The following is a 144,179-nucleotide window of genomic DNA, read 5'->3' as shown; positions in this document are numbered from 1 at the left end:
TAGCTAAGAAATCACGTGACCATGCACCAATCACATTCAAGACCTCTACATCTAACTGCATCATCATAGATCAGCACTGCAAATGTACTGTGAATCTCTCTGAGTACAAGTGTCATATCATTGGCAAGCACCATCTACAAGAAATACTGTACATGTCTCCAAGATTTCTACTTGCAGCTCCATGCATATCCATATGCATGAACACAAACTACAGGTATGCATATTTTCTGTACAGTACATGAACACATTTTCAAACTGACTTTTAGCTTGTGTAATCTGTAAAATGAATCTACTGTCTTTTTTCCAATTTCCTAAAATCAACTATCACTTATAAACCTTTATACTATTTACTTTCTTTATACACACACTATCACATCATGTTAAACTAACATTTTTTAAATGAAATTTATAGACTACATATATTCAAACAAAATTGCATGCATGCACACTCTATGTTCAAATGACAAAAAATAATACTTATACAATTACATGTATTTATTTATTTGATTACTTTAATTTAAGCATGACATTAAGGCACTATTACCTAGAACAGCTTAGTTACAGAAATGGTGGTATTCAGTGGTACATTATGAATTTCACAAGACATACTAAAGATATTTTGTTTGTTACAGTTACTCATTGCAATACAATTTGTTCATTAAGAACATATCATATGTATTGAACTGGTGCGACGTATTTTATGTGAATAAGATAGTTTTAATGGTTTTAAGGAAGGCACTGAGGATTTCAATTAAAAAAATCAATATCTAAATTAAAAACAATGCTATATACAAACAAAATTACTAATTTGTTTCTTTTACAATTGCGGTGAAGACCATTCTCCTGAAAAGAAGCAGCCGAATTTCAAGAACAAATAAGAACTACGAATTAAACTGCTCAATTTAGAAAAAAAGTAAGTAGAATATCACCATAATATTTGTATTATTACTCAAACATACTGTAAAGTTAATTCATGCTATTTCTGTGCCTAAAAATAGAGATTGTGCACCATTCTGTCCACAAATCCCCATGTCTTAAACAGCGATTTACAGGCAGTATGGCACACAAATTCCTACTTTTGGACACACAAATTACTCAACTCAACCGCTAGAATTTTCATATTATAGAACAAACAACTGTTTTTATTGTATACATTAGATTTACTATTTGTACTTCTCCACACCACTAGCTTATTTTTTCTGTCATCTGAACCTGAGTTTAGTAACATATTAATTGAAGAATACACATCCCTACTAGTTGTAGTTCCCAATGCACAATCAGACACCATTACATACATCATCTTACTGAAACACTCATGCACACAGCACACATACATTGCAGAACACCCCAACCCATACTTTCTTTATTTTTTCAACAGATGCTAAAGAATGCCTACCAAACGTCAAGTCCGTAGAAAGCAACGCAGAAGTAGAGCAAATGAAAATAAAAGTGTCCAACATAAGCATCCATCTCTAGCAGAATTTGTAAAAAAAAGTTGACACAAAACAGCTAATACAGTCATTTAGTGAAACACAAGAAGTTTCAAGTACAAAAACTTTGCCTCCTCTATCAAAATGTAAAACAAACCAAAAAACAATTAACAGAAAATCAGCTATCACTACAGATAAAACTACTTCTTTAAATTTTAATATAGTGCAAAGTAAACATACCAAGAAAAGTATTTTAGCCAAAATGTTCCGTCACAAAGTCCTTCAAAATATTTTAAAAACAGGATAGAAATCAGGTTCAATGCTTAAAACCTATCGTAGGAAATTAATTTTAGAAGCGTTGATAGATAGTGCAATTCTTCTCAAAAGAAAGTTATTTATTTTAGTGTTAAACAAAATGAAACCACTAACAAAACTAATAACTAAATTACAAAAAAGACTTCTCAATAAACGAAATGTCAACAGAAACAACTTCTTAAGTATCTGCGGAGGTGAATGGAGTCACACTACGAGCACAGAACCATACTTTAATGAAGAAGCGTACAAACAAAAGCAAACAAATACAATTGCCATACATAGCAGTGGTCGAGGTTATGAAAAAATTAATAATACCATGATGGAACAAGAAGTACTCCTTACAAAAATATGCCCTGAAAACTTTGAATTACCCCTCCATTCAACTGAATCATAAGGTCTAGTGTACAAATGGCCATGCACATCAATATGTAACATTCCTAAACAATTTTTCAAGTCTTTACGCCAATTCCTCAATCAATATGTAAAAAGCAAAGACAAAATCAAAATTAAACTACTGCAAAATATGGATACCTGTCCAGTGCGCAAATACACAGGACTACAAGGACATTCATTGACCTGCATTACAAGACCTACTTGTAAAACCACCTTCCATGATTTCAAAAGAATATCAACACATCATTCAAATATAAGAAATCTAGTCTATAAACTGTACTAAGCTAAAAGTCCTGCTTTAGCACTAGCAAATTTAAATAACATTCTTCTACATGGTACAGCGAAAGACCTACTTCAAGAAATTGACTATATCCAGAAAAAATATTTTGGAAGTGAAAGCCATTTACAGAATGAAATAGATTTAAACCAAATTAGCTACAATTCTACACATGGCAACCTTTTGCTAAACACATACAAAAAAGAAATACTAAAATTTAAAAGTACATCAGCTGAAGTACCAAACCATGTATGTGTATGTTGCTGCAGAACTTTATATAAAAGTAACACGAAAACTGTAGACCTATCATATAAAATAGAAGACTATGAAGATTCTAAATGGTTTGAATTAGCTCTCTACCTTGTAGCAGGCAACAAATACGAAATAAGTGACCCCTTAATACTTTGCAGTTACTGCACTACAAAACTTGACAACAACCAAACTCCTTCACGTGCTATCACAAATAATTTGTAATTATACCCACTACCAAAACCCCTACAACAACTTAATTTATATGAGAGCCTCATAATTCAAACAGTACAACCATTTCAAGCAATAATACGCCTTCAACCAAAAACAGTAAAATTACCTCCCTCTGAATTGGTAAAAGGCATTAGTGGAAAAGTTGTTTATTTACCATTAGATCTAAAAGAAAATGTGCATACTCTAAGAGTGCAACGTCCAATGCAGCAATCTTTAATTATCTTAGTAAATGGAGTACCTACAAAAGACAAAAAGATATGGCAACAGCTGGTAGATTTACATAAAGTTAGACAAGCCTTACAATATCTTAAAGAGAATAATGAATATTACAAAGAAATTAATATTGAAGAAAACTTGAAAGATACAACTGAAATAATTCAAGAAACAGAAGAAGCAGGTCAATTTGAGCTACTAGATCCTGCTACAATATCAAATACTTTAGACCATTATACAATTCATCCTTTGCACTCTAATGACACCATAGAAGATGCACTGGAAACATACCAAATGCATCAAACAAAAGGATTACCAATCAGCATATGGGAAAAAAGTATAGAAGCACGTGCTTTTCCTCTTCTCTTTCCTACTGGCAAAGGAGGAAGGTATGATGATAGACTTATTCAAATATCAGCTTCAGAATACCGCTCATTACGGATGTATTCTGAAGATCACAGATTTAGACAAAATGTGGAATACGTATTCCACCTACTCTTTGAAAGTGAACTAGCAACTTTATGTTACGGAGTTGCACACATATTAAAATCAGGATCCCACTTTCAAAATATGACAGGTACACAATTATTACAAAAAGTGCAACAAAAGGATGAGGTTTTACAATCAAATATTACAAATCTATTAGCAAATATGCATGGTACTAAAGAGTACTGGTTTCGACGTCATGGAGATGTACGTTGTATGATCAGAAACCTCGGCCCACCCACTTGGTTTGTTAAATTAAGTTGTACAGAATATGCATGAGAAGATTTACATGATTTCCTACGCATATCAAATAAAAACAAAACAAACATAGATATACTAACACCAGGAGAACTTTGTTCTTTGGATCCTGCTAATGTTTCAAGATATTTTCACCATCGCTTCATTGCTATGCTACATTTTATTTGTAATAAAACTGTTCCTCCCCTTGGAGAAGTGCAACACTTCTTTTGGAGAAAGAAAAGAATACCAAGCCAGAGGAGCACCACATATCCACATGCTTTTATGGATTAAAGATGCTCCTAAATTTGTTCAAGACAGTGATGCCACTGTTTTACAGTTTATTGAAAAATATGTCACTTGTGAAATTCCATCAGAATCCACAAATAGTGATCTTCATGCACAAATTTTACAATTTCAAAGACATAAATGTGGCAAATATTGTCTTCACAAATACAAAAACAAAGGGAAATACTACACCAAATGCTGATTTGGTTTCCCTAGACCAGTTACAAATACAGGTCAAGTGAACAACCTCATGTCTTCAGTTAGACATAGTGTTAAAGGTAAATCACCTAAAAATACATATTACATAAAAAGAAAAGAAGAAGAAAAATATATCAATGATTATAATGCAATCATTGCCCACTTATGGAATGCAAACATAGATGTGCAGTACATTGCAGACAATTCTACTGCAGTTGCACAATATGTCACAGCATACTTACCCAAAGCAGAAAAGACAGAGCTCCAAGACCTCTGGAATGACCTGTCATCAGATAAAACAGTGTCTCAGAAATTATACAGCTTGGGCATAAAAATGCTCTCCCATAGAGAATGTGGATCATATGAAGCAGCTGATCGTTTAACTGGTACTGCATTCTATGGTAAATCTGAAAATATAGTATGGCTAAGTCTTGGTCCAGCTAAATCTAGAAAAAGAGTTCTAAAAACATACGAAGATATAGAAACAATAGCCAAACATGATCCCAACAGCCAAGACATTTTAAAAAACAATTTATCGGACACATACTACCCAAACAGAAGTAATACTTTGGAAACCATGTGTCTATACCACATAGCCCAAAACTACACATACAAAAATAATATAACACCTGATGAAAAAAAGGTAAATACAGAGTGACAAACTGTGAAGGCAGCTTCGTTAAACTCACTAAACCAAATTTAATTAATCATATCAAATTGTCATTGAAGACTCCTCAACATAAAGAAATATATTACATGTCCCTGCTACAACTCTTTAAACCATGGAGAAAAGAAGAAGAAATACTAGAAAACTATGACTCATATGAAGATGCTTTCAAAGCAAATGAAAGCAGTTTAACTGATGTAAACTTTACACAATACAAAACAATGTTTCACAATGAACAGCAACACGAAGAAGAACTCCAGGCCCAACTAGATAAAGACACTCCTGACAGTAGTCAACCTTCTGTAACAGGAAGCCAAGAACCATTGGGAGAACCACTAATAATAAATGAGGCAGAATTAGCTATGATAGAAGTAGAAAACACCATGTGTCAGTATGAAGATAAAGAAGGCTTAACTATACTACAATCAAAACTAAACAACGAACAACGTAGCATTTTTGAAGAAGTAACAAAACAAATTGCACATGGTGTACAATATGAAAATAAAGAATGTTCCTGCCATAATTATAAACCTATACTACTGTACGTCAGTGGTGAAGCTGGTTCTGGCAAAACATTCCTAATCAAAATCATCAGTAAATTCCTTCAACAATTGACAAACAACAAACTGTCAGCTGTTGTCACTGCCCCCACAGGTTTAGCTGCCTACAACATAGGTGGTGTCACTTTACACTGATTACTACTATTGCCAGCAGAACACCAGAACAAATTAGACTATTACAAACTTTCTGCAGAAGCTTCAATGGTACTATGCAGAGTATTGAAACAAATGAAAATGCTACTAATAGATGAAGTGAGCATGGTCTCCAAGCTAATGTTGGCTTTGATTCACCTCAGATTACAAGAAGTACTGAAAACAAACTATGAAGAGCTCTTTGCAGGAAAACACATAATTGTTTTCGGAGATCTTCTTCAATTGACACCAGTAAAAGGTGAGCCTATTTTTAAAACATTAGGACACAAACTCTGCCGTAAAACTGTTGGCAGTATTGGAAATGTCAGCCTTTGGCAACATTTCCAATACAGAGAATTAACAGAAAACATGCGGCAATCTGCATATCTCACTTATGCCAACATCTTAAAAAGTATCAGAGTTGGTATACCCCCTAAAGAAGCAGAAGCAATATTGAAAACCCGGCAAATTAATGCACTTTATGGCGATAATGCATGTGCTACAGATGTTATGCAACAATTAGCCCACAAAACTGTCAATTGTATGGCCTTAATGGCAACTCTTGCAAGCTGTTTCAAATTCAATGAAATAATGTTAAGAAATGCAACCAATAATGGAAATTAGCGCCACAGACAAACTAGATGTACATGGTATGACACTACCTATGTGTGACCAAGCCACAACAATACTAAATAGTTTAGAAAAATCAATCTCAAACACAGCAGGCTTAGAAAAGATATTAAAAGTATCCTTAAATTGCAGAGTAATGCTTAAAGGTAACCTTGACGTGGACCAAGGACTAGTTAATGGAGCACTGGGTACAGTTGTTGGCTTTCAAACATACCCACGTGACAACAAAATTCAGTTTGTCAATATACTCTTTGACAAACTTTCAGAAGTTAAAAGGATAGGACGCTCAACAGCTCGATTCCTTCTCTTCAAAGACATGTATGTACGGAGAGAACAATTTTCTCTAACTCTTCCATACCCAGTCACGATTCATAAATCACAAGGTCTTACCCTAGACAAAGCAATGATAGATATTGGTAACACAGTCTTTAAAGAAGGCATGAGCTACGTAGCACTATCACGCTTACGTACACTTGACGGTCTATTTCTAATCAACTTTGATACAAGTAAAATAAACGCTGGAATACAATAGACTTCGCTCACTATACACTCCCCATCTAAGCACATATTCTGTTCCACAAAAAGTAAAACGTTATAAAAGAAAAATAAATCAAACAGAAAAGCAACAGGATGTCACTGCAAATCCTCCAAAGAGAGTAAAAGAAAGTAATACTTCATCAAGTACCACAAGCAAAAAAGAATCAATTAGGGAAAGTAAACCAGGTACTTCTTCAAAGAAGGAAGACAAACTCCAAAAAAAGCAGACAGATACAGAACTACCTGGTCCATTTAAACTCTCAAATATAGTTGGTGTAAGTTGCTACGCAAATGTAGCAATGAATATTCTATTTCAATTACCACCAATTGTTGACAACATTTACTTACACAGTACAGACCCATTGTGTTTGCAAATGTTAGTACTTCACAGAAATGCAGCAAACAATCCTGACAACACGTATAGTGTTTATGGAATAAGACACCAATTGGACTACTGTGCTGGAATGGTGAAATACACTATAAAATCACAGGAAGATTCACAAGAATTTCTAATGTACTTACTACAAGTACTGGAAAACACAAACATACCTATAAATGAAATCTTGCAGATTTCATACATGTGGAAACATACATGCACTCTCTGCAACAACGTGACACAAGAAGAAATCCCCCAAGAACGCTTCGTATATATATCAATACCTAATTGTGAATCTATTCCATTTCAGCAACTTGTACAAAATGCAAACCATGGTAGATTATGTTCTACCTGCAATTCAGATAATCTCTCCACGTTAGTAATACAAACACATAGTAAATACGTAATACTAATGTTTCTACATTACAATGCAGATGGTACCAAAAACAACTGCAAGCTGACTGGATTCACACATGGTCAAATATCACTTGGTAAGAAAACCTTCACAACAATAGGTATAATCTACCACGCAGGAGCCACAACCAATTCAGGGCACTGCACTGCATATATAAAAAAGAAATGTGGATGGTTTCAATGTAATGATAGTACCATTACTCTAAAGCAGAGATTACCAGCAAATCTTACAAACGCTTATTTAATGTTCTTAAAACCAAAATTTGATAACTAAACTGTACTTAAACCTCAAGTAAACTTGTAGTAAAAAATATAAACTGTTAGAATATTTCAAAAGCTATCTAACTGCCCAAAGATTCTACAACAATGAATCACATAAATGAATAGCATTAAATTAGAGCAAAAAATAGACAATTAGAATACACCAATTGGTATCTAACTGTCCCAAAATTTAACAATATCCAAACAGATAAATCAATACCACTAAAATATATCAAAAAATAGACAGTTAGAATATGCCTACTGGTATCTAACTGCTCCAAAATTTCATAATATCCTAACAAATAAATATGTTACTGCTCCAAAAAAAATGCAACAACCCAATGTATAAAGCATTAGCCAGAAACAACAAATGAACACTGAAAACATACAAACTAATAAACTGTAGCATAACAGACAAAGTTTTTTTTTAATCCAACATGGATTTTTTTTTCTCCCACAGACCCAATGATTTTAGCAACGAACACAGAAACTGAGCAAATTGCACAGTACTCTGGTTTGTAATCTACTAAATATGAGGGTCCAAAAAAAATGTTGATTATACAATGTAAAAAGTAATTACAAAATACTAATACTAACATGCTATTTTCTTTTATCACAGAAATTAACAAGAAATACATGTACTCCAGTTAATAAACCAAACAGTAAGTATATTATACACTCTATGCCATGGCCACAACCATCACAGCATATCACACCCATAGTATCTTATAACTTTGTTCCTTATAAATTTGTTTTTGACCCAAAGTTATAAGCAACTATAAATGTGATATGCTGCGGTGGTTGTGGCCAGGGCCATGCACCCAACACTCTATGCCCTGGCCACAACCACCGCAGCATATCACACCCATAGAGTAAAACATTTCAACTATGGCCTATGGAAACTTTTAATGTCCGCGGACATTACCAGTGTTCTTAGAACACTTTCAACTTGCCATCGAACAATACGGACAGCGTCTTCAGGACACCCTCTACGAACATTTCAGGACACCGCGAGAGTTCTTAGAACACTTTCAACTCGACAATGAACAATACGGACAGCGTCCTCAGGACACCCCCTATGAACATTTCAGGACAACGTGTGTGATCTTAGAAGACACCCCCATTTTGTTTATGTGCGAACATTTCAGGACAACGCAAGAGTTCTTAGAAAACTTTCAACTTGACAACGAACAATACGGACAGCGTCCTCAGAACACCCCCATTTTGTTTATTTGCGAACATTTCAGGACACCCCGAGTGTTCTTAGAACACTTTCAACTTGCCATTGAACAATACGGACAGCGTCTTCACGACACACCCTGCGAACATTTCAGGACACCACGAAAGTTCTTAGAACACTTTCAACTCGACAACGAACAATACGGACAGCGTCCTCAGGACACCTCCTATGAACATTTCAGGACAACGCGTGTGTTCTTAGAACACACCCCCATTTTGTTTATTTGTGAACATTTCAGGACACCGAGACAGTTCTTAGAACACTTTCAACTTGCCATCGAACAATACGGACAGCGTCTTCAGGACAACCCCTACGAACATTTCCGGACAATGCGTGAGTTCTTAGAACACACCCCCATTTTGTTTATTTACAAACTTTTCAGGACACCGAGACAGTTCTTAGAACACTTTCAACTTGCCATCGAACAATACACACAGCGTCTTCAGGACAACCCCTACGAACATTTCAGGACACCGCGAGAGTTCTTAGAACACTTCAGGACAACGCGTGTGTTCTTAGAACACACCCCCATTTTGTTTATGTGCGAACATTTCAGGACAACACGAGAGTTCTTAGAACACTTTCAACTTGACAACGAACAAATCCGGACAGTGTCTTCAGAACACTCCCATTTTGTTTATTTGCGAACATTTCAGGACACCCCGAGTGTTCTTAGAACACTTTCAACTTGCCATCGAACAATACGGACAGCGTCTTCAGGATACCCCCTGCGAACATTTCAGGACACCGAGACAGTTCTTAGAACACTTTCAACTTGCCATCGAACAATACGGACAGCGTCTTCAGGACACCCCCTACAAACATTTCAGGACAATGCGAGAGTTCTTAGAACACTTTCAACTTGACAACGAACAATACGGACAGCGTCATCAGAACACCCCCATTTTGTTTATTTGCGAACATTTCAGGACACCCCGAGTGTTCTTAGAACACATTCAACTTGCCACAGAACAATACGGACAGCGTCCCCAGAATACCCCCATTTTGTTTATTTGCGAACATTTCAGGACACCCAGAGTGCTCTTAGAACACATTCAACTTGCCACAGAACAATACGGACAGCGTCCCCAGAACACCCCCATTTTGTTTATTTGCGAACATTTCAGGACACCGCGAGTGTTCTTAGAACAGTTTCAGCTTGCTTGCGAACAAAACGGACACATATTGAGTCCTCAGAACACCCCCCATTCAGTTTATTTAGAACATTTCAAAACACCTGTGATGTCCGCAGAGAAATCGAACACAAAAAGAACGTCTACCACATAAAAAAGCACAACATTTAACCTATCTCAGACTCTTCCATCCTCCCCAAACACTTCTACACACCAACACACTCTACTAAATACACATTTTGAACAAACTTTCACTGCGCTGTCCGTGGACGTCCGCAAATCCAAGATGGCGGTTGCCACCGAAAATCTGACGCGCTTCACGCTTTACACCGCCCAATCAGCGAACACGTTGCATGTCCGCGGACATCACGCAAGCCGATTGGCCAATCAGGCCACTGTCCATGGAGCGAACAGGGAAGTTTGTCCGCGGACCGAACACAGATATCACTAATTTCTTTTTATCTACTTTTTGGTCATTTTCTAAAAAACTACTGGACGGATTTTCACCAAATTTGCAAAAGTACACTTTTGGGCTGTAGGCACAAGCAAAAAAGATTTCCCATTCAGTCTATGGGAAACAAAAAAAGTTTTGGGTCCCCCCCTATACCTTTGCCCCCCCTGAAAAGTGCTCTTCCTATGGAAACACCAACTTAACCATAACTACATGGCCACTACTGTGGCCATGTAATATATATATATATATATATATATATATATATACACATATATATATATATACATATACATACAGCAATATGTATGTGTGTCATTCATCTGCCCGCGTGAGTCATAAGCACGTGTTTCGTGTCCATATGCAATAAACAAATGCATGTTTGTGTAGTTTCGTGAGTGGATGCCTGTGTATTTCATGTCTAACTGCACCTACGTTGTGATGTCAGTGATAACGTCATTGATACTGCGATTTGCGGTCTGTCGACTTGTTTGATTGATGACATCTCCATCTCTTCCATATCATTGATTGGGTATGGTTTGAATGGCTGTCTGAGAGAGTAACGTTTCTCACATCTGCGATACATCGACGATGGCGATGAAGGGTCTAGAAGTGATGTGCACCCCTAATTTCTCTGTCTTTGGGCTGAGACTCGTGTGGGGGTCATGATGGCCATACTTGGACCTCCATCTTCAGTTATATCTGGCCTATGGTTTATTGGTCATCAACAGTCAATATGCTTTTAGATTTTTGTTGCCCCGACAACGGACCTCTGCCCAAAATGCATTGGCTGGCAGTATCGAATGAGAGGTGTCTCTTGTATCTGACACAGAAAAAAGTTCACTAAAAGATGGATCCGACCACATTTTAAGCTCATGACTTTATAATATATTTCTCGATTTTAAGCAAAATTGTACTTTGTCTAAATGAGCTTTAATAGCCAGAATGTGCGCTCATAGCTCGAAGCTCTATAAAATGATGTTTATGGGGTTCTTCTTTGCATTTCTCTTTGCCCGCAGTGCTAAGGGCATTTCACTGCAGTGCTCTTGAAAGTTTTTTACGAAGTATAAGAAATATTCAGAAGATTGATGTAAGTAGGTGGTGCCGCCTTACCAATTTCTTGGACTCAGTTGTTTCCACAAATGGAGTGGAGTGAGACAAAGAAACAAGCTACAGTGAACAGAGCCAGGAGGGAGGTATAATAGGGAGGCTTTGGGATGTGGTGAGTTAGAGCTAATGGATGGTTGAAATAAAAGGAAATTCAACTTGGCCGGCAATTGAATTTTAGGCGGAATGGGGTATTTCCATCATTTTTATGTATGACTATATAGTTGAAGACATTGACAGAGGTGATATAAGGGTTCTTCGGGAGGTTTCTGATGAAGGGATGCAGAGGAACATGTCTGTGGAGGGTTCTCTAGTGCTCATATAGGGCCAGAAAAGGGGACTAGAGTTAGAAGTTGAAGATTTATTTCAGGTTTTTGTTGTTGTTCCTGTTTGTTTGTAAGGCGAAGAAGTGGGGCTTGCGTGGTTCAAACGTGAGCAGGTGGGTCTAAAGAGGAGAGAAAGGGGGGTCATTTGAATGCAAAGAAGGGGCAAACATGATAATAAGCAGGGCTCTGAGCTCCGGATGGTCAGGAAAATTAGTGGCAAAGCGAGCTGAAGGAGGAACTGCTCAGGGAAGAGCAATGGAATAGGATATCTTCTGCATTACAAAACTGAAAGCACATGCTTAGCGTGTAAAGCAAAGTGGCAACGAGAGGGCAGCTGATTGTAGAAAAAACAAACTTGCTACTGATTCTTTCCAAAGTAAGAATTACCTCTTCTGTTCACTAAGTGTAGGAACTGTTTTGTAGCTATTATCAGGTACAATCCGGATCTACAGCACACCGCTGCTCTTCTAGGTTCATCCTTTAAGCAATAAAAAAATAAAATGAAATAAAATAAAGGCTGTGTGCAATCACTTCCTTAGATGTCATTTGGGTGGTCAAAGGGTGTGTGATGTCACTTCCTTAGAGGTCATTTGCGTGGTCAAAGGGTGTGTGATGTCACTTCCTTAGAGGTCATTTGGGCGGTCAAACGGTGTGTGATGTCACTTCCTTTAATGACAACGGGCCAGGTTACGTACATAGTTTAGTTTTGTGGCTTTTAATTCGGATAGTCTGTGCACACTAAATTTGAACTACAGAATCAAGGCAAGTGGTCCACAATGCATTTGGTGATTGTGAATCCCTGCATGTTGGGGTCCGTGTACACCTCCAGAACATAAGTAAATCTTGCAATGCACAAAACGTGCTCAGGCGCGCAGCCGCCTCCTGTTGTTTTGCGGCTGGTCATCAAATATCAATTCATAAGTAGGTTTATTTTTTTTGACGTTAGCAATTTAATGATTTTTTGGAAAATAATTTTAAGTAACACACCAAAGGCCTTATTGAACAAAGGCGAAATGACTGTTTAAATCAAAGACAGATTGTAAATGCAATCTTAAAAGAAAAGTGAGAGCACAATTGCCTTTTTTCCCCTCAATTAAGTCATCGAGCCATTTGTGAAGCCATTAGTTCTCTGTTTGTGTTTCTGGATTGCAAGTCGCGCTTAGGGTGGGCATTAGCACATGAAAAGGAGCCTGTGCTGCAAAATGCCCTTCAACTATTGATCACGCGTTTATCATGCCACAGACAGATCACTCTATTCAAGTAAGCACCCATTTAAGAGACCGACTTAAACGTTCCAGCAGCAACATGCAATGTGATTTGCAGTGTGATGCTCAAGAAAAGTGTAGGCTACACACATATAGCTGTTATCTACCAGTGAAGTAAAATGCAACTGAGCCACCGTAGCACGTGCAAAGAAGTCAACCGAGAAAGAAAAGAAGCAATCGATGCCTATTTAAAGGTTGAAAGGACTCATCACCAATTCACTTGCAAAGAAGCCTGGACACAATCCAGTCCTTGCGGTGAGACCGACTGTGCATTTACAAAAAAAAGCACTATAATACACACACACTCTCTTTCCTACATTTCAATGGCCATGTTTGCAAATGTGTGTTTCAAAGACTATGCTTGCTTGTGTGTTTAACAGGTGAGAATCCTCTGGGTCTTCTGCTGGACTCCCAACCTACAGTAAGTATTATCTGGTTGTCAGAAAATGGTCAAAAAGGCTAGGATGGTGGACAGGTAAACTGGTCGCCTTTCCTGCCTGATCAACCCATGTATGAGGGTCAGGTACACAGGCATGCAGAGGAAGAGGGGATCTGGAGTGGGGACAGGCAATCGCGCAAAGGGTTGTTCAGGGGAGGACACCCCATAAACATTGAGTGTGGGTGCAAAATTGGCAGGCCGAGGCAGGCCATGGAGAGGGCCATTCAAGAGTTTTGGTGGAACCGTCTCCCCCAAAAAAGGGAAAAACTAAGAAAGCAAGGAAGAAAGAAAGAAAAAAAAAAGAAAGGCCGAAGGGAGCAACAAAGGAAATAGTAAGAGCGAAGAGATGGAAATAAAGAGGATAGAGACAAAGTGAGAAAAGTAAAGGAGAAATGAATGAGCTACAAATACATTTTTGGCAGACTTGCTTCAATTTAACATGTTGGCGATCAGTGTATTATGGCGCCCACCAGGAGACAATCAGCCAAAACGTTCCCATACAAAGGTATTGCTTCTCCTCAACTGACTGATTACAGGTCTAGAAATATAGGCCCTCATTCCAAGTACGGCGGTAAGGGATACCGGGCACCGGTATGGAGACCGGTGCCGGTAATCCCTTACTGCCCTACTATGAGGTCCCTTATCGGGTCCCTTCCTTAACGCCTGGTCTGACCAGGTGTTAAGGACGGGACCCGTTAAGGGACCTGGGCCCAAATAACGGGCTTGGCATACGCCGGCCCGTTATTTGCGCCCTCCCCATCGAGCCCTATGGGGACTAAAATGGGAATGGGGAATGGTTTGGTAAATGGGGACTTACCGGTCCCTCCAAGGTCGGAATGGACCGGTAAGTCCCCATTGAACCAAACCGGAGTCGGGAGGAAAATAGCGCCATGATTACCACCATACTCGGAATGAGGGCCTATATAGTCTCCCTAGTGGTCGCTCACTGCGCATGTCAATCCCTTACGCAGGACCATCAGACATCCATCCGATCCATCCGCAGCGGAGAGTTCACCTGGGCCTTAACGGTGTGAAGATGAGACTCTAGTTGGCTGGAAGGAATTTTTGTCACAGGCACTCCAAGAGCTCCCACAATACCCTGATCCATTAGAGTACAACAGCTGGGAGGAACCAAGACATCTTGAAGTGCCTCACAGTCATCCCGTTTTCTAGATTATTGAAGGAAACATTTAACTTTAACCAGGGGTTCTGGGCAATGCAAGAAACAAAAGATACAATACAAAACGGGCACGATATAAAGAACTTCATTATGCAAATACATACATTCATCCACCTAGCTGTAACAAGCCACAGCCTGACAGTATGGCACCACGAAGCAGCATTCATGCTTCTCCCAGGCAGAGAACGTCACCCATTACAGATGGCCCTGTGGTGCTGACCGGAGGTCTCCAGCAGGAGAAATCCATGCCAGGAGAGACTCTTCTGCAGCTCTCCCCCTCCCCCGGGCATAGTAAAACACATTCTCTTTAAGCCATGCGAATATACCCCGCTCACTGACTATGTGAGCCTATATTGGAATTAGAGCGCTGACGGATTCACGGCAAATCACCATCTACAATTAGACCAGCCTTTATGCAGGACTCTATGTTTGTTGTTTTGTTATAATGCGCAAGCGTACCCGGGGGTATCAGGGCGCAGCCTTTACAAGAATTTTCGAAGCTTGGTTACAATACACAAAGAATATACATGATACAAAAATAAGGTACACTAATGATATATACAAATCAGCAGTAATGTCATAGGGCCGTTATATACAAGTAAGCAAGAAGGCACATGTGGTTACAATGTGTACGGGTAGCGCTGGTCACTTCATTGTCTTAGTGGGTCTCCAGTTTCAGCCAGGAGACTACCTTGGAGCGGAAGTTCTGGTTGGTTTATAGGCAGCGAGTTCCAAAGCTTGGCAGCTTTTACCGGGAAACTGTTGCCCCCTATGGTGGCCAGTTTGTAGTGGGGAACAGATAAACAATCTTTGTATACAGTTCTGACGGGTCTTAAGGAGGACTGTCTGTGGAATCTGTTGATCAGGTAGGTTGGGGCAGCATTGTTAAGGGACTTGTGGGTGAGTGATGCCGTTTTTAAGAGAATTTTATCTCTGGTGGAGAGCCAGTTGTTCTGTTGGCTGAGTCCTGTAATGTGCTCTCTTCTGGAAATGCCCAGAGCTGCTCTGAGAGTGCTGTTCTGAAGGGTTTGCAATTTACTGGTGGTGGCCTTGGTGGATCCCAGGTACAGGGCATTGCAGTAGTCGAGGCGAGACAATATGAGGGCTCTGACAAGTGTCAGGCAGCTAGTGTCCAACAGGAAAGGTTTGGCTGTGCGGATTAATTTGCACGTATAAGCCGTGGAGGATGCAAGGGAACTAACTTGTCTTTTGAGGGAAAAATTGGAGTCTAGGTAGAATCCCAATGTTTTGACCTCTTGTCCGACTTTGATGTTGTTCCCGTCAATCATGAAGGAATTATAGGCCGGGCCAAGTTTCTTTATACTGAATGTAGTGCCTAAGATGGTAAGTTCTGTTTTATCATCATTCAGGCATAGTCCATGAGTGGCCATCCATGCCTGGATGATGATGTACATCCTATTTAGCAAGGCCAAATCCTTTCCATAATCTCCAGAAAGTGGAAGGAGGATCTGAGTATCATCTGCATAGTTAGGTACCAAGATGATCCAAATCATCGAAAAGGGGCTTGGTAAATATGTTGTATAGGGTGGGGGAGACACAGGAGCCCTGAGGAACGCCACAGGTGATGGGTATAGGATCAGCTGTCACCGTGGGAGAAAAGACCCATCATAGTCCTGCCATTAAGGATGGATGTGATCCAAGTGATGGCCTCAGTAGAAAAGTGAGCTGAAGTGTGGAGGTGTGAGCAGAGGACAGAGTGATCGACCAAATCAAAAGCTGCAGATAGGTCGAGGAGGAGGAGTAGGGCGGCTTCTCCATTGTCTCTGAGCAGATCGATCTGTGCTTTCAAGTCGTCAATAAGAGCGGTTTCGGTCCCGTATTGGGGACGGAATCCAGATTGTCTAGATCCTAAGAGGTTGTGTTCTTCCAGGTGCTTCTGTATTTGTACATAGGCAACCTTGTCCAGAATTTTTAGTAGAAAGGGAACAGTCGTTATGGGTCGGTGATTTGTAGGTATGGCTGGGTCAAGTGTAGGTTTTTTCAGTAGTGGAAGTACCCAGGATTGTTTTAGGTTAGTAGGGATGGAGCCAGTAGCGAAGGAGGCATTAATCAATTTCGTAATTAAGGGGGAGAGGTCGCGGGCAGCATCTTTAATGAGCTGTGCTGGGCACAGATCTCCCTGGCAGTTAGATGGTTTCAGGGACAGGATAATTTTTTCAACTTCCAGTATGTTGACTTTGGAGAACTGGAAGCGGGTGAGATCTGTGGGCATGAGCTTGTCCGGAATTTTTGAGTTGAGGGTGTCATTCAGGGTGGCTCTTTTGCTGGAGATTTTACTTTGAAGAGTCACAATCTTATTCGCTAGGGCACTTTGAATTTCTGAGCACCAGTTTTTATCTTTAGTGCACGTGTCAAGGGGTGCTATGGGGGTTTCTATTTCTTTGAGGATGGAGAAAAGTTCTTTCATGTTGGATTTAGCTTGGGATATACGAGAGTCAAAGGAGGCTCGTTTGGCCAGGTAGATTTCTTTTTTGTAGAGTGCAGCTAGTTTGGAGAGTTTGAATTTGTTTGAGACTGAGGGGGATTTTTTCCAAATGGCCTCGCAGTTTCTTTTTTGCTGCCTTAGGTTTTTGAGGAATGGTGTGTACCATTTGTTGAGGTGCGCTTTCAGTTTACTGGATCTAAGTTTAAGGGGGGCGATGCGGTCCAGCGAGGTGGCTATAATCTTGTTATATTCTTCAACCAGGGACTAGGGTCCAAGTTGTCAGGAAGTGTGTTAAGTGTGGGGAGTAGGTTAGGGATAAGTCTTTCTGCTGTCATGTTCTTCTTGTTTCTAGTGAGAGTGGGTGGGGCCTTAATGATGGGCAGGGGTGGAGGTCTGTCGGTGGAGAGCATGAATGATACCAAGTGGTGGTCAGTCCAGGCTAGAGGTGAGATATTTGTGATATTCACTAGGCAATTGTGGTCAGCCACCCAGTCAAGTGTTCTGCCTTTCGTGTGCGTAGGTGTCGTGCATCTTTGCACGAAGCCTAATTCGGTGAGAGTGTTAGCTATGGAACTGATGAGATGGTCATCCGGGTCATTGTAGCCCAAGTTAAAGTCACCTAAGGTAAGAGCTTGAGTGGAGATTTTGAGGTTGCTGGATAGAATAGAGTTAAGGTCTTCATCAAAGGTGCCAATGGGGCCTGGCGGGCGATAGATCAGGTAGATGTTAAGAGTTTGGGTGTTGGTGAGTGGTAGTTTGACTGCTAGTGTTTCACAAGAGAGGGCATCGGTAGAAGTAGCTAGTCTCATGGAAAGACTGCACTTATGGATGATGGCAACACCATCTCCTCTGGAATTGGGGCGGTCTTGTCTTAAGATAGAGTAGTTATCTAGGACTGCCAACATGAGCATAGGGCCTGCTGCTGGGTGTAACCAGGTCTCAGTGATGGCAAGGAAGTCGAGGTCTTCAGTAAGAATTAAGTCTGCAATTTCTGTAGCATGAGCTACTAGCGATCTGGCATTGATTAAGGCTCCCTTAATTTTAGGGCTAACTGAGTTTTTAGAAGTAGTGGCTGTGTTTTTTGAAGTAGTAGTATGGCACTTGTCCTGTGTAGGTTCAGGAGTGCCCTGGTTGAGGGAGTTATGGAGAGGTGTAGGGTAGAGGTTGTGTGATGGGTTACAGGTTTTTATGGAGGGATTTGGTCGGAGTGGCAACGTTCTAGGGTTTTGTGTGGTGGGCATTGAGCGGGCAGGGGGGTCATGGATTTTTGTTAGTTTGGCTCTGAGTCATAGGTTCCTTTATATGGTGGTGCAAGGGTGACTGGACGGTAGCAGTACCTGAGGGTCGTTTAAGTCTAAGTATGGTACTCGGCTGTTAAGCCTGGATGGGCTGGCATATTGGGTAGATATGGAGCCATCTTGATCGGTAATGCAGTATTGAGGCTGATCAGGAAATAGGCAACCAAGTTAATGGTGAATAGACACATACTAAATGGTGAGGTCGAGAGTGTTGTGAAGCTCTGAGTAATACCTGAATTTAGGTGACAACAAGTGGTTGTAATGTTCTACATAGCACCTAGATATGGATAGTTGATATGGCTGGGATGCCGGGAGTGGGCTAGGTTTGAAGTGTGGGGCAGAGTTCCTGGAAATACATTGAATAACACCCAAGAGGTAGGATAAATATGGCAGGATGGCCGCAGTGCCTAGATCAACAACTAGGTAGAAGTGTGGTAGGTTGGCAGAAAATACATTGAGTAACACCTAGATTAAGGCAGATTGGATTGGCAACAGTACCTGGGTAAACAACTAGCTTCGAAGTATGGCAGATTGGCTAAAATACAAAGGGTAAACAGCTATATTCGAGATGAGGCAGTTAGGCTAACATGCAAAGGGAGAACAGCTAAATTTGAGATGAGGCAGTTAGGCTAGCATGCATGGATAAACAGCTAAGTTCAGGAAGAGGCAGTTTGGCTAGAGTACATGGATAAACAATTGAGGGTTGACCAGATTTCAGGCAATCTAGTTGCCACTTTATCAGGTGAGGTTGAGATCAACATATTCACACAAGATGTCAGTGCAGTAAATCAGATGCAGTTCTGAGCAGAGCAAATTTACAGGCAGTCTAAGTGTGATTTCAGCAGGTGAGGTTAGAAACAACATAGTAGCATCTTTAGCAAGTGAGGTTTGAAAGCCGACATATTTGAACGAGTGATATAGCGCTGGTGAATAATGTAAAACAATGTGGCATCATAACATTGGAGAGGGCGTGTAAAGATATAATAATGGTGGATATTGACCCAAAACAAATGCAGCGACAGTGCAAAGATGGACTGCAAATGTTACCTTGTGATGAGGTAAAGGGAAACGGCCAGGGGGTCTGGCAGACGGCAGTCACAGCACTAAACAGGCAGCAAAACAGGTGTTGTCCTTGTTCTGTGGTCCTTGGTGCTGGTGGGCCGGCTTCGCCTGCCGGTGGCCAATGGGTAGCATAGAAGGCACGGCAGCCATTTAGGGATTGGATGCTGATGTTTTAGCCTAGTTAGGCTCTGGTGGAAGTCATCGTGGAACGGGCGGCCATTTTGGAGAGTTTAAGATACCGCGTGTCTCTTAATGGCGTTTGTAGACTTGCCTCAGTAATTCACCTGAATACAGGTCGCATGGCTATGAGACCTGCTGGAATTTGGGTGGTCCTTGAAGATACTTCACACTCAAATTGAGGTGTCCCAGGAGCCCCTCACCAAAGGCTGGTGAGAGAGAGAGAGAGCACACAGAGCCTCCACCCAAGCACCTGTTAAGTATTTTGCAGGTGAGTGGACGACGGGTGCAAACGAAAACTGCACAGCTGGAAATAAGCCATCAAACCGTTTCCCCGATCGGTGAACAGCGACGATGTACCTTCTGTCATTCCTCTGTGTCCGGTCCTACTGTTCAAGGAGGAGAAAACAATGTCTTCTGCGGTGGACCAAACATTCTCCTCAGTTAGGAACAAATAGGACCAAAGGATTGAATGTCTAGACAAAATGTGCAGTTAAAGTAGAAAGACTGCATTCACCAAAGGTCACTGATGGGATGGGGTGAAAATATGAGCAATCTGAGTGGAAAAGACACTCACCTGTTTATATAGGTTGTCAATGGAGCCTTATATGAGTCTACTAAAGTCTATTGGAAGATATAAGGAGGCCGATTCATGTAATTAATGTGCGCTGAAATTTTCGGCGCAAGGTGCGAAAGGGTGCGAATCGCAGTGCAAGTGCGAAAATCTCAGCGAAGCCCGCGCACAGCAATTCATGGAACTCCGTGTGCGTGTAAATCCCTGGATGTGCGCTAAAATTCTGCGTGGCGCACGCTGGCGCACACGTCTCCAAACAGCGTGCGCTAAGCGCACAGCGAAAGCGCACATAGCGCAGCGCACACAACAAAGGTAGGCGGAACAGGGAGCGTAACATGCGGAATGGGGAACAACGCGTGAAAATGTTGGCGTCATGGGGGAAGTACAGGAGGCAAATGCGCGGAACGCCCACATGCACATCTACAACACATATACATGGAATCGAATGGGGCCAATTTGTGCACCAAGAAAGACGTGCTAATCGGGAAACACGTACGCCAGCAGGAAGCAGGCGTACGTGGACCCTTGCATCATAAAAGTGTGCGCAAACAACAAACAAGTTCAGGCACCAAGATGAATATACCGTTCCTAGCAGCAGTGGTCATGGGATACCGCAGGAGGAGGAGGATAGTCAGGGCCAGAATTTTTACACCCAGAACCAGCCTTTTTGGGATGCCTGATGACCAGGTGTATGGGAGGTACAGGTTTCCACCTCACATAATACTCGACCTGGTGAGTGAGTGGGAGGATGACCTCACATCACCCACCCTGTGCTCCCAAGCACTCAGCCCCCTGGAGAAGGTCCTCAATGTACTGCACATTTTGGCCACTGGATCATTTCAGCGGACAAGTGCTATAGTGGGGGGAGGTGTCACAGGCCACGCGGTCACACTGCTTACACCAGGTGTTGGCCATCATGACTGCACGCCCATCAGTCCGCAGGCACATATACCTGCCCAGAACACCTGCAGAAAGGCAGGCTGCCATCCAGGATTTCTATGGGGTGGCACCATTTCCCAAAGTGCTAGGTGCTATTGATTGCACCCATGTGGCTCTACGTCCCCCCAGGGCATCTGAGCACATCTATAGAAACCGCAAGCACTGGCATTCCATCAACGTGCAGGTAGTATGTGATGCCAAGGGAATCATCACCTCAGTATATGCCAACTATCCAGGGTCCACCCACGACAGTTTCATTTACAGAATGTCAACCCTAAACCGGGACCTAGAAGCTGGGCGGCATGGCGATACATGGCTGCTTGGTGAGTATAAATGCCACTGCACCTGCATGCATGTCAGATACTGAGTAATGTCACAACCCCACTAATGATACCCATCACCACCTCCCCTGGGGACAGTGCCTACCCTTTGAGCACCCACATGATGACGCCAATTCGGAACCCCACCACGCCACCCGAGGTAAGATACAACACAGCCCATATTGCAACCCAGGGCATAGTGGAGCACACATTCGGAGTGCTCAAGTCACGCTTTCGCTCCCTTGACCGCTCTGGTGGGCAGCTGCTATATGCTCCCCCAGTAGTGTGCAGGATCATAGTGGCAGCATGTGTCCTGCACAACGTTGCAACATGCCGGGGCCTGCCGGTGGACATGGTGGTGCTCCCACATCCCCAACCACATGCACACCCGCTGCGCATGGGAGGGGAAAGGGCACGTGGTGAGGCAGCCCGTACGCAGCTGGTGGCTAATTACTTCACATAAAATCACACCCCTGTGGAGTGCACACAGCCCTGGCACATACCAGCTGACAATCAATGATAATGACATAAGGGACACTCAACTGTCACAACCATACCATCCTGAGATTGGTCACCTGGAAGTGTTACATTGTGTGCATCCCTACCTACCCAAACACCACCAATGCTGTGTCATCAAAAGACATACATCTATGCTGCGAAATTCATTACCCCCTTGCTAAATACAACATGAGAACAGCGCCATGTCACCCAACCCCTCCCCAGCTCCACCACCAAACACACCATGGAATGTCATGCAATGTGAAATTAAACAAAGCAATGCACAAGACCTGACACAAGTGTCACAAAGTACACTGTGCCTAATGGGAACTTCCCACACACAATATGCTCACAGTAATGTATAACTAACAGCACACATTACCAAATACTTGCCGCCAACATAATGCTGCAACACACCATGGAAAAATGCAAAAACATGACAGTACTAACTTCAAGTAGTGGTAGTCTTACAACCTGAATACGCCAGCACATCGACCCCTTACAACTGTAGAGTGTTGCTGCCAGGCAAATGTCTCAGTGTACTGCATACAACATGAACTGCATCTGCAAAGTAGACGGCCTTGTAAAGACATGAGGAAGGAACCTGCAGATTAGGAGGAAGACATGGATGCACAAGCACATATCAATACACCATGCAGTGTACAATACAACAACAATTTCCACTAGGGATGTCTACACAGTATTGACTACAGACTGCCCACACAGCTCATGGGAGCCCAACGTCACTGTGTAATTCACTGTCACTTGGTCACACCCTTTGCAAGCCCATGGAAACGGGAAGCAGGAGGGGTGTGTGTCTCACAAACCCAAGCATCTAACCCAAACTCAGGACAAGCCTGCATGTGCCCAGCCGGAATACCGTGGATGCCTACAGGAGCCACACAAGGCAACACACTGTAAAAAAAAAAATCATAAATCAAAAATGGCCATGTGTGGGCCAGGGGATGTGGGGAGGCCACACAGGAGGTTCAAGGACAGGGTGCACACCAACACCCACCTGCGTGGATGTTGCGAAAAAAAAAAAACTCCTTGGGCTCATGGCCTGCACGGCTATGCCATTGTGGGAGAACTGCTGTCGCTCTGCTCATCCTCTGCTGCTGCATCAGGAGGCGGTGGCACTATGGGAGGCAGCCCACGCAAAGCCCTGCTATGGTCCTCCATGGCAGCAAGCATGCGGGTCTGGAAGGTCTGATTCTGGAGGATTAAAGTGCGGAGATCCCCATGCAGCACATCACGGGTTGCCTGCATTTCTGCACGCATGGCCTCGCGTGATGCCCGGATCTCCTCACGTGTTGCATGCAGCTCAGCTGAGAGCGAATATGTGAGCTGCTCCAGCTGCTGTTCTGCCCTAACATTTCGGGAAGCCTCAAGTTCAAGCAGACTCTGCCTGAGGTTATGGAGTTCCACCCTCAGGGCTTCCCTGTGGCCCTGGGACTCTATTGATATAGATTCGTGCAGAGTCTCCAGTGCCGCCCGTCTGTCCCTGTTGGACACCAACATGTCTTCCCTGTGTGATTGGCAAATGGAGTCTGTTGCCTGCTGTTGTTGCTCCATCTGCCTTTCAAGGGGGATAATGGAAGTGGCCACCCTCTCCATTGCCTGAGCCATCATTTCTACTGATGCTGCCTGTTGGGTTGCCATACCGTACATGGAGTTTTCCCATACAGTATTGCCTGGTGGCGCACGGCCACCGCGTCGACGGGCACCACACCTGTTTGGGACAAGGCGATCTGCACCTTGCTGTGCTGGCACTGCCTGAGGCTGCAGGACTGCATTCCCCCTCTGATCTGCTGGCCCAGGAACAGGATCAGATGCTGTGGAGTGTGACCCTGCATCCGTAACCGCCAAAGGCGGACCTACCAACACTGACTTCCCCATAGAGGGTTCTACCCCTGGTCCCGGTGGGTTGGACAGAACAGAATACCTGCCAGAAACACTTACCTGCGACTGCACATAAGTCTCATCATCCGACTCAGCACCTGAATAGAGGTCTGGGGAGGTGCACTCAGAGGCACCCCTGGACAGTATGGTCTGCAGTAACATTGGGTTTTCACCCACCACCACACCACGTCCCCCACTGGTGCCCGGTCGTGCCTGAGATTCCTCCTGGGTCTGCACCATCTCCTCAACAGCACCAAGTGCATCATCACCTGCAAAAACATGAAAGACAACAAATGGAAACAGGCATGAGCACCATAGCACACACATAGGCCGTGACAAGCCAGAGATCCAGTACATGAATTACACATGTCCCACATGACTATAACCCTGCCATGCATGCACTGTCAAAGAGTTGGAAGTGGAGTCAAAAAGGCAGACACTGGGGAGAGCAAGATGGATATGGAACAAATTTGCAGCATGTTGGGTAGCACTGGCATCACACATTAGGCTGTGAGTGGCATGTCCAATACACATACATGACACATGCCACCACACAGATGTCAAGTAGCATAGCCACGGTAAATTACAAAACTACAGCAATATGTCAGTGAATGAGTACTGTCACACATCCATGTCACATCGACATGATGCGAAGATTGATGCTGAATAGTGTTGCAAAATATGCATGTGCCACACACTGAAACACATCCAGTGTCCAATAACACAGTCATTGTGGGCTGATCAATGGTTGGTCACTTTAACATTACAGGAAACATCTGTCATCTTCCACATGCAAACAGGCCCTAATAAAAAATTTCTGCAGCCCAATACTCCATCGGCCTGAATGGTGTAATCATTAACATAATCAGGTAAAAATAGTGGCCCAGTGTGGGCTGTAAACAATGACTGAAGCATATCACATATGTTGCAATAGGGCAGAATAATGCATAGCAAAAATGGGAGAGTGGAAACAATCAGCCTGAATGAACACTTACAAAATCTGAACAATGTAGTTGCAAGATGACAGTTCAAGGTAAAGTGCACTAATGTGGGCCTATTGGCAACTGTGGGCAGAAGGGATACAGTCATACCCAAATCCAAGGCACGTGAATGTATGGGAGGAAGCAAATGGGTGACCCATAACACTCAGGAGTACACACCCTCACCTGGCACTCAATCAGAACCTGTCACCCAAACAACATACATATGGATTACACACACACGCATGAGCACTCACCGGACAATGCATCGTAATCAGGTAGATCTCCCACACCTTGGATCTGTTCCTCTGTGATGAAGGTCCCAGCAACAGACTCATGTTCAGTGAGTTTGTTGTCCTCTTGTGGAGACCCACCGCCAGTCACCAGAGTAGCGGCATGATTTGAGGCCAGCTTGTTCTTTGCTCTGCGTTTTAGGAAATTCCACCGCTTGTAGCAATCATCAGCTGTGCGCCTCACAAATCCAAGGGCACTTATGCGGTCCGCGAAGGTCTGTCAGTGTGCCCTACATTGACCAGGTGTGGTCTTGCACCCGGCAGTCACCAACATTTCGCGGCTATGTGCCGACACATAGCTCACAAGTGCATCAAGTTCCGGGTCATTAAAGCTAGGCTTCCTTGACGTGCCGGAGTGTGTAGCCGTGTCTGGGGTCTCAGCCTGTTGTGCCAGAGAACCCTTCTTCTTCTTTTTCAAAGGTGGAGCAGAGCCTGAGTGGCTTACGCCGCTCTGGTCAGTAGGGGCAGAAGCACCGTTGGACTGGGTAGTAGGAGTGTGCGAATGCACAATGACCATAGGCCTTGGTGCAGGCATTGGCAGAAGTGTGATGTTGGCAGGGGGAACATCAGTTTGATGGACCTGGACCGACACTGACCTGGCTGGGAGACTCAGAGCTGGGGTGGATGGAGCTGCAGCTGCCCCTGCAGCCTCCCCACCCTGCCTACTTGGGGCAGCAGATGACATAGCTGCCCCAGATCCACATGGCTTGGTGACACCAACTTGCACCGCCACACGTGGCCTAGACTTGCTGACCTGGAAGTCAGCCTGGGAGTCATCCTGTGCGGGTTCAGTTGACAAAATGGGCCGGTTTAACAAGGGCTGAGCTGGGATGGTGTCAGCTACATTTCCCACAACCACTGGATTGGTCCTCCACACACTGGGCTCTAGGGGCACCCTGCAAATCCTGGCCACGTCCCCTACCACGCCCACCACACCCACCTCTTTGAGCTCGGCCACCTTTGCCTCCCTTACCGCTTGGTCGTCTCCCAACCATGGCACTGATGTTGTTGTGCGTATGGGAGTAGCAGTAAACTATTGTCCTGGGCGATTCGGGGTGAAAGGGGTAGGGTACTAGATGGTTTGTGACCCCTGGGGAAGATGACGGGTCACGCAACGCACAGGCAGCCCAAAATAAAAAAATAATGTGCACGCAACCCCTGTAGACCACGTGTGTGAAAAAATGAACCCGCACTACGCTATGGCACCCAGAAACACAAAAATAAGCGTACGCGTAATACACACAGCCTACAATGACCTCTGAAGGGGTATGCGACACACGGGGCAAGCACAGTTGGTAAATACGTGCGCGACTCACCGTCTGTCTGGAAAAAGAATGTGAAAAAAACGCGCATGTGCGCGTAGGCAACACCCCCGCCAAAAGAAGAACTGTACGCTGTCTGAGGAGACAGGACAAAAGAAGAAGTGAATGCTGTTTGAGGAAACAGGCCCAAAAAACATAAAGAACGCTGTCAGAGGTAACAGGGAGTACGAACATGAAATGCTGTGAAGTAATCGCGTGTGAACCGACAAGAAGTACAGAATTCACCCACTCGCTCTCCATGAAAAGCAAGTACAAGGGAATGGAGTCCTACACGTACCTTTTAATGCGGCCCACATGTACAGCGTCACTTACGCGTGTACACGCTAAGGCCCTTTCCTCCAATTACATGAGCTGACACTCGGATGTGCAGTTTTTGGACGTGTACGATGAACATGCACCCGTGTTGATGGAAACGCCCGCACGCGTCACGTCACTTATGTGAGTAGGCCCTTTCCTCGGATTACATGCATCCACACGTGGACGTGCAGTTTTTCACGCGTGCTGAACCACTATGCCCACGTCACAAGGGAAACGCCCGCGCGAGTCACATCACAGAAGCGCTTACACGCTAAGGGCCTTTGGTCCTATGAAACCGCATACGTGTGCTGATGCGCTTACGCACGTAGGGCCTTTCCTCGAATTACACGCTGACGTGCAAGATTTTCACGTGCCAAATCACTCCGTATCAAGCTGGCCACGCAACAACACACGGAAGACCACGCTCCTGCCCAGAAGGCCGAATTACTGCCTCCAGAGCCCCGAGCACACTCCCACCTGCCATCTGCTGCTGCCTGCCTGCTGCCCACGTGCCCTGCTGTTTGGTGCCTGCACGTCAGCCAGGGTTCCAGTTGCTGTGTCCACCCCTGCTGGAACAGAAGACTCCCGACTGGGATACCATCGCTCCACAGCCCAGCACCAGGACCCAGTTGCCCACCCACGCCTGCCTCGGGGGTCGCCATGTTGGGGCAAACACCATCTGAGACCACTGGCGACCCCCAGCCAGAGAGGCAGAGGGCCACCAGCTTCAGTGTGAAGGAAGTTGGTGTCCTGGTGGAGCATGTCCTGGGGCATTTTGATCCCCTCTTCGGAACATCACGCGCCAACAAGGAAGGAAGGGAGAGGATCTGGGACGATGTAGTGGTTGCCATCAATGCGGAGGGGGTGGCAACCCACGACATCAAGCACGTCAAGAAGTGCTGGGAGGACTTGAGGTCCAGGACCCCCTACAAGGCTGGGCGCCTTGCGGAGGGGGGCCGGGTCAGCATGAGTGACATCCAGATGAGGGTCCTGGAACACGTAGGACCAGTGCTCCACGCCCAGATCCTGCAGAGGAAGACCCATCTGGAGTTGAGCGGTAAGTGGCCAAGCATTGGTGTGTGAGACAGGGCATGTTGCAGTGTGCTGGTAGTCTAATACTTGGCTGTATGTGAGACATAGGCCATGTATGGATGTGTGTGTGCAGGGACATCATGGTCATGCATGTGAGACCAGTAATGTGTGAACTACATGGTTGGTGCTTGAGTTACAATGCAACATGGGTAGCTGTATGGCAAATGTACACATGAAAGCATGCCAGTGTCTGGGATGGGTGCTGCTGTCATGTACATGTATGGTGCACATGTGTGTGTGTCTGAGAAGTGTGTGTGTAATTTAGGAAAGCCGTGTATTCATGACACATGTATGTGATGATGTGTACATTCACCCATGCAGTGCGGTCACCGTTGTATGCACTGTGTCTATCCACTGTGTCTGTGGTGTGCAAGGCATGATGCCTGACCCTCCGGGGATGTGTGTGCATGGGATCAGTGTGAGCCATGATGCTTGTGAGTTTGAAGGCAAGATTTTGGTTAATGGAAGCCCTTGTACAAGGATGCTGGTGTTGATTGCAGGTGCCGTGCCTGTTCATGCATGTGTGTTGCGTGCATTCACCCATGTGTTGTGGAGGGACAGGATGGAAGTGACGTTAGACACTGCAACTCATGTGTTATTGCTTCCTGTCTAGGGGAATGTTGTACTGTACCCTGATGCCTGTGTTCTATGTCTCCCTCTACGCAGCGTCAAGTGAAGAAGAGGGCGGAGGCGGCGATGCGGAGCCTAGCGGCGGGGATGCCTCCACCGGGCGGCGACGCAAGGCCCAGCTACCCTCCCAGGACTTGCCTTCATCCGGGAGCAAGAGGGCTGGGGCCGCGTCTGCTACTATGGCTGTGGCGGAAGGGCCAGGTGAGCCCCCACAGTGGCTTGCAATGGCGGAAGAGGGTACGGAGACATCCAGGTTGGTGGTCTCCACAGAGGAGGAGGAGCCCGCTGCTGAGCCGCACATGGGGCCTGGTGGGGGTAGTACCACTGGTGCAAGTGGTGCAGTCCAGGCCCTGGGTCAGGAGGCAGCACAGGTCACCGCGGAGGGGCCTGTGCATGTCCCTGTCCTTGACCCTGTGACTGCACCACCATGCACCAGCAGGGATGCCCCGTCCCAGGCCCGTCCGCAGGTAGGGGAGAGTGCCATGTCATCTGCCTCTCCCCTACCTGCATATGAGGGGTCCCATGACCGTATGGGCTCCGTCCTGATTGGTGTTGCGTTGTGCATGCGTGACATTCGTGATGACGTGCGTTCGTCCTGGGTGGAGAACGCACGCCATCACGAACAGCAGCATCGCGACGTGGCACTGTTGGGAGGGGCCCTGATCGGTGGTAACTACATGTGTCGCGCACTCTGGTGAACCTCTGCTCCTCTGTGGAGACTATGCGCCAGTCATTCTCCCTGCTGTCTTCCGGCCCAGATTCCACCAGGGCCCCCTGTGGACCTGGCCCGACCAACACAGCCAGCTTGATGGAGCTCACATCCCTGCCACAGTCGGGAGTCGGTGGTCCAGCAGGGGTGGACAACACAACTGGAGACCAGCTGATGGAGGATGTGCAGGCACCATCGGACAGGGCACATGGACAGCAGTAGCAGCAGCAGTAGGATAAGGCTGTAGGTGGGAGCACTGATGGCTTGGGGCCATCAACATCGGAGGGGCAGGCATCGGCCAAAGGGCAGGAGGACCCAGGAATGGGAGTGTCTTCCGTGTGGCAGCGGTTGGACCAGCGGATAGATGCGGAGCGGCGGCGGGCGGGAGAGGCGCGGCTCACCATGGTCAGGGCGGAGTTCTCCATGCGTCAGGCGTTGAGGCGGGCAGAGTGCCTCAAGGCAACTCGCAGGGAGTTGGAACAGGCCATGAGTGCCTCCCTGTGAGACCTCGGGCCAGGGCAGAGGCCCGCCTCCAGGCAGGGTCGGACTGGGACAAGAAATAGGCCCGGACACCCAAAGAAAAGTGGCCCACCCCTCACCCCAAAAAAGTGGCCCACCCCTCGCCTCAAAAAAGTGGCCCTCAAACCATCATCCGTGAATTGCGTCAATTCACGACTTTAGAGAAAATGCTACTTATGGAGGGTTCATGTGTCTGTTACATTACAACACAACTCATAAAATAACAACTTTGCATACAAGAATGGATCACCATATGTATCATTAATATCTGTATTTATAGATCCATATTGTCAAAATACTGTGATTGCAAGCTGACGTCCAAGGCCAAATGATAATATTTTATTGTATTGCACTTACGCTTAAATTCTTATTTATAGAACACATATGCATACAATATCACCTAACCTGTGTTGGTACTCATTTATCGACCTCAGAAGCTTGAAAGGGTGAGATGGCCTTGTTGGGATTTAAACGTGCAACCTGCAGATCACACACACACATTGCAGCAGTGAGTGCTGAACCCACTGAGCTATCATATCATCTATAGTAAAATGAGCAATTATTATGTAGTGGATACCATTAAACTGGTAACTGAGATTTAACAGCAGACCAGTTAAGTTCAGTTTGGTACGCCCTGTGCTAAACCTATGTCAAATACCAACATGTCCCAGCTCCCCACTCCATCCCAGCTGGAAGGGTTAGCATTTCATCAGTTCTGCGCTTACCTTCTGCTCGCACCGCGCATGACGCACGCTTATCTGCTTCTGCTTGGGTAACGGAGGCACAGCATTATTTGCACCAAGAGTACACATGCACTTAGGATCTGCGCAGGATTTGAATTAATTGCCACTTGGCTCTAAGCCCAGAGACCTACATTGGCAGCTCTACCCAGGACCCTGGGTATATACTTCCAGCATGGCAAATTTCGTTGCATATTATGGGTCCCAGAAGCTGTCACTGGCCACATCTTTCACGATAAGTCAGTGAATGGTGTGATTCTGGTTTATGAACTTCTGCTCTACGTGGCTAAGCTAAAGGTTGCATTCAGGGAATATGGCATGAGAGGAAGTAAACATATGTCGATCATCAAGCCCAAACACTGTAGAAATTCTATATGATCCTCAAGGGGACAAGGTAATGTGTCCATACGGTGCTGGCTAGTATCAGGGCGGTGCATCTCTTACCTCAGCTCAGGGTTGTTTGCGTCTCTCCGTCTCTCCGCTACCAGCAGCAGGCAGGCAGTCTCAGCCACCTGTGGTGGTGGTGGTGGTGAGTGGGCTGTGGGGTAGGGGGTCAGAGGGTCGCCTCTGTGCTGGCTGGCTAGCTGGCCTGGGTGGCTGCCTGAGTCAGTGCCGCTCTGTGCCCTCCTGAGCTGGCTGGGGCAGGGTCAGCAGCCCTCTCTGGCTGTTGCTTCACACTGCTGCTTTGTCTGGACTCCGAGTCCATCCGAGACTCCTAGACTCAGTGAGGACAACAGCTGCCTGGCCTCCTCCGGACACCGGCCTCCTCCTCCACCTCGACTCGCACAGCCTGTGGCACTGGTCCTCCTGAGTCCTGGACTCCTGGGCCCTGGCAGTGGTCCTCCTTTCTGTCTGTGCGTGCGTGGCTGAAGCCTTGAAGGAGCTCTGCAAGCTGCAGCCCGACCTCTCTGCGCTGTGAGTCTGTGTCAGGGCAAGTTCAGCTCAGCACAGTCGATAGCAGGGTCAGAGAGAGGCTGCCGGGCCCAAGCAAAATATAGTCAGTAGGGGGCAGGCAGTGCCAGTGAGGGCTGGTGGCGACACGAAGTCTTGCTGCATTTTAATTGACAATAGTTGTTTTCAATTTGCAAAGTGGCGTGCAACAAATTGGTTGCTTGCATCCTGCAAAGTTGAAATCAACTTTAATGTGCACGCCCCTTGCCCAGCCCAACTCTGCAGGCATCCTGCCTCCAGGCTCCTCAGCCTGCCCTGCCGCCTCAGACCAGGTGTGAGTTCTCACACCGACAGTTGCTGCAAACAAACACTATCTCCTCTTGAGTGATGCTCTCTCTGTGTGAGCGGAGCATGAGCCGGGCTCGAGCACCATCTGGTCCGGACCACCCGTCTACTTTTTTGTGTGCATAACCATAATTGCATGCATGGAAATCAATACAAGGTAACAAGTGTTACCTTGCTTTGATTATGCTGCCCTGGCCCCAGCAAGCCCAACCCCTTGGGCTGAGGCAGCTCCGCCCAGCATTGCCGCTCCCTCCCAGTGTTTTGTAACACTGACTGCTGCTGGCGCCAGGGTGTCGCGGCCGGGCCGCGGCAGTTGGCCGCCGGCCCGCCGCATTTATCAAAGAAAGGTAACACTTCAGTGTTACCTTTCTCTGCATCTGCGGCGGGCTGGCGGCGGCGGGCGCAGGGCTGCAATTGCAAAGGATCTGTAAGTTGCTTACTTACAGATCCTTTGCAACTTGCATCCATCCGTCCGGCGAGGCTGAGGCCTTGGGGGCTGGTTCCGAAGTGTGAAGGCTTCACAATGAAGCCCATGCCTGGGCCGAAACCGGCCCACATGGTCTTCAGGAACCGGCCCCCAGGTCTCCAGCCATGATTTTGCATCGGCCACGGGCCGATGGGCCGACGACCCAATCCGACCCTGCCTCCAGGACATCGACATGGAGTTCGATGATTCCCTGGCCCGGGACAGCACAGAGTGAGCCGCAGGACTTGCCTGCCGCCATTTTATATGGTTAGATAGTGTTAGGTTTCCTTTCTGTTTTTGTTTATTTTGGGGCGATTGGACAATGCACTACGTTTTTGTATATAGTTCTTTATTAGGTAATCTTTTTTGTAGGTTTCATTTCATTTGTTGGGCTCATGGACCCTGGATTGGTGATTTGTATGTAGTTGAACAGTGGATTTATTATTTTATTTTTTCATTTCACCATGGAGCAATGGATTTCACTTATTTTTTTCCCTTGGATTTGCTTTGTTGGACCGAGACTTTGGCACATTTTCATTTGGATTTCTTTGAATTCTGATTTCATATGTTTGAATATTTTCTGGACATGCTGCGTTTTATTTCTTCTTCACATTATTGTGTGTTTTCTTTTCATTACATTCTTTTTGGGTTCAATACATTTTTGTTTCATACTTCGATGTGTGGTATTCTCTCATTGATTTCATGCATGTCATGATGTGGGTTTTCACATTCGCTTGCACCCATTGTGTGTGTGTGACGGACATGTGTTCTTTTACATACTTGCCATTCGGGTTGTATCATGTAATGGGCATTTCTATGTGGGTGGATGCAATACTTTGTTGGGTCTTTGGGCTGGGGTGGCGTGGGGTGTGATGTGGCTGGCCATTAGGCCCATCATTGAGGATCGTGATGACGTGGGGGCAGGGGGACATGTGTGGGGGCCTGCTGGCAGGTGCCCCTGACAGCTGGGGGGTGGGGGTGCTGGGGGACATGTGTGGGACATGATTGGGGGCCTGCTGGCAGGTGCCCCTGACTGCTTGGGGGTGGGGGTGCTGGAGGACATGAGTGGGGGCCTGCTGGCAGGTGCCCCTGACTGCTGGGGGTGGGGGTGCTGGGGGAAATGAGTGGGGGCCTGCTGGCAGGTGCCCCTGACTGCTCGGCGGTGGAGGTTCTGGGGGACATGAGTGGGGGCCTGCTGGCAGGTGCCCCTGACTGCTGGGGGGTGGGGTGCTGGGGGACATGATTGGGGGCCTGCTGGCAGGTGCCCCTGACTGCTGGGGGGTGGGGGTCCTGGGGGACATGAGTGGGGGCCTGCTGGCAGGTGCCCCTGACTGCTGGGGGGGGTGGGTGTCCTGGGGGACATGAGTGGGGGCCTGCTGGCATGTCCCTGACTGCTGGGGGGTGGGGGTGCTGGGGGACATCAGTAGGGGCCTGCTGGCAGGTGCCCCTGACTGCTGAGGGGTGGGGGTGCTGGGGGACATGAGTTGGTGATCAGTAGTGCAAGTTGACATGTGGCTTGGCTGGGGGGCATGCCCATGGTGGATGGGCTGTCTGCGGGACATGACCAGGGGTGCAGGGTAGTCCCCTGTGGTGTGGGCTGCCTGCAGGGGCCATGGAGGGTGTAGAGGGAACACCTGGGAGGACCCACACTGCCAATTCACGTGTAGGACTCCCCGCGCACCCCCGAAAATCACGTACCCCGCTCTGACAGCAAAATCGTGTGTGAAACTTCCCGCGCACCCCAGGAATACACGTACCCCACTCGCAGAGGGCCTATCGCGTGTGAAACTTCCCACGCACCCCCGAAATACACATTCCCCTCTCCAATCACGTGTGAAACTTCCCGCACACCCCAGGAATACACGCACCCCACTCTCACAGGGCCTATCGCATGTGAAACTTCCCGCGCACCCCCGATTTACACGTACCCCGCTCCGATCGCGTGTGAAACTTCCCGCGAACCCCAGGAATACACGCACCCCACTTGCACAGGGCCTATCACGTGTGAAACTTCCAGCGCACCCCCGATTTACACGTACCCCGCTCCGATCGCGTGTGAAACTTCCCGCAAACCCCAGGAATACACGCACCCCACTCGCACAGGGCCTATCGTGTGTGAAACCTCCTGCGCACCCCAGGAATACACGTACCCCACTTGCACAAGGCCAATCGCGTGTGAAACTTCCCGCGAACACCAGTAATCCACGTACCCCACTCGCACAGGGCCAATCGCGTGTGAAACTTCCCGTGCACCCACGAATTACACGTACCCCGCTCCAATCGCATGTGAAACCTCCCGCGCACCCCAGGAATACACGCACCCCACTTGCACAGGGCCTATGGTGTGTGAAACCTCCCGCACACCCCCGAATTACACGTACCCCGCTCCGATCACGTGTGAAACTTCCCGCCCACACCCAAAATACACGTACCATGCTCCGATCGCGTGTGAAACCTCCCGCGCACCCCAGGAATACACGCACCTCACTCGCACAGGGCCTATCTCGTGTGAAACTTCCCGTGTACCCCCGAATTACACGTACCCCGCTCCGATCGCATGTGAAACTTTCTGCCCACACCCAAAATACACGTACCACGCTCCGATTGCGTGTGAAACTTCCCGCGAACCCCAGTAATACACGTTCCCCGCTTGCCGTGTGCTGTGTGGCGGCCCTGTATACTGGTACAGGGTTAGCGCAGCCCTTTGCGCTGGATTGGGGAATTTGATGGCTTTTCCTTGCGCAAGGGGCGTTCTTGGGGGCGTAACAAGCGCTGCTGCAGGGTTGCTGCGCCACTGTGCGCCACGGCTGGTTTTGGTAGCTAAAATCCATGAATACGCTGTGCGCGGAAATTGATTTTAGCGCACGCGGCTGGCGCAGAGATTCGCACATGCACACTGTGCGCCAGCTGCGTGCGCCACTTGTGCGCTAAATTCTATGAATTACCCTCAAGATCTTCTGACATGCCTCTAAATGTCACTGTTGCCGTAAGAAAGACTTTGTTGGCATAAAAGTGGGCGACAAGATCAAAACTTAATATACTCTACTCAAACTCCATGGCACATGAAACTTCCCTTACACAAAATATACCAACGATTCTTGAGGTCCTGTAGCACCCCCCAGACTCCTTTTCTAGTTGAAGCTCAAGAATGAATGTCATTAAACGCGTCCGGTTATGTAAGATATGCACAGGCACCAAATACACTAGTCAAAAGCTAAAAACGTAAGCTCAAGAAAGGTAAATGGTGATCTAGCAATTGTCAGAATATATTAACCACATGCCACTAAGGGTCCTTAGCAGATGTCCACCTACCCTGAATCCTTTCCTCATTAAAATACTCGGAAAGGCAGAGATGTTTGCTAACGGGGAATCGCCCTGATCCCAGGCCCAAGTGAGAAGGAGGGGATTGTGATCAATTTCACTCCTCTCTAAGATCTCAAAGCCTTGTATATTGGTAACCATCAAACGGATATAAGTATAAATTAATTATTCTCTGATGATGCCCATTTACAAAGGTAACATTTCCTGTCGAGGGAGAGTCAGTTCTCCCATTTATTGCTCTGAAGCCTTTCTTTAGCAAAATCTCACACATCAGTGTGACGTGGCCGGGTCCAGCAAATTGGCTTTAGGTAAATGCAAAGTTGATTCCTCCTCACAACCTTGAAGTAAATCGTCACCCGTACCTGGTCTCAGATTAAAATTCCCATTGCTAATAATGGGCTAATGGGACCCTGCGTCTGCGTTCAGGTCCATAATCTCTCGAAGTGAGGTGAATAATGTAAGCAGTGCCTTTCCCACTTTGTTGTTATAAAGATTCAACAGACCTAAGTCATTTCCACTGTTAGGCAAGATTGTATGCAGTACCCTTGGGTGCACTACAACAACCCTGATCTCCTCGCGATAGGAACCCAACCTTTGGTATACATCTGTACTACACAGGTTCGTAGTGTGGTTGAGTAGCCAGGCTTATCTCAAGAGGGGCAATGTGAGCTGTCGGGGAATTACACAGAGATGCACAGTGACAAGTATTCTAATAAACTCTTACACTCAATGTTTCTTGATTAAGCAATTATTAATTTATTTAACAGTCAGTTAGAGTAAGCCTTCTCCAGAAGGGAGCAATATAAAGCAACACGCAAATACACTTCAAAAATACACACTCTTAGTTCTCTAAATCAGCAAATACCCATTTGGGATGGCTCACAGACACTACCTACACCCTCAGGTGACTTCGATAGCTAGGGTGTTGTGGACATTAATATATCACTGTAGCATTTAGAATAGACTGGAGAGGAGTGTCAAAGAAAAGAGGTTTCAGAATAAGACAAGTATTCGAACAATTATTCTTAACTAGGTAAGTACTTTAAAAAAAAAACAATGCAAACTCAGTTAACCCATTCCTGGAAGGAAGGCAAAACACATAAGCAGAAGAGAGAGAAGAGTCATTCAGGGAGCAAGGCCAGCTAATGTTAAGTTAGCAAAAGTCAAGGTGACCTGAAGCACTTCTTGCAGGTGAGTAAAAGTCTTGCACAATGTTTTAGAAATCTTTCTAGCAAAAGTAGAATCAAATGTAGGGTCACAAGCTGTTAGGCCTGTCAGTAGTAGAAGACGCAAGCAACTCTACAAGAGCAACTGAGACACTTCTCAACTGAGATCAAGCAAGATTGCACAACAAGAGGTACCTTCTCTTAGAGTGTACAGTACCTTTAGGTAGAAGAAAAGTGCAGCAGATGGCTTCTGTTCCTGTGAAGCTCTGCAGATCCTGGTGTTCCTGTGCCTCAGTCGTGGGGCCAAGTGGGAGGACTTCTGGGAACTCCGGCACTGCAATGGGACTGTCACCGACCGCAACCAGCAATCTTCAAACAAGGGGCACTTCGGTGTTTCAGCTCCTCGCGTCTACCGCAAATAGCAACACCGCGGTTCCTGGCTTTTGAGATGGGATTTCCTTGCATCTGGGGTCCCGCACTCTGTTGAGGGGGCTCAGGCTCGGTCAGTCCTGCTTCCTGGGAGTCCAGAGGATCTTCCTGGAGCTCTTGGCCAGCTTAAAAGCAATGCACATGATCTGGTGTTCCTCTCCCTGGCTATTTGGTTCCAGCAGGGACTGCAGTGGAAATTCAACCAGCTTCGAGAGGATGTCCAGATGGCTTACTTTGGAGTTGATTGCTACCACTAACTCAAAGGGAGAAGTCATCCTTGCAGGGCTTCTCTAGTCGAAATGAAAATGGAGTTTTAGCACAGCAGCAGGGCTTCACCGAGCAAACCAACGGTCCAGGAGTTCAAGTTCTTCTTCAGATTCCTTCATTCAGGGGTCGACTCTGCCTTCCAATCCAAAAAGCCTTGCCTTTTATGCAGGTTTCTCCCATTGCTTCCTGCCCCCAACAGAACCCTGGAGCCAGAGCCGGGCTTCACTCGGGAATCCCACCAAAGACAAAACAAACAAAGGGACCAAACCTGGTTTGGTGTGCAGAGTAAATCTCAAGAAGGACCTTTCCACAAAGAAATAGCGAAAAAAGAAGACCAGGGCCATTTTGACAAAAATGGCACCCTTGGGTGCTTTACCGCGGCTGCACACCATGGTAGTTAATAGTAAACTACTGCCACCAGCCATTCATCGAGAAAAGGGTAACATAAAATTGTTACGTCAGAAGCTAGACAAAGGGGGTACTAAGTAACCCCTCCAGTACCCTATTGTAAGATAGCGTGTGCTGGGTCTAGAAAGTTACAAATGGAAAGTCAATTTCACTTTACTGCTCTTGGAAACAGTAGTTTATCCAAGAGAAGGTATTTAAACCTTTGGGAAATCTGAAACACGTCCATGTGTCAATGCACTGAAGGTGCTGTGTGACACAATGTAAAAGATGATGCCTATGGAGTTTGTCAGACTCCACAACCAAAAGAAACACAGAGTTCAAAATCACATTAAAATACATGAGAGAGTGGGAAAAAGGGTCTCACTTTCTCCAGGGTAAAAATTCAAGTCCTCAAAATCCAGCAAAGTTCCTGGGAGTCCTGAAGATAGAGAGGAATTAGCACATTTCTGAAAATTCTCCCTAACATCCACCTCTCAACTTTAGGTCGATAAAAAGGATGTTTGGTTCAGACCTCACAAAGCAAATATCTACTGCTGCTAGGCTGGTGGATAAATAAATTGCGAGTCCGCCCAAGGGCCTGCCTTTAGCACTGACCATGACAACAGGCCTGAGTATAGACTATACCCTTGTATGTGAACCGGCTTAATGGCCCATGTTTCTTTGGAACATAAGTCCTCTGATGCTTGATACTTGGTGATAAAATCCCAACAGTTCGGATTGCTAATTCTTCCTTCCTTTCAGGCCGGCCATATTCCTTTTTAAGTGAGCCTAGCTCATTGCTCTTGCCCCTTACTAATTTGACACTGCTAGCTTCTCCATTGTCAGAAAGGCACACTGTTTGATTATATGAGATACTGACCTGTCTACAAGGGAAGTCAGTCTTTGAATTTTAATAGTTGGGCCTTTCAGTCAATTCACCTCTTCTAAGGATTCCAAACATGCATACCTATTTATGTGCAGAAAATGTAAGCCTTTCCCATGTATGTTGCCCTTTGGCAAATCAGTGACAGATCTGGGCCACCCTGTCGGTAGTCAATGCGATTTCGGTCATGCTTGATAGCGATCACCAAACCAAGAGGGTTTATAGAAAAAACACAGTGGAAATAAACCAATATCTGATCTCCCCTGGCGTTCATGACTGGCCTTCCATAGTAGGTCACGGACAAGTAATGGGTTTAGAAAGTTAAAGTAACAAAATCCCATGGAATGTTTTTCATATTCGTACCTCCCCAATTTTATCTTTAGACCTAAAGGTGCTCTGTCCTCCTTTGTATGCTAATCTCACTTGTGGATTTAGTCAAGCAGGTCGCTTTGTTCAAAAGTGAGATGGTATTCTCAGAATTAGGGTCGGGAGTTTTGGTACACTACTAAGCACCATCTCCAGTGGAGCCGCTTGGGTTGGGGGGTAAACTGAGGCAAACATTAGATTGCCTCTCTGTAAGAGAGTCACTCACCATCTACCCCAGGTCTAAAAAGATGTGCCCGTGGGCATCCCTATTTTCCTTTCTTCTATGATATCAGGCCCCCCGTACCTTTCAATTTCCCCACTGAATCTGTAGGGTCTATTATATTAGTATTGCAGACAGTATGTTGTTTGCACAACATTGGGGCACCGCCGGTCAAATTACCTGGTATGTCCCCAGTTCTTAATAATTTCCCAGCTTTATCAGCCATATTGATGCGCACAGGGTCCTTATTGCTACAATAGTGAATATCTGGGTTGGCACTCAATGTCGCTGCTTCTGTGGACTTATTCGACCAATGTCCCATCAACTCATCCACTTTATTTTCAATTCTCTTTAATGTTTCACTCATATTTACAATGTGTCTCTCCATTACGGCAAGCCTTTTCCCATAGGTGTATTCAGGGGACGTTACTTTCAGAGACATTGGTCCTCATTACGAGTTCGTCAGCAACTACCGCTGAGTTGCAAACAAACTCATAATATAATTTCCGCTGCAGGATATCTCAGTGCCACCGGGACATACAGGTCCCGGTGGCCCAGGATATCAGGTGGCGGAAAGTTTAAGTCCCCATTCCCATGGAGTCCAATAGGACTCCATGGGATGGATCCCCATGGGAAGGGGGGCACTGAAGCACTGGCACTTTTGCTAACGGTGCTAGTGCTTCTATCAGAGACATGCCGGTAGGGGCCTGATTTCCCGGGCAGGTCAGGCCTGTCAGGTGATCCGTGCCCCTACCAGCATTCTTATAGTACAGCGGTCCAGAAAGGTTGCTGGTGCGTTGCTACCGGCACCCTTATTTCCAGACCACCGTACTTGGAATGAGGCCCATTGTCTTCGCTAGGTTTAGATGATTGCCCTGGCTCTCGGTTTTATGGGATTTTTTTTCTGATAGCTTAGCTGTGACTTTGTCCCTTGTTTACCTGGGATACTCTCTCCCTATGCCCAAAGGAGGCTCCTTATAGTGGATTCCCTGAACAGGTATATTTTCAGGAACCTCTGGAACCTAGTCTGGGGTGTCCCCTCTGGCAATACATTGCTCAGCTTGTGTTATTTGAGCTTCCAGAGAACAAACTGCCTTCTTAAGGAAAAGTTCAAGTGTGACACCACCATTCCCCGGAAAAGGAACTTGAGGGTGCTGGGCAGGTGGAGATAATCTAGGTTTCAGGGAAATAAGAGGGCGGTGGTGTGAGCGGGTGTGATGTACATGTGTTTGTTTTATACCTTGCACTGCAAAAGGTGATCTACATATGTGGGCATTCAATTATGAAGTGGTATGGGAGGTGTGCTGAGCAGAGGTCTTATAGGAAGCAACTGGTTTACTCACTTAGTGAAGCAGTACTGGCATGGTCGGGGATTGAGGGCATGAACTGTGGACAACTGTTGCCTATGATTTTTGAGTTGGGCATTAATGGGGCCGGTGTTTATTCATCTCAGGGAGAAGGACTTCATGCAAGCATTGGGAATCGCAATCATCAGGTGGATGAAACATGAGTTGGGGATTTTTAGGTATTTATGGCTGGATACTGAAGGTTGGTGAATTCAGATGCTGCCATGGGGGGTTCTGGAAGGGTGCAAGAAGCCATCAGCCATTGACTGGGCCAGGAATAAGATAAACTGGGAGATTTTAGGGTTCTGTAGAAGGTTCAGGATGGGGGTAGCGCGTCATGAGGGGATCAACTTTTATAAGCTTGTCTATTTCCGCCAAGATGTGGTGCGCTTGTCGTTCCTGGGGACAGACGTTTATTTGACAAGTGTTGATGGCCATGGTGGATGGGTTCATGAGGGGTGAAAATGTAGGTTTCTGGGGGGCAGCATAAACACCACCTGAGGAAGGTGATGCTGAGTGCCGGATAAACAGAGAAGAACCACTGAGGAAGAAAATGTTAAAAGTGAAAAGAGCAGTTTTGATTTAGGAATTTGGGGAAATGGGGATGAAATAGGTGTCCCGGGTCTTAGATCGAGCAGCTACCCCTGAAGAGGAAAGAGCAAAGAAAGCTGTTCAGTAAAGAAAGGATTAAGTTGGAGGGACCTAAAGGGAAAGAGGAAATAAGAAGTACTTGGGGAAGGAGTAAATGGACATACGTTGGGGAAAGAGGAATGGAGTTAGACGTGGGAAATTGTCAGAAAAGTAGTCAATGTAGCAGAAAGGTTATATAGTAAAAGCTCTTCTTTGAAATAAAGCAGTCTTGCTATAAATCAAACAACAATTACGTATTTAAGCCATGCCTCCAAGGGGTCTCCACAAGTGGAGAACAACATCTTTATTGGGGATAATTGGGCGACTGCATGAGCACGAGGTGGTTTCGGTCAAGAATGGTTGCGTGTGAACTATGTTTATACATTGTTTAAAGTTATATGTTGTAAAATTGTTATGTTGACACTAAGGCAGGCCCTGGAAAAACGCTGAAAAACAATTGGGGAAAAAAATGTTACATTTAAAAGGAAAGCTTGATTAGGAAGTTGGGGAACACAGGTAAGAAAAGGGGGACCTAGTTAGAGTGTTGGAAGGTATGCCTGAAAAGGCAAGACTAAGAAAGCAGTTTAGCAAAGAAAGGACTAGGTTGGAAGGGACCCACAGAGAAAGAGGAAGATACAAGTCCCTGGGTAGGGTGTGATTAGGGTGGCGAGAGGGGAAAGGAACGACGGATTTAAAATTGGAAAATTGAAAGATAAGAAGAAGTGAAAATTACATAAACATTACATTGCAACGGACGTGCCTTGAAATAAAGCCGGCTTTCTACAAATTAGAAAAGTCCCACAGAGTGATATTTAAGACACACTCCCCAAAGGAGTCTTCCTGTCATGTTCAGGTATGAGTATACATTTGATGAAATTTGCAGAGATGATGCAAGAGTTCCACAGGGAGGTTTCTGAATGAAGGGGGCACAGGAACACATCTGTTGAAGGTTCTCTGGTGCCCTTAGAGGGCCGTAAAAGGAGGCTACAGTTAGAAGTTGAAAGTTTATTGTGGGGTTTTTGTGTTCTTATAAGGGGAGTGTGGTTTACTTAGTTCAGGATTGAGCAGGTAGGTCTAGAGAGGAGAACGGAGATAAGTGAGGAAAGGTGGCCGTTTGAATATCCGTAAGGGGCCAAAAAGATGATAAGCAAGGCTCAGGTCCCCAGATTTGTGAGAGTAACTGTTTAGGCCAGGGGTCTACAACCTGCAGCTCTCCAGATGTTATGAACTACAACTCCCTTGATCTCTCACCATTGAATCTGTGGACTAGGGCTGATGGGAGATGTAGTCCAAAGCATCTCGAGAGCCAAAGGTTGCAGACCCTTGGTTTAGGGGAAGGCGATGTATTAGGTTATCATCTGTATTACAAAACTGAAAGTGCATGCTTAGTACGTAAGGCAATGTGGCCATGAATGTAAATTGGAAAAGTGAACCTGCCTCAAAGGCCCTCATTTCAAGGTTGGCGTTAGGTTCCTGGCAACTCCGGCTTACTGTTTTTGCCGCCCGATATCACAGTAATTCCAGGATATTATGGAATGGTGGCGGAACGGTAAATTCCCATTCCCATGGAGTAGGACTCCATGGGAATGGGAATCCTGAAGCACCAGCATAGTTGTTAACAGTGGCAGTGCTTCAGTGAATTATCTGCCCACAGGGGCCTGAAGTACGAGCCTGTCAGGCCTGCCGGTTGTTCACAGCCCCTACCGGCAGACTCAGAGTGAGCCAGTCCAGAAAAGGTGCTGATAACGTTACTGGCACCTTAATTCCAGACCGGCTCACTCATAATGAGGCCCAAACTGTCAACACAAGAGCAAATGCATCTACTGATCTTTCTGCCGTCAAAAGTACTTCTGGTGTGTGACATGATAGACAGCCACAGAGAACCATGTAGGGGGCCAGCTGATTGCAGAAATAACCAACTTGTTTCAGATTTTTCAGAAGTAAAAATTCACTTAGCTATTGACTTTAGTAGCTCGTTGTTTGCAGCTGAGAATTGAAAAGAAAGAGATAATTGGCGATGAAGATTGAGTGCCACCACTTCCTCTGATGCCATTAGGAGTCCAAGGTCGTGTGAGGCCATTTCCATTGATGACACCACATGCAGGATGCGTAAATAGTTCAATGGCGTGTCTTTTAATCCTTTTAAGAGATGGCTTTCGCCAATTCAGGCTGTGCATTCTGCATTTGAACCTCTGATACAAGGCTAGGGGCCCAAGAAGCATGTGATAATTGTCCTCGATATTTGGGATTTCTGTGCACCTCCAGAAGATTAGTACCTCTCGCAAAGCACAAAACACGCTCAGCCACGAACCGCCCACTGTTGTTGTGTTCATGGCTCACAATAATCAATTCATCAGAACGTTTGTTTCTTTGTCGTAAGCAATCAAATGATTTTAAACAAATCATTTCAGTGAAAACACCAAGGGCCTTATTGAGCAAAGGTGCAATCGCTGTTTAATTAAAAAACAGATTGCAAAGTCATTCTTAGAAGAAAGGTGAAAGCAAAATTGCAATTCCCCCCCCAATAAAGTCGTCAAGCCATTTGTAAAGGTAATTGTTTTCTGTTGTATTTCTGGACTGCAACCCGCGTTCAGTGTGGGAATTAGCACATGAAAGGGAACACCTGCTGCAAAATGCCATTCGCCTATTGATCAGGCATATATCATGTCACACAGAGACCTGAAAAGTGACGCAGTACCACACTGAAGTAAGCAGCCGTTAGAGAGGCGAACATAGAAATTCCAATGTGGTAATTCCTCAGGCGCTAATTCCTCTAGAATTCTAGAATTCCTCTAGAATTAGCGTAAACAATGAAAAGGCTAATTCCACTTTATTACAAGTTGAATTGTCAAAAATGAAAAGGTTAATTTCACGTTGTTACAAGTTGAATTATTGCCGCATTACTGCCAATAACAGGCACTACCTCCACCTGAAAGGTTGAGGTAAATAGATCAAGGTGATGCAAATTAAGCCACAGGTGCATCCATTTACAACCAAAAGGGAATGTAAGGGCCACACCTTCCCTAAACCCACTTGCAAGCAACATGCAGCCCCTGGTAGCTTTGAATGACAGCCTCCATAATTTGCCACTCCTCATCAAGCTGCAGGGAGTGCAGCATCCAAGGATACTCGAGTGGCAAAGGCAGAGGAGGTGTTTGAGGAGGAGGCCACCAATACCCCCTGCCACACCCTCCCCCTGATTGGCATCCACATAATCACTCTATCGGCTGAATAGGGACATTACAGTACTCCTGCTCACCCTGTTACAGGTGGACCTCCTGAGTCGGATCAAATTTAGGACTGCCATCCCACCCCCTCCTGAAGCTAGTGGCATTCCTTCACTTTTTTAGCAACAGGCACATTTCAGCACTCCGTTGGAATGCCTCATGGCATGTCCCAGCCACCCTTCAAAATGTGCTGTACTGGTGCTCAATGTTATAATGAGACAAGCGCCACATCTCATTTCCCTGCCAGCCACCCTAGCCAGTTGTATGCCACCAACGCACGTTTCTGTGCTCTAGTCCACTTCCCCAATGTGATTGCTTTGGTGGACTGTATGCATGTGGCATTGGTACCACCGCAGGTAGATGAGCAAGTCCACCTCAACAGGAAGCAGCACCTTTCCACGAATGTAGACATAACGTGTGATGGTGATCTGAGGGTGTACCTCTGCTGTGCCCGATTCCCTGGTACCCCCCATGAGGACAAGGTCTTGGGAACAGCAGCACCCTGACAGCATACAAGTGACTTACTAAATGTATTTAAATTTGAGGTCTAATCTATACTCCTGCATATATCCCACAATCTGGGACATTAGGAGGATAGATTTCTTAAGTGTGTTTAGGGACTCCGACCCGTTTAGAGTGCATATGGGGCTATCGCGTGGCAACGCACGGTTTCGTTCTTCAGCATACATGGAAACCCACACGGAACATTGTACGTGGATATTGGGTAAGTAACGAGTAATGAAAATGCATTACCTTAGAGGAGAAAGTAATGAGAAGAGGATGAGACGTGGGGGGCACTGGGACAACGTCCGTATACATGTCATGCTTGCATGCCCAAATCCTTGTCACTACATGACGCATGGTTTCCCATATGATAGTAAGATCACGTGGCTCAAAACAACTCAGTATTGCATGGCTGAAGGGCTTCTAGGACCTTGGCTGTGACTACATTTCCCATAATTCCGGGCACATGATGGCTGAAATAGGCCATTGTAAATATCACCCCTTACTGCAAGTGCAGTGTGACTTGATTGAGCACAATATTCTCGCACCCAGATATGCAGTAATGTACACACCCCAATTCTCGATCATATCTTACGGTTATGCAGCATCCAGAAAGGCATAATGATTACAAAACCACCCAACAAAGCACAGCATGAATAGCAAAGATTACCTGCAGCAGCCCAGCAATTGAGCATGGAGAATGGAAAAATGAGATGATAACAACCTGCATCACATTTGCTCTGGAGTCAGTTTAGCAGTACTCTTTAGCCATTCCCCATTCAAAGACCCAAAAGTTGTTGAGTTATACATACCTGATGAAAAAGAAAGCCCAGCAGCAAAGTGGAATGATAACAACGTATACAGCTTACACAGCAAACACTCCTGTTATAAAATACTTGTCTTACCTATTGCAGATGACTCTGGCTATCAGCTGCTGGCATACTGATTACACCATTCCCCAACCCTGCAACCCCACAGGAGGAGGCATACAATGAGGCACAAATAGGGAGCAAGGTGTGCATAGAGCACACTTTCGTACTGCACATGGGATGATTCTCGTGCCACCGCCAGACAGGTGAGGGCACTCATGTACCGCCTTGAGAAACTGGGAAAGATTTTTAATTGTCTGTGCATTGCTGCACAACACGTGCACTAGAAAAAGTGTCCCTGTACGTCCAGAGGACCACAACGATTACCAAGACTCTATTGTTGATTATGATTGTAGACCGTTAGTAAAAATCCAAACAATAATGAGAAGGCCTGAATTGTAGAAAGTACAGCTTTAATGCAAATGCAATATAACGGCCGGGAGAGTCAGTTAGTCTCGTGAGACCGAAAAGCTGAGAAACCGCCCTGCCTACATCAGACAGTAATATTTAAATGTGAAAACTACAAAGTTAGAATACATTTGTATGTGTTCTAGACATTAGGGTTAACTACATTTGAAATACCCTATTGGCTCCTGCCTATACAAACCTGAAGTCAGCATGAATTGCCCTATTCTTAATGTTTACTACAACAACATGTAACATTTTGGTGTGCATCCCATCTCAGATGACCTAATCATATGTAGTTAGTAAGAAGGGTGAAATCTACCCCCATGGCAACAAACTAGACACAGTGCTATTCTCTCCAGTGTGACCCAATATCTTAGCTTCCCCTGTTAGTTGAATGAGTCCCCACCTTGCAATTTGCAGCCACTTAGCATTGTTTACTGCTTGCCCACCTGGAGCAAAGTCTGAGGAAATAATAATTTTGGCTTGGCTGAACAATGTGTATTCCTCTGATATTTCATGCAACCCATTGACTGTTTCTTGAGACAAATAGTTGCTGCGGTGGCGACACAGAGATTGGCGAACCTGCTGACACAATAAGTACATGTGTTTGGTCATTGGATGCTTATGAATGGCTGTGATGTTGACACCTGTTACCACCAGCACAGGAGCATGCAGGGTTGTCATGGAACAAACATCATCCCAGGATGACAGCAGTTGGGTGTATGCTAATCTGCCACACACCCAGTATACATCAATGAGAGCAGCGGTACTCCCTTGGATATCAGGAATGTCGACACTCGCATTGGAGTACAGATTGGTCCCCACAAACACACTGCTGTTGCTCCTGAAACATAAGAGGAACTGTGAGTGTTTCATTACTTTGGTAGGAGGTTCATGTTGATTTATCAAGTCAAACTTTTTTCATACCTGCATCTTGTAGAAAAACAAGTCATATTTATATTTTGAAGCAAATCATTGGGGATCACTAACAGGGGATTCCCATTTGAGCCCCCATAGGGCTCAATGGGAATGGGGAAGGAGCAAATAACGGTACCGCAATTTGCTGTACCGTTATTTGCACTGAAGTCCCTCAACGGGTCCTGTCCTTAACGTGTGGTCTGACCACACGTTAAGGATGGGACCCGCTGATGGACCTCGTAGTAGGGCGGTGGGGATTACCGGCACCGGTGCCCTTACCGGTGCTGGTAATCCCCTACCGCCTTCCGTGTAATGAGGCCCTATGACACCATTCGTATAGCTGTTCTCATACCAACATCTGCCTCATACTCCCCATCACTCTAACTAAACACTGCTGGTTACACCCCCCCCCCCACAGACAGGCGTTCTCCTCAGGCCTAATGCAGCCACAATTGGTCTGGATAAATCCTGCCAGAACGAACACATACTCTTGATCTCTCAACCACCACACCTACCGCTAAGAAGCAGCTATTACACACATGCCCCACCAGCTGCACACATATCCGATGCTCACACGCACCTTTGACTCTCGCTACTCTCTCTACTGACTTGAACTTCAGTTCCTGAGGGCGTTCAACCTACCAGCGCCTTCAGACCATACCAATGGTACATAAGGCACTATATAAATGCAATGTAACATAACATAACATAACTCCCATTCCTCAGTTATCTGTGTCTGGCCTCTCCCTCGATACATTTGTATACGAGTACTCAACCCATTTTCTTCTGTTATGATTTTCTGTTCTACATAATTGTTATCATATACTTTTATTAACTGACCACCACTGGAGGTAGACCTTATTTGCCTGTACAGTGCCTCACACTTTGCATAAAGCCAGGTGAACTAAGCAACTTGCTAACGCTGGTGGAATCTCATGGGGCAAGAATAAACTAGGTGTGTCTTCTGCATAAGGAATCAATGAGCAAACAAAACAGGGTCACTCAATTTCTCTCCCCCTACTGCCTGGATGTGGGGAAACCACATTTTCTCCTCTGCGTGATGATGGACATCATCAGATCTATCTGGGATAACACTTGAGTTAGAAATATCCCTCTTAATTTCTAGTCACAAAAACATTAATATCTGGAAGTGCACTTTGAATGTTAGTAATATTAGAAGACCCACCTTTTTTAGGAACAAAGCACGTAAAATATAACAGAAGATGCAAAAAGTATGTCATATACTGCCTAAGTTCATCTGTGTTTCCCCAATCTCCTGGTGAAATGTCTAGTCACCCAAATGGATGTATGAAAGTTAGACTGCTACTGCCCTTATCTTTCCTCCCTCTTCTTTCTCCTGCTGTTGGAGAGGGATGATGGTACTCTTGTCTTTCCGGACCTCACTGAGGTGGAGCCATGCCTTTCATCTTGAGACTTTGAAGGTTGTGGGGGTAGCATATAACACTGTGTAAGGTCCTTAGAATTATAGGGTCTTTCCACTTGCACACAAAGTGCCTCACATAGACACAATCATCCGGGAAGAGCTGTAGCTGTTGCAGTTGTGATGATCCTCATTGCGCTGGCAATGACTCGTCTACAGGTAGATCATGGCATGACCCAACCTGGCGAGATATACATCTGACAGATTTTGTTTGTTCTTCAAAGTACCGGTGGAATTCTTCCCCAAAGATTTCAGCAGAGCTGTGTGCTTCAGAGGCTGTGCATGCAGGTGTGAAAGGAGCATGCAGACTCCTGCCTGTGATTATTTTATGCAGGGTAAGATGAAGTATCACACTCTAGTTGATTGTGCAGTATGAAAAGAGCGAGGGATAAACAGTGCAACCATGACTTGTGCAATGTATCACATAACTTAGCCAGTTTTTGCTTCAATACACTGTTCATTTGCTCCACTATTCCGTTGGCTTGTGACTGATAAATGCAGCCCAATTTGTGTTTTATTCCCAATAAAGAGCATATTTCCTTAAACATCTAATTACAAAAGTCTGTTCTGTTATCAGACCGGATGACGTCACAGATTTCCCATCAGGGAAATACTTCACGGACTAGACATTTGGCAGTCGATTTGGCATCAGGTTGAACACAGGGATCTGCTTCGAGCTATCTGGAGAATGGGCAAACCACAACAATTAGGTAACAAAAGTTACTGCACTTGTTAACCATGTCCACGTAATTGATATGCAGGTGTCGAAATGGCCCTGAGGGGCGGGGCAATGTCTCTTAAAATTTGGAGATAGCAACCAGCAGTGCACCATGGCATGTAATACAATTTGATATGAAATCACTAATGAGCTCTTGGAGGTTAGGAATAAACCATTCCTGCTTCAAATCAGCAGCAATGTACTCCTTGAATGTGTGTGAGGGAAAGTGCAACTGTTAGAGGGTGACAGTGAACAGCTCTTGGGGCATAACTGGTTTTCCTGAAATGTTTTTACTCCATATGAGGTCTGTAGGAGAAACAGAGCACCCCCTGTTTGTCTATAATTCTTTTTTCCGCTGGGGCGCTTGTGCCTGTAGTTTAATAATCTGGTTTAGGGGAAGTGCATTGTGAGAGACCGTGATTTATAGTTGTTGCAAGGAAAATTCAGTGGACCTTGTGGCATAAGGGTTTTATAAATAAGTTGTTTATTTTGTTGCCAAAACTGCTACGCTGTTACAATAAGCAATTGGGACTGTATTGTTTGTGTGAGCTGCACATTTCAATTCTTCGAATGTTGTAGTGAGCGCTAATGAGTCTATTAAACTGGAAAGTAATTTTGCATACTACACGGGTGTACCGTCTTATTTTTTAAACCCTCACCTATGCCATCTGGATAGGCCTGCATGTACTTCAGACATGACATATGCTGAGTCTGAGTAGATGGTAGTGGGGCACCCTTGAGACAATTCTGATGCAGTTATGAGGTCCACAGGTTCTGCTGCTTGTGCCGAGTAGCGCAAGGGTAGTGATACCTTTGCCAATACATGGTACTCCCCTGATTCGAGGTTCACTACTGCCGCTCCGTGTGCCTTATTCCCATGTTCTGATCAATCGTTGATGAACCGTCAATGGAGGGCACCTTCTTCACTTTGAGTGAACGGTGCCGGTCCGGTACCGGCACCCTTAATTACGGGACCGCCGGGGTCGTAATGAGGCCCTTTGACTTTTTTCACAGGATGAATCGTCGTTTTGCATGGGTACTCTGATGGCTGTTTTATGCCATGTTGCCATAAAGTCAGAATGGTGGAATAAATTCCCCCCTTGATTGCTTTGACATGGGTTATTGTCTCACTCAGGGCAACACTGCATTTTTTTACAGTTTGATGCAAATCACCCCTATGCCTGATAGCAGTCTGATGCTGGAAATGCATCAGAGGGACAGGGCCTCTGAATCATTGTCCTTTATTGCTTATCATGTATGTTCTGGCTTGTTTTCCGCGCAGGAGTTCACGTCGGACTCCTGGCGGTGCAGCTCTTCCTGTATTTGGTTTGGTGAACAGACCCTTGGATACCCTTATGGCACCCATGGGTGAGAGTACGACCCTGTATTCCTGGTGCATGTTTTTGGGCACCTGTGTGTGGCCCACAGAGCAGGATACGGGCTGGTGGCAGCTCTGTGCTGAGTTGACAGGTGTCTGTGCATCCTCCATTTTGGGATGCCCAGGCCATGTCATTGGAATCAGTGGATTCCTGATAGGAAACAAGATGGCCCCTGTGGCTTCTTGCTTTCTATTGCCTGTTACCTTACTTTTCCCGAAGTCCCGGGAAGCCGTGACTCTGTCCCTTCCCACTGATTGGCTGTTGGGTGGAAGTTCTACATATGGTAGTGTGGGGAAGACCTTGGAGCCTTCCCAATGACTGTATGTTGTGGGTATGCCCGTGGGGTGGGACCTGGGTGAATGGAGTGTGTGACGAATATGCATTCTGTGTTATGGGTGTCTAGTATCTGGTGTTTGACACAATGACTGAGACAGCCCTGCCCAAAACTGGTATAAATGCAGTGTTCTGTGTTGTGAATGTCTGGATGGAGAAGAATGGCCTGAATGCACCATGCGCCTGATTGGCTGACTGACTGCCTGAATGCCCTTCTGAGTGATTGGTTGCCTGAGTGTGACCGAGCAGAGTTAATGGGAGATCAACTAGTATATCTGGGGGCCTCTCACTGCTAGAAATAGTTCAGAAGTTGAAGTTGATACTTGATGCTTACTCTCGAAGCTGAGCCAGAAGAAGAAGGTGAACCGCTGGTCCCTTCTGTATAATCTGAAAGCTGCTGTGTCTTCAATAACTGATCCAAGAGAGGACCTGGTAAGGAGACCTCTCCACTAAATATGAGGGACCATCGTGCACCAGCTGATCTTTGCCAAAGCTCTCTGGTAGACAGACCTACGAAAGGCTGCCGACCGGAGAAAGGGACCGCCGAGGAGAATGAAGAAAAGCACCAGACAGCCGTCCACCGTCGATGACCACCGGAGCCGCCATGCTCCCTTTGCCTAAGAACATTTTGTTCCAAGGACTCCCTTGTTCATCATCTTCGACCGCTTTCGTCCTGCCAGAGAAAGTCAAGGCCATCGACGACCGAGGAGAATCCGCCGGTGGGTTTCCCGCCACCCAAAGACCTCAGAGACGCAGACGAAGCTACTGAAGCCAGCAGGGGTCACGTCCCGTTCGCTGATACTGACGCCGACGACTCAACGCTCTTGCTGGGCCAAAGTTCTTCACTAACTCTTTGCGGCAATGAACCATCGTCGTCGAGGTGCACCGCATGCCTCCCCTGTTGCAGGATGTTTTCGATCACTCGTCTACTAGCACCGCAAGGACCGAAGCTGCTGCCTCAACGACAACATTCACCTTTTCTTCATCTCGGAAGTTCAACAACCTGTGGCTCCTGCTTGAAAAGGAGTGCACTCAAGAAGGGCCCGTCGATTCCCTGACGAAGAACTCTATAACACAAGGTACATTGGGTTGCAGAACTATAGAAGAAGATAAGACTCTAATAGACAATACAAAGACTGTGCTTGTACGATATATCTTTATTTCAGTATTCTGACAATTGTCTAACCAACTTGTCTTCCTCTTAGGTTTATGGTTGATATCGTTTTGCTGTGTTGATTCGTATGCTATTTAAACTGAGTACAGTTGATGCATTTGAATGGAATCAGAGTAATTGTGGTACCACCTAGAAATGTATATATTTACCATTTTAGTATAGTCAGAGCGCAAAGTGTATTATCGTGATAGTGTATATAACATTGAAGGTTATTTATATAAAGTCTCTGTTTTAACTAATACAGTGTGTGGATATTCCTTTGTGGTTGCTTGGGGACTACACCATACTTACGAACCAGCCTGCATCCCCTCCTGAGAAGCCATGCTTTGATTGCTCGACTACGTTACCACTAATAGAGAATCTTGGCTGGGGTTCTCTGTGCCTCTCCTCTGCCATATAGAGAGCAGGAGTACAGACACCCCCTCCAGTGTGGTTTCTTTACAAGCAGACCTACATAATGTGGGTTACTGGTCCACAACTGGCTGGGCACCCTGTCTAGATCATTCTGCAAGTGTGAGGATACAAGGAGCAGTGTTTTTGGTACTTCTCTGTTTTCCACTATTATTTGGCACGGCATGGATATTTCAAATACCATCTCCCCATCATCCTCAGTGTTTTCGAACAGCCTTTCGTCAGACACATCCCTCAATTGCTGTGTCGGGTGAGTGCATAAAACCGTGCACCATTGAAGATCCCCCTCATCCAAACCAGACAGGATTACAATGTCTGCCTTGGTGATTGCTGATTCCAAATATATCTTAATAATGCTGCCTGGTGCCCATTCCTGCTGGACAGCTGGTTGAAATAGGAACGCCGCAGGTACCCATCTAATTTAGTTCCTGATTCCCGGCAACCAACCTAACACAACTGTTACTCTGTGATGCTGGAAATGCAATGGAGGGTCAAGGCCTCCTTGTCTTTGTCTTCTACCTCCTTAAACTGTGTGTTGCTTATTTTCTGCACAGGAGTCCAGTCTGGATCCCTGTCAGTGCAGCTCTTCATTTTGTTCTGGTGAACAGTGCCCTTGAACAGTGCCCTTGAAATACTCTTAGGGCACTCATGGGTAGGGGTAAAACCCTGTAACCCTAGTGTATGTTTTGGGCACATAGAACAGGGTATGGTCTGGTAGCAGATACATGCTAATGTGACAGTGGCTCTAGGTATCTCCATTTTTAGGATACCCAGGCCCTGCCATAGGAATCAATGGATTCCTACACAAAGGGCAACATGGCCACTGGTGTCCTCTTGGTTTCCTATGCCTTACCCCCTTGTTTCTCAAAATACTGGAAAGCCCTGGCTCTGTTTCCTTTCCCTGAATGGTTGTTGGGTGGAAGGACCATAAATGGTGCTGGGGCTGCCTCCTGCCATACTGGCTGGAGCCTTCCCAGGGGTTGCTTGTTGTGGGTACATCCTTGAGGTGCAGCTTACCTGAATGGAGTTAGTAATCAATATGTAGTTTGTGCTGTGAGTGTCTAGTTATAGTTTGCGTGACATAATGCCTGAGCCAGCCCAGATTGAAACTAGTATGAATTAATTAATGCTCTTTTGTGTGACTGGTTGGCTGAGCCTAGCTCAGCCTGGGTGAATGTGGAATCTTTAGTATAACAGGGGGTCTTACACTCACCTCCTTGTCAGAAGCTGTAACAAGAAACCAAAAGTTGAAGTCATCTTAAGCTTGCACCCTGGAGTCCAGCTGGAGGAAGAAGTCTGTGGCTGTAAATCATCTAGCAATCCGAAAGCTGCTGTGCTGACTCAAGGACTAAACCAGAGAAGACCTGGATAGGCAACCTCTTCCCGAGTTTCCAGGGAACATTGTGCAGCTGCTGCTCTTCACCCGACGTCTTCTGGAAGCAAGCCCTTTTTGGCTGCCATCCAGAGAAGGGATCTTCAGGGTCCAGAAGAGCAGTGCCTGGACCTCTTTGAAGGCAAGAAGTTAATCTGGGTCACCCAGGGTCTGGAGGAGTGTTCGTGACCACTGAAAGCCAGGTTTCTGAGTATCTCCCAGAAGAGGGATTGCCCTGGCATAGTGCTGCTTGACACTCAGAGCTGCAAAAGTTCAAACTTTTGAAGAATGCTTCAAGGATCATCCCTTCAACGACATCTGTCCACTTGGCCACACTGGAGAAGGTACAGGGTCGCTGCCTGCTGATGGGTTCCCACTACCAAAATCCAAAGAAGATGCCCTGAGTGTGAGTGTCCAGACTTTGTGAGGTTGCGCAGTCCAGTACAGTGGTAGTGTCCAGGTTGCCAGAAGCCATCCTGTGGTCTGTGTTACGGCTGCAGCATGAAGAACCGAAAGTCCATAAACCACAAAATCTCGAAACCTGACACCCAATTCTGCCACTGCACTCGTTGCCATCAAAAGTCATCCAAGGCCACCATGGGTCTTATCAATTCAATCCAATTCAATTCATATGCTTTAGTTCGACGACAAAAGTCATAAAAGCAACACTACATATATTCATCATAGCCACTCCATACACCAATATACCCTAAAATCACACGATAATTCATCATTTCATCATAGATAAAAACAATTAAGAAGGGTGAGAGGCAGTGTACAATCTCACAGCATTAACATTTAAATAATGGCTCGTAGGAGGAGCTGCGCTGGCTTCTTGCACTTCTTTAGATGAACTCTCCATGGCCAGTTTAAATAGCTACTCATTGCAAAAACCGCTAAAACATCTGTAGAGTCCAAGCTCTTGATTTACAAAGAGCGGCTTGAAGAAGCGTTTCCTCAAGGGCTTTGTCCCAGGGCAGAGCAATAGATAATGACTAAGGTCTTCAACGGGATCATCACATAGGATGCAATTTGGAGGGAAGGCATTATTCCACTTACGTAAAAGTGTGACTGTGGGCAGGATCCCAAGGCTGAACTTTAAGCATACACCTTTTTACCACCTGTAGGTTACATAATCCAAGTAATCCTCACACCCTACCCATTTTTTGATTTCAAGATAACAGGTCAAGGAATCTGAGGCCCTGGATTTCACCAAAATGTCACTCTATACCCTAGCCCATGCAGCACTCTTTCTCACTTCCTTGAAAGCAGGTGTCATAACAGAGGAGTCACACCAGTATTCCCCAAAACCCAGACCACCCAGTGTATTTTTTACATGGGTGACCCACTTCAGGGAAGTACTCCCTTGCTCTGACATGAAATCCAACAGTGCTTCTTTATATTTGCAGTGCAATGCTAAATTATTATTATAATTATTAAATTGTTATTATTTTATTATTATTATTACTAAATTATCGTTATTATTATTATTATTATTATTATTATTATTATTATTTGTCCAGAAATTAGCACAATAGAGCACCGGTTGTAGCTTACAAATTGACTCAAACGCCTGCATACCATTCTCAAGCAACACTGGTATGTTCGGTGCACTCGAGGATAGCCCAAGAATGCTTTTAAAAAATGTGTTCTCCACCACTGCTAAAGAATCAATGTTCACCTGCCCCCAAAGTTCAGCTTCGTACAATGCGACCTGTCGTGCCTGTGTTTTGTATGCCTCAAGGGAGACACACACTGCCCCATTACCATGCTCATTCATGAACCTGGCAAGGGCACCACAGTACCTGGCCAACGTGATCGTAGCCTTCTCTGCATGGAGTCCCCACCCGCAGGATGCCATGACTTTCACCCCCAAATAATCATAAGTCATGACCTGCTGAATCGCTCCATCCTCCAGAGCTAAACTAATTGCCTTCTGTTTCTTCCTAAAATTTGCATTACAAATCATAGCCTTGGTTTTGCTGATGTTCAAAGACAGCACATTCCTCTTAAAAAAAGAAACACAAATCTGCAGCTCCTTGTGGACGCCTGTTGGTGTTAAGGATAGGAGAACTGCATCGTCCACAAAACAGCAGAGATGGCAGTTTATCGCCCGCCAGGGGAGGGGTGTCAGTTTGCACACTCAAAAGCTCATTTAAAACTTTGTTAATAAAAAGACAAAACAAATTGGGAGCCAAAACGCACCCCTGGTGGACCCTCGTCCGGATATCAATACTACCGGTGGTGCTTCCATCAACTCCCCAGCGGACCACCACAGTATTTCCCGTATAGAAACTCCTGTGAAATGGACCTGGAATATCAAGCACCTTTAGCACCTCCGAGATGTGTAATCTTTTTGCAGTATCGAAAGCAGTTTGTAAATAACAAATGCTGCATACACATTGGTCTTTCTGAGGACAGCATATTTTTTCCACACCAGGTGGAGGAGGAGGCTGTGATCAAGTTTACTTAAGCCTTTGCAAAAACCTGTCTCGCGGTGGTCAATTATCCCATTGATCTTGATCCACGCATCCAAATGAGGGTTTTTGAGTTAAGAAGGGAGTTACAACGGTTACAGAATGATGAAGTAGATGGTGATAGATTGGACGCTCTGTATGTGCAGAAACGATTCCTTCCTCCTTTTAAGTCAACAAGTGAAGAAACGCGAATTTGTACCAGAGATGCACTTAGATCGATTTCGGATATGTTGATATCTCCCATAGGAGTATATGATATGTTTAGTCAGTATACACCAGAAATGCAGAAGAAAGTGTTACAGGTAATGGTAGAATACCTGCAGGATGAGTGTATGAAGAAAAAGATTTGTTGTCCTGCAGAATTGATGATTATTTATAAGAGAGCCTTTGCGCCCAATACTGCGTCCACCACTTTAGCGCTCAATCTGGCTTTATTGCTTAACAAACGTTCAGAGTTGCCTACTACTCAGTTGCCTATGAGAGAGGTTCCTCTGACATTTGTTCCTAAAGTTGAGATTCCAGCTAATGCCGCAACAGGCACAGCAGCCGCTACTATTGAAGCTCACTATGTATCACAATTTATTCATGTCCCGTTTTCCAGACAGGAAGTGAACACTATTAGGCAGTCGATTCCAGACATTAGGAAAAATCCAACAGGGTTTTATAAAGAAATAGAATCTGTCTTGCATTTGTCAGTTTTCACCCTGGGTGATGTAGACTTGTTGTTTGCTGTGATCCTTCCTGCTGATTTATGGAAACAGATTAGGACTGTATACGATCAAGCAGGGCTGGGTGACACATGGGTTAACTTGGTGAGGATAGACGGAGAAAGGAAAGCTGGTGAGAGGCCACCGCAGGTGATACTGACTTTGCCAGACAGGATAGTAATGAAATTACAAACTCTGGTTTCCGAAAGAAGGATTGTTTGGGACAAACTCACTGCTTGTACCCAAGGGAAATCTGAAGGTGCTACCGAATTCTTTAATCGGTTCGAACAAGTATTTTCAGGTTCTAGCGGACAGGATTTAAGCACCGAGTCAGGGAAAATGTTGTTTGTCGATACATTTGTGCGTGGATTGTTGCCTGATATCCAGTCACAAATCATGACTTCGGAAAGTGCTTGGCAAGCTAAATCACAGTCCGAAGTATTGTATATGACTCAATACTATGAAAATAGGGTCAATAATGAAAAAGAGAGGATTGAAAAGAAAAAGGGAGACCTGAAAACCAAAGTATTATTGGAACAGATAGTTAGAGGGACTAGAGCTGGGAATACACAGCATTGAGGTCAGTTTGTTCCACAAAGTAACGCACAGTTGGGTCCTGTACACGTGAACCAATGTGCTTATTGCAGACAAGAGGGTAAGTGGCGAGCACAATGCCCGATCCTTCAGCAGAGGTCGAATAACACATATGTGTCATGGGTAGATGATCCAGAGGTCGCTCTGGGGTAGGGGGTCCTGGTAGAAGCCAGTTCGCTCAAAATCCACAGTCAGTTCTGCAAGATAGTCAGCAACCTAGCATAGATAGCAGAAATATTTTTGATAATCCTCCAACTGCCTATATTTCTGAAGATCTTGTCTTTGATGATATATTGTTTCGTTAGGACAGCCCGAAGCAGGGTCTGGAACCAGTGCCTATTCCTGTCAATCAGAAAGGGCCCACATTGAGAAGAAGGTAGGGAATAGGAAGCATCTATTTTGGATAGATACAGGAGCACAAAAGTGTTCCATTGATCATTCACGGGTTCCAGACATCCCACTGTCAGGGCAGAATAACATCTCTGTAGGGTTTTCTGGCACGCCAGTGGTTAGTCCGGTTTCTTAGCCGGTACCGATTGCATTGGGGCCATTCACGGATTACTGTCCATTTCTTCTAACAACGAATTGTGGTGAGAATTTGTTGGGGTTGAATCTGTTGAAGGATTTAAATGCGGTAATTCATTGTTATTCGGATGGAGTACGTTTGATGATTTCACCCCAGCAATCTTCTGTCTCACAGTTTTTGACTAGACCTTTTCCGCCTGAATTTAGCAAAGTTCTGGCGTGTTTATGGGTGGTTGACGACAATGATGTCGGCATTTTTCAAATTGAACCTGTTAAAATAGTTTTGAAACCAGGAGCTAAGTTGCCATGTATTCCACAATATAAGATTTCAATCGATGGTGAGCAAGCCTTGAAGAGCATAGTTTCTGATGTTGTCCACCGTGGAGTAATTGAGGAAGTTGCAGGAATTTTGTGCAATTGTCTGATTTTACCATTGTATAAAAAAGGAGATAATGTAATTCCTTTTCGTTTCATCATTGATTTACGTGCTATCAATAAGATCGTTGCTCCACAATTTCCAATTGTCCCTGATGTAAACACGATATAAACAATGATCCCAGCTTCTGCCACTCATTTCATTGTGGTGGTTCTTAAGAATGGCTTATTTAATATTCCCATACACGTGGATAGTAGATATTTGTTCATATTCACCCTAGGGGGACGCTCGTTTACATTCACTCATGCACCACAAGGGTACACGGAGAGCCCGAGCATTTATAGTAGGGCTTTGAAAGAACAACTCGATACACTTGAGTTGCCTTCCACTTGTACATTGTTGCAATATGTTGACGACATCCTCTTAGCTGCAGTCTCAGAAATTGTTTGCAAGAAAGGTACTGTGTTGTTGCTTATTCATCTAGCAGAGCATGGGCATAAAGCTTCATTAAAAAAGTTTCAGTATTGTCGACAGGAGGGAAGAAGATTGACACCTGAACGGATAAAAAGCATCTCTAGCATGTCTGTCCCAAATACACAGAAAGATGTCAGAGCCTTGATAGGAATGGCTTCTTACTGTAGACAGTGGATCCCTAATTTTTCACTAGTGATAAACCCAATGTTGGCTTTGACAAAAAGGGCATTTCTTTGCCATTACCGTGGAACTTGGAACACCAGAAAGCTTTTGATCTGCTCAAGACTGCACTGTGTTCAGCACCAGTTTTGGGCACACCTAATTATGAGAAGGCCTTTGTCTTGTATGTGCATGAATTTGATGGATGTGCTTTGGCTGTGTTAATGCAGGAACATGGGGGGAAGAATAGACTGTGCCGTTATTTGTCCTCCACACTTGATTCTGTGTAGGGAGAGGAAACGCTTTTGCTGACAGGATAGCTAAACAGACGTCTACTGATTTATGTTCAGAAATGTATGCAACGAAAGAAACTACAAATATTTGTACAATAGATAAAGGAATCGATACCATAAAAAATATTGAAGCTAATGCCACTCCAAAAGAACTTGAGCACTGGGCTGAGGGTTTAGCAAGTTTGGATGAGGAAGGTGGTTGGGTGGACAACGATAGAAAAAGATGGATGCTACCCGATGCATATGTCACCGATACGGTTACAACGGCTCATGGTCCTACTCACATATGTGCTAGAAAAAGCCGTAAATTACTAGAGCCTGTCTGGTAGACGTGAACATTTCAAAGACTGCTGAGCGTTTTGTCCAAAACTGTATGTTATGCTTACAGCATAATGTGGGGAAGGGTACGTCGACACAGAGGGGTAGTTTTGGCCCCGCCTCTGTGCCCTTTGAAGTGATTCATTTCGACTTCATCGAAATGGAATGCTGCTATAACTACAAGTATGTTCTGGTAGTCATTTGTGCCTTTAGCAAGTGGGTTGAAGCCTTCCCTGAGAATGATGCCACAGCAATGACAACGGCAAAAACCATGCTTAAGGAATATTTTTTTTGAACTATTGAAAGGAAACCCTATATCTCTGCATATGTCAGTTTCAATGGATATTTATTTGGACAGATGCTTGTGCATTAGAAACATGACTGGGGCTTTGGAAAGATTCAGAAAATGAATGTAAGAAGGCTTCATTTGAAGGTCATTTTATAAAAGGTAGTCTCCCAATTTTTTGTAGGGGGATCAATTTCTCAAAAACGCGAGTGAGATATCAGCATAAATAAAGGGTGAGAAAAAGATGACCCCTCTCTATACTGGTACGGTGCGGATTGGTTGTGTTTTTACAACAAACAATGACATAACATCCTGTTTCAAGAGTGTATCAACAAAAATCCAGACCACATTTATTTAGAACCAGACACATACTAAAATATCTTGTCAAATTTTTTTTAAAATGTATTCAAAAATTATAAAAACACACCATATTCATATTTACAATTTTCACATCATTTTTTTCAAACCACAAGTGTTTTTCATGAAGAAAAAGAGGATAAAAAATAGGGCGCAGTCATGAGTAACTGAACACTGTTGCTTTTAAGAAAAATCTCTACAATTCATACAGTGGTCAATTAGAATAAGTATTTATAGTCTTGTATAGACTTGTAACAAATGGAAGTCTTTTCAGATTGTCAACATGTTTCGGCCTTGGTAGGGACATTAGACACTATGTCTAGTGGCACTTCACATTTGGTGTTTCGGGCCTTCTTCAGGACATGTCGATTTATTCTATTCAGTAATAATACTGTCTTGTAACCCCAGCCTATTTTACGGAATCTAAAAACATAATACAGCATAACAATTACAAACAATCAATGGTTCATGTGTGTTTTTAAGAGATCTGGTACATCTTTCAATGCCTCTGTGTCTGCCCAACAGTCTCTTAATCACTAAGAAGGAGCATTTCTAACCTAAAATGTGGCAACTTACAGTTGTATTTAATTTAACCATTCATTAACACATTTAGCAAATGCCATAAGCACAAGCAAGCCTTCACTTACTTCCATGGCCGGTATGAGAAGATTCTCGTGAAACTTGAGTAATTCAAAGGGACTTTCTAATCACCAATAACAATATATTTCTTTCCTACAAACCAATGTAGAGGGAACTTATTCAGGTGAGTCGACTATCATCATCGCGGCTCTAATTCTTTTTGTGTGGAATATACAATTTGCCTGTATGATTTGTGAAAGCGCCACAACTGTAAAAAGGTGCTATTTATGTCAGAACTGATTTTTGGCAAAAATGACTGGGGGTGGCTTTGTATGTCATCAAAACAAACCATATAAAACTCAGTCCCCTCCTTCAGTTCAATCTGCCCCTAAGGAGGAGGAGACATAACATAGGCTGACCTATCCAATTCTTAGCGGTAGGTTTAGCTTAGTTCTACCCAACAATAAATCCTGTGATGTCATCTGCCTTATAAAAGGTAGAGGCTCACAGAGACAAAGACTCTCTTCTGAATTTTCCAGTGCCTGCGTATCCGGACATTCCACATTCACTCTGCAAGATTCCAGATTCTACTGCCAGGCCAGAGCATAGCTGACCCTATCCAGGCAGAACCACCCTTCAGAACAAAACATCATAACAAAATCCCACCAACTCAGGGAGAAAGGAGGGAAAGCTGTCGTACCCTTTTTGAGAGTATCCTGTGACCAGACCAGCTTTTTGCCCCACTACCTGCATTTCTCTGTGCCGGGACCAGACCTTTGCCCAGTTGTTTTCTGTTAGGAGAGCCCGCCACTGTGACCAGTGAACAGATATTGCCTCGCTGTCCAGAAACTCGGGTGGCTGTCCCAAAATCCCAAACTCAAGCGCTGATTGTGAGTATAACCCCATCCCATAGCAACACATAGTATACCCCAACGTGATACCTTGTGTTTGTTTCACCTTCTAAGTAATCCCATCCATACCCTGATAACTTGCTGAAGATAGTATGAATCCTCTGTGTATTCTGTTCTTTGATTTTCTAGTGTTAGCTCAATCCTTCTATTCAATTCTGTCTTGCATAAGTCCTTAGTCATATTTTGAATAATTTAATTAATTCCCACATAGAAACTGAACGCGGGGTGAAAAGGTCAACCTTGCAAATTAACCTTGGAGTGTACTGTGTCTTTCTTTAACAATCTAGCCACTAAATCTAGATTAAGTGAAACTTGTCCTTTCTTTTTTTTTAAAACCGAACTTCCTTTCACCTTGAAAATCTCATCCAGTTCTCCAGCTAGAGTCTGGATGAGAAGAATGCCCTGAATGCGCTGTGAGCCTGATTGGCTGCCTGACAGCATGAATGCCCTTCTGAATGATTGTTTGCCTGAGTGTGACCCAGCAGAGTGAATGAGAGACCAACAGAATATCTGGGGACCCCTCACTGATGAAAATTGTTCAGAAGCTGAAATCGAAACTTGATGCTTACTCTCGGAGCCGAGCCGGAAGAAGAAGGTGAACCGCTGTTCCCTTCAACGTAATCTGAAAGCTGCTGTGCCTTCAAGAAACTGATCCAAGAGAGGACTTGGCTAGGAGACCTCTTCCCGAGCTACGAAGGACCATCGTGCACCAGCGGATCTTTGCCAAAGTTCCCTGGAAGTCAGACCCTCGAAGGGTTGCTGACCGGAGAAGGGGACCGCCGCGGAATCCAAAGTGAAGCACACGGACATCCAAGTCCATCGTCGTTGACCAGGGTTCGCAGGTTTGCTATAACTGCTGGAAGCCCGTCGAAGTGTGTTGCCCAGACGCGTGGACAACTTGACGTTGTATTGTCCAGCGACCAGAGCTGCTACACTCCACCTTTGCCTAAGACATTTTATTCAAGGACTCCCTTGCTCATCATCGTCGACCGCATTGTCCGGCTGGAGAAAGTGAAGGTCGTCGATGACCGAGGAGAATCCGCCGGTGGGTTTCCCACCGGCCGAAGAGATCAAAGATGCTGACAAAGATCCGACAGCAATCTGGGATCACGTCCCGATCGCCAAAGCCAGACTCTGAAGACCCGACGCCCTTTCTGGGCCAAAACTCTTCATTGACTCTTTGCGGCAACAAACTATCCTCATCGAGGTATATCGCACGCCTCATCTTCACAGGACGTTCACAAGCTTTCGTCAATGTGCACCGTGAGGATCGAAGCTGCTTGCCTGACAACAGCGTTCACCTTTTCTTCACTTGGAATTGGCTCCTGCCTTAAAGGGAGTTCACTTAAGAAGAGCCCGTCAACGACTCATCAAAGTACTCCACTAAACCAGGTACATTGTGGTCGTAGAAACTTTTAGGAAGAATCAAGACTATATTGAGCATATCTGTACTGGGCTTTATTTACAGGTTGCCCAGGTGCGGGGATCCTCACACAGAACTGTGTCAGGTGGTAGCGACCCAGTATTCTGCCATTGCTTAATTCACCTTGCTTTCTTTCTGTGGTCTATCGTTGATTCATCTTGCAATCTGATTCATATGTTATTATGGGCTGTTAGCCATGGGTGCATTTCAAAGGAATCGATATTTAAGAGTGGTACCATGTAGACCTGTATATATTTGTCATTATAGTATTGCCAGGGTACAAAATGTGTTATTGTGATTGTGTATATAACGTGAACCTTATTTATATAAAGACTGTGTTATCACTAACGTAGTGTGTGGACATTCCTTTGTGGGTGCTTGGGGACTACACTGAACTTAAGAACCATCTTGCATCACCTCCTGAGAGCTAAACCTTGATTGCTCGCCCACCGTTTTACCGCATACAGAATCTTGGCTGGGGTGCTCTATGCTCCGACTGCTTGTCATATAGAGAGCAGTGGGATACTAATGGTTTTAAGAATCAGTGTGTAACCTTGTGGCTTACAAAATATCTGCACTTTGTTAAACAGAGTTTTAGTTGTGTACTAGATAACTATTGCACATGGTAAATAGAGTGCTTGTGAAGCCAGGGAGTTAGACTTTGAGGATACGTCTAGGGCTGAGCTGATAGCTGCCCTGGTGGACTACCAGACTGATTGTGAAGCTCTTGATGAAGGGGGGATGCAACCATTGAGGCCCCTGGCCCTGAGGTTGTTACTGAATCTGTTTCTGGGAGTGCTACCACTCCTGTTGCCTCTACTCCAATATCCAGCACTGCTCTTCAGGGGGAAGCCTGCAGATTGAACTTTTAAAATTGGATCTACAACGGGAACAGTTAGCCTTTCAATATAACAATTTGAAAACAGACGCTGAATTAAAGAAAGAGGAGTTGGCGCAACAAGTGATACTCAAAGATAGGGACACTGAGCACCAGAAAAGTCTGCTGGAAAGAGCTAGAGTGGAGACTTCAGCGAAACCAGTTGAGAGTGTTAGGTCCCCTGCCACCAAGTTTATGAAAGATTTGGTTGGTGTGTATGTGGAGGGTTCTGATATCCTACAATGGATTGAAGCATTTAAAAGTGTTTGTTAAGTAAAGTGCATCAGACTGGGCATGACTGTATTCTGAAACTGAGTGTGGATGAAAGGAGTCAGTATGAGTGCATGAAGTCTGCTTTGATTGCCAAGACAGCTACCCAAATTCTTTTAAAAGGATCAGTGAATTTAAGAAGGGAGAGAATGTGTCTTGGGTTGACTGGGTGAGTGCTGCAAATATAAACATGATGGATTGATGATTACAAAGTGAAAACGTTTGTTGAATTGTCCCACCTTTTGTTTTTTGAGAATTTTTCGGAAGCCTGTTCACCAGAGCTGCGTCAGTATGTTGCTGACCAGAACATCTTGGATCCCTTTAATCTGGCCAGGCTGGCTGAAAAGTGGGTCTCCCACCGGGTGTCCCTTAAGGACTTCAGTGGGAAGGACAAGGGCAAAGAAAAGGGGACCTCTCAGAAGTATGAGGAGTCAAAGAAGGAACCACAGTTGAGTAAACCAAAATCTTCCTCTCCTAAGACCCAAAAATCTAGTGGGGATAAATCCTATGTGGGTGTGAGTAAGAGTAGTGGTCCACCTGCTGCAAAGCAGGCTCTGAGTGGCTCCAATACCCTACCCCACATTCCTGGCACTTGTTGGGGCTGTGGGGGTCTGGATCACAAGAAGGGTGACCCCAAAGTGTAAAGGTAAGGCACTTGGAGTCCAGGCTGCCAGCCTGACCTACCCTTCCCCCATGCCTGAGGTGGAGGCCACTGTCCTCCCCTCCTCTACAGCAATCATATTCGGTGCTCCTGTAGCGATTTCCCTAGTGTCCCTTGGGGCCTGGGACCAGTAGGTGGAAGAACTGGTGACAATCCCACAGAACACCCATAGGTCTTTGAGAAGTGTCCTCCTGAATGGCCAGCCTTTTACTGGTTTGAGAGACACTGGGGCAAGCATGGCAGTGGTGGACAGGACCCTGCTCAAGCCAAAGGACTATGTAGGTGCTCCCAGGAGAACTACCAGGTTAGCTGGTGGGCCTCCCAAATTATCGACTGTAGCCTTAGTCAACATTACGATTGGAGACAAGACAGCAGAGCTTCCTGTCCTGGTTCAGGACAATGTGCCTGCTAACATTTTGTTAGGCAATGATTTGGTGGAATTGGGGATGATCGTGGACGGTCTACCCATGACTGCTGCGGCAGTCACCCGATCACAGGTTGCACTGGGTCCGGCTGAAAGTCTGGTACCCAAGGCTATGGGGAAATCCAAGGCAAGAAAACAGAGGAGTAAGAAGGCCACCTTTGCAAAGGGGGCCCCTTCTCTTCCCGTTGCTTCAGCAGCATACGCTGAGATTCATGCTCCGGACGGGCTAAATCCAGTGGTGACCCAAGACTGGACTCCGGAGGGAGCCGAGCCAGAAGACCCATCTGCGGGAGAGGTGCTGAACCCAGAGGATCATCCCAACCTTCAATACCTGCTGGCTGAAGGAGGTCTTCTAGGGGTGACTTCTGTAAGGGCCAGAGAGAGCGGCACTCTCTCAAGGGACTTTGGAAACAGGCCCTGGCCCAGGCACAAGAAGAAGTGCCCAGGTCATTCTGGATATATTGGGAGGGTGAGCTCCTTTGCAGTGAGCCCACTAAGTCTGAACCGGGTGCCCTTAAGAGGTTGGTGGTACCCCAGGTTTACAGGCCCTTCCTACTACAGTTGGCGCATGAGGTGCCCTTGGCTGGTCATCTTGGGACCAAGAACACAAAGCAAAGGCTTCCTGCCCATTTATACTGGCCCCAGATGAGAATAGACGTGGAGTCCCACTGCAGGACCTGCCCAACTTGTCAGTTGTTTGGCAAAACTGGAGGCAGTGTCATTGCCCCACTGCTGCCCTTGCCAGTGGTTGGCACACCATTTGAGAGGGTGGGCATTGACATTGTCGTCCCTCTGACCCTCCCACTTCAGGTGGACATCGGTTCATCCTTGTCTTGGTAGATCATGCCACCAGGTACCCTGAGGATATACCCCTTCGGACTGTTACTGCCAAGGTGGTTGCCAGGGTGCTTCTGGGCATTTTCACCAGGGTTGGATTCCCTAAGGAGGTTGTCTTTGACAGAGGATCCAACTTAATGTCGAGTTACATGAAAACGATGTGGAAAGAGTGCAGAGTAACCTACAAGTTCTCCACCTCATACCATCCCCAGATCAATGGTCTGGTTGAGAGATTTAATAAAACTCTCAACAGCATGCTGGGTGCTTTGGAAGAGCCACTAAGGAGGAAATGGGATCTCCTCCTGCCATGCGTGCTGTTTGCTTACAGAGTGGTACCTCAGGAGGGTGTTGGTTTCAGCCCCTTTGAGTTGCTCTTTGGACATCCCGTGAGGGGGCCACTTGCCTTGATCAGAGAAGGTTTCGAAGTCACCCCTCCCGGTCCTGCCAAGCAAGTGAGGCACTAAGTGTTATGCCTCAGACAGAGGATGACACAGATGATGGGCCAAGCGACAGTGAACCTTAAGACAAGCCAGGAATTTAACGAATACTAGCATGACCTTGAAGCATCACAAGTGGATTGGACTCCAGCACAGGAGATCCTTGTGATGAAGCCTACCAAGCCTCAAGCTTTGGCAGATAAGTGGACTGGACCCTTCAGGATCATCTCTTAGATGGGCGAAGTCAATTATCTGGTTGACATGGGAGTCCCTGGGGTAGCCCTGCAGGTATTTCACTTCAACAGGCTCAAGCCTTTCCGTAGGTGAGCAGAAGTCTCATGCCTCTTGCTGGCTTCCGAGCAAGAAGAGGATGAGAATGAGCCCCTTCCTGATTTGCTGCATAGCAACCCTCAGGATGGCTCAGTGGAGGGAGTGCTTCTCTCTCCAGATATGCCACCAGAGCAGCAGAGGGCCTGCAGGGCTTGGCTCCTGCAATATGCACCTCTGTTCTCGCTGACAAGAAGCCTCACCCTGTGGTGCAGGCATGAAATTGACAATGGGGACAGCGTACCTGTCAAAAGCAGATGCTACAGGATGTCAGAAACGGTTAAGAACCACATCCAGGCTGAGGTCGCCAAGATGTTGGATCTTGGTGTTATTCAACCCTCAACCAGTCCCTGGTCCAGTATTGTGGTCCTTGTCCCCAAGGCAAGTTCCCAGGCAGGTAAAAAGGGTTGGCGGTTCTGTGTGGATTACAGAGGAGTCAATGCCGTCACCAAAACTGACATGCACCCATTGTCCAAGGCTGATGAGCTTGTAGACACCATAGGTGCTGCCAAATTTGTGAGCACCTTTGACCTTACCTCAGGCTATTGGCAAATAGCTCTGACGGACCATGCCAAGGAAAAGACTGCTTTCTCAACACCTGAGGGGCTCTACCAGTTTAGAGTTGTGCCTTTTGGGTTGAAATATGCACCTGCCACCTTCCAGAGATTAGTCAATCATGCGCTCAGTGGGCTGGAGGCCTTTTGTGTGGCCTACCTAGACAACATTGCTGTCTACAGTTCCACCTGGGAAGAACATTTGACTCACCTGGATAAGGTGTTGCAGGCCTTGATAAGGGCTAACCTCACTATCAAGGCCACCAAGTACCAGATAGCTCAGGGGAAAGTCACATATCTTGGTCATGAGGTAGGAGGAGGTCAAATCCAACCTCTGCCCAGTAAGGTACAGGATGTACATGACTGGGAGACTCCCACTACTCAAAACTAGGTGAGAGCCTTTTTGGGCCTCAGTGGGTATTATTGCAACTTCATGGCGGACTATGGAACCATAGCTGCTCCTCTGACCGCTCTGACTTCGCCCAAACAACAGAGGAAGGTTCATTGAACCAATGACTGTCAGAAGGCCTTTATTGGCTTGAAGAAAAGTCTGTGTAACATCCAAGTCTGCAGTGTCAAGCCCCTCCATAGGATGCTTTGAATTCCTCTCAGAAGCTCCTACAGAGTAGCTGTCCGAGGCCACTGAATCATGGGCAACAGTCTTCGTCAGAGCGAGAGGAACAGTGGGGAGAGGCACCCTACTGGACTCCAGCGATTTAGACTTCATGTTATGTTGAATCCGCTCATCAGAGGCTACTACAGAGCACAAGGTAAACAGGGCTTCTACCTTGGTGATTAGCTCGGTCAACAAGTCAGGAGGGGTGGCGACCTTGCCAGTGCCCCTAGGAGCAGGCAATTGAGAAGAAACTTAAAGGAAACCACCTGGGCCCCCAGTCCCATCTTGAGGTGACACCAATGCCTCCAGGTTAGGGCTGGCTGAAAAATTAAGAAACCGTGTAGCATCGTGCACCAGCTGTTGCGGGCCCAAGGATTTCCGCTTTATAGTTTTGCATAGTGTCGGCAGGGATCCATTATTGTCCAGTGAATGGGTTGAACAGGAAATTTGGGAGTCATAATCAGGCTTAGTGGTTGTTGCCTCCATATATGTAGGCACTGGTGTCGTACCTGGGACTGGTAATCCTCTATTAGCGGAAATAGTTGTTGGAGGGTTAGGAATAGTACTCCCATATCCTGAGAAATACCCATACATGCTAGGCTGAGTATTGGGTACCATCCTCCCAGCGGGTCTCCCTTATTTCTTTCCTTTTTTGATTTAGGACCATCCCTCAGAGATTACCTGGATTGCAAAGGGTTCCGGACGTTTCCCCTTGAGTATAGCATCACTCCGCAAGCCCAGCCTCTGTGTGGGCTTTGGCTTAATTTCCACTGAGTATACTGGTAGCTTTAATATAGCAGACACCCAGTGAGAGAGAACTAGTTGACAGTGTACTATAAATTCACTGGGTTGAATAACACCACAGAGGAATTCTTGCCATATGTTGTTGTAAGTGAAAGGAAGAAATCATCCACGGCCACATTCCCAACAGAGGTCTGTCCTTATAACAGTAAAAATGAACACATTCAAAGTCTCACTTTATAGTGGAACCATACCCCGGGGTTTGTCGAGTAAGTCTGAAAAAGGCTTACTTCCGTGGCTGACATTCTTGCAAGCGTTTGAAGCAGCACCCTGACTTTCTCAACGGCCGCCCCTCTGCACCAACAATCGGCCGGGCGGCAAAAAGACAAGCCTATGCTGATAAAGCCTCAGCATGCACAGACACAGTGGGCAAAAGGGTCGGTGCACAGCATCACCTCCAAGCCGATGGGAATACAGGAACACACTGCCGCATACCACTGCGCTCCGCCGTATGAGGAGGCTTTGAATGGAAAGCCGCCTCCTCCAACAGGAGCCACTGTAGAAGACTCCTTGGAAATGATAATGATCCAGCAACAAGACGGGAACACACTGCAGCACACCACTGCGCTCTGCCGTATGAGGAGTCTTTGAATGAAAAGCCACCTCCTCCAACAGGAGCCACTGTAGACAGACTCCTTGGAAATGATAATGATCCAGCAACAAGATGGGAACACACTGCAGCACACCACTGCGCTCTTCCGTATGAGGAGTCTTTGAATAAAAAAGCCACCTCCTCCAACAGGAGACACTGTAGACAGACTCTTCGGAAATTATAAGAATTCCAGCAACAAGACGGGAACACACTGCAGCACATCACTGCGCTCTGCCGTATGAGGAGTCTTTGAATGAAAAGCCACCTCCTCCAACAGGAGCCACTGTAGACAGACTCTTCGGAAATGATAAGAATTCCAGCAACAAAACGGGAACACACTGCAGCACACCGCTGCGCTCTGCCATATGAGGAGGCTTTGAATGGAAAGCCGCCTCCTCCAACAGGAGACACTGTAGACAGACTCCTCGGAAATGTTAACGTTCCTTCAACAAGACGGGAACACACTGCAGCACACCCTGTTCTGTTTACGTTATGGAGGGCCCAGAATGAGCTCCAATATGTCTGCATCACAGGCGTTTAGAGGGAAACCCTCCTGCAAACGGGACAGCGGTTTGTCCAGAGGCCAGATTTCAGATAAGACGTAGTTTTGTGGTACAATCCTTCTTTTATGCCCGCCAAGATATCTGTGATTGTGTTGGCTTCAGTTTGTATGATACAATACATGCTCATGGGCCGTCCTCGCCATGTAATCTCCTTTCCCCTTCAGAGTGAAAGCATGATTTTGAGATAAACTGTTGCTTGTGTGTATGCACCTTTTAGATCCAGGGTGTTCTGGGTGGCTAATTATTCCGAATTATGTTTTAATGGCCATTCCAGATGGATTGCACAATGTCAATTCAAATCATGAATTATGCCAATTCTGATGCGCTTGCGCCTATCCCCACTGAGCTGCTACATGTGAAAGTGGCAAAACCAAATTACTGCTATTTGCACACATTTATTGGCTATAATACTAGTGATGTAGGTCGTTTTACTTGCTATAACCGTGTCTTTTTGGCTTAACCTGTGAATTTATCACAGGGTGTATGCAGGGGCTAATTCTACTGCTGCCTCTTTTGTCTCCTTGATATGAGGCTCTAGATGAGGGGCTGTGTGTTGCTGCTAGTGCATCCTTAATTCCAACTGTGCTGCTCTTCATCAACCTCCTGAAGCTTAAGCACATATAAAGGGCATGGTGGTTTCTCCAAAGAGCACAGCGGGGCATCATTGTAGGTCCTATGACCTTTAACCTGCTCACTTCACATTATGTGTGAAGAAGTACACATCCTAATATACATTAAATCCAATCTAACTCTGGGAATATGTGATATAATTTGCAAGCAAAAAGAAAAAGACATATTGATCTGCACTTCACTACTGACCTTCATCAAATACAGCATATTTTTCATAGGGCAACATGTAAACTACCCCTTTGATGCCCTTTTGGTTTTATTTATTCATTATTTAGCAGCATTTTTCGATTTTGGTTTTCTTGGCTGCGATTAGATCCTTCCAGGGAAATAAAAGAGTTGTGGCATAAAGTCACATTTTTTTCGCTATTTCCAAGTGCAATCTTGAGCAGAACCCGTCGCAGCATTATAACGTAAATTCAGAATTTTTAAATATAAAAGTGAACGTCTGGCTGCCTGAAATGAAATGGCTCCCCACTCTGGTTTAATTTAGTTCCCCCACTGTTCCTGGAAGCTTGCTCCTCTTTTAATTAAGACTCTGTAGTGCAACAGATTCTTTGTTCACTTTTTCTACTGTCAAGAAGATCTGTTTCTTCGGTTCCTTTTTTGGGTAAAGAAGAGTGGGGAATCCCAAGTTAGAGATAATTGTGGGTTACTCATTGAAGAGGCTGTGTCCATGCGGCTGGGCTCTTTGGTTATTAATGACATTTCCTGGATGTGCTGCACTCAGTTGTAGGGCTGCAGGCACCAATACGCGGCACTGTGACATCCGGCAAACCTCTAATGAATCTGGCTTCAGCATTGTACAGCTCAAAGCACCAATCAGTCTGTCAGTAACATCCAGCAAACCTCAGCCCAGTGACTCTCCACTGCCACCTAGCGGGATTTTGCAGCACTTCACATACCACTCCAACCGAGAAAACCTGAAACGGAAAGGCATATGAGTTAAGGCAATCTTCACGTAGCGGATGAACCCTGAAAGATGCCTTCATCCCTCAGTCCCTGATATCCTTACCTGAGAGTGTGATCCTGGGTCTCCTGCACTTGCGGGCACCACTTGCAACATAAATAACTCCATCAATATTTACTGGCCCCCACAAAAGAAAGATGCCAACACTGGGAATGGTGTATTTACCCCACATTGAATTATATATTCTTGCAATACATAACGATTGTCGTGACACAAAGATACATATGTACGTCTTTATACTGTACAGTAATTGCTGACATGCACTTACCATTGCCCTCATCAAGGTGTGCCATGGAGACACAGCAGAACTCAACCTCAGCTGATGATCACATCACCTTACAAAATGGCTAGACCAGGGCTCTGCAGCTCGCCCTGTGCATCCCCTATGGCTGAACATAAAGGGGGCATTGGGAGTGGGGGGTTATTGCATACAGCAACAACGCATGGAATGCCCATCGCAAATAATCACTTGAGCATAGTCCATGAGCAACTGTGATCTGTTGTGGCTCTCTTGCTTATACATACTCACATATAACCCCAACAATAATTCCTCAGTGCCACCATGACTAGTGTGCAGCATGGTATAGTTCTGCTTTGGAACATATGCCCTGCACCTTTCACCACTTTGACCTATTATGCTATGTTATTAGGAGTTATACTACACTCTACTGCCATTTGAATGTCCTCCAGGCCCTCTGGCAGATCTGAAAAAAAGAAGCGGGCGGGGGAGTTTAGTGGAGAGAAAGGGGAAAATGTATGATAGGTTCACTGTTGTGTTGATGTGTGCAGACCAAAAGTACCCTGAACTCTGGCGTGTGTCAATTTCGAGGTGTTCTGTGTTGTGAGCATAGAGGCATTTGTGTCAGAAGGGGAGTCTTGTGTGTCTGTGGTGCTAGCATGCATTTGCCAGGATGTGGTATGTAAGATGATTTTAGAGGTATAATTGTGGTATCCTTGATATTGTGATTGATGGCATGTGTGAGTGCAGGGGCCTGGTGGAATGCTCAGGTTGAACTTGGAGTGTTGGGGCACCTGAGTGTTCCAGGAACTGACAGTTGGGACTTGGGCTGGGTAGGGACCAGGGTAGAGGCTTGTAAATCTTCTCTCCTACTTCTTACCTATACTATCTAGCAAAGAGACAATAAAGCATGTTCCTGTTTCTACATACCTGGGTCAGCCTGGTTCCTGCTCCTTGTACATCACTGGCCCAGGGTACATCTTGCAGGAGGCAAGATACATCAATTTGGCAATGAGGATTACCTGGACCGAAGGAAGTTGGGTGTAGGAGAGATGAAGGAGTGATGATGAAGAAATACCAGCTATGAAAAGCGTTTTTCTGGTGAGCTGGTGGTCGAAAATGCAGCTGGTGCCAAAGAAGGAATTGGATGCAGCAAACAGACATCAGACAGACCATGGAGGACCATTCATGGGACTACAGGAGAACTTTGGGCCATGGAGGAAGTTTGGGGGCCCACTGGCAGTGGAACTGTACTGTGTCCCAAGTGCTTATGGACCGAGCGCCGTTGCGCTCACATGGAGAATGGGACTTATGAGACTTTCAGTCTGGAGAGAGAGAGAAGAGAATTTACCAAGGTACTGAAAAGAAAAAAAGATATGGAAATTGAGTCGTCTTGTAGGGTCCAAGGGGGGCCCGTGGGTGGCACGCGCCAAGGCGAGCACCCACTGCGCTCCAGCCATTGCCGTTGGCTGGAACACACAATGTATGCCCCGCTCCAATTGATTACCTTGTCTTCGGAGCTCCGGAGCCTGATGTGTTGTAAAGGCCTCATCAGAGGAAAGGACCTAAGCAACGCGTCGTGCATGATGACGCGTGCCCAAGAAATGATTTGTTTTCCGGTCGATTGGAACAAAGGGTTGTGTTTGTCGAATCGGAGCAGCGAAGAATTCGTTTAACTGCGACCGGAGAAGGATTAATTTAATCTGCAAGAGGAGCAGTGGAACGTTTTAAAGGGACATCACACGTAGTTCTATTGGTCCGCAGGAGTTTTTTGAACTGTGGTTCAAACAAGGAGATAGGCTAACGGTGAACAGTAAGCACATGATTGCGAGATGCAGGCATCTCAAGAGTGCATTAATGTGCGACATATTTTGTTTTACTGCATACTTTGATAGTTTAAAAGTTATTGAACAGCTAAACATGGTACTACGGCATTGCATGGTACTATGGCAGGAGGTGTGGTTATGAATATGTCATTATTCAAAGATCTGTGATAGAATGAAGTTATGTGATATATTTTGGTACAATGATAACACAGTATTGGAGGTATGCTAATCACGGATCGGGATTGAAGCCTCTGTTGCTCTGTGTGGTCTTGCTTCCAAGACCAGCATGTTGCCCCTGTGCTATCCTCCGTTCCATAGCTTTCCTTTCCGAATGATGCTAAAACCCTGCTGGGGATTCTTCATAGTGAAATGAAAAGCAGAAAAGATAAATGGTGGTGTCTGGATTTCTCAAAGTACCCCATGAAGTTGGGTACACCATTCCTTTGAGTTAGAGGGGTGCTGCAACTCCAGGAAGGTGACGAGAAGTACGCTGACAGTAGAATAGAGGAGTCTGGGGCAGGCGGATAAGACAGGCAGTCCAGTAACACTGCAATCTTGAGTTTGCTGCATTTTCTGCTTCTTACTAGGTACTGCTCTGTATCCAAGCTCCTAGGAAAGCTTTGTACCAAAACTAACAATGATCTTATCACAAAATATAAGGCAGTCCAGACACTATCCCTCGCCGGTGGATTAGTCACGGGTGGCATTGGTTGGGGTATCTCTATGGTGTGTGGGAGCCCTGTTCTGGCAGAACAGGCTGGAGCAATGAGCTGGTTCTCGCAGCCATGCCCCCTTTTCACTCCACATGCGCCCTGTGCGGTTTCCCTTCAGATGGGACTTGGGCGGTCGCTGAGCCTCCGCTTGTGTGTCTCTCATCAAGCATCTTTCCCGGAGGGAAAGGCTAACTCAACAGCTTGGAAGGCCCCTTCCGACATCGGAGTAGAACTCCTTGGCAGAGTTGAGCCCCTCTTCACAGGCTCTAATCACCCTGTTGTTGTGTCCCTCTTGCCACCAGATATTATGCCCATGTGTTCATAGGGGCACTACTGGCCGCACGTGTCTGGTCTCTGTGACCCTTGTCTTCTGCTAATGGGAACTCCTTGCAGGCCATGGAAGTTGACCATGGCACCCTCCAAACCCTGACAATGTTGCTTGCACTTGTGGCAACCATATCTGTCACAGGCCGACACAAAGAGGCAAGCAGAATGGGCCGGGCAAAGACAAAAACAATATTTTCTCCCTCTACACAGGGAAGATCCAGGGTCACCATGTCAGGCTCTAAACATGTGTATGCAAGCCCCTGAACGGGGTCTACTCGAGGCAGCAAACCCCTGACACCTCAAGGTTCTTGCCACGCTTTCATCCTCTCCAACCGTTTTTTAGTCCAATCCTCCACCTGGGCAATTCCATGGTGTCAGATAACTGCAAATGTAAGATGCGGAGCAGACTATCTACTCCCCAGCCTTTGGCTGGTGCCAGCCGTTCACCAGAACTCCAAAAAATGGAAACAACAATACACACGGGTCTAAATAAATCACGCACCTCAACAACAACAACATTGTGTGTGTTTGTTCACTGTGCATGTGATATTTGGTAACCCCCTGTGAATGGAGGGCTGAAATGAGCCTGGGGTTACACCAGCATGGAAATGTCTCAGCCCAACAGACAAAAGCAGTTGACATCAGAAGCAATGAGTGTGGCTGCTCATGAAAAAGTTAAAAGAGAGAGAGAGAGAGAGAGATGAAATTGGATCTGAAAGTGACGTCGAAATTTGAATGCTTTTGTACAGCAATATTCACCAAGGTTTACACATGAAGCAATATACGGGCAAACAATTGGTTTGCGAAGTTTGGTGATTAAATGGGTATTGCCAAGGAAATAAGCATGTGAACATTTCAATTCTAGGTCAACAACGCAATGTTACCTTAATGGGGCCTTTAAATAATGAACTCGACGTCAGTCAGGCGACGTTCTCTGGCGCCCTGGACAGCATGGGTCTGCCCCGGACACCAAAGGCGTGAACTTGTCTCTGACTGAAACTCAAGCAAGCTCCCGGCAACACATCTATTTAAGCGAAAGCACGGTGCGTTTTCCGAGTTCCTACCCGATTGTATTTGTGTGCTCCCTTTCTTTAGGTTTCTGCGCGCGCTTCAATGGGCTCTGCCTGCCGTGAATAGCAGTCACCCTTTTCTGCAGCGCGAACGGAGAATGGGTCAATCTGCTATTGAAAAACTGCTCCCTACGCATTTAAAATGCAATATTTGAAAAAGTTCAACGCTCATATTGTCGGCAAGCGAGGTCTAGGTTGGAAAGGGTTTTTGTGTATCGAAGCATCGCTGGCAGAGATCTTTCCACCGAGATATTTCTGAGGAAGAATGGCGGTCTCTTTGTCGTGCAGATGAGTGGAGTGCTCTGGGCAGAGACAACACAGTTCTCTGCTTAGATTGTGTATGTCTCCTCACATGCAAAGTGCAGAACATGACCTTCGCGGGTCCTATGTTATTTACCGAGCAAATGCCGCAAGGGAGTTTAGCTGTAGGCAATCACCTTGAGCAGAAGCCTCGCCTGAAAAACCATGACTAAATGCACATACAAAGAGAGTGTCAGGCTATGCCTCGGCTGTCAATCAGCGGGGAACAGTTTCCGTGATGCTCGTGTAACGAATGGGCTGAAGGATAATGCACACTGCCTGCCTACTGCAGCATTCATTATTTGTTCCCTCTTCTCACTCGTTTTAATATAGATTTGTACAAAAAGAGTTAAAATGGAGGAATAAAATGAGTCTCCAAATCCCCTCCTTCCAATTTCTGCTTTCCCACTCAGCTGTATACCCAGTGAGAAGTTGAAGTATCATGTTTATGAAAATATACAAATAAGTGAATAAAACCGAAACTTATCGAGAGACAATCCTTTGGTCCAAAAGGCTTCAATAAACTTGAAAATCTTTTGTAGAGGCGTGTCAGCATCTGTTTGGAGTGTTTTAATCTGGCCCCTTTGTTTCACTATTTTATATGATTGTGGGATCAGATAGTCTGAAGTGCTGTATCAATTCCTTTTTTTTCATTTACATGTCTATTAAGTTTATATACATACCACAAAAACCCAAACATCCATATTCATCAAAAGAAAAACCAAGCCTAAAACTAAGTTCATCACATCTAGAGTACCCACAAATTTACAGCAGTAAAAGTTACTTTCAGGAAACAATCATGCATTGTAAACAAATTTTATTAAAACAGACTTGCAGTTCCAAAAATCTTCCCCAGATTTGTTCAAATAAGTTCAGTTTCTTGTCCCTGTGAAGAATTATTTTCTCCATTCTTGACCCTTGTTTTAGGTCTGTCAGCCATTCTAAAACATCTTGTCTTTCCTCACTTTTCCACTTCCTCAGAATTATTTTTTTGCTGAGTTTGCCGCCCTGAAAAACCAGCATCGTTGTGGGTAAGAGACATCTTCCACCAAGTCTTCCTCACCCAGAATTATACTTGTATAATTATGGTCTTCGTTCAACATAAGAACCACTGTCAATTCTGAAACACTACGAGACCACTAGCTATGGCAAGCCGCCATGCCCAGCAATTTTTCACCCCAACCTCACTGTATCTGTTAAAATTACTAAAATCTTCTTTATTACTTTTTTTGCCATGGCCGCGGGTATAATTATAATTAGCGTTTCCTGTTCTCAGTGTTTATTTTTTGTACTTCTTTACTTCTGTGGGTGTTTTTCTAGTGTTTTCAAAACATTTCTGAATCTATGTTTATCAATGTTTACCCATGTGCCCCTTCAAACAATCATAGATACCTGTTTTTTCCAGTGTTAACACACACATATTCTTTTATTGTTTCAGGTTTGAGAGGTTAACCTCGAAATCCACCCTAATGCAACCATCGCTCAAAGACGTTTATGAATCACAGACTGATTTTTACCTGTTTTTACACTGGTATTGTTATGTATAAAAGATGGCAGGCTTTGAGAATTAACAATTTCTTTAGGCAGTATGCACTCAGAGTAATTTATTTACCAAGGATCACACACTTTGGTTAAGCTACGTGCTACAGACCCCTTGTTTTATGGCTGGTCTCTTGGTGACTGTTGTGATAAATCACACAACTCCAACTAACCACATTCAAGCAGCACAGAAAAGGGAAGAGAATGACCAGCTGCAAGAATACCAAAATCCCACGTACGTTTGCCCATCTAAAATGAAAATCAAAAGCTGCCACTCACGAATAAATGCACAGTAAGTGAACATATATGCTCAAGTGAAATATACAAATGTAGTTCAATTCCCCTTAGAAGAAAGTGTGCTAGAAAAAATAACATTGGACTTTAAAAAAAGTAATGAATACCAGAAAAATATCCTGAGAGAGGAAATGTTCGAATAAATATGCTGGCAACGTATAAAAGAAGCTCACCTTTTAAACCCAGCACTCTGTATTTAAATATTCTCTGAAAACAAAATCCCAATACAAAACAAGTGCTTGTGATCTTGTGGGTAAGCGTCTGCACTGAGAACATGACAACCTGAGTAAACTCCTGGTAACCAAATTCTTAAGCAAGCTTGCCAACCTCCAAAAAACCCAAGTAGATGTGTCTGCCCTCTGAGAAAACAATACTCTGTCCACCCACATGTGTCTTTGACTTGTGCCCTGAAAAGCAGCCACAATCATGGGAATATAACTGTACCAGTGACCTGTATTGTAACCTCTCTTGCCACATCCTGGGCAAATACTCATGACTTACTTGCCCTCTCATCATTTCCCCTCCTCACCCACTTCTGGCTTTCAACAGTACTCTGCTTTATACAGAAAACTTGAAAAGTACACATACAATAGTGTCGCTCAAATATATAAATCCTTATAGAATTATGTTAGGCTAAAAGTGTACTATGATATGATATGATATGGCATTTGTTACACGCCTATACACAAGTGTTTCAAGGCGCGACGAGGCAAGGAAGGGGGAACAGAGCAAGGACAGAGACAACGATCTTACTAGGCCAAGTGACAATGAGATTGCGCAAGTGCAGGGGACTGGGAGGGGGAAAAGTGCCACGGGAAAGGGGAGGGGGCAAAACAATAACAAGATGTGCAGTCAGCAGGTGGCAGGTGCAAGGATAAGTGCAGACATTAGGTGTCCAAAGGTTCAGGTAGGGGGACTGTAGGGTTACAGATACAGACCCAATCGCAAGGGTTGTGGGGAGGCAGTGCAGGTGAACAACCATGTGGGCAGGGACCTGGGTTCGAAATCAGAGTGTAGCCAGGTGACCAGTGCATTATCAGACAGGAAATCAGCAGGGGAGAGGAAGAGAAAAGGAAGAAACAAAGAGGAAGGTCTTGAGTTGCTTCCAAAACTGAATATGGTTCTCCCCTAAGTTTCAGAGAGGCAGGGAGGCTGTTCCAGAGGGAGGACCCAGCCGAAGAAAGAGATCTACCACCAAATCGTTGCTTGGCGTAGGGACTGATCCTGAGGGAGTTGGAGGAGCGAATGTCGGATCAGAAACCGGAATTAAGGCATCCAACCATGAACCAATGACACGCCAGCCACGAGGATTTGAAGTCAAATATATTTATTCAACAAACAGCATTTGATCAAATGGATCTCAGCACCCACAACGTGTAAAGCAGACACTGTGAGGGGAGAGAGAGCGAGCAATTCACAAGTGCATACATTTATACAGTTTGTTTAATGCCCTGGACGTCACTGTTCAGCCCCTCCTCATTTAATGTATAGCTAGAGTTCACAAACTGCCTACATGTCAAATTTATATTCAAAACATCATTAGTGCATATTTTGCTATTTACTATCAGACAATTTACAGTCTGGCAGTGAGGTGAACTCAAGTGCAGGGCCACCATATCATGTTTTCTCAGTACAAGGTACAAGGTAACATCCCATACATTGTTCGCATATGCTATCTTCTGTTGTTCTAAGGCTTAAAACTAATCCCAATGTAGAGAAAATAGTGATTTCTGCGGAGGAGCACGTTTGCAGCTGCTCTCGGTTGCTCATTATCTTATGTTACTGTTTGCACAGAGAGGGCACTGGTAAGTCAAGATGGCCCTAAATTACTGATTAGCAGAGTTCCTGCTTAAGCTTCAGGGCCCTTCAGTGTAGCATAAAAATGTACTTCAGCAGCTATAACATTCCTGCCTATGGCAGCACCATAAAGCATTGTTATGTAGGCTAAAGTTCACACAGCAGCCTCTTGCCGCGTTGAGGCTTGAAAGCACACAATCTGAACGGAGAAAGCAAAATGGCAGACAATTCAACGTGGCAACGTAGTTAGAGCAATGGTTTCAGATGAATATGTTGCGATATTGTTTCATGATATGCAAGTGATGCGAGTGTGCTTAGGCCAACACACAATCTGGCATAGTTGCATTTTGCATTTATGTTTTCACACAAAGTGCTCGAGTAGGGAGGTATTTACGAAGAGAGAGTTGGAGTTATTGAGTACCCAGGTCCCAGAAGGCCTTGTGGACAATGCAGAGGGTCTTGAGCTTAATTCCTGCAGCCACTGCGAGCCAATGCAGAGATTTCTGTGCTAGAGAGATACGATCACTGGGCTTGAGGCAAAGGACAAGTCTTGCAGTCCTGTTCTGGATGAGTTGCAGAGGGCAGAGAGTAGAAGCAGGCAGATTTAGAAAGAGGCTGTTGCAGCAGTCCAGCCTAGAGAGAACCAGAGCTCTAGTGACAGTGAGCTTCTGGGGGAAAGAGAGGAATGGAAAAATACTGCTGAGGAGGTGCAGTTGGTAGTTTGACTTCTTAGAGACGTCAGAGATGTGAGGAGAAAAGGAGACTGTGGAGTCAAAGATGACCCTGAGGTTCTTAGCCTCATGGGTGGGAGCAGGAAGAGGGCAAAGGGAGGCCTGCCAGAATGTGACAGGAAAGGAGGGTGCAGGTCTGCCAATGAGGAGAATCTCCATCTTACTGGCATTAAGGCAGAGATTGTTGGCGGCACACCACTCCTGGATAGCAGACACTCATAGATGAGAGAAGAAGAAGAGGTGGCAGAGGGGAGCCTGAAAACAAGCTGAGTGTAATCCGCATAGCACTGAAAGTTGGAGCAGAGAGTGGCAATGCGGTGGGTGCGAGGTGCCAGGTATTGGTTGAACAGCCAGGGAGAGAGGTTAGACACCTCGGGAACACCACAGGTAGAGAGTGAGATAGAGGAAAGGAAGGACCCAAGTTGGACCTGGGAGGGTCGATCGGAGAGGAAGGAGGTCAGCCAGGCCAGGGCCTGATCAGTGATATCCAGGTTATCACCAAGCCGATTGTGGCATTATTCCCCCATCTTGACTGGGGGACTACAAATACCAGAATGCAATTCAGAAAAAGGCAAATAATAATGGGCTCTCAGAGCTATCAGAGGGCACTGGGAACGTAGAAGATCTTTAAACCATATCGGGGCATTATATATATCAAAAGGTTATTCTAGCATGCCTTGCATTTGCACGCTGGATTTGCTATTCTACAAGTATTAGCAGCTCTTTACCCAAAGAGCTGCTCTTTTCATGTGGGCCTCATGGCAGCTTGACCTTTAGAGTGCAATACTTTCAAGGACTGACAGTAGCAAGGTTAACAAAAAAAAGAATAATGCGGATGCTGTGTGTATTATGAAATATTTAAAACTAAGATAATTCACTGCATCCAGGACTGTGGACTGTCTCCCATCTATGCAGTAACCAGGACCGACCCTGCTTAGCTTCAAAATATGCTTCTGTAAGTGCTCTTGTAACTTTTGCTCATTTATTAGGCAACATGGCCTGAGGGTGCTAGCCCCTTCCTTGCTTTGAAGCTAAGCATGTTCATCTGGGATAGGAGACCTGGATACCTATTTTAGTATGTACTACAGATTGCCACGGTTATGTGTATTTTATAGCCGTGAGTATTGAAAAAATGCTTTTTTTGCCCCCCCCCAGTTCCTCATCAAATGCTCCCCTCATCTGTGCCAGCTCCCCCAACTCCCCTGATGGCCTCCTCACCTCCCCTGCCTTCTCCCATTCCCCGCCACATCACACAGTATTTTTGTGTTGCAGTGTGCTTTGAGATGTCCGCTATTCGTGGCTCTAGCTGAGATTACAAAAAGGTTGCGTGTTGCTATTTCAGTTCCTCAACCCCCTCCAACTCCCAATGTTCACATGGTGTACTCTTGCCACATCCCCACCTCTACCATGGTGGCATTTGTATGTCTTTTGACAAGCAAAATCCTTTTTCTTGATTTCATTTTTCCAACACCCTCGGTTGTACCTGCAGCTATCTCTCAAATTGAGAAAAAAAAGATGGCAGCGTTTTCATTTCTGAAAACCATGACCCTGCAATGCTCTATGGGAGATATAACAATGTTTTGGGGGAGAAAGGGGCACCAAGTAACATAACATAACAAACATAACATAACATCAATGTAAATAACGACTGCACAGAATAACCCCAAACCACAAAATGTCCTCAATGCAATACTTTGTTCCCAAGTTGTTTTACACCTGGTCCAAATCCCTCCATTGGCTTGGGCAATGGGGCCCGGCAAAACATTAACTTTTTGTCTATAGGATAATGAATAGAAAGTAGGCTGCAACTTTGTTTTTTTGTTGTTTTCTTAATACGCTTTTTATTTTTGAACAAATCTTTCCCATACTTTGAAGTATGGGGGGGATGGGTGTGGGGTGGTCGTGTGGGGGCATCCCTAATTGTCTTTTGAATTTCAGCCAAATCCGTTGCACGAGTCAAAAGTTATTAGCAATTCATTTTTTTGGGTTTCCTATGGGAGCCCAACTCACCTTAACTATAGGGCAGTGACCGCCGTGCTTTGATAATTTTCTCTTTTTTCCCACCAGTGGGATATCTAACTTGAATCTCAAACAGAACCTGGTTAAATCATCATATATATATAATACTATTAGAAAATAGTAATAGTAGTATCACATGTTTATGTGCCCTGTCTCTTCTAGGTTTTGTAATATTCAGTGCTAATGTTATCCACTATAATGGACTTCAGAAAGCTGAAAGGCTGAGGGTGTGATGAGATCTATATATGAAATATATTTGTTTACTGTTTAGTGGTTCACTGTACTGAAGAACGTTGCTAACTGAATGTTCCTCTCAGTACAACAATTACACTCCACAACATGGAACAGGAAATAGGCTTTTCCTCCTAAAATTATAAATCAAGGAATTCAAGATGGTCCCCTAACTTACAACTCTGGGTAAGTCACCCTCCATTAGTCAATTGAATTCAGGCATCAGGTCTACAGAAAGGCAAATACAGCCTGACTGTTGTTATCTCACTAATATTTTCATTAAAATTCACACAAACATTCGTACATGCAAAAACAAATATCAATGACCATTCTAGACAGTAAGTTCAAATACTTCACAATGATGGCAGACAAATTGACATTGTTTTATTTAATTTGTATAAGACTAAAGAGATGCAGATCCAACGTCCTGAAGCCGGGGTGCATGTACCAACTACGAAAGTAGCGCTTAACTACAAAGGTAACTATGACGCGTGGGGCATGAGGTTGGTGACATCATGGTTTAGGCAGAACACACCTAGTTGTGTACCACGCTAGGAAGCTGGGGCTGTGCAGAGAAACACACACACATGAGAAATGTTTGTCACAAGACAAGTGTTGTAGCACCGATTTAGGGGTAGGAGCGAGGGCAGAGAGATGGGGGTTTTGTTATTATATGGATTGGGCTTTGCTATGTAGAGCTGTAGGTCTTTTTATGAGCAATATGTGAGCAATAGGGCAGCCATCTTTTTGTAGTCCCATGGTAGAAGATGCATTTTCAGCCAGCACGTAATAATGGCTGCAGGTTCCATTTTAGCTGTATTTTATTTCTGAAGATGAGCAGAAATCCAGAGTAGCGGAGGTCAGGATGGCAGAGGATGCCAAGCAGATTTAATTAATGTTGCAAGGGAGTTTTTTTCATGGTAACGCAATCTAGCCAGAACGTTCCCAGAAGTTAATTTGAAGGCCAAGGTGTCATGCGCATGCAGACCCAGGGAAGATTTCCATGGTAGAATTAATAAAATAGCAGGAATTACTGTCCAGCAACAATGTCTTGCACGTTTTTTCTAGGCAGAGCTAGTACCAGGCGTGTGAACGGAGTTGACGACATAGCAGGTGCAAAGGGACGAGAGAACAGGGAGTCAATCAGAGGGACAGGATTGCATGTTTCAGAGGTGCAACAATGTTTGTGGCCTCGCTCATGCTGTCTCCAGGCGCAGGGATCCAATTAGCTTTCACTAGCTTATCCACCTGTATGTTGAACTGTGCCAGAAAAGTTAAAACACAAAAACACGCAAGTCTACGGCTACCTCTCCTTCTGTTGTGGTGTGCAATTTTTGAATAAATTTACCGTATGAAAAAGTAGAGGCCAAGTGCAGTATTTGTTCAAAACTGCACCTCTTCCAGAAATAGGTAACTTGACTTGCACAACAGAGGGAGGTGTAGCCGTACACTTGCATGATTTTTTGTTGAAATATTAGCCCTGTTTTTGAGTGAGGCCCAGCGTAAACAAGAAATAAAGAAGAGGCAGAACCATTGTTTATGAAAGTGTTGGGACACTCCATGGTTGTAGGGTCCGGTTCACCAGGTCTAAACCAATTAAATTGGAAAGCTTAATAAATAAGCAATCAAATATAACGAAAAAGCATGGAGAATGTATATATTTTTTTGTTCACTGAAGAGCATTTCCAACATCTCATGAATGCACCACCACCTTTACTTGCAGGACCAGGAGCTGCACCTAGAAAGTCCAATTCAAATGATTTAGATTCATTAATGCAAAAAAAGAAAACATTTGTAAGAACAGAATTACATGGAAATGTAATGCTAGAATACTTAAAAGCCGGGGTGATCCCAGAGGGTCTACAAGTCCGGAACATACCTTGTGTCTTCACTGACAATCCAAAATTCAAAATGAAATTTTTGTGGCGTGGGCAATAAATGCAGCTGCGGCTCGATTAGCCTGATCATTGAAACAACGGAAGAGGAAATGAAGCTACAAAGTGTAGAGTTGGAAGCTGTAGAAAAGAAGATCACCGATGATTCAACAATCAAAGATGCTAAATTAAAACTTGAGAAAATGGAAGAAGAAATCAAAAAATTCAAACAATTTACCCTAGATAAAAAGATATGGAAACTAAAAAAAGATATTGTAATTGGTTATTTATAACGCGCTTAATACTCAGATGTTTGCAAGCATGGACCAAGGAATCGAACCTGTGTTGCTCCATGTCGTCTTGCTTCCAAGGTGAGCGTGTTACCCCTGAGCTATACTCCTGAGACACTATCTAGCTATAGAAACCTACAAAGAAGAAAACACATATCCATACCCTAATTTGGGTTTTTACAATGACCAAAACAAAATGTACACCAATAGGAATCAAAATAGGAATGGCTTCTTTAAAAAAAAGAGATTTGTAACTTCCTCTGAGACGTCGAACACGACCAGTGGAAGTGACTCTGCCACAAGATCTGATGCAGAATCCACATCATCAGCATCAAACCAAGAGCAACAACAACAATTTTTTCGAGGATGAGGCAGAACCAGAAAACTCAATCCACAACGTGGATACGGGATGAGAACACAACAATGGAACAGTCAAATGGATCAGGCGTGGTAGTGCCCATCTTTACTCCTACCGAATAGTCTTTCAGCAGATGAAATCACCATACTCAATAAAGGACAAACTTTGTAACCACAGCGAAAGCTAACGATTTCTCAACAGAAGCTGAACTGAGATGCTTTTTCAGAACTCTGAAATTGAAATACTTCTTTAGAGACACAGACCCCGATGACTCAGCAAGAAAAGAACCAAGTGTTACAGGGCTTAGACCTCCCTTTACCTTTATTCCACTGATGTCTGCCATTGCACCCAGTGTTCTTACTTTTTGAAAACAGATTATTATGTGAGACTAAACAACTCTTAGCTAAGAAAAATCAATCAAGAGACAATCTCAGTAAAGAGGAAAGAAAAGTCATCAGCCAACTAGATACCAATACAATGTTTCTGATCAAGCCTGCAGACAAAGGAGGGGTCATAGTGATATAGAATCACAGCATTACTTTTGTAGTTGAGCGTTACTTTTGTAGTTTGTACGCGGGCCCCCCTGTTGATGTTGGATCTGCATCTATTTATTCTCCCCTTCGATCAATATATTGATCGATAATTCCTCCTGTCTTCCAGTTCCACCCCTCTATCCAGATCCTTGACACCCCAAGCAAGCTGCCCCCAGCGCTATGTACACCACTGGAAACAACCCCCCCAATACCATAACAATATACACAGTCCGTGTGTGCTTTTTTTCATCAGGGGGTAGGCTGGAGAGTGCCCCTGAAGACCAATTGCTGCTCCTACCTGAACTATACAATGTTCTTATTTTGTTTGTGTATGTATATTTCTGGTCAGGGGCATGGCGTCATTAGCCATGTTTACTGCAAGTTGCAACATTTATTTACCCTTGTTCCCTCCCCCTTTGCAACACTTCATCCCTGTTTGACATGCACAGAGAGCAAGTAGAGCCACTATGAGAATCAAAACCAGTACTTGGATGATGTTATTCAAGTAGGCAGGCCCGCAAGCAAAATCTTTATTAAACTGCCCTCTTCAACCAACCTGCTCATGTCTTTTTCTATAGTCATGTGGAGTGTGTGCAGAGTACTCATTGCTTGCAATATACTTCCGTTCTCAGCATCATTTGATGGTACGTAGGCACTGCTATTACTTTTGATCTTAACACATGCCACTTTCCATTGCTGTCTAATCTGTAGAGTGGTCAATCTAACTATCCTCAATTCTTCCCTGATTGAATGCAACCAATGCTTAGCCTCATTAGGCCACTGCAATAGCTCATACCCAGTCACTTTGAGCCCTATGTCAATTGGCATTGGCATTGCAATGGCCTCTGTGTAAACTGAGGGACCTCTTGCTCCTCTTGTGGTACACATCTCGAAGAACATTGTTCAGAAAAATGAACAAAGTTAACATGCAAGCTTGGAGAATGCAGGGACTCAAAGTGAATAATATCCATCCCAATGTGGTTGGAAGTTAGGTGTAGGCTTGGGTGTCTCATGGCCACTAAAAATCGATAAAAGGTTGTTTTCCCTGCTCGTAGTGTTTCAAGCTCCCTTGCTCCTGTTCATTATTTATTTATTTCCTATGCGGACACTCCCTTGGATCTTAAACATAAGAAAGATTGTGTGAGTGCTGTTATTCTGACTAATGTTTTCTTTTCATCACTTCTTACATGCAAAGCTAGCAGTTTTGCAGAACCCTACCAACCCTTCTGTTCTGTAGCCACTGAGCCCCTGCACCCATTTGTTATTATAAAAAATAACTTATCCTCCATATATAGTTGACCTAATTTTACAACAGGGTGATGCATGCCCATTTTCAATTTACAAGAGTGTATGCTGTGTTGTGAATGACAGTTCCACCATTCCTGACCACTTTGTTTTATAATATACTACCAGATTTTTTTCTCTCTTCATTTCTTGTCATCTTTTACCTCTTCCGGCCACTGTAGCTGGACCTTGTGATCCTTGGAACAGTCCCCTACTCTGCATAATCACTGTGTTAATTAAACAGCATGTATCGCTTGCTCTCTCCTTCCCCTCTGCCCTTGTGTGGCTGTACCACATGTAGTCATAGTCTGTGTGATGCTTACTCCCAGCACTGCCCAAAAACATTTCTCAGTGCAATACCTCCCTCCTTCTCCTGTTCTTCATTGCTACATGCTCTTTCTTCTGTTATTCTGTGCTGCATGCTTGGAAAAAATAGTTATGTTTCCTGAAAACACAGATGGATGTTAAAAAACGAAATTGTGAGCTGGACTGTTACCTCCTTCTTTCTTCTCCAGGAAGGAGAGTGCTGTCTTTGTCTCGGCACATATTCAAAATGTGACTCCCTCTACTTGAGGTCATGAAGGAGTGTTATAGTTTCTGTTCCAGGAAATGTTTTATCCACTCAGAATGCACATTGTACAGGATTCTTTAGGGGCACAGTGAAAAGCATCCAATTATGTATTAGAACTGCCCCAAAAATGTAACTAATGTGAATTATGCTAATGTGTGATTTAGTCATAGAAATATTGCAGCCCAGATGGGAGGGTTGAGAACATGTTTTCCAGTTCAGTTCCACCAAGCTGTCCCTTTTTCTCCCCGCTGATTTGAGCAGTAAAGTAATGTGCTACTTCTTGCACGGTGTACACTCTCTTTTTGATTAATGATGTATTTGTCCTTGGATTTCCATTTGGGACTGCACTTCTACAGGACCATCAATCTACAGTATGGAATTATAGCTGCCCCACACACATCCCTATTGATATCAAAAGGTGAGGTTTTCTCGGAAACCATTAAAAAATGATTGGCATCAGAGAAATGTATTGCTTTACTATACATTTAAGCAATTCCTGAACTGATTTAAATCTGTTGTAATGTTGGATTGGTTTGCAAAGGATTTTAAAGGCTCCGATTTCCCTGAAAATCTGTATTTTTGGATAGAAGGACCTAACTATCTCACTATTCTGAAGGGATCCCTCTCACAACAACACTGTTCAATGTTTTCAATAAGTAACAGAGTTCAACTACTTTATTGACTTTGTCAGAAAACTAATAAAAGACTTGTAATTCCAAATGTCCATTTGATAAATCTTAGGTTGCCAGAGATCCCAAATTGCCGGACGAAATCCCTAACATGACCATGCTACCTAGTGTTTCAATTTTAATTATAAATCAGAAAGAACAAAAGCCTGGCACTTTATTCCTCCTTTCATTGATACAGATTTTAAACAGGGTTTCTACAAACACTTTTTTACGGGCTGATTCATGGAATAAATGTGCGCCGAAAAGGGGACCGCAGGCGTGAAAATCGCAGCGCATACGTGAAAATCGCAGCGCATGCGTGCCAAAGCCGCGCACATCGATCCATGGAATTACGTGCGCGTGTAAATCCTGGGATGTGCGCTAAAATCGTGGTTGGTTCACGTGGGCGCACACGTCATTAAACGGCATGCGCTACGCGCACAGGGAAAGTGCACAAAGCGCATCGCACACAACAAAAATGGGCGTAATACGGGGCGTAACACGCGGAATGGGGAACAACACGCGAAAATGTGGGCGTTACGGGGGAAGTACAGGAGGTAAATGCCTGCAACGCCCACACGCGTGCCAACAGCATGTATTCATGGAATCAAATAGGGGAAAGGCGTGCCCCCAAAAAAACGTGCTAATCCGGAAACACGTACGCCAGCATAAAAGTGCGCACAAACAACAAACAAGCTTAGACGATACGATGAATATACCGTTCCTTGCAGCAGTGGTCGTGGGACACCACAGGAGGAGGAGGATAGCCAGGCCCCGCATTTTATTAGCCAGGACCAGCCTTTTTGGGATGCCTGATGACCAGGTGTATGGGAGGTACAGGTTTTCACCACACATAATCCTAGAACTGGTCAGGGAGTGGGAGGATGACCTCACATCACCCACCCTGTGCTCGCAAGCACTAAGCCCATTGGAAAAGGTGCTCAATGTACTGCACTTCTTGGCTACTGGGTCATTTCAGCGGACAAGTGCCATAGTGGGGGGGTGTCACAGGCCACGCAGTCACGCTGCCTACACCAGGTGTTGGCCATCATGTCTACACGCCCCTCAGTCCGCAGGCACATATACATGCCCAGCACACCTGCAGAAAGGCAGGCCGTGGTCCAGGACTTTTACGGGGTGACACACTTCCCCAAAGTGCTAGGTGCCTTTGATTGCACCCATGTGGCTCTACGTCCTCCCAGGGCCAGTGAGCACATATATCGAAACCGCAAACACTGGCATTCAATCAACGTGCAGGTTGTATGTGATGCCAAGGGAATAATCACTTAGTATATGACAACTATCCAGGGTCAAGCCATGATAGTTTAATTTTCAGAATGTCACCCCTAAACCGGGACCTGGAAGCTGGCCGGCATGGCAACACATGGCTAATTGGTGAGTATAAATGCCTCTTCACATGCATGCATATCAGAAACTGAGAAAAGGGAAAACCCCACTAATGAGAACCATTATCACCTCCCCAGGGGACAGTGCCTACCCTCTGAACACCTACATGATGACGCCAATTCGGAACCCCACCACACCACCCGAGGCAAGATACAACACAGCCCATATTGCAACCCGGGGCATAGTGGGGCGCACATTCGGAATGCTCAAGTCACGCTTTTGGTCCCTTGACTGCTCTGGTGGGCAGCTGCTATACGCGCCCCCAGGAGTGTGCAGGATCATAGTGGCAGCATGTGTCCTGCACAACGTTGCAACACGCCGGGCCGTGCCGGTGGACATGGTGGTGCCCCCACATCTCCAACCACATGCACGGCCACTGTACATGGGAGGTGAAAGGGCACATGGTGAGGCAGCCCGTACCCAGCTTGTGGCAAATTACTTTACCTAAAATCACACCCCTGCGGAGGGCACACAGCCCTGGCACATACCAGCTGACAATCAATGATGATGGCAAAAGGGACAGTGAACTGTCACAACCATACCAGCCTGAGATTGTTCACCTGGAAGTGTTACATTGTGTGCATCCCTACCTGCTCAAAGACACCCAATGAGGTGTCACAAAAAGACACACATTCATGCAGCAGGAAAGATTACCCCCTTGCAAAATACCACATTAAACTACTGCCATGTCACCCAACCCCTCCCCATCTGAGCTACCCAACACACCATGGCATGGCATGCAATGTGAAAGCAACTAAATGAATGCACAACACATGACACAAGTGTCACAAAGTGCAATGTTCCAAATGTAAACAGTCCACAGACAATATGCTCTCAGTAATCAATAAGAAACACCACACATGAACAAATACCAGCAACACAATACATCAGTACAGGAAGAAAGCGTGGCAATATAAGACAGGAAAAAATCAAAGTAGTGCAGGTATCACAACCTGACCAAGGCAGCACATCGACCCCTTCCAACTGCAGAGTGTTGCTGTCAGGCAAATGTGTCAGTGTACTGCATACAACATGAACTGCATCTGCAAAGGAGACGGCCTTGTGAAAACATGAAGAACCTACATGTAAATAAGGAGAAAGACATGGATGCACAAGCACATATCAATACACCATGCATTGTAGAATCCAACAACAATCCCCACTAGGGATGTACACACAGTTTTGACTACAGACTGCCCACACAACTCATGGGAGCCCAATGTCACTGTGTAAGTTACTGTCACTTGGTCACACCCTTTGGAAGCCCATGGAAAGGGGAAGCAGGAGGGTTGTGTGTGTCAGGAAACCAAAAATATAACCCAAAGACAGGACAAGCCTGCATGTGCCCAGCTGGAATACACAGTGGATGCCCACGGGAGCCACACAAAGCAACACACTGTAAAAATAAAATTAAATAAAAAAATAAAAATCAAAAATGGCCATGTGTGGACCAGGGGGCATGGGGGGGCACCCAGGAGGCACGAGGTACAGGGTGCATCCCAACACCCACATGCATGGATGTTGGAAAAATAAATACCTCCATGGGCTCATGGCCTGCACGGCTATGCTACAGTGGGAGAACTTCCGTCGCTCTCTTCACCCTCTGCTGCTACATCAGGAGGTGGCCGTGATATGGGAAGCAGCCCACGCAAAGCCCTGGTATGGTCCTCCAAGGCAGAAAGCATGCGGGTCTGGAAGGTTTTGTTCTGCAGGATAATGGTACGGAGATCCCCATGCAGCACCTCACGGGCTGCCTTCATTTCTGCATACATGGCCTCGCTTGATGCCCGGATCTCCGCACAGGTTGCCTGGAGCTCAGCTGAGAGTGAATGTGTGAGCTGCTCCAGCTGCCGTTCTGACCTAAAATTCTGGGAAGCCTCAAGTTCACTCAGAGTATCTCTGAGGAACCTGTGTTCTAGCCTCAGGGCTTCCCTGTGCCCCTGTGACTCTACAGATATGGCTTCGCGCAGAGCCTCCAGTCCAACATGTCCTCCCTGTGTGAGTGGCAAATGGAGTCTGTTGCCTGTTGCTGGAGCTCCATCTGCCTTTCAGGGGTGAGAATGGAAGTGGCCACCCTATAAATTGTCTGAGCCATCATTTCACACGATGCTCCCTGTTGTGCTGCAATACTGTACATGGAGTTCTCGCACACTGTATTGCCTGGTGGCGCACGGCCACTGCGTTGGCGGGCACCACACCTGTTTGGGGCAAGGCGATCTGCACCTTGCTGTGACGGCACTGCCTGAGGCTGCAGGACTGCATTCCTCCTTTGATCTGCTGGCCCAGGAACAGGAGCAAACATTGTAGAGTGTGACCCTGCATCCGTAACCGCCACAGGCGGACTTTCCAACACTGACATCCCCATAGAGGGGTCTAGCCCTGGTGCAGGTGGGTTGAACAGAACAGCATCCCTGCCAGAAACACTCACCAGCGATGGCACATATGTCTCACTGTCCGATTCAGCACCTGATTCATAGAGTTCTCCGGAGGTGTACCCAGAGACACCCGTGGACAGTATGGTCTGCAGGAGGAATGGGTTTTCACCCACCACCACCCCACGTCCTCCACTGGTGCCCGGTTGTGGCTGAGATCCCTCCTGGGTCTGCACCATCCCCTCCTCCTCAACAGCATCAAGTGCCTCATCACCTGCAAAAACATGACAGACAACAAATAGAAACAGGCATGAGCACCATAGCACACACTTAGGCCTGACGAGACAGAGATCCAGTACATAAAATGCACATGTCCCACATGAATATAACTCTGGCATGCATGCACTGTCAATGAGTTGGAAGGGGAGGCAAAAAGCACACACTGAGGACTCCAAGATGGAAAAGCAACACATGTGCAGCATGCTGGATTGCACTATCAGCACACATTAGCCTGTGAGTGGCATGTCCAATACACATACATGACACATGCCATCACACAGACGTCACGTAGCATAGCCATGGTACATTTGACAATCACAGCCATATGTTACTGAATGAGTACCTTCATCCATCCATGTGAGATGGACATGATGAGATGAAACATGCAAAATAGTGTGACAAAATACGATTGTGCCACACACTGCAACACATCCAGTGTTCAATCATACAGTGATGGCAGGCAGATGGATACATCAATGGTTGATCACTTCAACATGACAGAAGACAACAGTCATGTTGTACATTCAAACAGGGCCCAAAAATGAATGTGAGCAGGCCATTACTCAATCAGCCTGAATGGCTAAATCATTCCCATAACAAGGTAATAAATGTGGGCCATTGTTGGGTGTAATGTATGACAGAAGCATGTCACATATGTGGCAGTAGGGCAGAAAAATGCATCGTAAAAATGGCAGGGATTGAAACAATCAGGCTGAATGAACAGGAAAACATTATGAACAATGTTGATGCAAGATGACAGTTGAAGGGCAACTGCAGTAATCTGGTGCAAATTGGCTACTGTGGTCAGAAGGGATACTGTCATACCCAAACCCAAGTCCGGGGAATGTTTTGGAGGAAGCACATCGGTGACGCATACCAGTCATGACTACACTCCCTCACCTGGCACTCAATCAGAACACATCACCCAAGCAACATACACATGGATTACACACACATGCATGGGCACTCACCGGACAATGCTTCAAGATCTGGTAAGTCTCCCACGCCTCGGATCTGTTCCTCTGTGACGAAGGTTCCAGTGACAGACTCATGTTCAGTGCGTTGGTCGTCCCCTGGTGGAGACCCACCACCAGTCACCACAGTAGAGGCATGATTGGAAGCCAGCTTGTTCTTCCACCGCTTTTAGCAATCATCAACTGTGCGCTTCACAAATCCAAGGGCACTAATGTGGTCCACGATGGTCTGCCAGTGGGCCCTACGTTGAGCAGGCGTAGTCTTGCACCCTGCAGTCATCACCATTTTGCGGCTATGTGCCAACACATAGGCCACAAGTGCGTCTAGTTTGGCGTCATTGAAGCTAGGCTTCCTTGAAGTGCTGGAGTGTGCAGCCGTGTCTGGGGTCCCAGCCTGTAGTGCAAGAGCACCCTTCTTCTTCTTGGAAGGTGGTGCGGATCCTGAGTGGCTTACGCCGCTCTGGTTGGTAGGGTGTCAGGATCCGTAAGTCAAGGAGGCAAATACGCGATCTTTCATTCCCGACTCACTTGGTTCCTTCATTTTTGTCACGAAGACGTTATTCCAGAACACGGAAGTTTGCTCAGCCACTTCGTTCCGTGTTCCTTAGGAAGCATTGGTCTTTGCCATGGAAACGCTCTCACTCTGCGTACTTGAAGTCACGTGTCTTCACGCATGGTTAGACTATCACGTGACTTTTGGTTTTCGTCTTATGTCCCGCCTTCCCCGATACTCGCTGCTTCTGAAATTGTCATTTCTCTTGCCGCTAAGTTTCGAACCTTGCTTCTGCTGAATTTAGTGTTTTGTGACCCGGACTGCCTACTGGATTCCTGCTGTTTTGTCCCTCTTGTCAGTGCCTCGACCCTCGGACCTGCTCATTGGAACTGTTACGGATTACGGACGTCTGCTCGGATTTGACCCGCTTGGTTTTTTGACTATTGGAACTGCTCACGGATTTTCTTGTCATCTACGTCCTTCGTTCTACTGCTACTGGAACTTTTCTACGGACTTCCTTGTTTTCACTTGGAACTGGACACTTACCTAGGCGTCCGCGTGCCGTCGGTGGGTAGGTGGATCACTATTTGCTTGCGGATTTTTTCTACTCTTCATTGAACTCTTCCATTCTGGACTTCCTTGGAAATTATCATCCGGTAAGACTGTTCCTTTCATTCTTCAATCTTGCTTTTGCTCCTTGTCGAATTCCTGGTTAGTTACGGATTACTTCTTTGTTCTCCTCAGAATTCTGACGTCATATTCCCACTGTGAATTGCCAGGCACTCAACTAATCTATTCTCAGGTACTTGCAGAGTGCTTGGTTGCTTGAGCATAGCTATTGAAATTGTCTTGTGTCACTAATGCCTTGTTCCTTTGCAGGTTGACTGGTTCCTGTGACGTCCTCCCATCTCAAAACCATCTTTTGGTTAATTGACTGGTCAGAGAGTTATTTATTTCCTCTCTGTTTGGTACATTGACAAAAAGAATTCGTCTTCTACACGACGAGTTCAAAATCTTGAAGTCAGGATTCTGGTTACTTGGTCTAGGAAATTCTCCTGACTTAACATATTCAGAAGCCTTAACATGGACGTCTCAGGTGACCCGTTAACCGCATTGGCTCAACTAGTGGCTGACTTACGGGCTGACATGACAGCAGCCCATGAGGACACACAACGTAACATCCATGAGTTACGATTAGGTCTTCAATCTGCTGGGGCTGGCACTTCCGGTTTCGCTTCCGGTTCTGGTGCCGGTTCGGGATCTGCTCCTATCAATTCCGGGAGCGCTCCCGTGGTTCTTGCTGCCCAATTCCCTTTGGCTCTGCCGGAGCGTTTTCACGGGGATCCGAAAACCTTCCGGACCTTTGTAAATCAATGTCGTCTGCATTTCCTGTGTCGTCCTACATCATTCCCTGATTCCACTACCAAGGCAGCGTTCGTATTGTCTTATTTAGGTGGCACAGCGGCAACTTGGGCTAATCCGTTGTTGGAGCAGGGAAGCCATCTCCTTTATGATTGTGATGCGTTAATCGAAGCCCTGTCACGGGTTTTTGATACCCGATATAAGACCCAGGCCACCGATCTGGAACTCCTATCCTTGCAACAAGGCGACACTACGTTATTGAACTACTTGGCTAGGTTTAACCAGTTGGTAGCGGAAACCGGTTGGCCTGATGAGAAAAAGGCTGCCTTATTCTACAAAGGGCTTTCTGAATCCCTGAAAGATATACTAGCCACAGTCCCTGTAGTACCCCCTACGTTTCCAGAATTGTTGGATCTGGTCCTCCAAATTGATGCCCGTCGGGCAGAACGGAAGGGTGAAAAACGGGGTCCCGTTCCTGCCGCCGCCGCTTCCAATAATACCCCTGTTCCAGGCAGCGAGGAACCTATGCAGATAGGCGCAGTACGGGGTCCATTGACCACGGAGGAAAGAGAACATCGCAAAAAGAATAATTTGTGTTTTTATTGCGGTTCTGCCGGGCATTTCTTGAGACAATGCCCAAAAAAGCCCAAGAAACAGGGAAACTCCAGAGCCCGGCAATAGATGGGGTCCCATTGCCGAGCAAACCAGGTCAGGACTCCAGTCACTCCGCCCTTTATTTCGTTCCAGCTACTCTAGCCTTCCAGTCTGCCACTCCATGGACTGTCCATGCTATCTTGGATTCCGGTGCCACAGGAAACTACATAGATGGACAGTATTTACAGGAATGGAAAATCCCTGTTGAATGCAAGGAGTTTCCAGAGGTGGTCAACGCGGTTGACGGCACCTCTTTATTGTCTGGTTTGGTCACAGAACGCACCATTGAGCTCACTATGACATTAAACTCTGGCCATGCTGAACGAATAACTTTTGACGTTATTTCTGCACCTCAGTATAAGATTATCTTGGGCCTACCTTGGTTAATGCGCCACAATCCATCGGTCAATTGGCAGTCTGGTTGCATTACGTTCTCTTCAGACTTCTGCAAGAGGCACTGTCTCTCCGTACCTATGAAGTCTTGTGGGCCTTGCCTCTCCTTATTGGATACGGCCGCAGTGGTTGGTGGCGTCTCTTCCGCCTTGCCTAAAGCATACGAGGAATTCAGGGACGTGTTCGATAAGATAGGGGCCGATACCCTTCCACCTCATCGTCCCTACGATTGCCCCATAGACTTAATAGAAGGCGCTAAAATACCTTCAGGACGGATATATTCACTTACTCAAAAGGAGAACCTCATTCTGAAGGAGTATTTGGATAAAGCCCTAGTCAATGGTTTTATCCGTCCTTCTCGTTCCCCTGCCGCGTCTCCCCTCTTCTTTGTGCCTAAGAGGGAGGGAGATCTGAGGCCATGTATCGACTATCGCGAGCTGAATGCTGTTACCATCAGAAACCAATACCCTATTCCATTGATCTCTGTTCTCCTAGACCAACTGGGTTCTTCAGAATTGTTCACTAAGCTAGATCTACGTGGAGCTTACAATCTGGTTAGAATGAGGAAAGGAGATGAGTGGAAGACCGCATTCAAAACTAGATATGGGTTGTTCGAATATTTAGTCATGCCCTTTGGTCTGTGTAACGCCCCGGCTACCTTCCAAAGGTTTATCAATGATGTGTTTAGCGACATGCTAGACCTTCACGTCATTGTTTATCTCGACGACATATTGATATATTCTTCGTCCTATGAAGAACACGTAAAACACGTATCTGCGGTTTTACAACGTCTCCGTGAGAACCGCTTATATGCCAAATTGGAAAAATGTTTATTCCATGTTACAGAGGTGGAGTTCCTTGGTTATGAAATAACTAATACTGGCATCAAGATGAGTCATGCCAAGGTTCAAGCCGTCTTGAACTGGCCAACTCCTTCTACCATCAAAGCATTACAGTCCTTCCTTGGCTTTGCTAATTTCTATCGTCGCTTTATTCATTCATTCTCTGAAACCGTAGCTCCGCTCACTGCGTTGACCAGTAGCAAACGGCCTTTTGTTTGGAATACCGAGGCACAGCAAGCGTTTGACGCATTGAAGCAAGCTTTTACCACTGCACCGGTACTTCAACATCCGGATTCGACTCAACCATTTTTTGTGGAGGCAGACGCCTCTGAAGTTGCGGTCGGCGCAGTACTATCTCAAATGTGTAAGGATACGGGTTTGCTCCACCCAGTGGCATACCATTCCCGCAAGCTCACTCCTTATGAACAGAATTATACCGTTTCAGAATTGGAGCTCTTGGCCGTGAGAGATGCCTTCATTGTTTGGAGACATCATTTAATGGGGACAGTCTCACCAGTGCAAGTATACACGGACCATAGAAATCTTCTGGCCTTACAGTCCTTACAGTGTACTACGGCACGTCATTCCTGGTGGCATGAGTTTTTTTCCATGTATAATTTTACACTCACATATCATCCTGGACCTTTAAACTCCAAGGCTGATGCCTTGTCAAGACTGCATGGAAACCCTTCACGTTCTCGGGGGGGTACTATACTTCAGAGTCACCAAGTGGTCTGTGCCTGTACCTTACAACCCTCACTAGTCTCCTCCATCCGGGATTGGGTGGCCTCAGAACCAACTGAGGTAAAAGAACATAACATGGACATCATCAACTCCTTGCCTTATGTTCAGGGTCGCCTATATTTACCCGATGTGGCTACACGGCGTATGGCTATGCAATGGTGCCATGATTCCTTGCTAGCGGCCCATCCCGGGAGACGCAAGACCCAGGAATTATTACGTCGCTGGTGTTGGTGGCCGTCATTACAGCGAGACGTCTCTGTTTATGTCTCCGCTTGTTCTATTTGTGCTCAGTGCAAGGGATCCACCACGAAACCTATGGGACTTATGCAACCCTTACCTGTCCCCGAACGTCCGTGGTCAATGATATCGATGGATTTCATCGTCGAGCTTCCACCTGTTCAAGGTTTTGATACGGTTTGGGTCATAGTGGACTATTTCACCAAACTAGCTCGTTTTGTTCCATGCCAAGGTTTGCCTACTGCCCCTGTTCTTGCGGATCTATTTCTGCGTCATGTTTTTCGTGACTTTGGCCTCCCTGATATAATTATATCTGATAGAGGGTCTCAATTCACCTCAAGATTCTGGAGGCACCTTACCAGTTCATTAGGTATAGACGACCGGTTTTCCAGTGCTTATCACCCACAAACCGACGGTCAGACCGAAAGACTCAATGCCACCCTCGAGCAGTATCTGCGCTGTCTAACGTTGCAGTTTCAAGAGTCTTGGTTTTCAGTGCTCATCCATGCCGAGTTTGCTTATAACAACTCTATTCATACTTCTACTGGTACTACGCCATTCTTTGCTATGTATGGCCAACATCCCCGGACTCTTCCATTAGATCTCGTCATGGACATTGCTAACCCAGCAGTACAGGGTTGCCTACGAGACGTTACAACCGTTCATGAGGCTGTCCTTCGTCAGTTAAAATCAGCGAAAGACCATGCTAAGCAGTATGCTGACCGGCATAGAGTACCAGCCCCTCAGCATACACCGGGGAGCAAAGTTTGGTTGTCCACCAGAAATCTTTGTATACCAGGTCGCAGATGTCTTTTACCTCGTTTTGTGGGCCCCTTTCCTGTGCTTTCTTTGATTAACCCAGTTGCGGTGAAATTGGATCTTCCATCATCCTGGAAAATCCATCCAGTTTTTCATGTCTCTTTGCTCAAACCATGCCTCTCACCAGCTCTTACTCTTCCTCGTCCGCCACCTGTTATGGTCCAGGGTACGGAAGAATACGAGGTACGGGCTATATTGGATGTCAAGACGGTCAGGGGCAAGCAGTTCTTTCTAGTGGACTGGAAAGGTTATGGTCCGGAAGACAGGACCTGGGAACCGGCCTCCAACATCCATGCTCCTGATCTCATGTTTCAATTTATGGCCTCTCGTGGGGGTAATGCTTCATTGGGAGAGGATGCTGTCAGGATCCGTAAGTCAAGGAGGCAAATACGCGATCTTTCATTCCCGACTCACTTGGTTCCTTCATTTTTGTCACGAAGACGTTATTCCAGAACACGGAAGTTTGCTCAGCCACTTCGTTCCGTGTTCCTTAGGAAGCATTGGTCTTTGCCATGGAAACGCTCTCACTCTGCGTACTTGAAGTCACGTGTCTTCACGCATGGTTAGACTATCACGTGACTTTTGGTTTTCGTCTTATGTCCCGCCTTCCCCGATACTCGCTGCTTCTGAAATTGTCATTTCTCTTGCCGCTAAGTTTCGAACCTTGCTTCTGCTGAATTTAGTGTTTTGTGACCCGGACTGCCTACTGGATTCCTGCTGTTTTGTCCCTCTTGTCAGTGCCTCGACCCTCGGACCTGCTCATTGGAACTGTTACGGATTACGGACGTCTGCTCGGATTTGACCCGCTTGGTTTTTTGACTATTGGAACTGCTCACGGATTTTCTTGTCATCTACGTCCTTCGTTCTACTGCTACTGGAACTTTTCTACGGACTTCCTTGTTTTCACTTGGAACTGGACACTTACCTAGGCGTCCGCGTGCCGTCGGTGGGTAGGTGGATCACTATTTGCTTGCGGATTTTTTCTACTCTTCATTGAACTCTTCCATTCTGGACTTCCTTGGAAATTATCATCCGGTAAGACTGTTCCTTTCATTCTTCAATCTTGCTTTTGCTCCTTGTCGAATTCCTGGTTAGTTACGGATTACTTCTTTGTTCTCCTCAGAATTCTGACGTCATATTCCCACTGTGAATTGCCAGGCACTCAACTAATCTATTCTCAGGTACTTGCAGAGTGCTTGGTTGCTTGAGCATAGCTATTGAAATTGTCTTGTGTCACTAATGCCTTGTTCCTTTGCAGGTTGACTGGTTCCTGTGACGTCCTCCCATCTCAAAACCATCTTTTGGTTAATTGACTGGTCAGAGAGTTATTTATTTCCTCTCTGTTTGGTACATTGACAAAAAGAATTCGTCTTCTACACGACAAGTTCAAAATCTTGAAGTCAGGATTCTGGTTACTTGGTCTAGGAAATTCTCCTGACTTAACATAGGGGCAGAAGCGCAGGTGGACTGGGTACTTGAAGTTTGCAAAGGCACAATGACCAAAGGTCTCAGTGCAGGCATTGGCTGCAGGGTGATGTTGGCCTGACCAACTGTTAAGATGGATTTCTGAACTCTGTCCTGGAGGGGCAGAGGTTCAGAAGGCCAGCCTAGTTTCTTGGAACAGGGTAACCTCTGGACAAGCCAGACAAATCAAGGTAGCGATCGCGGCGGTCAAGACTAGGTCTCAAGAGGGGTGAGGGTGACTGAAAGCCCGCAATGAGCATACAAAGCAAGAACACTTACAAATTACTCCAAGCAGGTGTTATATTAAAAATATAGGCACATTTATCACAAGGCCTTTGTAACATTGACCGTAGCGAGAAATCACAATAAAACTCAAGTAAACCCAACACATCACAATCAAATACAATATATATACAATTACCAACGTGTCTAACGAGTTAGACGCACGAAATGTGCAGACCACCTAGATGGGGAGGAAAACAGGCAGTGCGAATAATAGTTAGACCCAGTCTGCCTTCAGAGGCACCTAACTAGAAGGAAGTCCGAGCCCTACGACGAGTGGAGCCTTGTGCTCAAAAGTACCTGCACACGCGGGTGCCAACGGGCAAAGGGGAATCAGGCCGTTCAGTTCGGTAAACAAATGAAGATGAACAGAGCTCCGCGACTCAAGCGCAGCCTCCACTGTGGGCAGAAGCAGAGCGCAAGTACGGAAAGGCGTGCTGTTTGACACAGCGGGGAAAAGTTATGGGCTACTACAGGAGGGCGACCAGTTCCTAGCGATGCTACTCACCGGTCCCCGATGCAGGCAGACCCAGGCTTCTCCGCGTCAGTTTCAGTGCTGGCAGGTTCAGATACGAGCAGGGGACGTCTCGGCGTCGTGTAGATTCCGCGGCAGCAGAAGTTAGAGTTGAGGATGTCCCAAACGCAGTGAACCCGCACAGTTTGTTACCACAGCAGGGCAACAGAGCAGCCATGTGTATTTCAGCCCAATGTACACTGCTCACTTCAGACCTGGGAATGCCAAGTGGATGAATCGTGTGAGAGTGGCAAGGACTCGTAATACAACAGCAACCTGACGGCGGTTACAGAGCAAGACTCCTGGGTAGGGTGGTCAGTCCACTGGATGGCCGAGAGAAACTTCCGAAGGCCTACGTGCCGGAGATGGTGAAGATGCCGAGAATAGTTGTTCCCACTATTCCAAAAGGTCGAAGTACCAGTACAGGCCTTCTCATTCGATCAGAGGTAGAAAGGGTTTCACAAAGCGACAGTGGTGCAGAGGAGCAGTCCTTCAGCGGGTCACCAGCGATTCCTCGGTTCAGCCTCATAGTTGCAGGATCCTTGGCTCCTGTATCCCTTCGTTCGTGAGAACTCAGGAGATCGACCTGGTAGTGGTGTTTCTAGCCTCCTCTTATCCACGGTTCCTTTTGAGCCAAAACGGAGAGGACCCAATGGGAGATCTGCTCACAAAACACTCACATCATACGTGGACCTATCACGGACCACGGTGGTCCCAGGCATTCACGACACACTAGACTCTCTGGCACCCAGGATGTGTATTGGGACCAGACATCCCAACCCACATCCTGGAGGCACACACAAGGCCTGTAGAAGCCTGCGAAAGCATCTGTGTTTCGCGGGAAAGTACATGCCCAAATAAGGAAGGCCCCGGGTCGGCTCGACCTGGGGAAGGTGAAGGGGGCAAGACGGTCAGCGGACAGGACAAAGAGCCTCGTGGTCTGGCCATACTGGAAGCCAGGCCACCATTTTGAGCTAAGCACGAGAAACGCGTTTAAACAGCCAAAAGGAGCTCAAAACACAAAGAAACGATCGCTGCCACCAGAGTCCCATCCGTGATTCACTTGCACCGTTCGTTAACAATCCCAAGAGAGTGTCTAGAGTTTGTAGAACACTAGAGACCCAAGAGAGCAGTAACTTAGTTTACAGTGCCCTCTTGTGCCATGTTGCGCGAAAGCTGCAACATGATAAAAGAACTACGGAAAACAATGTTTCCCGGTACTGACTGTTTTAAGGGAATGTCAGTTTCCCCGTAAGAATGGAGCGAAAGCCCAGAGGAGTGCGGCAGAAGGCTGCAATTCTCTGGCAAAGTCTAGATCATGGTGAAAACAACAGCAAAAAGTTTAGGGGTTGCCACATGGAAGGAAAATTACCCACAATTAAGAAATCTTTCCTAACACCAACGTCGGTGTAAAGGACTTGGACCGACACTGTCCCGGCTGGGAGACTCGGAGCTGGGGTGGATTGAGCTGCAGCTGCCCCTGCAGCCTCCTCACCCTGGCTACTTGGGGCAGCAGATGACATTGCTGCTCCAGGTCCACTTGGCCTGGTGACAGCAACTTTCACCGCCACACGTGGCTTAGACTTGGTGACCTGGAAGTCAGCCTGGGAGTCATCCTGTGCCGGTTCAGTAGACAGAATGGGCCACTTTAACAAGGGCTGAGCTGGGATGGTGTCAGCTACATTTCCCATAACCATTGGGGGGGGCATAGGTGGCCCCGATTGGTCCTCCATACACTGGCCTCTTGGGGCACCCTGCAAATCCTGGCCACGTCCCCTACCGCGCCCACCTTTTGGAGGTCGGCCACCTTTGCCTCCCAATCTGCTTGGTCGCCTCCCAACCATGGCACTGATGTTGTTGTGCGTATGGGAGTTGCAGTAAACAATTGTCCCAGGCAATTGGGGTGAAAGGGGTAGGGTACTAGATGGAATTCGTACCCTTGTGCTCTAGCAAGGCTGTCTGTAACCCCTGGGGGAAGATGATGGGTCACGCAATCTGTAACCCTTGGGAGAAGATGATGGGTCACGCAATGCACAGGCACCCCAACAACAACAGTAAACGTGCACGCAACCCCTGGTACACTACGTGCCTGGAAAAATGAACCACCACTACGCTGTGGCACCCAGAAACACAAAAATAAGTGTACGCATTTTACACGCAGCCTACAATGACTGCTGAAGGGGTACGCAACACACGGGGGCAACCACAGTTGGTAAATACGTGCGCGACTCACCATCTGCCTGGAATAAGAACGTGAAAAAGACGCACGTGTGCACGTTGTCAACACCCCTGCCAAAAGAAGAAATTAATGCAGTCTGAGGAAACAGGGAGTACGAACTGGAACCGTTGTGAAGAAATCGCGTGTGAACCGACAAGAAGTACAAATATCACCCGCTCGCTCACCAGAAAAAGCACGTACAAGAAAATGGTATCCAACACATGCCTTTTAAGCCAGCCCACACGTGCGATGTCACTTAGGTGCCTACGCGCTAAGAGCCTTTCCTCCAATCACATGCAGTGACACCCGGATGTGCACTTTTTTCACAAGTACAATAAACATGCACTTGTGTTGTGGGAAACGCCCGCGCGTAACGTCATAGACGCGCTTACGCTCTTAGGCCCTTTCCTTGATTTACACGCTGACGTGCACTTTTATCACGTGCCAAATCACTCCGTATCAAGCTGGCCATGCAACAACACACGGAAGACCACGCTCCTGTCCAAAAGGCCATTTTCCTACCCCCCAGAGCCCTGAGCATGCTCCCACCTGCCATCTGCTGCTGCCTGCCTGCCTGCTGCCCACGTCACCCATCTGCAGGGGTGCAGTTGCTGTGACCACGCCTGCTGGAACAGAAGACTCCCGACTGGGATACCATCACTTCACAGCCCAGCCCCAGGACCCAGTTGCCCACCCACACCTGCCTCTGGTGTTGCCATGTCGGACACAACACCATCTGGCACCACTGGCAACTCCCAGCCAGAGAGGCAGAGGGCTATCAGCTTCACTGCCAGTGAAGTTGGTATCCTGGTGGAGCAAGTCCTGGGGCAGTATGATGCCCTCTTTGGAAGTTCGCGTGCCGACAATGAAGGATGGAAGAGGATCTGGATGGACATTGTGACTGCCATCCACGAGGAGGGGATGGCAGTCCGCGACATTCTACACGTCTGGAAGCGCAGGGAGGACTTCAGGTCCAGGACCCTCAACAAGGCCGGCGCCTCTTGAAGGCAGCGGATGCTGAGGGGTGCCGGGTCCACCTAACCGACAACCAAATGAGGGTCCTGGAACGTATACTCCCAGCGCTCCACGTCCAGGTACTTGAGAGGCAGACTCGTCTGGAGTCGAGCGTTAAGTGTACATGGGTACTGATTTGACGCTGTGCGTGTTGTGGTGTGCCAGGAGTGTGCAGGTTGCACATATGTCTTTGTAGGGCCATGTATGGATGCGTATGTACAGGGACGTGTACCTGCCACATGTGATTCCTCTCATGTGTGAGACACATTGATGGTGTATGTGTTGGCAAGCATGGTGGTCAAATGCATGTGTGGGTGCACACATGTAAAAGTTATATGTATGTTCTGTGGCATGGTTGTGGTGTCACACATGGATGCTGGTTACTGCTGCATGTATCTGCACTACGTACATGTGCATTTGTGTGTATTTGACAAGTGTGCAACTGTGATGCAACATGGATGCATGTGACACTGACATGTAGAAGGCTGAATGCCAGATGTGACTTGGTTGGCGATGACCTCACTGCGACAGGTGGTGGAGATGTACAGATGCATGTAAGTCTGGTGGCGTGTGTGCATGTGTTCTGCACTCCCCGTGTTGCATGTGACGTCAGGCACACCTTCGGCTGCTCGTGCTGTTGTTTGTGTATGGATGGTGCTGCCAGGTGCAATATTCCTGTTGATTTGCTTATGTGTGTGAGTTGAAATGACATGTGTGTTGTGGAGTGTGATGCCATGTCTGAAGTTTGACACTGCCACTCATGTACAACTGTCATGTGTGTATCAGTCCATTGTACAGTGCCCTGATGCCTGTGTTCTTTCTCTCCCTGTCTGCAGCGTCAACTGATGAAGAGGGACTGAGAGGGTGCTGTGGAGCAAAGCGGCAGGGTTCGCACCGCGAGCCGGAGACGCAATGCCTGGCTCCCCTCCCAGGTTGTCATCTCGTGGGGGAGTGAGGAGTCTGGTGCCGCGTCCCAGGCCGCAGCTGCCGAGGGCAGGTCCAAGAGGCAGAGGTGGGAGGTAGACTCCTCAGTAGTAGAAGGGGCAGCTGAGACCCCACAGGGTCCGACGGAGGAAGATGGCACGGAGTCATCCAGATTGGTGGGGGGTTTGGTGGAGGAGGAGGCCATGGAAGGGACACACACAGGGTCTGGAGGTGGGGATTCCACTGGTGCTAGTGGTGCAGTGCAGGGCCAGGGACAGGAGGAAGCTCAGGCTGCCGCGTAAGTGCCTGTGTGTAATCCTGTCCCCGATCCTGTGACTGCATCATCCTGCACCAGCAGGGATGCCTATGTCCAGACCCGGTTTCAGGGAGGGGATGAGCACACAACAACTGGCCTTCCTCTCCCTGCGGACGTGGCAATCCAGGACCGGGTTGAGCCTGTCCTAGCTGGGATAGCGCTGCGTCAACGGGACATGCAAGATGACCTGCAGTGTTTTCGTGAAGACACTGCACGTCATCTCGGATGCCTCTTTGACCGCGTTGACCAACTGGGATGGGTCACCAGTGCTGGATTCCTCCGTGTGCTGGACCTTCTTCCGACCCCCTCCTAACCTGAACCCCCTTTGCGCCAGTTGTCCTCCATGCCATCTTCCCACCCATGTATCACCTGGGTACTCTGTGGAGCTGCCTCTGACACAGCGGCCAGGCTGGTTGAGGACACATCCCTGCCACAGTCGGGAGTCGGACGTCCAGCAGGGGTGGCTACTACAACAACTGCACCCCAGCCGCAGGAGGACGTGCAGGCAGCAAGAGCCAGAGCACAGGCACAGCAGCAACAAGGTGGGAGCGATGATGGCTCGGAGCCATCAACATCCGAGGGGCAGGCATCGGCCAGAGGGCAGGAGGACCCAGGATTGGGAGTGTCTTCCATGGGGCAGCGGTTGGGCCAGGCCATAGGTGTAGAGCTGCGGCGGGCGGAAGAGGCACGGCTCACAATGGTCAGGGCGGAGAACTCTATGCGGAGGGCGCTGAGGCGGGCCGAGTGCCTCGAGGCAATTTGCAGGGAGTTGGAGTTGAACATGGCATCATCCCTGCGAACCCTCGGGCCATGGAAGAGGACCGCCTCCAGGACATAGAGCAGGAGTTCGATGATGCCCTGGCCCGGGAAATCGGAAAGCGAGCCGTCGGACTAGCCTGCCGCCATTGTATATAGTTTTTAGTGTTAGGTTTCATTTTCGTTTTGCTTTATTTTGGGGTGATTGGACTATGCCCCACACTTTTGTATATAGTTATTTGTTAGGTAGTTTCTTTGATAGATTTAATTTCTTTCGTTGGGCTCATGGACCATTTGAAAATTCGTTGTACATAGTTGAACATTGGATTTTTGAGAACTTTTTTTTGGGAAATCACCATGGATCAATGGATTTTACATTTTACGTTTCCTTTCGATTTGCTTTGGTGGACGGATTTTTCTTTTGGATTTCTTTGGATTGGTTCTACATTTCATTTTATTATGTTTTGGACATGCATTTCATTTCATGTTTGACATTTTTGTTATGCTTTCATTTCATTACATTCATTTTGTTCATAATACATCTAGATATTTTACTTCCATGTGTGGGATTCGCTCATTGGGTTCATGCATGTCAAAATGTGGGTTTACACATTCAATGGCACCCAGTGTGTGTGTGTGTGACAGACATGTGTTGATGTACATAGTTGACTTTTGGTTTGTGTCATGAGATAGGCATGTCAGTGTGGGGTGGATTGGGAAATTCATTGCGTCTCAAGACTGGGGTGGCGTGCTGTGGGATTTTGGTGGACATGAGGCCCATGATTGGACATCTTCATGATGTGTTTGTGGGGGGACATGAGTCGGGGCCTGCTGGCAGGTGCCCGTCAATGCTGGGGAAGTGGGGGTGCAGGTGGACATGAGTCGGGGCCTGCTGGCAGGCGCCTGTCAATGCTGGGTGGGTGAGGGTGCAGGGGGACATGAGTCGGGGCCTGCTGGCAGGTGCCCGTCAATGCTGGGGGGTGGGGGTGCAGAGGGACATGAGTTGGTGATCACTAGTGCAAGGTGACATGTAGCCTGGCTGGCTGGGGGCATGCCCATGGTGGATGGGCTGCCTGCGGGACATGACCAGGGGTGCAGGGTAGTCCTCTGTGGTGTGGGCTGCTTGCAGGGGCTGTGATGGGGGTAGAGGGCACACCTGGGAGGACCCACACTGCCAATTCACATGTGAAACACCCCACGCACCACACTGAATTCACGTACCCTGCTCTGCAAGCGAAATCGCGTGTGAAAGTACCCATGCACCCCAGAAATACACGTACCTCGCTCACCCAAGGCCTATCCCGTGTGAGACTCCCTGTGCACCCCACTGGATACACGTATCCCGCTCTGCAAGCGAAATCGCGTGTGAAACTCTCCACGTACCCCAGAAATACACGTACCCTGCTAGCCTAAGGCCTCTCGTGTGTGAGACTCCCCACGCACCCCTCTGGATACACGTACCCCGCTCTGCAAGCGAAATTGCGTGTGAAAGTACATGTGCACCCCAGAAATACATGTACCCCACTCGCCCAAGGCCTATCGCGTGTGAGACTCCCCACGCACCCCACTGAATACACGTACCCTGCTCTGCATTTAGAATTGCGTGTGAAAGTACCCGCCCACCCCTCAGAATACACATACCCTGCTCTGCAAGTGGAATCGTGTGTGAAACTCCACACGCATCCCACTGGATACACGTACCCCGCTCTGCAAGCGAAATCGCATGTGAAAGTACCCGCGCACCCCTCAGAATACACGTACCCCACTATGCAAGCGGAATCGCATGTGAAACTCCCCACCCACCCCAGAAATACACGTACCCCGCTCTGCAAGCGAAATCACATGTGAAAGTACCCGCGCACCCCTCAGAATACACGTACCCCACTCTGCAAGCGGAATCGCATGTGAAACTCCCCACGCACCCCAGAAATACACATACCCCGCTTGCCCAAGGCCTATCGCGTGTGAGACTCCTTGCGCACCCCCCAGAATACACATACCCCGCTCTGCAAGCGAAATTGCGTGTGAAAGTACCCGCGCACCTCAGGAATACTCGTTCCCCACTCGCGCGACTGCAGTGTAGCGGCCCTGTTAGCTGGTCCAGGGTTAGCGCGGTCCTTTGCGCTGCATTGGGGATTTCAATGGTTTTAGTCCGTCCACCTGTTCTCAAATATCCTCTCAGGTAATCAGGTTATGCCTTGTGAAAGGCCTCTGCATTCAGCCCTTTGTGGAAAAAGGCCCTTTTCAGCAGATTTGTGAATCAGTACATCCAGTTGGAATCCAAATCTGCTACTCCGCTGTCAGATGGGAGCTCCTCCTCCTCTCTCTTCCCAAAAAAACTCACTTCTGTCTGACTTTAAATAACCAGCAAAGTACACCCTTGCTGCATCATTTAATGCAACATTTTGGATTGGGCATAGCCTGTGATAGGTTCCCTGGAATATCTCACACCTGTCCAGAGCCCTCCACTTGGCTGCTATTGGCTCAATGAATGTTGATGTGTCATGAGGAGTTGTTTCAGCTACAATTAGCCCTCTCCTTTCTGAGAAATAAAATTCTCTACATAGACGTGCGTCATTAGTGAGAATGATATATGTGGATTCGTAAAAATATTCTAAATCTTAAGATATCAGTTATATTTCTGTCTCTACACGAAAAATGGAGTTATTGAATTATGCAAACGATTAATAAATCATATATTTTAATATATCATGTTTGTATGCATATGAGTTGGGGTTTCTACTAAATCTAGATATCTATCCTGTTTTTGAATTGGATGCATGGTTCCCAAATTACAATCAATAATGCACCTCCCATGGTAATTTTCAATGCATCTTTATTGCTGCACTATTTACCATACAATTGAGCTTGAATTGCATGTGTGTGATTGAATCCATATTAATAAACAATCCTCTTTCTTCAAGAAAGGACCATCAAAATGGGTTATTTTCCATTAGCCTACAATTAATGTTTTTCAAGATCAGGCGTTGGAGACTTGTATAGGCATCTACTTTTTGAGAATACACCCAATGATCAATCAGACACTGGAACAGTAATCTTTAGATTATTTTAACAATATAAGCCCATGATTTTGTGGTTTTCTGTGGCAAACTACTTTCATTTAAATGATTTTGTTGAAGTTTTATGAACAAAATCCTTTGTCTTTGGGAAACATATATAGTTCCATTGAATCTTCTATCTATTGATCAAAGTGAATGCTGCTGGGGTCTGGGCATTCCTACTTCACAAAAGAGCTGACCTATGTACAAATAGGCCTTCTTGGTTCACATATAGTTTGTAGCTTAACATGATGCATCATAGATGTATTCTGCTCCCTGTAACATAAATGTGCACTTGTAATGCCAATCTAATACTATGTTGCTCTGTTATAAGTATACTTGATCTCTCATGTGATTTGTAATATTCTTTTGTGTATTGTTTTCTTATAGAATCCTAAAATCAAGTTGCAAAGTTCACTGTGTTCCCCTTTCATATGGCAGCACACATGCAGAAGTACCTATTTTCATTTAAAGCGTGCATTTTGTTTTTACTTACTTTGTTTGATTGGTTTAACATCATTTATTTGATATTTCAATGTGAAATATCATTCTAACTTAATAGTATTTACTAGGGAGCATTACCATCAATCAAATAATAGTTTGTAAATCAGCACTACTTTTGTCCTGCAGGTTGAACACTGTCATCTTGGTTATTAAATTATTATTATTACTATTATCTGGGTCAAGGGTTCAAATTGTTTAGCTATTGATTTGCCCTATTTCATTGGGGTATTTAGTGCTCAATTATCTCTCTTGGTATCTGATGGGGAAATGTATTTAATTATTATCATACTTGATTAAGTTCACTTGCTACTGTAGGCTTACTCTGGGAAAATAATTGATCCCACAGTTGTGGCTTTATAGAAATATACTTGGGATTATAGTTTGTTGATCAGATTAATAAATAACACGATCATTCTATTGTCTCAAATATACTATTCATACATGTGTTATCAAATCAATTTGGGCCAAACACTTGATAATCTGAGAGTCTTTAATATGTAAGAGCAATACACATTCTGACCTCAGTTATTTTGGGGAGGTACTCAGCATTTCTGGTAGGGGTTTGGATACTTTACTGCAAGTGCCCTCCAAAGGATTGGTAACAGCAGATTGCAACACTCTATTGCAATCCTTGGAACACACAGAGAGCAATGGGGAATAACAGTGTGCTGTGTGTGTTAATCCTTCGCAGCACATATCAGCTAGAAATGGTGTTATGCTACAGAAATCATGCTGACACATGGCTCAATAAAAGAGGGGACACAGCACTCATAGCCATCCATTTACTCCTCACCAACACATTCACCCATGTGGTATGCTCTGCCCAACCTCTGCTGCATCCTCAATGGCGCACACAGTATGCTCCCCTTAGGAACAGGACAATTCTGTGCATCAGAGGTTTGATACCCTGGTTGGGTCGATTTAGCCCATCATCTCCACCAGCCCCCAGGTCAATAAATTGGGGACCACATTGTTGGTAATATTGATTGTAATTCGGAAAATTGTTTATAAAATGCTATGAAATGGGATTACTGCTGACAATAGCACATAAACATGAAACACCAGAAATATTATTAGTATTAATTGGCGCAAAATAAATATTGATACTCCTGAGTGGTCTGCTACCTTTGATTTATCTTTCAATCTTGCTTCCAATGATGTAGGACAGACTTTTACAAAAGCTCAACTGGATGAGCATAGTGTTCTTCCATGAAGGGGACTTTAGTGAGAATACCTAATTGTGCATCATCCTTGGAATGATTTAAACACCCTTTTCATGTACAATAATGCCATGTAACTAGGAGCTGGAGGGACCATCAACCTTCACCTATGAGCAATCTAGAGGCCAATGGTTGCTGACAATGGGGGGATCCTTATATGTAGTCCTAGCCATTACTTGTGAAAGCATCATATCTATTTGCAATTGTCTAAGAGATAGATACTGTTTTCCTCTACTTCCAGCACTTTATCCCACATATTCTAAGAATTGAGTTTATTTCTATAACTATACTGGTTCTAGAATATTTTGGAAAAGCTTTATAGTGAGTTAGAAAAAAAAAACATAATTCTGCTGCCCTAACCTGCTGATTAAAAAACGATGGTCTGAAGGGTTGGCCAGAGCTGTGCCTGTCGTTATGATTATTTCAAAACCTTCCAACCATCAACTTCTTACTGATGAGGCCCAACAAGGCTGAAACATGTCTGGAGATGCTTGTGGTGTCATGCAGATGAGATGTGACCTAGTAGTTTGGGCTGGACTGCCCCTTTTGGGGTGGGACCAAGCCTGAATTGTATTTGGTCGTTCCCCTTCTGTAATGGCTTGGCAAGCTGAAAAACGTTGGTTTAAAAACCTTCCAGTCATCAAGTTTTGGTTTTCCTCTAGTCCCCCTGAGTGCGACGGGTATGCCCTGACATGGGTACTGAGCCTGCTGGGTCTGGAAACCCAAGCTACTCCTCACTGACGAGGCCCAACAAGGCTGAAACATGTCTGGAGATGCTTGTGGTGTCATGCAGCAGGGATGTGACCTTGTAGTTTGGGCTGGACTGCCCCTTTTGGGGAGGGACCAAGCCTGAATTTCATATGGTCTTTCCCCTGCTGTAATGGCTTGGCAGGCTAAAAAACGTTGGTTTAAAAACCTTCCACTTATCAACTTTTGATTTTGCTAACCTGCCTATATGGCAGACCATTAATTATTTATATCCTGTATGCTTTATTTTCCCCACTACTGGGAAGTTGTACAATTGAATCTCAAACAGCTGCTGAAGTGGTATGCAGTCCAGACTTACTTGTGAATCGGTGTTCTTCCTAGGGCCATGGAGTCATGGACATGTTTCTCTGTTACTCTGTTTCTCATAAAAGACCTAACCCTCTATAATGTGCTCTCAAAGCCCGCAGGCTGTCAATGTCAGAGGTCTGTCTGCGGATGGTGGGTAAATAATACCCACTGAATTTCTCAAGGGACAGGTAAGGAGGGGAATAACAATAAAAGGGTCACCACACTTTGGGCCTGATTTACAAAAATGTTATAACATGTGAAAGTCCCATTGAAAACATGTTGGTAAAGCAGGCCCTTTATGTAGTATTTCATGCAATATTTATAAACGTTCTAAGCACTATAATAACTGAAGTTATCATTACCCAATTTAATGCTACTCAATGTATCAATCTTGCAACATAAAGGGCTGGTCTGGCCCTACCAGGATTCAATCTTGCAAAGAGCAGGCTGACCCCATGTCTGAGGAGCCTGTTTAACTCATGATAAATCATCATGAGGATCCATACAAACTCCCTGCATGACTGGAAACTCTGCTTGCATCATCCACAATGAGGCATTAAAGATCATTCCCATTTTGTGTGCTGGGTGGCATTACATAGTTCATCGCCAGACCCCCGGAAAAAGCCAAAGCATTCATAGCAGAAGCTTAGACAGGCCATTCGCTAAAAACCTTGTAAATTCTGATAAGGTGAGGCAGGAAGAACATATATCCATGGCCCACAGACTTGCTGCTGATCCATTAACTGAAAATGCACCCATTTTTTATTATTCAAATGCCTGTTGCCATCATCCAAAAGGAAGTACAGCTATTTATTTGCCAAACAGGATTGGCATTGCATCATCAGACTCTAGAGTTACTCTGCCGAGCAGGTTCCCTATGAAAATGGCTTGAAAGGATGGATATAAAAGACGGACTAGACCTCTCACGCATATCAGATCCCTCATCATTGTGGCCCAAATCTAAACTCTGATGGGATAGACATTCTGGTTGGGGAACCTTAGCGTTTCACTCGAAGTATTTGCTCTGAAAGCTCTTAATTCCTCAAACCTCCTTGAGGTTATGCTATATTGTTTTCAACGTGTGTGAAATTGTTTTCAGCAGTGAGCATGCACATCACAGACTATACAATCATCTTCGCACTTATGTGGGTTTACAAAATCATTCCTTCGTTTTATGTTTCTTCTTCTTCTCTTTCAGCACAAACATTAACTTGTAATTAAACTAATAAACTAACAGACAATATTGTGAGCCGTAAGAGCTGCTAGCACGATGAAAAAAGATGGCATTGCCTAAAAGTCTTGGTACAGAGAGAAGTGCCATGCCAAAACAATGGTTAAGTTGTGTGAGGTAATGATGGAACTGCCTCCTGAAGAAAAGTAAACGAAGCCATGCATTGGAGAAAGGTGTCAGGTAGCCATCAAGGTGACCTCAGAGGCTAGGCGTTTCAAGAAGGTTCGAGCCACGTGACGGAAAGCGGCAGGTCCACATGGAAGGGAAGTTGGATTAGCGAGATTTAGTTCCCAGAGACAGGAGACCACGTCTTCTCTGGACTGCTAGCCCCTCCAAGGTTGTGTGAACCCATAGTAATAACATTTTTATTGGTCAGCTCTAGAGCATGTGTACATTGTGATTTGGGGATGGAGATTAGGTTGCTGTGTGAAATTTAGAAGGACACATGCTGCGGTTTTAGTATTGCATTGCAATGTAATAAACTGTCCCCGTTTCTTGCTACGATTCCAAATTCTATTGTATGGGCTTTATTTTTCTTCTACACTGGTATATTTTTTTAATTAAGTAATTAATTTATTTGATGGGTATTTATAACGCGCCTATACACAGTGTGCTTCGAGGCGCAACAAGACAAGAGGGTGGGGAAACGGGGGACAGAACAAAAACAATCCTAATAGGCCTTGTGAGATTCCGATGGTGCAAGTGCAGCAAAGTGAAGTGCAGGGGATAGGGTGGGAGTGCCGGTCAGGGCAGAAGGGCCAGTGAGAAAAGCGAGTGCCAGGAGAGGCCTGGTGGACAGAGCCAGGGGAAAGCAAAGAGTGCAGGGGGAGGAAGGTCCATGAGCTAAGTGCGAGGCGAGAGGCTGGAAGGGCTAAAGGGTGCAGGCCCAACCAGGCTAGTGCAGGGGATAGGGTGGGAGTGCCGGTCAGGGCAGAAGGGCCAGTGAGAAAAGCGAGTGCCAGGAGAGGCCTGGTGGACAGAGCCAGGGGAAAGCAAAGAGTGCAGGGGGAGGAAGGTCCATGAGCTAAGTGCGAGGCGAGAGGCTGGAAGGGCTAAAGGGTGCAGGCCCAACCAGGCTAGTGCAGGGGATAGGGTGGGAGTGCCGGTCAGGGCAAAAGGGTCAGTGAGAAAAGCGAGTGCCAGGAGAGGCCTGGTGGACAGAGCCAGGGGAAAGCAAAGAGTGCAGGGGGAGGAAGGTCCATGAGCTAAGTGCGAGGCGAGAGGCTGGAAGGGCTAAAGGGTGTAGGCCCAACCAGGCTAGTGCAGGGGATAGGGTGGGAGTGCCGGTCAGGGCAGAAGGGCCAGTGAGAAAAGCGAGTGCCAGGAGAGGCCTGGTGGACAGAGCCAGGGGAAAGCAAAGAGTGCAGGGGGAGGAAGGTCCATGAGCTAAGTGCGAGGCGAGAGGCTGGAAGGGCTAAAGGGTGCAGGCCCAACCAGGCTAGTGCAGGGGATAGGGTGGGAGTGCCGGTCAGGGCAAAAGGGTCAGTGAGAAAAGCGAGTGCCAGGAGAGGCCTGGTGGACAGAGCCAGGGGAAAGCTAAGAGTGCAGGGGAAGGAAGGTCCATGAGCTAAGTGCGAGGTAAGGGGCTGGAAGGGCTACAGGGTACAGGTCCAACCAGGCTAGTGCAGGGGATAGGGTGGGAGTGCCGGTCAGGGGAGAAGAGCCAGTGAGAAAAGCGAGTGCCAGGAAAGGCCTGGTGGACAGAGCCAGGGGAAAGCAAAGAGTTCAGGGGAAGGAAGGTCCATGAGCTAAGATGCTGGAAGGGCTACAGGGTACAGGCCCAACCAGGCTAGTGCAGGGGATAGGTTGGGAGTGCTGATCAGGGCAGAAGGGCCAGTGAGAAAGGCGAGTGCCAGGAGAGGCCTGGTGGACAGAGCCAGGGGAAAGCAAAGAGTGCAGGGGAAGGAAGGTCCAGGAGCTAAGTGCAAGGTAAGGGGCTGGAAGGGCTACAGGGTACAGGCCCAACCAGGCTAGTGCAGGGGATAGTGTGGGAGTGCCGGTCAGGGCAGAAGGGCCAGTGAGAAAAGCGAGTGCCAGGAGAGGCCTGGTGGACAGAGCCAGGGGAAAGCAAAGAGTGCAGGGGAAGGAAGGTCCATGAGCTAAGAGGCTGGAAGGGCTGCAGGGTACAGGCCCAACCAGGCTAGTGCAGGGGATAGGGTGGGAGTGCCGGTCAGGGCAGAAGGGCCAGTGAGAAAGGCGAGTGCCAGGAGAGGCCTGGTGGACAGAGCCAGGGGAAAGCAAAGAGTGCAGGGGAAGGAAGGTCCATGAGCTAAGTGCGAGGTAAGGGGCTGGAAGGGCTACAGGGTACAGGCCCAACCAGGCTAGTGCAGGGGATAGGGTGGGAGTGCCGGTCAGGGCAGAAGGGCCAGTGAGAAAAGCGAGTGCCAGGAGAGGCCTGGTGGACAGAGCCAGGGGAAAGCAAAGAGTGCAGGGGAAGGAAGGTCCATGAGCTAAGTGCGAGGTAAGAGGCTGGAAGGGCTACAGGGTACAGGCCCAACCAGGCTAGTGCAGGGGGAGGGGCGCAGAAGGACAAGTGCAGGGTGAGGTGGGTTTCAAGGGGAGAACAAATGCAGGGAATTCTATGACAAATACGACTAGCATTAGCAATGGCAACAGTTCTGGCTTCTGTGTAGGCATGGGAAAGACATTTGCCAGGCAATATCGTAGTGCTATTAATTTGCCACCGATGGTAGCAGCTGCAAAATGGTGTACCTAATAGCAGGTGCTGGTAGTGTTTTGTGAAAAACTATCATGTGAAAGAAAGACTGAACAATAAACACACACAGACAAAATATGTGCTACTGATTGCATGCCCATTAATTAAAATATTTTTCTTTTGTTTTACCCCAGTACGTTATTGTGCCAGTTAGTGGTAGTGAAATCAATTAATGTATACATTCTAATTTCCCATCAATCACGGTGGCACTGAAGGGTTGTCCCTCAGTTATATTAACACACAAAGCATATCCTGTTATTCTGGCAAACATGATTTGTCATTCAGTAACACTGCAGAGAAAACCTGTTTACCAGTTACTGTGCAAAACACTGCCTATTCCGAAATTTATTACACATAATTGCACATACATTACTGTGTACTTTATCAACACGTTCATAAGTAGCCATAAGGCAACATGTTACCACCAAAACTGTGCCAGATAATGTTACATTGACTATTACTAAGTTTCCATTGCATGATCGTGCATTTGTTAATAAACTAGGTTATCACTATCTACAAAAACTCCAAAACAAAACGTGCCAGATAGTGTTAATTGGCATATTAGAAGGTTTGAAAGAATAATTGTGCATTCGTTAATTTGCAGAATGCCTGCCCATCAAACTGTTTGTTTCCCTCCTTCATCCCCAATTGAGACAAGTCATCTCTCATTCCGCAAATGCCTCTCCTTCTGATCCCTTTTGCATTCCGCCCTGCTGTCTTCTGTGCCCTCTATTTACCTCTCTTTATTTTAGACTGCCATCGCGTCCATCTTTCTCTCCTAGTCTCCCTTCCCCACATCAACTCCCCTTAATATTCTGTTTCTCGCGTGCTCGTGTTCCTGCAGTGTCGTAATTCCGCTCTCGTGCTCCTGTGAGCTTCTCTCTGATCGAAGTCGCTAATGCTGTTTGTCACGTTGACACTTCAGTTCCGGGTTATGAGGGAGGCAGGAGGCTTGGAGGGAAGTGCGCGGGCGGGTAGGGTTAGTCAGACGGTGCATAGCAGTTAATAAAGAAGTCGTTGCAGCATGGCATGGCTCTCGGCTCCATCTCATTATTTGTATATCAGTGAAAGGCATGAGTGTGGCCCAGACGCCCCTCCCAATAAGCATTTCCCAGAGCAAAGAAGTCAAGGTGGCAAGTCAAGGATTCCAGTATTCCGCCCGGGCTGTTGCGGTGTTCAAAGGGCCAGGCCCAGCTGGGGAACCCTCCGACACAGCAAAGAGGATCAGAAGGCCTGCATGTATTGCAGCTGCGGAGGCAGTGCCGCGCCCGAGGAGGATCATAGAAACAAACGGTCGGAAAGGACCGCGCTACAACGGTGAATGCAAACCGTGATGAGGGATCATGTGATGGTGCTTGTGCCCATTGGCGGTCATCAACTCACATGATCACTCCCTTGGACAGAAGCCATCATGGTGCTCCTGCCCTACAGACGGCCGTGTGAACTGGATAAGGGAAACCACTTTCCCTGAAGGAGGTTGATAAGAGGCAACGGGAAATGTCTGACCAGGATGGGGCCCAGGATGGGGCCCAGGATGCAGCCCCAGGCATATAGGTGCAAGGCCAAAATGCTCCCCAGATGCAGGCACCATACAGATTGCCAGACTCACTGGCTGTGCAAATGCCAGGAGCATTTGATGTAACTGACACAAGCAATATGGGGCTGAGGTGGGCCAGGTGGATAAGGGACTTTGAACTATAAGGTGATGAATGCAAAAGCAGTCACAAAGCACCAATTGTGATAAATCAAAATATGCTTCCGATGCACAAGTGGTTTATTGGCATTGAACTGATAGATGCAGCCTGACACGTGTTTTGAGCATAAGCTTGCTCTTCTTCAGAAGCTTCTATCTGCTATGGAAATTTCCAAAATCTCAAATAAATCCAGTCTGGTTAAATTACCAGCTGGTATCCCGTAGGATGGGCGAAAAACTCTAATCCTTCACTGAGCGTCTGAACAAGGAACTGCTACACACATTGACAAGTAATTTACCGCAAATGTGAAGGATTCGAGTTTTGGGGTATCTTCCGCCGCAGAGATATTTCAAGCAGAGATCCACAATGTGATCAAACCCATTCCAAAATGTATAAACTACAGCAATGACATTTTAGTATTTGGAACGGAAGTGGGTAAACATGATGAGACACCAGCCAGGGTGTGCATGGCACTAGAGGCCGCCAACCTCACACTCAACCAGGAAAAATGTGAGTTCAGAAAGGGGACCAAAGTTCTTTGGCCATGTATTTTCGGAAAACGGCATGACACCGGATCCGGATAAAGTCACTGCACTCAATAAGACACCACTGCCGACCAACGTCTTGGAAATGAGGTCCTTCTTGGGCCTCGCCAGTTACTGCACAAGGTATATTAAAGACTTTGCCATGGTCAGTGAGCCCCTCAGGACACTGACCAAGCAGAATGTGGCATTTATTTGGTCAGAAGACTACCAAAGGCCCTTCACGACAATCCGCAAAAGAGTAGCTTGAGCTGAAAACATGTCCTACTACGACGCAGACCGCAGAACGGAGCTGACCGTGGATGCAAGCCTGGTGGGGCCGGACGCTATCCTGGCTCAAATCGACCCATCTGATCCGACTCAAACCCACATTGTTTCACATGCAGGATCCTCTCAGCCACAGAACAGGCCTATTCTTAGGCTGAGAAAGAAAGTCTTGCAGTAGTGTGGGCGTGTGAACACTTCCATCTTTTTCTCTATGGTAAGCCATTCAAGGTGGTGACTGATCACCGGGCTCTCTTGTTTCCCTATGGCAACCCACAGGCCAAGATGCCACCCGCATCGCGAGGTAGGGGCTTAAGCTACAGGACTATGCTTTCGAGAGCACAGACCAGGCAAGGAGGAGAATCCTGCAGACTTTTTGTCCCGGCATCCCAGGATGGGCCATGCACCTGAACCATCGGTAGCAGACCGATACCTCCGGTACCTGATCCAGCAGGCAATACCCAAAGGAGTGGAGCCAACGCATGTGGCACAAGAGACAGAAGCAGACCAGACACGCCAGATTATGTGCGAAGGGCTGAAATCAGATCAATGGAGAAGAGGAAAGGAGAGAGGTTGCCTTGCGTCAGAGGAGGTACGCCATGAAGTAGATAGACTGCTGCAAGTGAAGGATGAGTTGGCTCTCTCCGAGGACAATCTTCTGTTGAAGGGTCACAAGATGATAATCCCGGCCTCATTCAGACAGAAGGTGGTCGAGCTGGCCCTTGAAGGGCATTGAGGTGTGGTCTCAACGAAAACATATGCTGTGCCCAAAGGTGTGGCTTCCGCAACTAGACACCATGGTTGAAGAACTCCTGAAGCAGTGTCCCGCCAGCTGCCTCCTCACACCCAACCGGCATCCAGAACCATTACAAATGTCAGAAGTTCCCGGGGGCATATTGGAGGCCATAGCTGCCAATTTCTTTGGACCCATTGAACTGGGGAGATATGTACTAGCCATCATGGATGAGTACTCCCGATACCTAGAAGCCCAAACTGTATCCTCAACAGTGGCTCACCATGTCATCCCAGTCCTGGACCGCATATTCACAGCATATGGCATCCCGAAGAAGGTAAAGACAGAAAATGGACCTGCGTTCAGTGGGCAGGAGTTCGCGAAGTTCAGCGAATACATAGGCTTCCGCCATCAGAAGGTCACGCCACTCTGGCCTCAATGGCATGATTGAACGTTTTATGGCCAATCTCAAAAGGGCTCTGCAAATTGCGCGGCTCACAAGACAACGTTACGAACAGGTACTTCAGCAGCCACTAAGAGATTACAGGAGCATGCCACATAGCTCCACAGGGAAGAGCCCAGCCAAAGTGATGTGCGGGAGAGACATCTGGACCAGGCTACCGCAAGCAAACCCTCAGGAGGGTAGACCACCACAGGACGAGGAAGTACGAGAGTGAGATCGAACCGTCTAGAGCCGCATGAAAGACTACGCTGATGTACGCAGAAGAGTCCGAGAACCACTTTTAGAAGTTGGTGATGTCGTGGCAGTCAAACAACCACAGACACATAAGCACACAGTGACCTACTATGTGGAACCCTTGATCATCATGGAAAGGAAAGGTTCCATGATTATGGCCCAAGGGGACAAATGTCAGACCACCCCAAATTCTACACACTTTAAGAAGTTTCCCCTAGTGGGCTCCAGGAGACTGAGCGGTATATTTGAAATTCCTGAGGGGTACTTGTCCGATGAATCTTACCACGGGGAACAGGAGGACTCAGATGCCTCGAGTCTTGATGACCCAGATGAAAGGCCCGAGGCCAGGTGTGCAGAGGACTACTCACACTCCAGACCACAACGAGCCAGAAACAAGCCACGCCGCCTCATCGAAGAGATGGGCTAGTGGACCAGGAAAGTGTCCGTATTCCCCCCCCGTTGGGTAACTGTTTAAATTGGGGGGAGATGTCAGGTTGACACTTCAGTTCCGGGTTGTGAGGGAGGTGGGAGGTTGGGAGGGAAGCGACGCTGGTGCGCGGGGTTAGTGAGACGGTGCATAGCAGTTAATAAAGATGTTGCAGCATGGCTCTCGGCTCCGTCTCATTATTTGTACAGCAGTGAACGGCATAAGTGTGGCCCAGGCATCTCCCGCCCCAGTAAGCATCACACTGTTATCTCTCTTTCTCCCTCTCTGCTATCTCACTCTTTGTGCAATCATGTCTCTTCTGCTTTTGTGGTTGCATGCATCACCTACTTTCTGAAAATGGCAAACACATTTCATGAATGGTGTTGTCTTTTTATTATTTCATTATTATTTGCAGACAATGGTTCACATTCTTAATTGAGGCTGTACCAACCAATTTTCACTGCATCCTCGCCTTTCAATATTTTTTGGGCCTTGAAGCTTACTCAGTTTAGAGACAAACGTGATCATGGGTGTAATTATAGGGGGGTGGAGGTGACAAGTCCCCTCCAACTTTTGTGGCATGCCTTTTTGTCCCCCCCATATTTTGGTGGGAGGGCCGGGGGGGACCGCATTGTGGCCACCGCATTCATTTATCATGAGGTGCCCAGCCAGGCTTGCGCTGTCTCATTATATAACGCCAAGCTGAGTGTGTATTTTTGTTGGAGGGCTGAGCTGTGGGCTGACGCTAGTGAGGGGGCACATTTGGACAGTCACATTTTGTGTCAGGGGAGAATCCAGCATTGCAAGAGTGAGGGGTGAGGTGAGCCATGAAATGCAATGCATGTAATAGTTTCATTCACACCCACAAACCGGCCAACCCTGTCCCAATCTACTTTTTTTGTAACTTTAGTGGCAGACGGCATTTTTTCACATAAAACAAAATAAAACTGCAGGATCATTGCAGATGCAGGAAAGTCGTCTATTAGAGCTCTGGCCAGGCTCTCTGGGACAACATACATGGAAACCTCCTCATTTGCATATGGATTGCACCAACAGTAGTGACTTCACAGAAAAGGACATAGCAAGGAGCATCATTAGTCTTTGATACGTGGAGGCATCATGGAAGTGACTTTAGAATAAGTTGCCATATGTAAGCCAAGTGGCAAATAACTTTATGGTACACAATACCTACATTGCACTATTATATATGAGCAACTCTATAGTCATTAGGCTTTTTTATTATAATAGCATGCTATATTAACGTAAGCTTTGAAGTACATCAGAATCACGTACAGAGCTTCATATAACATATAATGTGATTAAATGAATTGCCCAGGATCACACACTTTGGTTAAAGGGTGAAACTGAGTTAAGCAACTGTGCACGTCTTCCCAGGTTTAGTTTTCATAGATAATTATTAAGGTTTTGCTTTACATTTAATGTGCTTAAATGGTTGTTTCTGACAATGCCTTGGAAGCAAACCACATTACATAATAAGCTAGCCTTTCATAGTAAACTAACTGTACACGTTATACATTGTCATAGAAATATGTTGAGGAATGAAAGTATGGTTTTAGTTTTATTCTCCCCATACTGAATGAAAAGTCACAAAAGCATCATGCAGATTAACGTGAGCCTAACAAATCCCCCTTGGGTTTTAAAGCCATAGTCATCATTGCATAAAAGATGCAACATTATGCAACCTTCTCACTCCCTCCCATTCACATATCAAAAGTGACAAAAGTCCCTGCTAATAGTCCACCTTCCCTCCCATCAGTGCCTAATGGCTCACATTGTAATGCTCTGTTGACACAGAGCAACGTGAGGACTCTCTGCTTTCCGTAGCTCTTGGAACATTGTCCTGACAGCGGCACACCTGTACTGTTCGGAAAGGGTAAGGTGTCCTGTTGCCAGGACAATGAGCGTGCTGAGCAGGAATTGCTCGGCACACATTGTCCTGCCATTGGAACACCTTTCCCGTTGGGCACTCTCTTTGAGGTGCCGAACGGATGTGGCGTCCCATTGACAAATGTCCCGGTCTGGCCTCCGGCTAGGTACGCTGCTGCTTGGGGTCATTGGAACACAGCAAAATATACCTTAATTTCAATGAGTCAGAATGTTGCAATTAATTCACGAAATCAGAATAAGCAACCTAATGTGCTGTTTTCAAAATCTTGCAGGCATCCATTTTGTATTATGTCTATATGCTTGCTTGAGTCAGTTCCCTGGTGGCAATCATCAAACACCAGCCGCCTTCTGAATGCTTGCAGGCCCTCTTTAGGTAGAGGGAGCGCAGGCTTTTTTTACTGCTGTCAATGAAGTGAATTCTAAAGACCAACTGTGGTGTTATATGTTTCAGACGACTGGTGTGTCTTTAGAATTGAATTTTAAAGATACGCCACCAGTCTTATGAAAGTTATAAGAGCGTCGCTAATGGACTCTTGAGGTGTAGTAATTTAGCGTTCTCCCTCAGTACCACCGTGCGCCCTTCCTCCAACCAGCAACTTTCAGTTGTCTTGTCCCCCCCAACACTTTCAGCAAAGTTACTCCACTGAACAGGATCATCACTTAAGCTCGCTTATTGTTGTGAAAAGTTATAGAAACGCAACTACCCAGACCACTTCACCAAGTGACATTTATGATAGGTCATTTGTCAGTAATTCTAATGGCAGTTTGAATATTGGGCTAAGAGACTGGCCTGAAAATGCCTGTCCCTCACGCGTTCAATCCCCTCCATGAGAGAGCAACCCTTGCCTGACATTGTAATTCTGTGCTGCTTCTGTTGGTTGCTTAGGGGAGCCGAGCAAGAAGCAAAGGCCCAAAGTCATTAAGGCAAGTCCGGCTGCTTTCTAAAGTCCTTCTGTGCAAGGAAGCAGACGAAGAAGAAGCGTCTGGCCGTGCGCGACATGCTGTATAAAGATTGCACAACTAAGGTCACACTGAGCGCTGATAATTACTCGTTCACAGCCTTTCCTGCTTGACGTGTTTCTTAGCAGCCGTGGAAAGACTATAACACCTCCAGAGCACGTGCTGCCAAACGAGCACGCGGATAATCAATGGGCCTGGGTCAACCACGTTTGATGCAGCAATCTCAACCTTAAAAGATCATGGAAGGTGGCGTGGGGGGTTAACCCGGGTGAGGGGTCATCTCGCACTTCAGAACGAAGAAAGTCTCAAGGTTTCACATAACCAAAACGAGGCTCAAGGGAGAGGCACACATGGCCACTCTGCAATACCTGCAGGTGTTTGCTCACAGTGTAGTGTGTGATTCACTGGTGCAACTGCCCTGCCAAAAAATGAAACCATAAAAGCAAACAGTCTACGTTGCTCTAAAATCACTTTAGTGCATTTTGGAATTATTTATTTATTTTAATTAATTAGTTAATTTATTTTTTATTTTATTTATTTGCATTTTTTTGGGGAATCTGAAATTGAAAAGGCTCGAACCTAGACCACATATCAATAGAAGCCTGTTCACTAGCTCCTGGCAACAAATCTATGCGCATGGTTCTTCGGCCATTTCCTGCAGTAAGTGTTGCCCAGTTGATATGCCGAAGAGAAAGGCCGACATCCCCTTTCTCTCTCTGTTTTACGAGTAGTAATGTTTTGGCAACCGCCACCAAATACAGTTAAAACCAAAAATGTCATATACACTATCTGTTTCAAATATCATTGTTTCCTTGAAAAGTTAAACACATTTTATTCTATTACATATGCAATGTGGTATAAGTGTTTCATAGACCTTCCTCTTCAGCTCTGCTTCTTCCACTCTTCTCCCCTGCTGATTCTGTTTCTCTCTCTCTCTGCACTGTGCACCTGGCCACCCTCTGACCTTCGGGCCCACGTACCTGCTCACCCTGCCACCCTCCTGCACTGCCTCTGGGCCAGCACTTGCACTGGGGTCGGTACCGGTACCCATACAGTCCCCCACCAACTGTTCATCTGCACTTATCAGATATACCCTATCTGACTATCCTAGCACTTGCCACTTGTTGGCTGCACTACCACGGTTTATCACCTTTATTTATTTATTTCACTTATTAATCTTTATTCTGTTATCTCCTCTGTTCCACACTTTCCACTTCTCCCCCTTCCATGCACTTTCCTCCTTTTCACTCTCCCATGCACTTGCACGCTCTTAATATCACTGGATCTAGTAAGATCGTTGTTTTTGTTTCTCCCATGTTCCCCTTCCCTTTTGCCTGGTCGTGCTCTCAAACACCTGTGTATGAGCGCGATATAAATAAAATATCATATCATATCAATAGATATGATATGTTGTTTCTTGTCATGAGAAATAGGTGTTGAAAATACATTTTAGTTATGTCTCTAATGGCACCTCATACATTTGTGGGTATTTTCCACTTTCATATAGTAGATATATATTACACTCTCGACAATATAGCCATATAAACTCTTGCACACATATTACTTAGAGTATGTACAAATATTTATTTTATTTAACTGAAGTCAAACGAATGAAAACGATGTTCACAATCTTCATAAATAGCAATTTACAGATACGACTTTACAAATCATACAATACATTAATAGTCCTTTCAGGAAGATGCAAATAAATCAGAGCCCTGCTCCACTAATCCTGTCCCTTTAATCTGCAAATAAAAGCATACCAACTCCTTGAACATTTGAAATCGCATTGCATGCTTTGAAGGATATTTTTAGTACATACAGATAAAATATCTTTTTTGTAAACCCAGTGTTCATGTTATTAGGGCCTGATACACCAAATATTATTCCTACTTGAGGGAGCAGCTGCTTACACACGTATGGAATATAGTTAAATCTGAATTAGCAGCCATTTGCAAAAGTGGATTGTTGCACTTTACAAAGGACATTGTGCATGTGGTTTGCCCCTAATGAAACGTTTCATTGGTTGGGTGTGCTTGGGGACAGGGGGAGCACAGCTATGATTCAAAGATGAAGGTAGCAGATGTTAAGATGGATTTCTAAACTCTCACCTGGTAGGCAGAAGTGTAGGAGGCCACCCACCTTAGTTTAGTGCAACAGGGGAACCTTCTGGACAAACCAGACCAATCTACGGTAGCTTGGGAGGCGGTCAAGCCTAAGTCTCAGGATTGGGTGAGAGTGATCGGAAGCCCACAATGGGCACACACCGTAAAACTCCACAGAATGCTCTTAGACAAGTGTATATCAAAAATACATTTATTATAGGCCTTATAAAGAAACAGAAATAAACCACAGTAATAATAAACAGTTACCACACACGCCTTACACCATGAGTTTCGCCTAATGTGGATAAGGGGGAGAACACAACCACAACCTGAAACAGAAGAGGTATGTTGACACAAATATCGCATTAGATAGTTCTTCAGAGTCGATCCCTAACTTATGCAGTCGAGCCCTACGAAGGGGGAGCCTTATGCTCAAAAGTGCAGCAGTGCATTAAGAATGCATGGTTGTGCATTCAGGTGAAATTGGTCCTCTTCACAGAGAGCGACATTCGAGTTTCTGGAATAGCTATTGAGCGCAGGGTTTCTTAGCTAAGGTGAGTATCTGTTCTGGGATTCTCATGCATAAAGAACAATAACTGTGCCAGGGCGCCACCGGGAAGCGATGCAAGTACTCACCGACCCTCGACACAGTCTGGGCCAATGTTTGCCAGTATAAGCCAGGTTGCTTGTAGGTTCAATCCCTGCAATTACACGTTGCTCCTGCTCTCAGTGGCTGCAGGACGGGACGATCGCCTGTGGCGGGACAGTGCCTTTTCTCAGCTCTCGATGAAGAAAAGAGGACAGTTCCAGTGCAGCACATCTCAGGGCACAGGGGGGTGGGTATGCAAGGCGTTTACAATGACCGTTACCACAGCAGGGTGACACAGGGGGTGCACATGCTTGCTGCATGATGCACTTTCATAAATCGTGACCCAGAGGAGCTAGGACTAGAAGTTTTGGCAGGAGAGGCCCCAGGACCACATGTTAGCGATTCCTAGAGTCTCGAGTGTCAACTCGGAACGGCAGCGCTCCTATACGGTACCTTGGGTTCAAGCTGGTCAGTTCGCGGGATGGACCAGGAACACTTTTTAAAGACTGGAGCGGGGTATATGTACTTCTGCGCTCTATATGGCAGAGTAGAGACACAGAGCACACCAGCCAAGGTTCTCTAAATGGTAGCGTTTGGACGATCAACCAAGGCTTAAGCTCTTAGGAGGTGATACCGGCTGGTTCTTAAGTACAGTGAGTTCCCGAGACCCCAAAAAGAAATGTCCACACACTATGGTTTGTGCTAACACAGTTCGTTACATAAAAATAAGGTTCAGAGATGTATACATAAATCAGTAACACACTTTGTACTCTGGTGATTCTAATTTACAATTTATTTGTAATATGTACAATGTCTATGTGGTACCACACTTAGCTTTAGAATCCTTTAAAATGCATCAACTGCTGACAGGTATAAGGTTGCATACAAATCATGCAGTAAGGTATATCAACATAGATCATAGGAAGGAAGGCAAGTTAGGTTAAACAATGGCAGAATGCTTTCTTTAGCTACTAAGACACAATTCTGAGGGAGGATTCCCCCACCTGGGCAACCTGTAATAAAAGTATTAACAAGTCCAGTCCATCAATGGTAAATAAGTCTTGCTTCCTGGTCCAAAAGTTCAACCACTCCAATGTACCTGAGATGGAGGTGTTTCTTCGATGGTTCGTTGATGGATCCCTCAAGGGGGGACTCCCTTTAAAGCAGGAGCCGCAGGGCGTCAAGATTCTCGAAGAAAAGTGCAACACTGGCATCGAGACAGCAGCATCAACCTTTGCGGTGCTCTTCGAGGATCATTCGTGGAAGTCCTGGAAAGATGAGGCGTGCGGTCCTCCTCGATGCAAAGTGTTCGGTGCCGCAAAGAAGACTTCTGATGGATGTAGGCTCATCAATGGGCGTCGGGTGTCGGGAGTTGCTTCGGCTGTCTTCTGGCCTGTCGGTGCTGCAACCGCAGCATGTAGCTCAGGATAGCTTCAGTGACCGGACTCGACCACAGGCTGGATCTTCACTCCCTCAGTATCCTCGAGACATCTTTGTCGACTTCGGGTGGCAGAAAGCCCACCAGCGGACTTTCTTCTGTAGCCAACAACATTGACGTTCTCCAGCGGGACAAAGTGGTTGACGGTGAGGGCAAAGGAGCCCTCTGTCGAATGTTCTTAGGAAAAGGTGGAGCTTTCGCGGCTCTGGGTGTCGAGCAGTACAGCGTCAAGGTATTCCCGCTTCTGGGCGACATGCTTCGAGTGGCTTCCAGTCGTGACGGAAATCTTCCGAACCTCAGTCGATGGCAATGGACTTCGATGGCCTCGATGTCCCGGTGCTTCTCTTCAGGATTCTTGGTGGACCCCTTCTCCGGTCAACAGCTTTTCAGGACTGGGATGCAGGGTACCTTGATGAAGAGCAGCAGGTTTTGCATGATGGTCCCTCGTAGCTCAGGGAGAGGTCTCCTGCCCAGTTCCTCTCTTGGATCAGTCCTCGAGAGACCCGACAGTTTTTAGATTTCATCAAAGGAAATGCAGCAGCAATTCTTCTTCTTCCAACTGGGCTCCAAGGATGAGCTTCATGTTTCAACTTCAGCTTCTCAACAAATTGGTAAGTGAGAGGTCCCCAGGTAACATATCTGTCCCTCCTTCACTCTGCCTGAGCCAGGCTCAGTCAGCCAATCACACAGAAGGGCATTCATGCAGGCAGGCAGCCAATCAGGCTCATAGGAATTCAGGCTATTCACTACCACCCAGACATCCATATCAAGGAATGTAGATTGGGGCAAGCACCCAACCTTTCAGCACACCAAACTGCATTCATGTCAGTTTCAGGCAGGGCTGTCTCATTCCTTGTGTCACACACACATAAACCAGACACCAATAACATAGAATGCATATTGGTCACACACTCTATTCACACAGGTCCCACCCCTAGGGTGTACCCACAACATAAAGCAATTGCGAAGGCTCCAACCAGTCTGGCCTGGACTTCCCCATAATACCATATATGGTACTTTCACCAAACAGCCAGTCAGGGGAAGGGACAGAGTCGCGGCTTCCCAGGCCTTTGGAAAAACAAGGTAACAGGCAATAGAAACCAAGAGGCCCCAGGGGCCATCTTGCCTTCTATCAGGAATCCACTGATTTCTATGGCAGGGCCTGGGTATCCCAAAATGGAGGATACTCAGAGCACCTGTCACATTCAGCATGGAGCTGCCACCAGCCCATACCCTTCTCTAGGGGTAACACAGAGGTGCCCAGAAACATACATTAGGGGTAAAAGGTTGTACCCCAACCCATGTGTGCCATAAGGGTATCCCAAGGGTTTCTGTTCACCACAACCAAAAAGAGGAAGAGCTGCACTGCCAGGGGTATCAACTGGACTCCTGTGCAGAAAACAACACAGAACGCACATGATAAGGGAGTATGGGACAAGGACATGGAGGCCCTGTCCCTCCAATACATTTCCAGCATCACAGTCACCCACCCAGAGAGAAGTTACAGTGGTCTAATCTCCAACAAGATTGACACCCTCATCCAGACGGTCAACATACCTTCTGGAAAGGCCATCTGCGTTATCATGACTCTTCCCTGGTCTATGCTCAATAGTGAAGTCTAGCCCTTGCAGGCTAATGGACCACCTGAGCAGTTTAGGGTTTTCGCCCTTCATCTGCATAAGCCACTTTAAGGGCTTATGGACAGTTTGGACCTTGAAAGTAGACCCAGTAAGGTAATGCCTAAAACACCTAAGGCTCCAAACTATACTGAAACATTCCTTTTCAACAGTAGCCCACCTAAGTTCTATATTTTTGAGTTGCCTTGTGATGACGATGATAGGATGTTCCCTCCCTTTGTCATCTAACAGGAACAAGACAGCTCCAATTCCGGTGTCACAGGCATCAGTTTGAACAATAAAGAGTTTTCTGTAATCAGGAGCACGAAACACAGGTGCCCTGCACAGACTTTCCTTCAAGCCAACAAAGGCCCTCTGGCTGTCTTATGTTCAATTAACCTTCTTAGGTTGATTGGGTGTTTTCAGAATGTCAGAGGGGCAGCTATGGTGCCATAGTCTGTCATGAAGTTCCTGTAATACCCAGTGAGGCCCGAAAAAGCTCTAAGCTGGGTTTGAGAAGTGGGAGACTCCCAGTCATGTACATCCTGTACTTTACTGGGGAGAGGTTTGATTCAACCCGCTCCTACCTCATAACCAAGGTAAGTGACCTTCCCCTGAGCTATCTGACACCTGGTGGCCTTGATAGTGAGGCTAGCCCTTCTCAAGGCCTGCAACACCTTATCCAAAAGAGTCAAATGCTCATCCCAGGTGGAATTATAGACAGCAATGTCGTCTAGGTAAGACACCCGAAATGCCTCCAGCCCACTCAGTGCATGGTTTACCAGCCTTTGGAAGGTGGCAGGTGCATTCTTCAACCCAACATGCATGACTCTAAACTGATAGAGACCCTCAGGTGTTGTGAATGCAGTTTTCTCCTTGGCCTGGTTCGTCAGAGCTATTTGCCAATATTTGGCAGCACCTATGGTTTTCACGAGCTCATCAACACTGGGCAATGGGTGAGCATCAGTTTTGGTGACGGCATTGCCTCCTCTGTAGTCCACGCAGAACCTCCAAACCTTGTTACCCACCTGGGAACTTGCCTTTGGGGCAAGGACCAAGGAGCTAGACCAGGGACTGGTTGAGGGTTCAATTACACCCAGATCCAACATCTTGGCAACCTCAGCCTGGATGTGGTTCTTAACAGTATCTGATATGGATAGCATCCGATTTTGACAGGTACACTGTCACCAGTGTCAATTCCATGCCTATAGCACGGGGTGAGTACTGGTGGCAGTGAGAACAGAGGGGCATATTGCCAGAGCAAAGCTGCTGCTCTGGTGTCACATCGGGAGAGAGGTGTACTCCCTCCACTGGGCCATCCCGAGGGTTGCTATGCAGCAAATCAGGAAGGGGCTCACTCTCATCCCCCTCTTGCTCTCAAGCTAGCAGAAGGCATGAGACTTCCTTTCTTCTGTGGAAAGGCTTGAGCCTGTTAACATGGAATACCTTAGGGGCTATTCCAGGGAGTCCCATGTCAGCCAGATAGTTGACCTCACCCATCTTGGAGATTATCCTGAAGGGTCCAATCCACTTATCTGCCAGAGCTCTAGGCTTGGCAGGCTCCATCACAAGTATCTGCTGGCCTGGAGTCCAATCTACTTGTGAGGCCTTAAGGTCATGTCCGTACTTGTTTAATTTTTGGCTTGCCTTAGGATTTTGTTGATGCCTGGCCCATCATCTAAAGAGAAGCTCCAAGGGGGTGAAAACAACACTCTCTTGAGGCACTTCTCTATAGGTGAACAGCAGGCATGGTAGGAGGAGATCCCATTTCCTCCTTAGGGGCTCTTCCAAAGCACCCAGCATGCCCTTGAGAGTCTTATTAAACCTCTCAACCAGACCACTGGCCTGTGATGCTAGGAGGTGGAGAACATATATGTGGCTCCACATTCCTTCCACATCACTTGCATGTAACTAGACATGAAGTTGGATCCTCTGTCAGAGACCACCTCTTTAGGGAATCCGACTCTGGTAAAAATGCCCAGGAGAGCCCTGGCAACATCCTTGGCGGTAATGGTCCAAAGGGGTATGGCCTCAGGGTAACTGGTGGCATGATCGACCAGTACCAGGATGAGCCAGTGTCCACCTGATGTGGGGGGGTCCAAGGGCCCGACAATGTCAATGCCTACACTCCCAAATGGTGTGCCAACCACTGGCAAAGGCTGCAGTGGGGCAATGACACTGCCTCCAGTCTTGCTAGATAACTGACAAGTGGGACAGGTCGGGCAGTGGGACTCCACTTTTACTCCCAACCTGGGCCAGTAGAAATCTGCAGAGGGCCTTTGCTTAGTCTTCTTAGTGCCAAGATGACCAGCTAAGGGCACCTCATGTGCCACCCACAGCAGAAAGGGCCTGTAAACCATGGGTACCCCCAACCTCTTGAGCGCACCAGGTTCAGGCTTAGTGGGCTCACTACAAAGTAGCTCATCATCCCAATACATCTTGAACAACCTAGACACTTCACCTTGTGCCTGGGCCTGCGCCTGTTTTCTTAGACCCTCGAGAGAGTAGCACTCTCTCTGACCCTTAGAGAAGTCTCCCCTAGAGAGCCCACCTTCAACCAGCAGGCAGTGACGGTCACGGTGGTTCTCTGGGTTGAGTACCTCTCCCTGAGGAGGGTATTTTGGCTCTTCTCCGTCAGGAGTTTAGTCTTGGGTTACCACTGGATCTAGCCCAGGGCCGGTCTTACACCAGATTGCACCCCATGCGGAAACCATCGTTGGCGCCCCCCCAAAAAATGACAACCACACACATTGTATGTGGCAAATGGGGAACATTATGCATACATTACAATGTCGACAAAGATAAGGTTAATAGCCGCTGATTATCACGAGACGGCCAGCAGCCAGAGAGCTTAAACACGAAATGCCCTCTGAAGGGCTCTAAACCCTTCTTTGTCAGACAATGGTTGATGTGAAGGAACCAGTGTTAGAAGGCAATTGAGAAGGCAAGGAGGTGATAACACTTCTCTATATCCTGTGGGAAGAGAATGCAGCTTGTGATGCAAGTACTGCAAAGCACACACTTAAAGCCCCAGAACGAAAATAGAGAAATTAATATATTGCAAGACTCATGTGTTAAAGAGAGTTGATATACCCAATAGGTCATTTTCTCTTTTGTTATTAATTATAATGATTCATAAGTAGCCCATATATGTATAGCGCTTCATGCCAGATTCCTGCCTGCCAAGCACTGGAATAACAGGCGATATTACACATTTTGCTACTGCTCAAATGTATTGACCCCTGAAATATGAAGCGTTGAGTGATGACCTGGAACCAGCAGCCCCTCACTTGCCGGCTGCCTGTTCCCCCATAGCCCAAGCAATGTTGCCTGTCCCACATCTGGTGCCATTTTCTTTCCCCTATGCTGCTGCTTTTGTTTTAAACATCCCCATTTCTGTTAGCCCTCTGATGGGGTCTGTGTTGCCAGAAACTTTAATGCTCATTTTGTTGACCTCAGAAGGATGAAATCTGCTTTGCCAGGATTGGAATCCTGAACCTACAAGTTGCACACAGAATATGCAGCATGAGCTTAAACCACTGCCCTATCTTACAAGGATAATGTTCTCTGATCAATTTTTCAAACAAGTGAAGGAAACAAAACAATTTTCCTAAATCAATGATAAAATTGCATTTTGTCTGCTTTTTTAATGCTGCGGAATGGTCATTTGATTCATGTTTGTAAGTTAAATGTGCTTAGTGTTTCAACCCAAAGTTCCAAACTGAAGACACTACTACATGACACATATGTGGCTACACATATGCACCGCACCTCTCACCATTGCCCCTTTGATGTTTTGGTAGCCAAATATTGCCAGGAACACAGTCCACTGGAAGAAAGGCTGAGAGGACAAGTCAAGGGAGTAACCAAGTGCTGCTTATTTACGCAATTTGTTTACAGGACTGCAGAGGGACATCTTTGAAGCCCAAGTAGTCCGTTGAGTGTACACTAAGCAAAAACCCTTGACTCATTGGGCCTCATTCCGAGTTCAGAGGTAACCACGCCGCTATTTGCGGCATGGCTGCCTCCGAACTCGTCCAAACTCCGGCCTGGTGAATGGAGTAATTACCGGTCCATTGCGAGGTCGGAGGGACCGGTAATTCCCCATTCACCAGGGCCATTCCCCATTCCCATTTGAGCCCCCATAGGGCTCAATGGGAAGGGGGAAGGCGGCAATAATGGTACCGTAAATTACGATACCGTTATTGACCCCGGAGTCCCTTTGCGGGTCCCGTCCTTAACGCCTGCTAAAAGAAGGCGTTAAAGAAGGACCCGCAAAGGGAACTCGTAGTAGGGTGGTAAGGGTGTAACGGCACCGGTCTCATTACCGGTGACCGTTAACCCTTACCGCCCTATTCGGAATGAGGCCCACTGTTTGGTAGACTACGGGTGTATCCATATGTAGTAGAAATAATATTGATTTATGTAGTGCACACCATTGGCTGAAATGTCCTTTACCTTGCTCATTGGACTATCACTTGTGATCCATGACTCTCTCAATGAAAAAGTCTAATTAATTATATACTACATTTACTAAAGTGGTCTTTTTTTAATTTTAAGTCTATTTTGAACATGCATAAGGCCACCATTATAATAAATAAATAAATGCAAACAGCACAGTAATATATATGGTTATTTAAACCAATGTGGCATGGTCATGCTTATTTGTTTGTGCCCCCCCAGTTGTATTTGTGTACCGAGGTGAGCCACCCAATGTTGATTTTTCAAGGTGCCCCAACCCATGTGTTCGCATTGCATATTTCCTGCTTTTTTTTCTATGCAAAGCTATTGGAAATATTCAATGAAATGCTTGCCCCCTCCAACCTTGTCCCTGTGCTTGCAACATCATGTGATAATCACTCACCCATGTTCAAACAGCTTACCCAGCAGTCTAGCATTTTCCTTTCCTCTGAATGACCCCCTTCTGACAGGAAAATGGAAGAACATCATACTGTGCAGGCATTCTAAATTAAAGATGCCCTCCTTTAAATTGTTGGTTTCCTCTGAATTACCCCCTTCGGACAGCGTCATTGAAGAGCTTCTTGCAGTGAGGCATTCTGAATTAAAGATGCACTCCTTTCTATAGTTTCTTTACTCTGAATGACTACTTTCTGACAGACATGGAAGAGCTACTTGCAGTGAAGCATTCTGATTTAAAGATGCCCTCCTTTAAGTGGTTGGTTTCCTCTGAATTACCCCTTAAGAAAGAGTCATGAAAGAGCTTTTTGCATTGAGGCATTCTGAATTAAAGATACACTCCTATAAATAGTTGCTTTGCTTTGAATTAACCCCTTCTGACAGAGCTACGCAAGAGCTTGTTAAAGTAAGGTGTTCTAAATTAAAGATGCCCTCCTTTAAATTGTTGGTTTCCTCTGAATTACCCCCTTCTGACAGCGTCATTGAAGAGCTTCTTGCAGTGAAGCATTCTGATTTAAAGATGCCCTCCTTTAAGTGGTTGGTTTCCTCTGAATTACCCCTTCAGAAAGAGTCATGCAAGAGCTTCTTGCATTGAGGCATTCTGAATTAAAGATACACTCCTATAAATAGTTGCTTTTCTTTGAATTAACCCCTTCTGACAGAGCTACGCAAGAGCTTGTTAAAGTAAGGTGTTCTAAATTAAAGATGCACTCCTTTAATTATAAGAGCAGAGAAGTAAGCACCCAGATATTCATAGATCTTATAAAGAGACCCCTTCAGTCTCCTCATTTCCACTAGCAGTCTCTTCACCACCTATAACTGCCCACAACTCTACATCACGCTTCCCCACTCCCACTCAGAACACGCAAACCTCTTCAGAGTATTCAAAGCAAATTCAGGCCTATGAGGAAGTAGAGAATCCAAGATAGCGAAGAAGAACAAGGAGTGAGGAAGAGCAGGAACGAGGAGGAGGAAAGATTAAAGATAGGAAAAGAAGGGGAGGAGATGGAAGAACTGAGAAATAAGGAAAGAGACGTTCTCCAGTAACGCCACATGTTTTGCAAATGAACTTTGAGCAAGAAAAATGTGACATTAGTAGAAACATCACCTTGTATGTAAATTGTGGATGACTGTGTGAATATACTGCCATTGTTGTATCGTAATCTGAAAAAAGCTTTTTGTAATAAAAGAAAACCAGGTCAGGTGTACATGCAAATAAAAAAGCTGCTCCCTCCCAGGGCTTGCTTTAGCTAGGCAAAGCGACAGTTCATATGCATTCCTCTCTGTGACTGCAGTATTTGTCATGTGCCCTTGTGCAGAATGGCAGTTTCATTTTCAGAAGGAAAACGTCTATAACTGCAGCCTTTCCAATTTGAAAACATTACAAGTAATATCTAGGGCAGGAGATAAAAATGCTTTTGTGTGCGGTAGAGAAGATATCTTAGGGATAAGAGCAGTGGTGTTGTCAAAGATAACCAAAGTTGGAGAGCTCCACCTGTTAAGCCTCGGTCTTTACATAACGCTTACTGGCAGCAGCAAGACTGTCTCTGCGAGTTTGTTTTCACAGGTTAGGATAGCATTACAAAACTTAGAAGTGTTAGCAAAATAAATACCTGTGATATGTGATAGCGGCCTGCATTAACAAAACATGTTTCTTCCATACCAACCATCGGGGTGAGAACATTAAACAGCAGTTGCTGCCTGTCACCTCTTCCCTTGCGCACATCGGTGCGGCTGATCACGTGAGGTGCCTGACAGGGACATTTGAAACATTTGTTGCCATCTGCAAGAATGCCTCACATTGCTCAAGTACTGGTGGTGACTCATCTCGCAGGCTGAGACAAACATTTAGCTTTAAGGTGAAATACAAGGGATACAAAACCATGAAATCCATCTGTGACAGCCGGCCCTGGAAGCACCAGAACTACCAGCCTGGTGGGAAAATGCCCTCCTGCCCCCTGGCCAAGTCCGTCCCTGCTGGAGGACTCTGAGCCATGGTGGTGCCCCCTAGAGGATGGCAGGCACGTCAGGTAGCCGCCTGCATGGCTTGATGCAAAGACCGGCCCTTGGTCCTAGCCCACCCTGAGCTTGGATCCCAGTGGGTGCCGCTGAAACAGCAGGAAGAGAAGGAGCCCCTTTCACAGAGGTAGTCTCTTGCTCTTCCATTTTGCCTTGGGTCTCCACTTTGGCGTGGGTAGCTGACTAGCAGTCAGACCTTGAGTGACCTGAGAACTAGTGACTGTAGCAGCAGTCAGGGGTAGTCAATCAGAAATTAATCCCAATTCTACTAGAACATTCCCCAACAATATGTGTGCAGGCACATTGTCCTGTACCAGGACAGGAAGCTTCACTGTCTTGCCCTCAGTCTGGATGGTAAATAGGGATACAGCAGATAATTTGGGAGGACCACCACCTAACCTGGTACATCTCAGAGGAGCACTTACATAGTCCTCTGGCATGAGCAGGGTCCTGTCCTTCACTGCCATACTTGCCCCAATGTCTCTCAAACCAGTGCAAGGCTGGCCATTCAGGAGGACACTTCTCAGAAATCTGCGGGTATTCTGTGGGATAGTAGCCAGTACTTCTGCGTACTGGTCCCAGGCCCCAACGGACACTAGGGAAATCTCTGCAGGAGCACCATAGGTGATTCCTGGAGAGGAGGGGAGGACAGTGGCCTCCACCTCAGGCATGAAGAAAGGGTCGGTCATGCTGACAGCCTGGACTCCAAGTGCTTTACCTTTAAACTTGGGGTCACCCTTCATGTGGTCCAGAGCACCACAGTCCCAACAAGTGCCAGGAATGCGAGGTACGGTACTGGATGCACTGGGAGCTTGATTTACAGGAGGAGAACCGCTACTCTTGCCCCCACCAACACCAGTCTTATCCCCACTAGATTGTTGGGTCTTAGGAGAGGGATGTTTAGGTTTACTCGACTCTGATTGCGCATGGGACTCCTCAGACTTCCGAGAGACCCCTTTCTCTTTGTCCTTGTCCTTCCCACTGGGTTCCTTAGGGGCACCCGGTGGGAAACCCACTTGTCAGCCAGCCTGGCCAGCTTAAATGGATCCAAAATGTTCTGTTTAGCAATGCATTGATGCAGCTCTGGTGAACAGGCTTCAGCACTCACCCAGTCAACTCAAGACACATTCTCTCTTTTCTTATATTCCCTGAATCTTTTAAGGTATTGGGTAGGAGTCTTGCCAAACTTGGCAATCAAAGCAGCTTTCATGCACTCATATTGAACCCTTTCTTCCACACTCAGTTTCAGAATACAGTCATAACTAGTCTGAGGAACTCTACTTAATAAACACTTAGCCCCATCTCTTTTATCAACATCATGGATTCGACAAGCCCTTTCAAATGCATCTATCCATTGGAGGATATCAGAACCCGCCACATACACACCAACAGAATCTTTCATAAACTTGGTGGCAGGGGACCTGACACTCTCAACTGGTTTGGCTGAAGTCTCCACTCTAGCTTTTTCTAGCTGGATTCTCTGACGTTCAGTGGCCTCATTACACGTTGTGCGGTAAACCATGGCGCTATTAGCGCCATGGTTGCCGCCGGTCCCTTACCGGGTCCGCCTTGGTGGATGGCGGAATTAGCGCCATATTCCAAGGTGAGTGGGGGCGCTGATTCCGCCATCCACCATTGCCCCTTCACCATTGCCAGTCAGCTCCATAGGGCTCCATGTTAATGGTGAAGGGGCTAATTACGGTACCGCAAATTGCAGTACCGTAATTAGCACCAAGATCCCTTTGCGGGTCCCATCCTTAATGCCTGGAAAAACCAGGCGTTAAGGGAGGACCCGCAAAGGGACCTTGTAGTAAGGCGGTAAGGGTTTAACGGTACCGGTACCCTTACCGGTACCGGTAAACCCTTACCGCACAACGTGTAATGAGGCCCAGTGTCTTTGATTGAGTTCAAGATCCCTATCTTTGAGTATCACTTGCTGTGCCAACTCCTTCTACAATTCAGCTTCAGTTTCCAGCTTTTTATATTCAAAGGCCATTTCATCCTTAATAACTGAAGTTCCCAGGTATCCCCTGCTGAAACAATGCTGGGTTTCGGAATCGAAGTGACAGAAGAAGTGGCAATCCCAGAAACAGATTCAGTAATAACCCCAGGGGTAGGGTCCTCAGTGGTTACACCACCCCTTCATCAAGAGCATCACAATCACTCTGGTAGTCCACCAGGGCAGCTATAAGGTCCGCCTTAGACTTATCCTCAAAGTCTAACTCACTGGCTTCACAAGCACTCTGGAGAGCCTCCAAACTCATCTGCGTCAATTTGCCATTTGCAATAGATTGCATTGCTTGTAATGCAGCTATCCTAGTATACCCAACTAAACCTCAACACTGAGTCTTAAAACCATTAGCATCCCACCGCTGCCACCAGTGTAAAGACTGGACAAGTGTATCTGTACATCTGCCCTCTATATGGCAGAGTAGTGGCACAGAGCACCCTAGCCATGGTCCTCTATATGGTAGCGAATGGACGAGCAAACAGGGCTTAAGCTCTCAGGAGGTGATGCAGGCTGGTTCTTAAGTACAGTGAGCCCTCAACCCCCCACAAACGAATGCCCACACACTATGTTATGTGCTAACACAGTTCTTTATATAAAAATAAGTTTTGAGATATATACATAAATCAATAACACAATTTGTACTTTGGTGATTCTAATATGAATGTGGTACCACACTTAGCTTTAGTTTCCTTTCAAATGCATCAACTGCTGACAACGTACAAATCATGCAGTAAGGTATATCAACATAGATCATAGGAAGGAAGGCAAGTTAGGTTAAAAAATTGCAGAATTGCAGAATGCTTTCTTTAGCTACTAAGACACAATTGTGAGGATCCACCCATTTGGGGAACCTGTAATAAAAGTATTAAAAAGCCCAGAACATTAATGTTAACTAAGTCCTGCTTGCTGGTCAAATAGTTCAACCACCCCAATGTACCTGAGATGGAAGAGTTTCTTCGATGGTTCATCGACAGATCCCTCGAGGGTGGACTCCCTTTAAAACAGGAGTCACTGGGCATCGAGATCCTCGAAGAAAAGTGAACACTGGCGTTGAGACTGCAATGTAAACCTTCGCAGTGCTCTTCAGTGATCATTTGTGGAAGTCCTGGGAAGATGAGGCATGCGGTCCACCTCGATCCAAAGTGTTCAGTGCTGCAAAGAAGACTTGGTAATGGATGTAGGCCCAGCCGCGGGTGTCAGGAGTTGCTGCGGCACTCCTCTGGCCTGTTGGTGCTACAATCACAGCACGTACCTCGGGATAGCTTTGCGATCGGGACATGACCACGGGATGGACCTTGGATCTTCACTCCGTCAATGTCCTTGGGACGTCTTTATCGGCTTTGGATGGTGGGACTGTCCTCGGTTGCTGACGACTTTGACTTTTTCCGGTGGGAAAAAGTGGTCGACGGTGAGGGAAAAGAAGCCCTCTGTCGAATGATCTTAGGCAAATGTGGATCTTTGCGGCTCCAGGTCGTCAAGCTGCACAGCGTCATGGTGTTCCCGTTTCTGGGCGACACGCTTCAAATGGCTTTCAGTGGCCACGGAAATCTTCCAAACCCCAGTAGGTGGCAATGGAATGGACTTCGATGGCCTCGATGTCCTGGTGCTTCTCTTCAGGATTCTCAGTGGACACTTTCTCCAGTCGACAGCCTTTCAGGACTGGCTTCCAGGGTAGCTTGATGAAGAGCAGCATACCCTGCTCTATGTGCAACACACAGGTGCCCAAAACATACACTGGGGGTGCACGGTTGATCCCATTACTACAAAGGGTCCAAGTGCCCTTGCAGGCCTTCTGTGATCGATACAAAAGCAGGGGTCTAACGGGACAACAGCGGATCAGAGCGCCAGCACATTTCCGGCAGTTCCACAGGTCTTCTCTTTCATTTCAGGATATGTGTCTCCTTCTGCAGTTTGGTGTGAACTTCAGGTGATCGACCTGGAATTGATGTAAAGCCCCTTCTCTTATCCCAGATTTGTTTTGTGCTCAAATCTGGGATAGCTAATGGAAAATCTGCTCTCTTGCATTCACGCCAGGAGTGGGACAATCATGCCCCACAGTGGTTTCAGTCATTCAGGCATACCAGACATACTGGCACCAGTAGTGTGGATTGGGACCAGACAGTCCCAACCATCTTCCTGGGCACTAACACACGTGACATGCAGGAGCCCACGAAAGATGCAGTTTTCGCAGGAGGCTGCATGCCCAAATAAGGAATACCCAGGTCACTCGACCTGAGGGAAGACAAAGGGACAAAATGGCCAAAGGACAGAACAAAAGACTTTGTGGCAAGGCCATTTTTGTCACTGTCCACAGTCTTGAGCCAAACACGGTAAACACAATTTGGTTAATTAAAAAGGAGTAAAAATACTTTAAAAGTAAATTGCTGCCACCAGGCCGTCCTAGGCACACTTGTACAATCCCCAAAAAAATCGTGGGCCATAAAACAAAAGGACCCCTATGCGAGGTACTGTAAGGTACTTGGCACATAGATAAAAAGTTACAAGAAATGGTAACATAGTCAAAGGCTAAGGGAAACATAGTTTCCCGGCACTGACAGCCTGAAGGATGTGTCAGTTTCCCCTTAACAAGATGAGCAAAATCCCAGAGGAGTGCAGTTGAAGGCTGTGCTCCACTGGAAAAAGTCAGGTTAAGTAAGCCAAACAAAAGCAACACATTTGGGGGCAAGGGTCCATAAATGGAGGGATAATTGCACCTAAGGGAAATCTCTCCTAACAACAGATATTTTTATTATTTTAAAGTGTGCTTTCATTGTTTTACAACCTTTTCACACTTACACATACAAATGACATATAGTACATAGCAAAATACATAGTAACCCTTCAGCTTAAAATATGGTTTGATGCATTTACTTCATAAAAATCTGAGACATTCCCACAAAACATCACTCATGCACAATTCCAAATATAAAAACATTATTATCCTCAATTTTCATTTCTTATCTTAAAGTTCTTGTCAGCTACTTCCCAGGCATGCATTGCAGCTGCTGACAACACAAGTGAATCTGCTCCAAATAATATACTCCAAAATTGGTCAGAGGAGGGATTTTGATGTTAATCGTAGGCCCGGCCATATGTACTTTCTAGCGTCTCACATTGGGTTAACACATGCACATAACCTACAAAGCCTATTACCATAAGGAATTCATATCCATGCCCCAGTATTTTCATATACCATTATTGTCTGGAGCCTAACTACAGATATACAAAATGTTGCACAAGTTTGACCAACAAGTGGCAGTGCAAGGGGGTTAAGTGCAGACAGCAAGGGTTAGATAAGTGTCAGTAGGCTGGTTGTAGGGTTGTACATACAGCCCTGTGTGGAGGCAGTGCAGGTGTGAAACTGGGAGGGCAGGGACTCTGAGCACCCCAGAAAACACGAAAAGGTGTAGTACAAAAGCATAGTAACATAACATGGCTACTTGTAGGAAACCTTCAGAACTATTGGAGGTCCCACTGGGACCTTGGACCTTAGATGCCTTGAGCTACTATATCACTCTGATAATTATTTCTTCACTAAATGCAGCTGGAGAAGTTAACTCCATGGACTGCCCCATGCATAGTTCTCTAGCAGAGTTTATCATTTACTTTTTCAAGCATGGTTTCCCTGGAAGATCAATCCAAATTATTTGGGGAATGACTAGATTCCTGATGTAGTCAAATCAATGAACAACTTTAGCCTCAAGTTGGCAATAATGCTCCTCACCTTCTTATTGATGGGATCTACCATTGCTTATCGACACCTGTCAGTATAATTAATCATTTTTTGCTTAAGATATCTTCTGCAAGGATGGAAGCAAATTACTACCTAACTGTCTGAAAACTGCACGTTGGACATTGACCTAGAGAATTCCCTCTAGCGCAGTAACCCTCAATGCTTTCCAAAGGTTAGTTTTGCTGTTCTTTCAAGAGTCGATTAGCACTTCAAAGAGACCCAAGAGACATTGAGAATTGGAAGCACAGTCCGGTAGTTTATTGATGGATAGGACCCTTCCACCTATGTAGCTTTTAAGCCCTTCATAACAACAAAACAGTAGAAAAATTAAAAGCATTGCATTTTTTCTCAAAATACTTCACCCCAACATTAACTTTCCTAAATAAGTCAAAAATCCATGTTTGCAGTATGGGGATTTTCGGTCAGAATGGCACGCAAATCTGCGTTTTACATGCAAATAATTCCATGAATCAGGGCCTTCGTGTTTTCTAGGGTGCGCAGAGTCCTCTCTCTATGACTATAAGTACGAGGACATACCAGATTCCAGCCCATGGAGATTGCTCCTTATGCCCAGTAAAAAAAGGCACTAGCCTGTTGATTTGGCATCTTTCTCAAGAAATGAATAAGAAAGATATTGGCCCTCATTACAAGTCAGGCGTTAAGGGGTTAACGGTGCCGTAAAGAGCGTTGGCGCCGTTAAACCCTTAACACCTGATTCACACTTTAACGCCTGCTTTTTGCAGGCGTTAAAGTCCACGGCGCTAAGCGACCTTGGTGCTAATTACGGCACCGTAATTTACGGTGCCGTAATTTACGGTGCCGTAATTAGCGCCTTCCCCATCCCCATTACGGGAATGGGGAAGGGCAAATGGTGAATGGGGAATTACCGCCCCAATCACCTTGGAATGGGGTGGTAATTCCGCCATCCACCATGGCGGAATCCGGCATGGACCATGGTGCTAATAGCACCATGGTCCACCGCCTGCCTTGTAATGAGGGCCCTTGAATGAAATGCAACTTATTTCTTTTGAAAATATTACACATTTGATATTAAGTATTCTGAGGCAAAGGCATTCAAAAAGATAGCATTCAGCAATTACAAGTGAAACTAACATGGGACCAACCACTACAAATCTCTAATCAAGGATATTCTAGGTGATTCCACAGAGATGTGAGGACAGGGATTTTAACACAAATATGACAACTGCTAACAAATTTGGAATGTTCGAAAGTGTATTTCCTTTCATCTCCCTTAAAGACACTGTGATTCACTCGAGTTGCACTTTTTCTGGAGGGAGGTAAAAATCCTTTGCGTGACTGGGAGGTAAAGAGAATTAATTCTCCATTTTTTTATTTATTGATGCATTGTGCATTTGTTAGGCGCCTTTACAACCCAATGTTGTTTCCATGCGTCACAAAGCAAAAACAGGGAGGGAACAGGGGAGCAATAAACAATAGTAAAAAAAATGTAAACAACCAAACAATAACGGCCCTACTAGGCCTTGTGGCATTCAGACGAGCAAGTGCAGGGGGAGAGGGAAGGGAGGGTTGCAGGGAAACCAGTAGGACAAGTGCTAGAGTGGGCCCAGGAGGGCAAGTGCCAAGGGGTCCCGGGGGGGGGGCACTGGCTAGGTGCTGGGGTGGGGGTTTCCCAAGAGGGTTCAGAGGAAA

Source organism: Ambystoma mexicanum, chromosome 6p (assembly GCF_040938575.1).
Source record: "Ambystoma mexicanum isolate Mex_15411 chromosome 6p, UKY_AmexF1_1, whole genome shotgun sequence".
Taxonomy (NCBI): domain Eukaryota; kingdom Metazoa; phylum Chordata; class Amphibia; order Caudata; family Ambystomatidae; genus Ambystoma; species Ambystoma mexicanum.
This window is presented reverse-complemented; position numbering follows the sequence as displayed.